This window comes from Ochotona princeps, chromosome 1 (assembly GCF_030435755.1).
Source record: "Ochotona princeps isolate mOchPri1 chromosome 1, mOchPri1.hap1, whole genome shotgun sequence".
Lineage (NCBI taxonomy): Eukaryota > Metazoa > Chordata > Mammalia > Lagomorpha > Ochotonidae > Ochotona > Ochotona princeps.
In genome coordinates this window covers 95,185,421-95,329,599 of record NC_080832.1, presented here as the reverse complement: position 1 = coordinate 95,329,599, position 144,179 = coordinate 95,185,421, and the positions used below count along the sequence as shown (strand labels likewise).

General features: G+C 37.8%; 1 protein-coding gene across 3 annotated transcripts; it reads left to right on the top strand.

Annotated features, from left to right (window-relative positions):
- Positions 1–35,131: 35,131 nt before the first annotated feature.
- On the top strand, positions 35,132–99,471 carry FAM83B (family with sequence similarity 83 member B). 3 transcript variants are annotated; one of them, XM_058662021.1, is made up of 5 exons: positions 35,132–35,363; positions 53,116–53,619; positions 85,148–85,312; positions 86,208–86,332; positions 96,529–99,471. In XM_058662021.1, the coding sequence occupies exons 2-5, from the start codon at positions 53,176–53,178 to the stop codon at positions 98,825–98,827; spliced, it is 3,033 nt and encodes a 1,010-aa protein (XP_058518004.1). In that variant the 5' UTR covers positions 35,132–35,363; positions 53,116–53,175; the 3' UTR covers positions 98,828–99,471. The 3 variants fall into 3 exon arrangements, with proteins under 3 accessions (XP_058518004.1, XP_058517994.1, XP_058518015.1); XM_058662011.1 differs by having other exon boundaries at positions 35,132–35,447; XM_058662032.1 differs by lacking the exon at positions 35,132–35,363 and adding an exon at positions 50,878–50,995.
- The last annotated feature ends 44,708 nt before the right edge of the window (positions 99,472–144,179 follow it).

Here is a 144,179-nt window from a genome sequence, read left to right as displayed (position 1 = left end):
AGTTTCTGTAAATCTTTCATGTAAGATAATCTAATATTTATCATTAATTTTATGAATTAAGAGAATCTTTATTATTATTTATATTATTCACATCTATTCAGGCAGGATTCGTTAATTCAGTACTTGCAGTAAGTATGACTTGGCTGGGGGCAGTGCCTAGGACACTGTGTAATTCAATAACTACAGATCTATCAGCTTACAATCTTCCTCTAAGTTATTTTCAAATACACTTTAAGAAACACAGTTGCATAAATATACACTATTTCTGTAAAACATCTTTAGACAACATCAATGTTTATATAATATTTTAATTTAACCACTATTCTGCAAAAATTGTTACTGTTACTAACCCACCATAAGTATGGTTAAGGCTATATTCATAATTTAAGATATCTAGCAGAATGTTAGAATTATTGTAAGACCCAGAAAGCTACTACTTTACTGTATGGCAATAGGATGAGAATTTTTCACCTGTACTGTGTTAGAGGCCTAAATACCTTGTGTTTTCAGCCTACGGAGTGTTTTCAGCCTACGGGGTGTTTTCAGTTGTACCCAGAACCTCTGGACACCCCAATCCCCTCCCAAGTACAAGGGGCAAAGCTGAAGTATACCAGCAGTGTGATTGAAAGCAAAGTCATTTATATAGAAAGAGAGAAGTTATCCTTGTGGACATTTTCTTGGAAAGCAATGGGCACCAGAACAACAGAAGCTCGTGGTAGCTTGGTGTGAACAACGGTTACTCTTGATTCCCACTCACAGTGGATTCACCAAGGATCATAATACCGGCTCTAAACTTGAGATAAACGTAGCTCAGTACAGCTTTCTGGACTTCCACTGGGTGCTTAGTCACATGGAATAGATAGATTAGAAATAGATATAAATAGAGATATAGATCATTGGACTGTGTGTGTGCGGCTATGTGTCTCTACCAATTAGTTAATTTGGAGATTAAAAAAAACAAATAAAAGAATAATACTTTTTGTTGGAAGATACTAATGGTCTAGTTAAGATCATGTAACAGAGAGTAATATTATTTGGAGACATAATTTTAAATTACTTATAATTTTAATTAAGAATCTAATTTTTATTAAATCAGAGGTTAACGTTTCTACATATTTTGACTCATCCATTAAAGATAATATCTCTTTGATCACGCTGAAGATTTATTATGAACACAATTTATTATTAAGACACAATTACTGAAATTAAGAAATAATTATCATTAAGACACAAGTAATTAAGATCATTTATTTGAAAATGATTCTTGGACTACTGAGTGATACAAATGCAAGCTATTATATCTGTTTTTACAGAATTTAGTGCAAATTCTATTTAAAATATAATATTTTTCTAATATTTCTTAGAATTAGTTACTCAAAGGAATGCTTCACTTTCAATATGAAAAAGAAAAAAGTTTCTGCTACAGCACTGGGGGAATTAAACTCTTATTGATGGCTTTATTTTTGGGGTCAATCAGTTATTTAGTAAACTTAAATCATATACTGATTAAACAAGCAGCTGAAAATTAGAAGGTAGCATCATTAATCTCGAAATTCAGAATTTATTCTCTGGATACACAAGATTAAACATGCTTTTACAGGAACAATCTTGTTTCCATTTTATCCATTCCTCTATACAACTTTCACACTATTACAACATTATTCATTCTCAGAGATTCCCTAGGCTTTTGTGAATTTATAACATTTTCTGTCAAATAGCATTTTCGTTTATGCCCGTCAAAAACTAGAATTACTCACACCCATAAATTTTTTATATTAAGAAACTGAAAGCAACACCAATGTCAATTACACAGGCTATCAATTATGGTTCACTATTCTCCACTTTTTAAAGATTTATTTATTTTTGTTGCAAAGTCAGATATACAGGGGAGGAGAGACAGAGAGGAATGATTTACTCCCCAAAAGACCACAACAACCGGAGCTATGCTGATCCAGAGCCAGGAGCCAGGAACTTCCTCCAGGTCTCCCACCAAGTGCAGGGTCCCAAGGCTTTGGGCCATCCTGGACTGCTTTCCCAAGCAACAAGTAGGGAGCTGGATAGGATTAGAACCAGTGCCCATATGGGATCCTGGCAGGTTCAAGAAAAGGACATCAGTAGCTACGCCCCCACGCTGGGCCCTCTTACTTCTTAACTCAGAACTCACTTTTTTGTTTGTTTTTGTTTGAGTCTTAGATATCTGACACAAAGGCCACTTTTCTCAGATTCTGTTACAACTAAGATAAAATGTAAGGATGTGAGGAAAATTAGTGTATGAAATGTAACTGTTGGCTATTTCTGGCACTTAGGAAAGGCTATGAGATTATGTAGTAACATAGAAGCCCTGTATTTCAGTCATATATGAAATAAAGAAACATAATTCTTATTCACTTCAGTCTTACATTTATTTTCTCCCATTTACAACTCAACCTGAAACTAAGAAAATAAACTCCCTAGTTTGGGGGGAAACATTGAAAAAAAAACCTACTCAAATGTTAAAATTAGATTGCGAAATAACTGCTACAAAATGATCTTGGTCTTATTGAAAACATTATCTGAAAGCACACTGTATTAGCTGCAGAAAAAAAAAATGATCCAGCATAATAAGGAACCTCCAAAACTTGTAAGCTTAAAAATAATGATGCATGCTCCTTGGCCAGGCAGCTATTGGTTGTCTGGGGATTTCATAAATATCCAATAGAACCCATGGATTTCGTTTCAAGTTATCAACTGAGTGCAGGTCCTTATTTACAATTCTTATCCTCTTTGGGTGAACAATCCAACTTCCTTTTATATAAACAAGAGAAGTAAGGAAGAATTGGTATTTCAACCCACTGCTAGTGTCACATCTGATAATGGTCATCAGTCACAGTAAGTTACAGGGATAATTCCATCATTGAGACACAGGAAAGAGAATACATCCTTTAGTGGGAGGAAATGAAGGTCACGCGAGAACTGACACGGATATGGGATCATTCACTATTATAAAGCAAAATGGACTGACCGGCTTGTAGGATGTATTATTTCCTACTGTTTGAAATACGGTTTTATTTTTGTTTATAAGAAATAGGCACTTATATTTATAGAATGAGTTAATACAAGTGTGGGTTTATTTTTACAGATTTATCTCTTTTTATTTGAAAGGCAGATTTTACACAGAAGGAGAAATAGAAGGAGGTCTTCCAATTAGCTAGCAAACTCCCCAAATGGCCACAACATCTAAAACTGAGTCAATTTGAAGCCAGGAGCCGGAAGTTTTTCTGGATCCCCCATGTGGTCGTAGGGGCCCATGAATTTAGGGCATCCTCTGCTGCCTGCCTGCCTGGATTATAAGTAAGAAGCTGTATCAGAAGTTAGGCAGCTTGAACTCAAATCAGCACCCATGTGGGATGCCAGCACAGAAGGCAGAGGACTACACTGCTACGCCACCGCACTGTCTCAATACAACTGCATTTTTAAAGCATGATATGCATACTTTAAGTTTCATGTTAATGCTACTTTATGTTTAAAACTTTCTTGAAGACTCTAATAAGTACTAAAATTCCCTCCCCTTTCACATGAAATATCTAATTTATTGTTTAACTTTTTTTAAGATTTATTTATTTTTACTGGAAAGCCACATATACAGAGAGGAGGAAAGACAGAGAGGAAGATCTTCTGTCTAATGATTCACTCCCCAAGTGAGTGCAATGGCTGGTGCTATGCCTATCTGAAGCCAGGAGCCAGGAACTTCTTCCAGGTCTCCCACGCAGGTGCAGGGTCCCAAGGCTTTGGGCCGTCCTTGGGTGCTTTGCCAGGCCACAAGCAGGGAGCTGGATGGGAAGCAGGGCTGCTGGGCTTAGAACCGGCGCCCATATGGGATCCCGGTGCAAGGCGAGGACTTTAACCATTACGCTATCGCGCTGGGCCCTATTGTTTCACTTTAATAATCCTAGTCATTACACTACACTGTGGAGACTGTAGTGTGTTCAGAAATAGATTTATTCAGCTGAAATTTTTCACAGATAATAAACAATTATGAAACTAAGTTGATGAAGTACAAAAATGTTAAAAATAATTGCTTAGAGAAATATTTAAATAATATTCACACAATAGAAGTTGGCAGTTCATACACACACACAGAAAACATAGCAAATCCTATTTAAAACAAAACTGCAAGAAGTATGCTGTTGAAGAGATTTCCCCACTCTGAGAATTAATATTTTCAATTGCACAAAGGTAGTATCCTTTTCATATCTGATAGTGACTTATTTACACAAACCACAAAATGTTTCACTGAAAATGACTAAGCAATATGCATATTCATCTAGAAACTCGAGGAATAAGTTGAAAATATTTAGCAGGTGGAAATGAGAGTGGCCTCCTAAGTGGAGGACACAGGTGGTAGTGATGTAACTTTTTTCATTTCCACTGGCTGCTTAGAGAGGCTCACCAGCTACTGTGAAATCTACTAAATATAGAGTGGATTATGATGTCCATCTCTAATGCTTGCTATAAAGCTCTAGAAAAGCCTCATCGAAGGGAATAGCTCTATCTGATCAAATTCCTTCTTTGCTGTGTGCCTCTTGATCTGTCCAGGGTATGTCAGATCTTTCCTTTCAGGTTCTTCCATCGTCATTTTTAATGGACATTTTCAAAGCAGCAGTGATCACTCACAGGTTGCTTCAGAAGTATAAATGCCTCTCCAACAATAGTCCAACAGGGGCTGGCTTGACTGAGTGCTGCGTCGCTCGGCACCTCTGAGACAGGATTCCTTGGGTCGTGCTGTGATTGGGAATAAAGAGGATACAATGGAAAGGTGTGAGCCTTCCGTAGTGCAGTCCTGCCCTTTCCGGCGAGTGTGACAGCTAAAAACAAGTGTGTCACTGTACAGGGTCAGTGACTTTTCATCAAGTTTATCTAACAACCAATTGAAAAATTTGCTCGGTTTTATTTCTTGTTGTCATCAGCCCTTTGAGAAGGAACAAGAGACTACACTAGCATACCAGGAAGTGAAGATATGCTGCAGTCTGCATCTCCATTCCCAAATAAAAGGACTTCTGGGCCCGGCGTGGTGGTCTAGTGGCTCAAATCCTCACCTTGAACACCTCTGCGATCCCATGTGGGTGCTGGTTCTAATCCCGGCAGCTCCACTTCCTATCCAGCTCCCTGCTTGTGGGCTGGAAAAGGAGTTGAGGATGGCCTAAGGGCCCAAGGTGTTGGGACCCTGCACCTGTGTGGGAGACCTGGAATAAGCTCCTGGCTCCTGGCTTCGGATCAGTGCAGCTCCGACCATTGTTGTCACTTGGGGAGTGAATCATCAGACGGAAGATCTTCCTCTCTGTCTTTCCTCCTCTCCGTTCACCTGATTTTGCAATAAAAAATAAATAAATCTTTAAAAAAAAAGGCTCCCAGTTAAGCTGTGAATTACATCTTGACTAGATTTTCTATATTTGCCTATACACACAATGCCATGATACACCCTGGTAGCAGGATGTTAAGTTTGCAACCGTAACTAAAGTACTGGGAAAAAAAATGAAAGAAATGCTGGAAGGGATAAAGGGAAGGGAGGAAGAGCATAGTGGAGGAGGGAATTCTTACACCCACAAAACTGTATCATGGAAAATAATTGTAGTCTTTCCCTGATGAACAGTTAGGCCACCTTTATCCATCTATCTTACTTACTCATTGTAAAAGATTTATTCATCGAGTTGAAAAGAGGAGTTAAAGACAGAGATAGACGGATAAACAAATCTTCTATTTGCCAGTTCACTGTCCAAATGGCTGCTCTGACTGGGGCTGGACCAGCCAAAGCTGGGGGCTGGGAACTCCATGCAGTTTTCCCCAAGGGTGACAGAAGCCAAAGCACCTGGGAATGTTGATGTAATAAATAAGAGCAGGCAAATATCTCTGTGATATCTGACAGCATTTGTTCTGGACAAACAACAAGGGCAACTGCTTGAATTTTTTTTTTGGTCAGAATATCCACACTGGTTTTTTATTACAGCTGCACAATTTTCCTTCCCATTGACAGTGTATAGAAGCACAATCTCAGCTGATTTGAAGCCAGGAGACAGGAGGTTTCTCCAGGTCTCACACAAGTGTGCAGGGACCCAAGCACTTGACCTCATTTCTGCTGCCTTTCCAGGCTATTATTAGAGAACTGTATTAGAAAAACAGTCAGGACTTGAACATTTTTAAAGATTTAGTTTTATTGGAAAGTCAGATTTATAGAGAAGGAAAGACAGAGAAATATCTTCCATCCGCTGGTTCACTCCCAAAGTGGCTGTAATGGCCAGAGCTGAGCCAATCAGAAGCCAGGAGCCAAGAGCTTCTTCCAGGTCTCCCATATGGGTGCAGGATCCCAAGGCTTTTGGCTTTCCTTAACTGCTTTCCCAGGCCACAAGCAGGGAGCTGGAAGGGAAGTGGAGAAGTAGGGATATGAACCAGCGCCAATATGGGATCCCAGTGCATGCAAGTTGAGGACTTTAGCCACTAGGCTATAGCATCAGGCCCAGCATTAACTATTTTAATTAACTATTAAATATTTCAGTCCATAAACACAGGATACTTGCTCATTTATGTCCTGTTTTATCGAATACGTCAATTTTTTTTTGTTTTTTAACTGAATAATTTTTTGACCTTCTTATGTCTATTCCAAGGAATTATATTATCTTTATACTATGCAAAAGGCATTGTTCTGCTACTTTTTTCTTAAAAGATGCAATTCCATAGGCTCTGGGATTTCCCCTATCCTCTCCCAAAATTTCCCCACACACACACACAAACACTGATTTCTCCCATATCATTACAATATTATATTCAAGGGCAGTCATAAATCAATCATTCTGCTATTTAAGTGTATCCTGTTATAGTGGGTATGCACAATAGCAGAGGGTTTGTCATTCAATAGCATATTCTATTACTTTTTAAATAAGATTTAGTTATTTTTATTGGACAGGCAGATATACAGAGAGGAGGAGAGACACAGAAGAAGATCTTCTGTCTGATAATTCACTCCTCAACAGACCACAATGGCTAGAGCTGAACCAATTCAAAAGCAGGAGCCCGGAGCCTCTTCCAGGTCTCCCACGCGGGTGCAGGGTCCCAAGGCTTTGGGCCGTCCTAGACTGCTTTCCCAGGCCACAAGCAGGGAGCTAGCTGTATGGGAAGCAGGGTTGTTGGGATGAGAACCAGCGGCCATATGGGATCCTGGCGCATCCAAGGCGAGGACTTTAGCTGCTAGGCTATCATGCTGGGCTCATATGCTGTTACTTTTAACATACCTTTCTGCTACCATATAGAATTGCAATTGAATATTTTGTGTTGGTTTTTCTCCTGAAATTGAATTGTGTATGTGTGTGTGTGTGTGGTCTTTGGTTTTCATCATATAAAATTCTTTCCTCTTCAAACAGAGATATTTCCCCTTTTCCAATTTCAGTGTCTGTTATTTCTTGTTATTTTCCATTTGATTTACAAAACTGGATTCAGTGGCATGTATACCTGATGGTGCACCATGTGTTAGTGGTGATTATTCCAGGGATGCAAGGATAGCTCAACATGCTGAAATCCGTTTTCATGATGCACTACATCAGCAGACTGAGGGGTAAAAGATGAATGATCGTTTCAATAGACACAGACAAGTTACAGCAAAGGCATTTTTACAAATATTAAACACCAGCCCAAAATAATCTGAAAATTTATGTTGACAACATAAAGGCGGCCATATATGAAAACCAAATAGTTACTACCATATTCAATGATGAAAAAATGAAGAGTTTGTGTTATAATCAGAATAACATATAAGCATCACCCTTGCCAGTTTATTTACCAAAGCAGTGGAATTCCTAGTCAGTGTAATTATGTTAATTAAGAAAAGTAAACAGAATTGACACTGCTGTTTTGTTCTGAGTATGATATGATGGGCTAAATGATATCTATTTAACTAAAATATGTTTTTCCCATTCCATGTATTTCTGCTTAATTATGCAGTCCATTAATGGATAGACTAATTTTTATTAAAATAATTCCTAATTGCATTGATTTGCAGTTAAAACTATCAAACAGTTAAGTAAAATATGATATAAAAGTTTTATCAGTTCAGCCCTGGTGTAGTGGCTCAATTGGCTAATCGTCCCCTTGCAAGCTCTAGGGTCCCATATGGGCACCAGTTCATGTTCTGGCTGCTACACTCCCCATCCAGCTCCCTTCTTGTGGCCTGGGAAAGCAGCAGAGGATGGCCTAAAGCCTTGGAGGCCTACATCCATGAGGAAAACTTGGAAAAAGCTCCTGGCTCCTGGCTTTTAGTCTGTCCCTGCTACAGCTGTGGTAGTCCTTTGGGAAGTAAAACCAATGCTTTAAAAAATAAATTTTGGGGCATCTTAAAATATTGTTATCATTCATGAAGTCAAATACATTCTTAAGTGATAATTCTTTAAAAATAACAAGTGAGTCTTCAATGAGTTCGTTGAAATAGGAATTATTTTTTATTTAGCTTTTCTATAATTTTTTTGAAATAATTCCCCATAATAATTAGATGAGATAGGTAAAGAATCATTTGTTCAGCAAAAATACACAGATTCTGTGATTTTTCATGGTTGTAAACTTTGCAAGTCAACCAAAATAAATTCATTTAGACATTTTGAATGTGAAATTTATGGTTACATTAAAGGTGAGTAATTTTGCTCATCCCTTGCCTGAAGTTACATCATTCTGATGCTACAAAAAATTGTTCCCTGCAATTTCAGAAAATCTTACAAAAGACACTGGCATTTTTGTGGCTCATGATATTAAATCTAGTATGTTCTCACTCAAAATGACTTCCATAGAGAACTAGAGGCATGTTCAACAGGGAGAAGGGACCACAGAGCATGACAGCCCGCTCTACCAAAGAAGGGACAAGGAGGCACAAGATGGAGCTACAATAGGTCTGTTTCCTGACTCCTGCCTTGTCTTTCAGGGCAGCCGTACAAGGCTGCCCACTTGTCCAAGAGCAGCCCTTACATCATGCTTTTGTCCTACCCAAGAACCTCAACCAACTCTGTCATGCTCACAGGAGCAGGTTCAAACTGCTCTCTCTGCCGCTGAAGGGCCTTTTTATTTGGCTACATTCTATTTGTTTCATTTTCCAGGTCTTCCAGAAACAAATGTTTAATTCCAAAACTTTGGAGTCATTCTTGTCTGCCTTTTCTCTAATATCTTACAGTCAATCTTCCAAAAATCCTACCGACTCTAATTTCAAGATAAATCCCAAATCCAACTGTCTTATTATCCTCCCCGTCACCATGGCAGACCAAATAAATATCATCCCTTTTGTGGGTAGCATTGAAATAATTGCCTAATTAGTTAAACTAATTTCATCCTTACTCTTTTTAAAATAAAAAAAAAGTTCTATTTTTTCTTTAAGAGAGGGATAAAAATATCTTTATCTTCCGTCTGAAGGTTCATTGCAGTAATATCTTTGCCCATCAGGGCTGAGTTGGAAGGAATCCGGGGCCTGGAACTCCAGGTCTCCCATGTGCGTGGCACTGATCCAAGTGCCTCCTGGGTGTGTATTAGCAGGAAGCAGAAGTGGAAGGGGGACTTGAACATGATAGGAGCATAGGATGTGGCTGTCACAGATTCTGTTAACAATAGTGCCAAATGCCCACCCCTACCCTTATACTTCAGAAATCTTGCAAATCACACAGGCAAAGCATGGCTATAATGTCACTTATTCCTGTGTTAAAATTCCGTTAGTGTCTCCTTGTATTAGGCAGGTAAAGTCTGAAAGCCTATCACAGCCTATCAGAACCTAGAAGATATTACAAAATTTGGTCTCAATGGTCACTCTGATTTTACCTCTTCCCACTCTGGTCACTTTGTACTAAATCTGTGTGTGTGTGTGTGTGTGTGTGTGTGTGTGTGATTTTACTAAGCATGTAATCAATAAATTTATTTTCTAAGTTAAAATTTCCATATATCATTCCATGAAGCATCAAGAGAGAAACCGCAAGTCTTACAATAAATCTAGTTGAAATCCCTAGAAAATGGTGATGTATTGGCTAAATGTTTGCGTTGCATCAGTTGGCATCCCATATGGGCATGTCCTGGTTGCTCCATTCCCTATCCAGCTCCCTGTTTGTGGCCCGGGAGAGCAATAGAGGATGGTCCAAGACCTTAAGACCCTGCAGCCATGTGGGAGACCCAGAGGAAGCTCCTGGCCACTGTGGGTTGAAAACAAGATGGAGCTCATTGCTGGCTGCAATACTTTTCACTTTTGTAACTTCTGCTTTGCTTGCTTGGCTATGAAACTGGGTGAGACTGTGTGAGCTCGCAGACCCAGCTGCCTGTGTGACCTTCAGCACAGGTAATTCTCGGTTCCCGGGAATCAGTATCTGAGTCTGGTTATCTCACAGGAGGCTCCAATGCCTAAGTCTGGTTATCTTAACTACAGACTGCCCAGCCAAAACAAGCTTGTGCAAACTGCCCCTATAAAAACCCTGTAAATTGCTCTTTGGGTCCACACTCTGGTATGAGGTATTAGTCCTGGTTGGTAGGTCAGTTGCCTTACCTCTCATTGTAATAAAACTTGGTGAGCCCAGCGTGAGAGTGTTGTGGTTAAGGTACTAGCCTTGAACGCGCCAGGATCCCATATGGGCGCTGGTTCTAATCCCGGCAGCTCTATTTCCCATCCAGCTCCCTGCTTGTGGCCTGGGAAAGCAGTTGAAGATGGCCCAAAGCCTTGGGACCCTGCAGTCGCGTGGGAGACCTGGAAAGAAGTTCCTGGCTCCTGGCTTCAGATCAGTGCAGCACTGACCGTTGTGGCTACTTGGGGAGTGAATCATCATATGGAAGATCTTCTGTGTCTCTCCTCTTCTCTGTACATCTGCCTTTCCAATAAAAATAAAAATCTTAAAAAAACTTTGTTGTTAGTGTCACTGGTAAGTGTAACATTTCGTTTTAGTGGTTGACTGGATACAACACTCCTGGCTTTGGATCAGCTCAGCTCCTGGCAGATGCAATTACTTGGTGACTGAAACATAATGGAAGATCTCTCTCTTCTCTGTAACTCTGCCTTTCCAGTAAAAAACTAAATTAATCTTAAAGAAAACAAAAAGAAATCCCTAGGAGTATTAACATTGCAGTTGAAAATACAATTTCTGAAGAAATATAGTGTTTGATACATTTTACTATTGAAAATTTAAGTTTTCGATGTCAGCTCAAATTCTCCTAAGGGTTTTGAAAAATTAGCTTAAAAACATGACAATACAGACATCAAAGATTTGATGTTTCCAGACATGAGAGCTTATCATGATCCTGAATTATATAGGATTATTCACTCTTAACTTTTAATATCTCCAAAAAACAGAGTCTGAGGGAAGTGAGCCCTTCTTCTTTCTTTCTTTGAAGTAAAATAATAGCTAAAACTTAATAAAAATTTATTTTACTTCATCTTCTCTTTAAATATGCACCCTATGAAAGCCTCCATACTTTTTAATCCTATAAAAATGTTAAATTAACTAATGCAAAACTGAGTAATATGTATCTTCATAAACTTTTGTTGTTAAAACAAAAAAAATTTTTTTGCTGTCAATGTATCCAATACTGAGGTTGGCTAAAAGGAACCTTGAAAGCACTAGATGATCTCTTGGAATGAATACATCCTTCAATTTATGGAAAAGTAAATATAAAGTTTGGGCTGGCACATGGCAGAGCAGGATAAACCTTGGTATGAAGCATCAGTGTCCCACATGAGTGCCAGTTCCTGTCCAAACTGCTCCTCCTGGGAAAGTAATGGTGGCTGTTCCAAGCCCTCCCCAGTATGGGAGACCCAGAAGAAGCTCCCGGATCCTGGCTTTGGATTGGCTCAGATCAAACCGCTGCAGCTCCTTGAGCAGTAAACTAATGGATCTCAATCTCTCTTTCAGTTTGCAATTTTGCCATAAAAATAAAAAGTTAAGACATACATCTTTAGGGCCCAGCACAGTAGCCTAGCAGCTAAAGGCCTCACCTTCATGCACCAGGATACCATATGGGAACTGGTTCATTTCCTAGCTGTTCCACTTCCCTTTCAGTTCCCTGACTGTGGTCTGGGAAAACAGAGGAGGACAGTCCAATAGCTTCCTGGGACACCTGGAAGAGACTCTTGGCTCCTGGCTTCGGATTGGATCAGTTCAGCTCCTGCTGTTGCGGCCTCTTGGGGAGTGAACCCGTGGACAAAGATTTTTATCTCTCCTTCTCTCAGTAAATCTGACTTTCCAATGAAAATGAATCTTTTTAAAAAATCTTTAAAATATACACATTTTTGCTGTATAACTCCTTTACATTAACTACATCCACTTGATCGTACAAAGTTTTGCCATCATCCATCATCAAAACGTTTTCCAAACTGAGGTTCCATGCGCGGTGTAACATAGTGTATCTGTACCCATCCCCACAGCTCCTGCTAAGTGCTGCTCTTCTGCCTTTCTCTATGAATCTAGCCGAGGTTTCTCACCTCAATGGACCTATGGTACACTTTTCTTTGTGCTTGGCTTATTTTACTTAGCCTAATGTTTTCGAAGCTCATTTATATTGTATTATCAGAATTTATTCCTGTTTAATCCCAATCTCTAGCCCGCTATATATACATACAGCTCTTTGTGTATCTATTCATCACTCAGTGGGCACATCAAGTGTTTTAACTTCTTGATTATTGTGAATGCTCTAAGTATTAGAATTCCTGCTTTCACTTCATTGCATCTACAGATAACGGTGAAATTATTGGGTCACGTGGGAATTCTGTTTCAGGTTTGGAGGAGCTGCTAGGCTTATGAACATTTTGCCTTCGCACCACAATGGGTAATGGGCCTAGTTTTGCCACGTTCCCACAATATTCGCTACTCTCTGCTGTTTTTTTTTTCCCCCTTGTGCTGAGAACTCACAAACTGTGAATTTTCCTATATTCAAGATTACTGATCAATGCGCTATTTATTGTTTATTAATAAGAGGTACAAAAATAAGCAACAGAGATGTGTTTTCCAGGCTTTGACTGTAGAGCTGACAAACTGATAAGTATAATGGTTGACACGGGGACAGCAGCAAAGTGAAAGGGAAATTTTTTCCCAGATTGTCTTCTTAAAATTTTTCATTAAAATAAACAGAAGCAGTTGCCTACATTCCATTGGTACAGTTCCCAGAAGACAGCCATGCTTTCTCCCCATCTCCTTTCACTTGCCTTCCTCCTTCCTTTCTCTTCTTTTCAATCGTTTTTGAAAAGACATAAGCTAAATGGATTCTATATTAGCAATTTAACTCACCACTAAACATCATATTACATAAATAAAAGGTAGAATACTATAGTTACAAAGGATTATTAACAAGGGCTAAAACAGCAATTATGTCACAAGAGGTCCATTTCATTCCTAGACATATTTAAATTGTATAGTATTTGCCACATATCAGTGAAAACACAATATTTGTCTTTTGGGATTGGTTTATTTCAATAAGCAAAATGGTTTCAAGCCCATTGTGTTGCAAAGGATAGAATGTCATTCTTTTTATGACTATATGTGTGTGTGTACACATATACCTATACCTATGTATATATTTTTCTTTGTCCAGTTATTTGTTGGTTTACATCTACATGGATTCCAGATCTTAGCTACTGTGAAATCAGCTGTAAAATAACTCTTTGCTTTGTTGATTTTGGTTTTCCTAGGGTAAATTCCCAGGAGATGGATGGTTGGCTGTTTGTCAACCAATTTTCAGATTTCTGAAGAGTCTAGGAGCTTTCATCCCTAATAGTTGTACAAGTCTATATTCTCACGAAAAACAGATTAGGGTATCTTCACATCCTCACTTACATTTTATTTTTCTTCTTCTTCTTCTTCTTCTTCTTCTTCTTCTTCTTTTTTTAAGATTTATTTATTTTTATTACAGTCAGATATACACAGAGGAGGAGAGACAGAGAGAAAGATCTTCCCTCCGATGACTCACTCCCCAAGTGAGCCGCAACGGGCTGGTGCGTGCCAATCCGAAGCCGGGAACCTGGAACCTCTTCCAGGTCTCCCACGCTGGTGCAGGGTCCAACGCATTGGGCCGTCCTCGATTGCTTTCCCAGGCCACAAGCAGTGGAGCTGCCGGGATTAGAACCGGCACCTATATGGGATCCCAGGGCCTTCAAGGCAAGGACTTTAGCCACTAGGCCATGCCGCCGGGCCCTCTTCTTCTTCGTCTTCTTCTTTTGCTTTTTCTTCTTCTTCTTCTTTTGATTATAGCCATTCTAATTAAGATGAGGTAAAACTTCTTTCTGGATTTTATTTTCATTTGCATAATGACAGGTGATCCTCATTATTTTTCATGTGGCTGTTGATCATTTCAGTTTCATCCATTGAACGCTACCTGTGCATGACTTTTATCCTTTTTTTAATTGGATTGTTTGTTTTTCTGTTGTTGAGGATAGATTTTTTTTTGTTTGATGTTTGCTTGCTTGGTTTCTTCTAGATCCTGGAAAGTAATCCTTTATTGATGGTAGAACTTGCAAATAGATTCTCCTATTCTGTTTTTTGGCTCATCACTTCATTGGGGTGTCTCCTTTGTAGTGCAGAAGCTTCTTAGCTTGATGTAATCTCTCCCTCTCTTTCTCTTTTTTCTTTCATTGCCTGTACTTCTGGGGTCTTCGCTGAAAAGTCTTTGCCAATGCCAATGTGTTTCCTCGTTTCAACAATGTTTTCTTCTAATGATTTGTCGGGTCATAGATTTAGATCCTGGTTGTATTTTAAGCTGATGTTTCTACCGGGTGTAAAGTGGGGTCTTGTTTTGAATGCCTGCATGTGTAGATCCAATTTTCTCAGCACTGTTTGTTGAAAAGACCATACTTTACTCAAGCAGTGACAAATTCGTATACTGTGATTCCTCCAGATTTTTATTTGTTCTTGATTGTCTAGGCTTTCGGAGTCTCCTGTATGTCCATATGAATTTTATCAAATTTTCTCGATTTGAGAAGAAAGCCACTGGTATTTTGACTGGCCTTGCACTGAATCTGTAGGTTGCTTTCTGTAGTGTGAACATTGTGATGATATGAATTCTTTCAAAGAACAAAAATAGAATTTTTTTTTTCCATTTTTCTGTGTCTTCTGTTTCTTTTTTAATGTTCTATAGTTTTATTGTAAAGGTTTTTCACATTCATGGTTAAATTTGTTCCTAAATATTTGAATTTTTGTAGCTATTTTAAAGGTACGGATATTACAAGTAATTTCTCAGCCATGATATTGCTTATATTTATGGCTATTGATTTTTGTGTTTTGTGGGGGGAAAAAAGCAAAACTACGAGGAATTAGACATCTTTGCAACAGTGGTTAAAATAGTGTCACACTGATGAGGGCTTATATAACAAGACACAGAAGTAGTTGTAGAAGGAGCTTTCCAAGTTTAAGAACTTACACATGCGATGGTACTAAGATGTAACTCAGAAATGAATAAGTAGAAGCAAGAAGAATGTGTAGAATGTTAAGTGAATGTGCCTGGGGAGGCATGGAAGTTGAACCAAAGAAATGAAACAGGTAATCAAAGGCAAATTTTTATAGGTCTTTGTAGGCTGCCATAAGTACATAAAATGTTACTGTGAATAGAATAAAATATCCTTTAAAATTTTTGTGATGCCCTCAGGGATGTCTGCATAGCATATTGGACTAATTATTCAATGGCTGGCTCCAACTCCCAACTCTGTGTTTGTGCTGGTGAGGACACTGGAAGGCAGCAGTGATGGTTCAAGTAATTCTAACAGCTGCTTGCATGAGAGCTCTAGTAACAGCTACTCACATGAGATATTTAGTAAGAGTTACTCATGTGAGAGATCTGGTAATAGCTCTTCACATTAGAGATGTAGTAACAGCTACTCACATGAAAGAATCTAAATTGGATTTTGAGCGTCTAGCTTCTTAGCAGGGGCCATTGCAAATATCTGAGAAATGTACAAAAGGATAGAATCTCTCTCTTCTCTCCTTTCTCTCTCTCTTCTCAATAAATAGATGAATGAATAAATAAATAAAATGTTCTACAATTTTGCATGATATGAGTAGATATATTTTTAAAGGTTTCATGTTCTATTTTCTGTGAATATGGACAAAAGCAGGTAGACCAGTTAAAAGGCTGTTCAATAATTATGGTGATGATCTCTTTTCATTCACAGAGACTAGATGTATGGATGATTCTTGTTCCTGAAAGCCACTTAGGACACAACAGAATACATCTATAAATGTGGTAGGGATTGCTAGACACTCTCAAAATCTACTCTCTTCTTATTTTCTAGTAACAGAACTCCAACTTCTAGTTTGACGTTTTTTTGGAGAAGATTCCCACATTTGTGGTTAGTAAGACTAAGAAGATTTACATAAGAATTTTTGGCAACATTTATTTTAAGAAGTATTTATTTCTATTTGAAAGATTTTACAAAGAGAGGAAGAGAGACAGAGAGATCTTCCATCTGCTGATTCGTCTCAAAATGATTGCAACAGTCAGAGCTGAGCTGATCCAAAGCTGGGAGCCAGGAAAAATTTTCCTGTCTTCCAGTCGGATGCAGGAACCCAAGGCCTTGGGCTATCCTCAGCTGCCTTCCCAGGCTAAAAGCAGAGAGTTGATTGGGAAGTGGAGCAGATGGGACATGAACTGACACCCATATGGGATGTCAGTGCTAGGCAAAGGATTAACTTACTTAATGCTGGCCCATTGGAAATAATTCTTAAAGGGTGGGGGCAATTCCTTTTTTTGGGATTTCTTGCCTCTTTGCTTCTCAGAATGTAGGCGGTGCTTAGATAAAGCAACCACATTGGTTAGAAAAATGATTCTCTAGTGTAATAAAATAGTGATATACTAGGAAATTAAATCAGAAAGCCATTGTACCTTCCAGAAATTTCTGTCTTCTGTATAGTCCTACTATGCATTTTTACTAAATAATGTGATGGACTCTAAGATTAATGAATACATAAGTAAACCTGAAGTCAGGCTAACTAGTTAGAATATTTTTGTGGTCAGGTTTTAGAAGTAGCAAGTGGTGTCATTCAAGAACTTATTTTGGCATGTTAATTTTTGATGCTATTATAATTCCAAATTGAACTATGATGAAAGCTTGTGACAAATAATTCTCCAGTTCATGGATAAGAACTGTTCTGGAAATATAATTATGGACTCTGGAGAGATGATTGAGGGAATAAGCAAAGATAACGGAGAAGCTGAAAGACCCAGCTGAAGGAGCTCTGATGTCTGCAGTCCACAGGATAATAATTAGCTCAAGGGGCTCAGAGATTGAAGGATTCTGTTTCAAGGTGAACAGAATAGAGTTGGCATCATGGAACAGCGGTTTAAGCCACAGCTTATGAACATCCCTTATCAGAGTGTCGAGATCTAGCTATTCTGTTTCCACTCAAACTCCTTGCTTATGGGCTAAGGAAAGCAGCAGATGTCCAAGTGTTTGGGCTCCTGCCTCTCCTGTGTGAGATCCATCTGGGGTTCTGAGCTCCCAGTTTTGGCCTGATTTAGTCAGAGCTGCAGTGAGCATCTGGGGACTGACCTCCCAAGACAGAAGATCATTTTTTTTTCTCTACTTCACTCTTCTCTTTATCACTGTACCCATCAACAAATTTTTTTGTAAAAGGCAAATTGAGTAGTCCAAATGTTATTGATAGAGGCAGTAAAGTAGAAATCAAGAAATAGCCATAGGATTTAGCAATTTGTGAATGACTTCAAGATCCTTAAAGATATCTGTTGTAAGTGTAGTGAGTAAAATAATACAGTCATTAGATAATTTTGGTACAATCAGCTCCTTTGTAAAACTTTTGCAAACAATGGGGTTGCATGAGGTAGATTTGTCAAATATTCTTTAAAATAAAAAACACTATATAACACATTTGTCTATTCATGGGGGAGATTCAATAGACAAACTCACCTGAAATGTACCAGAAATAAGAAGCTGTATCCTATTGTTGAGTGATTAACAAGGGATTAGATTGAACACACAAGTTGGGGCTGATCTTTGGCAAAAGTAAGAATTGTAAAACATAGAGCAATATTTAGTTAAGAATTGCTTCTGATTTATGAAATGTTTGGACAGTTTCTTCTGATTTCTTTCATTTTCGGTAAAATTATCAACAAAAGTTTTAGCTAAAAGTGTGAGGGTGGAAGAGATATTTAAAATCTGGAGAAAGGTAAAATGATGAAAAACAGGAAATAGTAGAAAGACTTGATTGAACAGGTGAAACATAGTGGAGGAGGGTTTTATTGAGGTTGCTGGTAACTGTGAGTGTAAGTTGTGGCTAACAACATGTGGTTAATTTTTCCCTAGTTGAATTGTCCCCTTAGGTTTAGATGCAGAACAGGTGGAGAATTATATTCAACCAGGGTTGGGCACTTAGCTGGAGAATATAATGGAAGCGGTAGAAACTATACAAGATAAAATGATCATAATGATGGACCATTGAATCTATGCCAAACAGGACAAATGTGAGGAATATGAAAGCGAGTGAAAAAGGAGTGTTACATTCAGTGAAATGAAGAGCCCCTGGGGTTTAGATTTTAGATGTCAGAGATACAGTGGTAAGGTTCTAACAAGAACTGAAATAATGCTCAGAGAGTGTAAAGCTTAGCATTAACATTTTGGGGGATGGTGCTATTACTGATAGTGACAAAGTACAGGATATGGCCATGGGAGTGGTTATATGATCATGGGAGGGGTTACCTGGGAAAAGTTGAAGATTATTGAAAAAAAAAGTGGAAAAGCTCCACAAACTTCTAGCTACCAGGATCTTAAAAAGATGTGCTTTATAGACATTGTGCTCACCAAAAATTAGTAAGAAACCAGGTGACAGACTCAAGGGATTTGAGAGAATACTACAGAAGCCATTATATGACACGAGGAGAGATACTAGATGACCAATATCATAATGGCCCTCATTAAAGCTGAAGTCGTAGAGTCTTTCAATACACTTGAACCATAAGGTAATCCTGAATTCCATAGAATATGGGTTTATATTAGGTAAATAAAGTAATTAAACACACAAAAAGTTCTTATAATGTGTTCACAATATACTAAGTAACAATGGGAGAAAATGTGCATAAGCTTTTACAATTGCAAGCAGAAGAAAATCCGTCTAGAGGACATAAAAACAGAAGCAAAATGTTAATGCATTTCAATGTGTTAACATTAGCAAGATTTTATATTTGTGATAGATTGTTCAAATGGAAGTTTTCTAGATTATATCCAAGGCATTCAAGATTGCAACTTACAGTCAGATCCATTTTATACGAATTTTCTCAAACATTTGCAGTCAGACTTACTTAAAAATGTGCAAGATGCAATGGAAGATGCAGTTATTTATTGGGTTGTACCCCATCTTTCTATTGAATAGTGTGATGGTAGGTCATGCCATCATTAAAATTCCCTATGTGTAATTTTTTCCTAGGCTTTCTATTTCAGTGCTCAAGTGAATTCTGTTAACTGTGAATTCTGTTCTTTTAGGTTACATCAAATTGTCTGAGTCACGTAAGCATTTGCTTAAAGTTTAAAGTCAGGTTAAAAAAAAAATCAAGGGAAAAAAAACCCAGATTCTGGAGACAGCACACGCTGGTATCTCTTTCAACTTGTTCACAAGGTTTATTCTGAGATCTTAGATACAAGCTAGGCAACGACTCTCTTGACTTTGGCTGTTGTATTGGGGATAGTTTTTGGTGAAATAAAGTACCTGCTAGAGTGACTCATCATGGTTTTTCATGACTGGTATTTGCCCCCCAGTAAGTCACAGTGTGCTAGTGAGTAACTGAAGCCAAGGGGAGAGCTTGTCACCTGCCTGGCATTTTCCTCTTCTCTGTGGTTGGACATTTTTTAATACTATCACAGTTTACTTTGAGGAACTGAGTCTCTATTGATTTTTAATTTAATATAACTTTTCTCAATAATTTTCTCTGAGAAATACAAGGTACATTAATAATTTTCATTACCTTCAATCGTGTATAATAAGAGTACCTTTCCTAAGATGTTATAGTGAATATTAAATAATTAATAGTAAGCCATGAAAATGCTGAAATATATGTTAGGTATTATAAGTATTGTTGTTACCAAGATAATGATTACTGCAACTATCTGACCATTTTTTTTAAATACTTGCAAGCACATAGGACCTAGAGAGTAATATGGGCATACAGTGAAGTCTGTTTGCATTTATGGAGACAAAGCAAGGACACAAAGCCAGGAACTGCATTGGGTCTCAGAAGGCAAAGAAATTGAAACTAGGAAAGCCGTCAATATTTTATTTTCCTCTCTTGTTTATTTATGCACGGTGTGTCTGTTTTCTAATCTCTTATAGGAACTCCTTCTGATTTTCAGCTGTCAAGTGAAACTAATGGCATTGTCCCAACTCTTGAGTCTCTGTTTTGTACTTCCAGTCACATCCCCTGACAACAGCACACATGCAAACAGGAGAGTGCATGCACACACATAGGACACTGCACACACAAAGGACACTTCGTACACACATAGGACACTGCACACACAAGGGACACTTCGTACACACATAGGACACTGCACACACAAGGGATACTTCGTACACACATAGGACACTGCACACACATAGGACACCGCACACACATAGGACACTGCACACACATAGGACACTTCATACACCACCTGACTGAATCCTATTTCTATGTATGGTAGAAAGTGAGGTCAGTCAAACCTTGCTCAGTATGATCTTCTGACCTTAGGACTGAAAAAGAGCTGATACATTTTTAACAAGGTGCCGCCTTATCCTTTTGGTGTGTGGGATTATTGTTAATACTGCAAAAAAGACCTAATACCTCATACACTTAATTGTACAGCATAGAATACATGTATACTCTTTTCATAAATTTAATTTTCCAACAACTTTTTGAAGTATCTGTATATGCCTTTCTTTCCATAAGTTATTCAAATCACCTATGCATAATAATTGATATTCAACTACATCAGAACTAAAGAAACCTGACTTAGTTTTTATTATATGCCTACCTAGGACCATTTGTTTTTTTAAGAAAATGCAATTCTATCTGTGGTCAGGCTGAGGTATACAGATGGGGTAAAGAAATACTCTGTGACTCATAATCCTACTGGATCCTCATAAAGCAGGAAAGACTTGTCCAGAAATGTAGAAATTGTGTGGTAGGAATTAGGGCATGGTGAACTAAACAGTTGTTTGCAATATTTGCAATGGTTTGAGTCCCATCCTCCACATCCCACCCAGTGTCCTGCTATTTTATGTCTGGGAATGCAGCAGATGGTGGTCCAAATACTTGGATTTTTGCCACTCATGGACATCACACAGAGTAACTTTTGGAATCCTGCTTGGACTAGTTTTTGGTGGCATTTGAGGAATGAAGCAGTGATTTAGTGAACCAGTCAATATTTTTCCATCTTTCTCTTTCTGTCACACTGCCGTTAAGTAAACAAACAAAACACTTCTTTTAAAAAGTGGTATTGATTAAACATTTTCCAACCAATGCTACATTCCAACCCAACTGCATACCATCTACAGTATGAGCAAGTATTGTTTCTAACAAACCTTAATACTTCCAATCATCATCAAATACATAAAAGTCCTTTTCCAAAAAGTCAGTAAACTAATACCAACAGCAAACTCACGAGAGTGAATGTATCTGCAGGATCATAAGAGTGAGCCGCAGTGGGGAAGACTATGAAAACTTTTGTTGTATTTCCTTTACTAAAATAGTCATCGATTATTTGGATCTTTATTATATTGTATGGTTTCTTAAGCATTTTGACAAGGACAAAATATTTTATCTTTAAAAAATAGTTAATATTTCATATTGGAATTTATTTTCCTCGCAATCTGACTGTCCCAGTTTGGAGGGCTTCAGTATTCTACCTCTTTTTTTTTTTTTTTTTTTTAAATCAGAATGTGAATGGCTACACCAAGTGCTGATCACTGTAAATACAGTCAGTGTTATGGAGGTTTCTTTGGATCCCAATCGCCTTACCTTCATAAGAAACAGAAAAAGCATGGCTTTCCATGGAAAGGGGAATTAATGAGTGCCACGTTAGTTTGTGTTAATTACCCTTGGTGATGATCATGTCCTTTATAGTTCATTCTGAATCTGTCATGGTACAGATTCTTACCATCTTATACACAAACCTAAAATACATTTAACAATGGACAAAGGTGAAGGACAAAAATGATAAAGTTTAATGTAAGAAATGCTAATCTTTTCCTTATGCAGTGTTGTTTAAGGCTACCCCCAAGGAGAGCATGAGGAAAGTTCTTTGTGTGGGAGTGTCTGTTTACACATATCCATAAGTATGAACTGCTTATTTCAATAGGTATGCACTGGTGTTGAATTTGGTTTTGAAATTTACCCAAGTGGCTAATAACCACCCCATGATATTTTACGAGGGGTCACAGTTTCATAGAATTTCATAGCATGTCATTTGCCATCATTTTAGGGAATTCAGTTGCTTAAAGCAATTTCGGTAAGACACAACAGTTAAAGTCACTCCCACACACTATTTCACATGCAAGTTTCTTACCTATGTTGACATGTTTCCAGTGGTCAATGCACTCCATTTTTCTCTGCTGATTAAACCAAATCACAGACCATGAACGTGTAACAATGGGAGGGCAAGGAGCCTTTTAATATGATCTTTCCTGAGCCTTCCTTTTGACAATGCTGTCATGTCATGAACTTTGAAATGTAATGCGTAAATAATTACTGTTAGGAATTCATGTGATAAGACTGCTTTAAAGACAAAAAAATGGGGAAGTAAGGGTGGTCATGTCTGATATACATCCAACATTAGGCTTCTACAGTTTCAATGAACATAAATCGTACTCATAGTACCTATACATTCACCATCTATAATTTGTCTAATTCATAATGGTTTTTTTTTTCTGAGCCTATATATTTAAATCAATGATCCAGTAGTATTTATTTTTGAAATTTTCTTATAATTAAGCATAAAACTGGGAAAAAGCATGTCTGATGTTACAATTAAAAACCTCAAGATGCAAACAACACACTCTTCCACCTGTAAATATTTGCTACCATTTTCATTAAAGCTTCTTTATTGGCCAGCACCCAGTCTAAGGCTCAAAAGTCAATAAATAATGCTTTTATCAAATACTTCATTGCAGTATGCTACAGAATTCCCAATTTCCCACTTGGGGGTGAGAAGACCCTCAGTTGGTACAGGAAGTCAGTTCCACATTCTCTGAGAGTTTGCTGATCTAAACCCTTCACCTGATACTGAAATAAGTTGTTAGAGATGTTTAGATTGATAATAACAAAAATTGAGTTTGGTTTACAAGCGAGGGATGGAAAACTTACTATGGAAGGTATAATCATGTCTTCCAAATCTCAAGAATAGGAAAACATTCAAACCTCCGACAAAACATAGACATAGAAATGGAAAACACCTAGGACTTAGTATCATCTTTTTTAAATAAAAAAGTATTATTATTATTTTTTTATTGGAAAGGCAGATATATATAGAGAAGGAGAGACAGAGAGGATGATCTCCCACCTGATGATTCACTCCCCAAGCTGCCACAATGGCTGGAGCTGAGTCAATCTGAAACCAGGAGCCTCTTCTCGATTTTCCACACAGGTGTAGAGTCTCAAGGCTTTAGGCTGTCCTCCATTGCCTTCCCGAGCCACAAGCCGGGAGCTGGCTGGAAAGCAGGCAGCTGGGATTAGAACTGGTGTCCATATGGAATCCTGGCTCGTGCAAGGTGAAGACTTTAGCTGCTAGGCTACCGTGCTGGGCCCCAATATTATCTTTTGTGTTTATTTTTCCCTGTGACTTTTTGTCCTCATGCTCTTTTTCCATTTCAACTTTATTCGCTTCTTTATTTATAGCATGATATACCACCACTCTACAGGTTAATTTTATAACTCCAGTCACAAGCTAAATTTTCTCTAAATTCAGAGAAAAACACATAATGAGTTTATTTCAGTATGAAAGATTTCCTAAAGCGCCCAGATTCTGCTAGGTGAAAGCTTAATTTTGGGACTGTGGATAGGATATGCAAATGTTGACTGATACCTTTGGAACATGATCATCAGAAAGGATGATGTCATGTAGAGTAAGACTATCTTTCTGTTCTAACTCATCGTGGGGCTTGCCTCAGCTTTGATGTCTTAAATACGTATGAAGTGTCTGTAGTAATCATTACCATAATAATATTGGACTTTTCTATGGTAATTGCAGGTTTCCTAAGCTCCCCAAAATCGCTTGGAGGTCAGTTAGCATGCTTATAATTATACTAGATTTAGGGATGTAGTTTTGGAGTCCCATGAATTTAAGTTGCTGTATTTAGGAGTCATGACAAAACCATAATAAACTAGGATTTGAAATAACTGGAACCAACTGGTTCTAAAACTCGGATCCAAATTTTGGTAATGTTATTAGATTTCAAGATGTGTTTCATCAAGCATTCAGTTTCTTTTCACTATTTCTCATTCTAGGTGCTCTAATGTCCCAATTACATTTCATAATAAAAGGATTTTTTTTTGTTTGTTTTTGTTTTTGTTTTTTTCAAAAAGTTCTTGGAAATTTTTTATTATGTAAAATCTATATGTGGATTTCAGGTTTTTTGTGTAATCTCAGTAGTGATTTTTTTTTATTAATTGCATTGCATTATGTGACAGTTTCATAGGCTCTGGGAATCCCCCAACCCCTCCCCATGCCCCCCCCCCCATGGTGGATTCCTCCACCTTGTTGCAGCATTACAGTTCAAATTCAATCAAGATTCTTCCTTTGCAAACATATACCAAGCATAGAGTCCAGCATCTTATTGTCCAGATTAATTCTGGTCTGAAGGTAGAGCTGGCAGAATATCATCCCAATCAATTAAGAGCCCCAACATAACATCAACAACAATTTACAACATTATGGAATTGACATGGTTTTGAGTAACCAGTATGTTAAAAAAATAAAAAATGCAAGTTCTTAACCACATCCTGTGATTAGCTCATTGACATTTCCATTTTAGTTTATATACAGGACCGGCTGCTATACACCTTAAAATGGCTATAGGCTACTATGCAGCTGTTTCGTGTCTATTTTCATTTTAGTATTTAGCAGTTTATAGTGTTGAAGCATAACTTTGCTGAACTTGGCGGATTTTAGGATAGTCTAAACTGGCTTATAATTGTAACAAGACATTTGTCAACAATTAAGGTGCAGAACAGTTTTAGGAGGGGTGTGCAGAGAAATCTTCAATACCATAGTGACTGCTTATGATCTACATCGAAAAACATAATAAAAGTTTACAAAAAAAGTTTGGTGTTCTTCACACAAAAACAAATAGTAATGTAACTTGACCATTTATGGAAATAGTATTGTATATAGTATATATATATAATTACATATTACCATATATAATAAATACTATGATATATTATATATTCATGATATAACATGTATGATTTATAATATTAAAATTCTACCTACAAGCACCAGCATTCCATATGAGTGTCTGTCCGTGCCATGGCTGCTGCACTTCCATTCCTGCTCCCTGTTTGTGGCCTGGGAAAGCAGCTCAGTAAGTTCCAAAGCCCTGGGACGCTGCGCCCATGTAGAAGACCTTGAAGAAATTCCTGGCTCTTGGCTTTAGATCAGCTCAGTCTCTCATCAGCTGGGTCTCTCACCTTCTGATCCAATCCCCTTTGCACTGTCTAGGGACAGCCTTGGTGGGCAGGGCCCACTCTCATGTCTTCTGCTTTTCTCTGTCAGATTCCTGGTTTGGGGTGGGGGGAAGCGGGAGGGGTTGAGACCATAGTAACTGCAGAGGAACAAACCCAGGGTTGGCGAGGACAGAACGTGTGTTGGTTCCAGCGAGCGGTGCTTGTGCTCTGGTGGCAGGGGTCCGAGCATGTGTGATGGGGCCATCCTGGAAACCAGGTCAGGACAAGGTGAAGGCTTTTATGGGGAGCTGCTTGGAGGGAGCTTCAGAGTCATGGGCTGCTTAACCAAGGGCCATCTGCGCAAGAGGCAGGGAAGTTCTCTCCGCAGCCGCCAGCCGGGCGCACCTCAGCCTCACCCAAGATGGCCAGGGAAGGCTCCGCTTTGGCCCTAGCAGCACGTTCAGGGGTTGGCGCCGGATAAGCACCAGGCAAGACAAAGACTATGGAAGCAGTTCATGACCTGTTTGATCCTCAGAAAAACCGAGTTTGCTTTCATTATTTACAGAGGGACACATACAGTCCCCACAGCCTCCAGCTTCCTCATTCCCTCAAGACTTCTGCTTTTCTATTTATGAGGTTCAGAGCTGGCCCACAGCTCTGGTATTAGATGCTGCAATGGCCAGACCTCCAACAGTGCCTTAAGCCAGACATTATCATGGTCAACTCAGCAAGCGGGGGGGCTGGTGCCCATGAGAGCTGGCTGAGCTGGTCCTTGACAGCTTAAATGTTAACTCTTACTAGCATGTTCTTTGGCCTTTCCCCCACCCCATGGGAACTGGTAAGGATATATACATATATCCTTATATATATTCATATATATCCATATATATGACAATATATTCTTATATATATCCATATGTATCCATATATATGACAATATATTCTTGTGTATATATTAGTATGACAATATATTCTTATTAAAAAGGTACAGGTAAGGACATGGCAGATTTTGTACATGAGCCTCATTGGGTGTCTCAGGCAGCTGGTGAGAGCAGCTTTGGCATAGAGGGCGGGGGAGATGGGCCAGCTGGTAGACGTGGAATGGGCATGGGGAGAGCCCGGACCAGACCCTACCCCCTCCGCCTGCGGGGTGTCCTCCAGTCACGGGGGAGCAGCAGGAGCTGCTGCTGCTGAGAAGGAAACAGCTTGCACAAACTTGACTGTGAGTTTTACATTGAACACAGACAGCTGGGGACTGTAAAGAGGCCAGTGCAGTCATCTGAGTTGTGAAATAGTGGATGGAAGATGTTTCTCTGTGTCTCTCTGTAAATCTACCTTTCCAAGAAAAATAAATAAATCATTTAAAAAACAAAATATGTGATCTGTTTTGGTCAGGTAGTGATACAGCAGTGATTCTGATAATGAATTACAAAATCATAGTAGTTTTAAGTAGAACTGTACTTTTAGCGAACGTCTGCTTAAACTAGTGTTCAGTAGAATTTCATTTGATCCTCACAAAAAGGAATGTAATTTTGTTTGGAATGTTGGTGGCAGTGAAGGCAGAAAAGGGCATTTTTAAAGTATGTCTTGGAGTGAGCATTTGCTCTATATATTTGAGACATCTGCATCCCATCGTCATTACTAACAACGTCTGTTTCCTACTAATGTTCAACTTGGGAGGAAGTAGGTGATGATTTAGGGCAATCTTTGCCACCATGTGACAGGTGAAGACTGAGTTCCTTCTTCCTGATTTCAGACTGAACTGGCTCTGGCTGTTTGAGGCATTTGGGCTGATACTTATCTAGCGTGTGTGTGTGTGTGTGTGTGTGTGTGTGTGTGTGTGTGTGAATGAGACAGAGAGAGAGAGAGAGAGAGAGAGAGAGAGAGAGAGAATGCCAAATCTGAGAGCCAGCTAGAGGATGGATCAATTGGGTTTTCCATGAGAAGAGCAGAGACCTGGACTGCTAGATCCATCACCACTGTTTCAAAGGGTCTGCAGTAGCTGGAAGGCTGAATCAAGATCCTTAGCAGCAGATGGAATCCATACACTCATTTAGGACTCAAACATCCCAATCAGTATCTGAACCATTTGGCCAGTTACATGATAAAAACCAAACTCTTCCTGGTTTTTAAACAAATATTTTCGAATGTCGTCTGGTCACAAAGAAACAGAATGAAACGTAATGATAATCTAAGTTAACCTACTCCATGTAATGTCAAAATTAACAACCTTCAGTCATAATTTAAATCAAGTAATTTTACAAAAGTGTTGTTTTGATGTGTAAATATTCATGTGCAACTTTCCCAGAAAATATGAAGAAATTGTCGTACATAGCCTGTGGGTACTGAGGGAGATGGATTATTTTATTTATTTATTGGTAACTCAAAAATAGTTTTTAGAGCTGTTATTGACAAAATTATGAACAGTGTTTTGGAAATATATAAATTAAGAAAAATGGATTAACATTAGATTGCTTGGATGCAGTGTATATTAAACTTATGTCAAAATGTTCTTATATTTGCATGCAAAACAGAGAGATTGTGTGGACTTTCCTGATTACACCTGACAGGATAGCTGTAACTTGCTCAGAACATGAGACACATTTTCTGTTGTGCTAAACACATTAGAGAACAGTAATTTTCTGCCTCCAAAATACCAGCGGGGCCTTCAATAATTGTTAATGATTTTCCAAATACTTTGTCTTGGTTGGTCCATTGAGAATCACTGATCTTATTGGAAGATTAGACACTGGCAAGGTTAAATTATAGCAGAAAACAACAAAAGGGAATGTTATAAAGTCACATATTGTTGGCAAGAAGTAGCGAATAGATTAAGTATTATGCATTATAAAAAATTCCACACTAGTTAGCAGCTAGATGGAATTTACGCAATGTGGGAATGGAAAAGGATTTTAAGGAAAGGCAAGGGAGGGATTAAGGAGGCAATGCAGACCAGAGACTGGTGGAACACAGGTTGACAAAAGTGCGGTTGGCAAAGTTGTGATGGCAAAATCAACACTGTGTATCCAGGAGCCAGTGATCCAGAGTCAGTGACAAACCCAGATTAGGCTTTCCAGATTTCATGTAACACAGTGGAGCGAGGGCTAACTGTAATCATCTCAATACCTTTGATGACAACGGCCTTTACACTTTGTTAAAACGCTACTGAACATAGCTATTCATACTCATGTATAACAAGGATAAAATCCAAATGACTTTCAGCAATTCGATTTAATGTCTTAAAAGACATTTAAGGAGGGCGATTTTCATATGCCTGAGAACATAGCGGTAACAAAAGATAAATGGATATTTTGAAAATCCAGTACAATAGTAAGCACTTTATTTCAAATATCTTCTATTCACTCTATGTTCTGCCTCCCTACCTAATCGCATAATTTGTATTTTCCAGTAAATGTTGGTAAGCTTTTTAGAATTATTTATGTGAATATTGATAAACTCTAACCAACCTGATATTTTGATTTTGATCTCTTTTGGTCTGTTCTCCCAAAAGAAAAGAAGAAACATATTCACAAAAAGTACACTCTTGGGTCTAGCGTGGTGGCCTAGCAGTTAAAATCTTTGCCTTGCAATTGCTAGACTCTCACATGGGTGCCGGTTCTAATCCCAGCAGGCCTCATTGTCCATCCAGCTCCCTGGTTGTGACCTGGGAAAGCAGTCGAGGATGGCCCAAAATCTTGGGACCCTGCACTGACCTGGGAAGAAGCTCTAGGCTGCTGGCTTCGGATTGGTTCAGCTCTGGCTGTTGCAGTAATTTGGAGAGTGAACCAGTCTTCCTTTCTGTCTCTCCTTCTCTTTATATATCTGACTTTCCAATAAAAATAAATAAATGTATAAAAACAGGTAGAATCTAATGACATTAACTACTTAAAGATCTAGGACCGTGATTTTTTATTGTCTTAATTTATTTCTCCATACCTCATTCCCCACACGTAATTTGTACAATTACCTAATCTTTTACATATATGCATTAATTTTTCAAAGTATGTCATGACTTTAAACAGGAAAGAGATTTTAAAAGATAATATTTTATTATCCTTCTATCAAAATTTAGTGATGAAAAGAAAAAAAATTCTATCTACATGTCTAGTTAATTTTATTAATTTTTTTTTACACACACCTTTACACAATCTACATTAACTTTGTGGCTCTGGAATAGTATTTAAATGTTTCATCTTTATACATACACGAATACACAAAGACATATGATTAAACATAAGAGTTATATTTACTTAATTGTGTCTTACCACCTACACACCGCTTTTCCACGAAAAATTCGCAATAAATGCATGGGTTGAATAACAGCTACATAATTCTTTACATAATAATTTAAATAAGACAAACATGAAGTGACCATGGCATTAATCTCAACAATTATTTTTCAATGTAGTGAATCATATAAGACTCTAGGACTAATGTGCTGAGTCATCCAGCAGATTTTCGCAACAGTAAGAGGAATTTTGCTTGTTAGTGTGGAGAAAGTTTGTTTTTTATGTTGTTAGATGTGATATTCTTTTGCTATTATTGGCTTTATTATTCTCCATTGAAACATGTTTTTCTCATAGTTCTTGAAGCAACCAGAATCTTAGGGCTCCTTTTGTGTACAGATAATCACTGAACTTGATACCAGTTGGAATAGCCAACTGGTTAGAAGTTTTGAAGGATCACATGCTTGTATAAACGATACAAATAATTGAAAAAGAAAAGAAGTATCCAGATTACGATTTCCTTCTTTCCCAATAAACTTTAATTGGTTTCTCTATCAACAATATTTATTGATTTTATCTGTTTTTGCACGTTATATGTGTATTGTGTATAAATTGCAAATATATTATTCTCAGAATTGTTCTATTTCACGTGTATTCATAATAAATGACTGTCTTTTACAGTCAACGTATGCAAGTACCTTGAGAACAAGAAAAGCATGAATTATTGTTTCTGACCCCATTTATGTGTTTGAACTCAATGTAAGAAGGCAATACTCTGCTGACTGCGATCTACTATTTGTACTAATTTGTCCTTGGGCTTCTGACTAACTTTTGTGAGATCAGACAAAGATGCAACGGAGTTGACTTGTTTTGTGAATATGCATATTATCGTGGGGGCCTGTTAATCATTACTTGTATCATTAACTCATCTAATTAACTCCTTGAATCATTTTAATTGCAAAGTTCGAGTTTTAACTATGGTTTTCAAAATAACACATGCGCTTAATAATATTGCAGGGTTAAGAAACTATAATTTTTATATGATGAGACTGAAAGTTTTTTTTTTTCTTTAATGATGTATGTATTTATTTGGAAGGCAGAGTGACAGAGAGAAAAGCAGACAAGAGAGATTTTCCATCTGCTGGTTCACCTTCCAGTTATCCATACCAGACAGTGCAAGACAAGACTCGAGGTAGAAGCTGGGAACTCTCTCCACGTCTCCCACTTTGGTGCCTGGGATCCACATACTTGTGCCATCCACTGCCTCCAGGTACATTAACAAGCAGATGGATTAAGAACATGCAGCAGGGACTGAAACTGGCTGATATGGGAAGTGAGCCTGCCAAGGTGTGACATAACCTTCTGTGCAATTATAGCACCTGCCCTGAGATGTGGCCCTTGTGTGTTATCCACTGATCCTTCTCCCTACTGATACTGTCCACTGTCTCTTCCCAAATGCCTATAAACCATGGAGAAACTTCAACATCTTGAAAATAACCCCACTTCTGCCTCTTCCTACTTTTCTTATTCCTGGTCATTTTCATTCTTTCCTCCCCATCCGCGGGTGATTTTTAGCATCCTAAAAACCCAGTTCTATTTATTTCCCTTTAATGGATACCTTTAACCAAACTCAAATCATATGATCCTTCAATGTCACTGACCTTAAATTTGTCTGCTCCATTCCGTTCTCACTACTTTCACCCTTTCTGTGATTTTCATACCACAGCTGAGCTTCACTGCTGTTCTGATTCCCGAGTTTAAGGACATCACCTTTTAGAGAAGTTAGCCTATCTTGACTGCTGTACTTGAGCCCATAGTTCTCAAATTCCAGTCAGATTTTCTCACTGACTCTCTTATGGTATTCGCTTCTGTTTTATGAACTTTACTTTTTAATGATTTATTTCATCTTTTTATTAGAAACAGATCGACAGAGAGAAGGAGATAAAGAGAGAAAGATCTTCTGTCCCTTGGTTTGGTGCACTCCCCAAAATGGCTGCAAAAGCTGCGAGCTGAGCCGATTGGAAGCCAGGAGTCAGAGACTTTTTCTGGGTCTCACACATAGGTGCAGGCTCCCAAGGCTTTGGGCGAACCTCTCCTGCTTTCCCAAACCTTAAGCAGGGAGCTGTATGGGAAGTGGAGAAGCCAGAGCACGAACCAGTGTCCATATGGGATCCAGGCTAATGCAAGGCAACGATTTAGTCACTAGGCTATTGCATCAGGCCCTATAGGATTCCTTTATTATGAATCTGCCACATATCAGGTGCTGGGATGTTTTACATAGGCAATTTCTAATTCTTCATTTTTATAGTACTCTTAGATTACTGATAATATTGTAGTGGTCGGTACTGTGGCATAGGAGGTTAAGCTGTTGCGTGCAGTGCTGACATCCCATACAGGTACTAGTTCAAATCCTGGCTGCTTCATTTCTGATCCAATTCGCTGCTAATGACCTGTGAAAGCAGTGAAAGATGGCCCAAGTGTTTGGGCCCCTGTGCCCATGTGGGTGTCCTGGAAGAAGCTGCTGGCGCTTAGTTTAAGCCTGGCCTAACCATGTGGTCCTGCGGGCAGTGAACCACCAGATAGAAATTCTTTCTTTTGCTCTCCTTTTCTGTCTGAAAATCTTTCAAATATATAAAATAAATCTTTAAAAATATAATATTGTGAGAACACTTTTCCAAACTTTATGTCAGCCTTACTTTCCACTACAATTGTGTATGCTCATGGCCAAATCTGATAAATGACTTATATCATCCAGTAACTTAGTTTCACTTTCTCAACTTTAGTATTCACTTGGCATTTATTTACATTTCACTTTTAATCTCTTCTTGTCTGCTCATCAGTGGGGAATCAATTCAAATTATACCAGTTCTTCAATGTCATGTCGACATTTCTTGTCTTCCTTGTGGGTTCTTTATAGATGAGATCAGTTTTACCCATTTTCACATGGAATGAGGATGGAAAGCTTGGTGTAGTGACCTAACTTGGTTCTCCTCCTTACTTACACTTTTTTCTGCTTTCTGATTTTAGTAAGTAGCTAATATATGTTCCTATCTCCTTGTGATTTTACCTGACTTAATCATATATGCAATAATCTTAATAAAATTAGACTTCTCACAGGCCCATTTTTTCTGGTTGTAGTCTGTGCCCATGCTATTTGGGAGCAGACCCTCCTGATCTTGCCCTGACCCATTACTTACCATTGTGCCCATCTGGGGAATGAGCCAGCAGATCAAAGATGTATCCTTCTTTTTCTTTCTTTCTCTCTGTATAACTCTTTTTTAAAAAAAATCAGTTTTTAAAAATAGATATCCACAGTTAATATTTTTAAAATATTGCGTTTACTTATTTTTTTAATATTTATTTTTATTGGAAAGTTAGTTTTGATTTACAGAGAGACAGATCTTCCATCTGCTGTTTCACTCCCAGAATGGCCACAATGGCCTGAGCTGAACTGAACTCAACTGAAACCAGGATCCAGGAACTACTTCTGTGTCTCCCACTTTGGTGTGTGGTGCCAAGACTTTAGGCCATCCTTTACTACTTTCCCAGGTAATAGATATGTAGCTAAATGGAAAGCGGAGTAGCCAGAACAAAAGTCAGTTCATACAAGTCATCCTGGCATTTGCAAGGTGAGGATTTAGCCATTGAGCCATCGTGTCAGGCCCGTTTACATATTATTATTTTTTAAGATTTTTTTTTTTAATTGGAAAGGCAGATATATAGAGAGAAGGGTAGCAAGAGAGATAAAGATCTTCTGACCATTGGCTCACTCCCCAAGTGGCCGCAATCAAGTCATTCTGAGGTCAGGAGCTTTGCCCAGGTCTCCCACATGGGTACAGGGTCCCAAGGCTTTGAACCAACCTCTACCGCTTTCCCAGGTCACAAGTTTGAAGCTGGATGGGAAGTAGAGAAGGCAGAGTATGAGCCAGCGTCCATATGGGATCCTGATGGACGCAAGGCAAGGATTTAGCAATTCTCTCCATTGGTTTCACACTCTCAATGTCTGCAACAGCCAGGGAGAGGCTGGATCTAGGAACTGCATCAGCTGTCCCATGTGGGTGATAGGAACCCAGGTGCTTGGGCCATCTTCTTGCTGCCTCCAGGCGTGAGAGTTGAGATGTGGATCACAGTGTGGCACACAGCAGCTGGGACTCTCAGTTCCTGATAGGGGATGCAGGCTCTCAAGGCAGCAGCTTAAGCTGCTGTGTCACCATGCCCAGAACTAATTTTGAAGGCTGGAAAAAACACATCAGTAAATGAGGCCCCACACAGAGTACAAAAATTAAATGAGTCAAATAATTGGATGTCAAAACTGAAGAGCAGATTTACACAAATACTAAAAGTGAGAGGCAGACTGTCAGAAACAGAAGGTAAACATTAAACGTGTGGAACCAGACACTGTGCTACATTCTTTGGAAGAAAGCAAACCACAAATATCAGAGTTTCCAGTCTTCAAGGTGAGCTTGTTATTACAGTGGCACTGACTTTCACTTCTCTGCCTGTGGCTGTTGCTCCATTGTGTCAACACCTAGTCTGCACTCAGGTTTAAATCAGCCCATTCATCAGGGCCTAACTCCAATCCCAACAGCTTAGCATTTTCCCCAAGTGTTTTATGCAGGACTAAGTAGCCATATAAAAGTCGTTTATAAGGGTCAGTTCCACTTCGCGCTAATTGAAATATCATGCCTGAAGCTTTGCTTTTCCCATTATTCCTAATTTCATTCTTCTTGTACTAGGCTGCATTTTAAGTTTGCTCAAAACTGGACTTATCCTGAAGATAGTGAATGTGCAAGTTAAGTTACTCACATGTAGGAAAGGGAAAACTAATTTTTTTATCGCTGCATTTTCTGATAAAACCCAAATGATTTCTACTTTCGCAACATTGCTCCGCACAACTCCTGGAGGGATCCACTTTCCACACCTATGTTAAGAATTTAAAGAGGCTCTTTTCATCCCAAGGCAGTACCAGGTACCAAATCTTTGGTGACATTTCTTTCGTGTAAACATACGAAACACAAGACCGTTTTTTATTCCATTTTCCCACACCCCATCTTTTCCAAGCCTGAGAATGTTCAGGTTGTTGGGCTGGGGTTTGTACCGCGGATTGCAGTTGGAATGACCTACCCCAGTAGGTATCCGCCCCTCTCCCGAGGGAGGTACTAACTTTGTGTTCTTCAGCCCAGGGAGGCCGGCCCCAGGGACCACCAGCCTGATGCGCCGCGTTTCCCCTGGGCTCCCAGGTGAGTGTCGCCCTCCTGCAAGTACCCAATCCAGGAGCCAGAACTCGGAATTGCCCCTTCGCCACGCGGTTGGAATGGAAAGAATGGCTTTTTGAATACTTGGCTGGGAGAGGTTTTTTTTTTTTTTTTTTTTCTTTTTGAGTTGATTTAGGCTCTGAAGCACGTTCTGGCTGTACAAGGCTCGGGAGTGACAAGACTTGGGACCTGCCGCAACTCGTCCCTGCACCTAGTTTCCCGGGAGGCGCGGTCCCGGCAGGAGTCAGCTTCCCTCCGCGGCCCTGACGCTGGGCAGGTAACTCCCTCCCCGGCCTCGCCCCGCAGCTTCCTGGGAGGCGAACCGTGGGCGCGGTGCGGCTCGGCGCGCGGCTGGGGCGCAGTAAGTGGGGCTCCGGCGCGGGTCGCGGGCCCCGGGGCTGGGAGCGTGCGCGGGGGGCGCCCAGGGCGGCTCTCTCGGAGTTCTGAGAGTTGGAAGTTGGAGTTGGGAGTTGGGACGTTGGGGCGGGCTGGGTTCAGATTCCTGAGGACTGGCGCCGCCCACCGCGGACCTTGGAGTGCTGCCCCGGGTTTCAGGCACGGGCGGGAGGAGAGGGTCCGGGAAGCCCCCGTGGGGAGGAAGATGGGCGTGGAAGCGACTGTGTGCGTGGAGCGGCGGCGAAGAGCCCCCGTGGGAGGGCGTGAAGAGGAAAAGGGGGGAGAAAAGTGGAAACGTTTTGACTGCTGAGGGGCGTGGATCCTGGGATGTGGAGCCGGGAACAGAGATGGAAACAAATTTCCCACCTCAGATTTGTGGGTGGAATAGGATCTAGTTTCTGTCTTGGGTAGCAGCGCGTGCTGTGACTAGACTTGGGTGGTCTTGAGCGGCTGCGTGTCCTCCGGGCTCCTGAGAGTGATTCCGGTGCAGGCTGTGTTTTGAGAACTACTTTTGAGTGTGGTTCCCTGAAGAGGAGGGCGTGAGGAGTGGGGGACTGCTCCCAGACAGGAACCTGGAGGCTCCAGGCCTATTATTGTGTGGGCTGTCTGGGGGACTTACTACCTACACCTGGTGGGGCAAGGAGCCAGAGGCCTTGCTTGTGCTTGTGGCTGGAATCCCGAGTATGAAGAGAGACAGCTAATCTTTGTAAGGAAAGGAGCAGACTGGAAGGTTGTGGGAACCTAGCCTGTTGTTTACTCTTGGGGAGATAGGGCGATAGGTGATCACGTCTGGGACCTGGAAGTGGAACTGAGCCGGCAGCCAGACACTCAGAAGCAGTCACGCCAGAGGCCAGCAGTTAAGGCTGGATTCTAATGCTGCTTTCCAAAGTCTCCCTGCTGAAGGTCTTGCCAGTTGACGGGCAGGCACCTCCCTTTTCCCTTTCTCAAGCCAGCAAGTCCAAGAGCCCCAGGGAAATCTCTGAGTGAGGCTGAATCAGTGCTGACCGAGAGTAGGACAGGGGATGGTGTTGAAACGGAGTTGGAAGGGAAAGCTTGTTTTTCGGTTTGTCCAAGTAACTAAAGAATGAGAACGGTGCGAAGCGGAGTGAAGGCAAGGGTGTAGGATTTTGTTTTGCCTTGACCTGTCGTCTGCTTCCCGGAGTGGTAGACGTCTCCACATCGCCCGTTGCAGACTTGACTCCCTTGCTTTTAAGGGCAAGGGCACACATGGCGTATACACCCACTGGAGGTGGCGACTGCACCCTGCAGAGCCTGCCTGAGGGGCTGGGTGGATCTCAACTTGAAAACTGGCAGGCTCCAGCCCACAGATGGGCAGGGTGTATTGTGGGAAGCTTCACCAATTGAACAGTTGTTGAAAAGGATTGCGTAGAGGGAGCGCAGCCACACCTCTGGTGCTGACTCAGTGATGTCTCCTGTGATTAGACTCTTGAGATTATTACTTTATAATGTATGAAACGACTGAGATGAATTAATTTTATTATTCTTTCCTTTCTATTCCCTCCTGCTACAACAATCCCTTTACAGGTTATGAAGGGCACTCATTCACTGAGTACGTTTTTGACTTTTTTAACATAAGGGCTTACTTTTCCTGCTCACTCAGTTACATTATTCAATCTGAAGTTTCTAAGAAGGGAGGCTGGTGTATTTCTAAGTCTGTTTAAGAGTGTTGGGGTGAAATTAATTCCAGTCAGGATGGGCCCTTCTCAAACCCAGCTCCGCTTGGAGGAGATCCTTGGAAAAGACTCTGGTTAGTTTAACTAATTATATATAAAATTACAAGTTGTCCTTGTTTAGCTAGTTGGGTAAGTTTACACGTCTGTCACTTTGCGACTTGGAAAGCGGAGTTGTCCCAGGAGTATTTCACAATGCAATCTGTTAAATGCACGGTAGCTGTTAATTCTGATATATGCTTTTGTTTATTTGATACCTTGTCTGGGAGCAGGGTGTATTTTAGAATTTTATTGGTGAAGTTTTCCTCTGAAAATCTGAATATCTCCCCACCCCCAAGGGAACCGGTTTTGAATGACCATTATTCACAGTCCTGCTTTTAGAATGCCAGGATGGAATCTTGAATACATCACATGTAATTCCATGAAGAATGAAGGTCACCAACGTTTCTCTGAGAAAATATACTGGAGCCTCCAGAAAGAGCTTGCTTCTTCTGGAGACATGATGGAGACGCTCAGGCAGGTGGAGTGCTCTGGGCTGCTGAGACAGAAGCCGGGGAAAGCACTTGGCGCCAGTGAAAGGGTCTGCTTGAAAATATTCAGATTTTTTTTTTTCTTGGAGTGGAGGTGGTGCTGGGAGAGGATGCATTGAATCAGTACGCTCACACCTTACACGGGAGTTAGGGGTACGGGGCTCAGGAAACAAACGATGTTTTCAGTGAGCATGTGCTGCTACGAGGAAGATGAGCCTGGGTGGAGAGATGATTCAGCTAGGAGTGATATTCATGAGGCACATCTGTGTTGGGAAGAACTTACATCACATGATCATGAATGATACAAGGAAACTTTTCTTCTGGGAACATCTGATTACTAGGCAGTTTATGCTTTGTGGGGCCTGATGTCCCCTAAAGGCACAGGACATTTATCTTTTGAGTTAAGAGTTGAATAATTTGTAGTTCACCCATCCTCAGGGGAGGTAAAGTATAATGGTCAGCCTCTTGAATACTGGTATATAGGTCACCATGTCACTGTCAGGAACCCTTTTTAAAGAGTTTGTACAAAACTTATAGAATTGATGATACCTCATGACTATCACTTGGTGTTCTTTCACACCATCACTTATTAACTTACGTGTATTGACCGTTTGTGCACCAGGCAATGTATACCTCTCCTGTGGAAAGGCAAAATAACATATTTTTTTCTTATTCTAGTGAAGCTTACAGTTTAGGAAGCTATTAATGTTGATAAATACTGAAAACTAAATGAATCAGAGCCATTGATTTAGAATTTCCTTCACCTTCTCTGAAGGTCTCAGCAGATACTGTTGTGTTCACTGATCATTTGTGAATGTGAACCTGAACTGATCTGGGTTAGTTATGACTTGGGGTGAAGTACCTACATTCTATTGGCCTCTCAGGTTTTACACTGACTTTGTGAAAGATAAGTTCCCTGAGAAGCTCATTATATCCACGTCTTTTGTCAGATTTTCATTTCGGAAGGTTCAAGTTCTCCATTTCAAATCAAGTTGCTCCTCTGATTGTATAAACATTACTGAGATGGGGAAGAAAATGCAGTTTTTAAAGCAGTACAGCGGCGTCTTCCACCTCCGCGACCTCATGGAATCATTCAACGTGGGCTGTTTTGGTTATCATTCATATGCACGCACAAGCAACGATTGCTCTCAAACTTATAGCACATGTCCAAACTCTTCATTTCATCTGACTTATACAACAGCTGTTTCCTCATTGGAAAGTATTTTCTTCCGATAGATACAGCTGTTGATATTTGTTGGACAAATGCACAGTGCAGCCGAGCTCTTTTTAGTTACCGGTGATGGTGCTGCCCTCAGGTTCTTTCCTCACTCTCTTCCTTTCTCGTTTCTTGTTCCAAATTACTCGCCTTCATCCCTTCCTCCCTCTGCTTCCTCATGATTCTCTTTTCTTTCCTTTTCTCCTCTCCTTTTTATCTTATCTCTTCGCTTCTGTTTTGATGTCTTCCTTTCTTTTCAAACCTGCCTTTCATGCTTTTTTTTTTCTTTCATTTCCCACTCCATGTCTATTTCTACATCTGTTCACGTGTTTGGTTACAGCTTTCTTATCTGTTTTCCTGATTAGTACAGTTCTCTAATCTGGTACATCCTGTTTTTAAGAATGTATAAAAGTAAAATTATTTGATAGTAAAATAATAAATATGTACTGACATCGTGACTCAGTCGATTCAGCTGCTGCTTCAGACATAGATGTTCCATTTTGGAGTTCTGGTTCAAATCCTGGCTGATTCAGGGCCCTACAGATGTGACTGGGAAAGCAGTGCAGTGTGATCCAAGTGCTTGCGCCCTTGCCATCCATGTGGGAAATAAAGATGGGGTTCCAGACTCCTGGCTTCAGTCTGGCCCAGACTTGTCTGTTGTGGCCATTTGGGGAGTGAGTCAGCATACAGAACACACCATTCTCTGTCTCTGTCTGTCTAGGTGTCTCCTGCTCTGTCATTCAGATTTTTAAATAAACAAATAGATCTTTAAAATACATAAATATTACATTGTAAATATTGTTCCCTATAGATAAAATAGGTTATGAATAAAACTGGCAATTCATTTGAATGCTAAGTACAATTTTTAATGACACATTTCTACCATTTTATATATCTAAAAATCATGTTTTTCCTTCACAATGGACTAAGTGTACAATGATGGACTGTTTAAAACTCAATGTTTACTTCTTTTGTCATGCCCAGTGGTTTCAATTAGTGCTTCAACTGTAGTCAACATATTAGGTAAACATGTGATCACTAAAATCAGGACTTTTCATTTTTTGATTTTCAAAGTTCATGGCTTTAAAATATTCAAATTGCATTCAAAAAAGACAACAAAATGACACAAGAAGTAGCATTGCATGATATTCTGACAGCCCCACTGTGCAGTTAGTTGAAATATTGGTAATGCTTGGGTGAAGACTGTTATTATCAAAGGGAGGTTATTTTGAGTGTCAGTATTGGATGTAGAAAAGCACAAGCTATTCAAAGGTCAAAAGAACTGAGCAGGAAACCACTGATGCATATAGTTTGACATGATAATAATTTTAAAAAACTCAATAGAAAAATGACCCTGGTGAAAATTACAATTATAATATAAATATACCAGGTCTGTGTTAATGTCGGGCAAAAATGATCAATTCACACACATTAAAATAACACACAAAGTACTTTGTTGAAAAAGTACTTATTTGTGTGCTATTAGTCCAATTCATGTACACTTAGTTCCAAATATATTCTTTGCAAAAGCAGCTGCTCATTTTGGTTCCTGCCCAAAACTTGGACTCAGAATCCTGAAGGCCTTCAAACACAGTTTATATTTTATTTAAAGAATAGGTTTACTCCGTTTCACCATGAATGTTGTAAAAGAGTTAGAATAAGACATTTTTAAGCAGAAGAGAGTAAACTCTCCCAAGGGGTATTGGATGCACTATATGATTCCCCAGAATGCTGAGACAATCCTTGAGCATCCTGAGTAGGTTTGAGGGTAAATGACTTAATGAAATGATCAATTATTTGAGTTAAGGAAAATTACCAGATCTTTGATTCTAATACCGTCACAAAGTGAGGATATTCTCCCCAAAATAATTTAGTTTATTTTGTATACATTTTGTATGCATAATTTTCTTGATTTGTATAGAGTATGCTTTAGAACTGAAGCAAAGAAAGGAAGGGCAGCATTGTATAATGTACATCGTGATGGCAACATGGATGTTCTACCAGGAGCTTAATACCTGATGTTATAGGAATTGCTAAGGACTAGCCACATGTCCTTGGAAAAATATAAATTGATAGAGTAATAGAAGAGCCATACCATATAAGTCAGGTAGAACTTCAAGCTACAAAGGACTGGGAAAAGCAAGATTCGCACACCTGCATTTGTGTAAGTACACACACACATACATGTGCACACACACATATCTAGCTTGCATGGAGGGGACACGGTGATCTTCACAGCACTCTGTGATCATGCCCCTCACTACTACACTGGCATGGCCCTTGAGGACAATTGAAAGTAAAGCAAAGGAACTGGCAGGTGCATTTCCTGGTTCAGGTGTGGTTTAGGCAACTGTGACAGTGTTCTGTAAACATAGCTTTATCTCAATATTACAGTGGCTCAGGCTCCCCCTTATGTCAAGGGCTGAGCACCATTATGAAGAAAGATAACACAGGACCTGGGTTACTGTTCAACCTCAGTTTCGCAAGAACTGGAGATCTGCTTATAGAACTCCAGTTGCATTTTACACATTTCATAGATGTGTTTCTTATTTATCTCTTCTTTGATAGCTTCCATATGTGTAAGTGCTGTTGAAACAAGCAAGAGGAACCAGTGAAGAAGGTTATTTAGAAAAAGAAGGGTGGATTCATTTTCTGGTGAGATTTTATTGTGAGTTTCAGGGGGACAATGAAAAACATCATTCCACTGTTCAGTAGCTGTCTGGTCAGGCTTGATTAAAATTGAATTCTCTGATATGGGACATAGATGTCTTAACTGCTAGGACAAATACCTGTTCAATGCTTTAACTTTTGGTAGTTGTTCCCAACTTTTTAAAAAGATGCTTTGTATGTAGTCTTTCACCTTTTTATTGATGTGACATACAGCTCTTTTTAACTATAATTGGGAAACCATTTTAGTAGTCCATTAAGGCATATGTTCAGTTTGAAAGTAATTGCTTATATATTTGAAAGGCAGAGAGAGACAGACATGGATAGAGCTATTCCTTCCACTGATTTACTCTGCCAAAATGTTCAGAGCATCATGGACTGAGCCTCTCTGGAACCAACAGCCCTTAACTCAATCTAGGTCTCCCACCTAGGTGGCAGAGACTCAGGGTTGAGTCATTATCTGTTGCCTTCTGGGGTAATCAGTACCAGGTAGCTGGAATGGGAAGCAGAGTTAAGAAAAAAAAACAGGCACACTGTTGCGGGATACCTGGTGACTCAAGCAGCATCTTAACTATTGTGGCAAATGCCCATTCTGGCATGTATATTTATTGTTTCCCCATGACATCCACCCTGTAAATGTCAACATGTACCAACAATAGCTTTTTATTGGCTGCAGTAGGATCGTAATGTATAATAGAGTGTGCAAGACATACACTCACCGTTTCACTCCATAGGGTTTTTGTTTGCCTCAACGTTTTGTCTAGGCATATCTTTGTGATAATACCTTACAATCCAAAACTGATTTTGAAAGATTCCGATTTTTACTTGTACTCAGGGAATTGTGAGTGGGTGTTTAGAGATGGGGAGGAGAAGCAAGCCAGACAATTGAAGAGCAAATAGTAGATTACAGGTTATTTTTTCTTTTCTTTTAATATTACACAGTGGGGAAGGAATTGAAAACCCTTGCAATGCGATAGGATAAACTTTATTGTTTTCTGAGATAGCAAAGTTACTAAAAATTTGGAATAATTGCATGGCAAGCTACAAAAAAAATAGCATATATCCCTTCAGTGACCTTCAAGTAGTTTTGTTTAAGGGAGAGAGATGCAGGCATAGCAAGTAAACAAATAAATGCCTTAATTATTTTGACTTGTAAGTGCTGTAGGATAAATAAGATGTGATTAGGGGTCGAACCATGACAGACAGGTGTTCTATTTTAAATGGATGGTCAGGAAAATCTCTTTAAAGAGGTGACATATAAGTAAGATAGAAGTGAAAAGAGCATTCAAGGCAGATGAGATAATGTGTAAAGAAACATTAGGGTGCAGGTTAGTTCAGGTTGTTAGATGTAAAGGAGGAAACACAGAGATGTCACATCTTGGCTGGATATGGTGAGTCCAAAGCTCTGGGAACAGCCAAGTGTGAAGATGTAGGAGTCATCCTGAGCTAAGGTTGGACCTTATCCTGGGTGGAGCAAAGAGATGGAAGATTGAAGACAGATAACCAGAGCACCCGAATCTAAGCCTTGACATCAGGGTTGATGACATTTAAGGTCAGCGCTTAGCTGTCTCTAGAACCAAGCATTCAGGATAGCTCAGCAATAATTTTCATATACCATTAACACTAACAGTAGATACTATTTGAAAATAATTCCTTCTTCTGTGTAGTGTTTTCAAGGATAAAAAAGTCTCATGTGGCCAGTTTTGTTCACCCATGGACACATGTTTATCTTTTTAATATCAAAATCACGGTTTGTATCTGTACGTTTGTTGCGTATACCTAAGTATCACATTGCTTTGTTGTATTAAATACTAAAATGTAGGCTCTTCCACTTTCCAGGGGCTTCTCTGGAATAAAGAATTAACTCCTATTTACCTTAATGAACTACCGAGCCTCCTATAGTCATGATTCGTTTAAACATCCAATTAATCGTTTCTTCTCACGGAAATAAATTCTAGAATTATTAATAGATATATGTGATATCAGATACATTAGAAAGATGGTCATACCTTACAGCTGATTTGTATTATTCTGTCTCAAAAAAACCAAAACTTAAAACTTTTATTGTGATTAAATAAATGCACAGCAAAAAACGGCAAAATGACTTTAACATGATTAAGTGATGGAAAATACAAACTTTAGGAACATTCCCAAGATGCTTGACACCATTGCTATTCTTCTTAGTAGGTTCTTATTTGAAATTAATACTTATGTTTGGATGTAAATCTATTAATTTATCTAATTACTTTGAGAATAACCAATAATCTAATTATTATCTCAGAAGTTATTTAGAAATGATTGATGCTTTATATTACCCTTCCAAATCCCCTACCATAACATCCAAAGGCACATATGTGAGAGGCAGCTGACACATTGGCTAAGACCCTGCTCGCAATGCCTGCATCCCATATGCCTGCCTGGGCTCTGCTTCTTATTCATGATTTCTGCTGAAGTATTCCCCAGAAGCTCAAAGATAATGGCTCAAGACTGAGTTCCGGGCTCTTAGCTAGGGCTTGGGCTGGCCCTGGGCCTTGCGGGCATCTGCTGCTGAGTGAACCTTTCAAATAAATAAAAAAAATACAGTTTCAAAAATATGCTTGAGTTTTACAACACTCTCCATCATTAGGCTTGTTAATTCAATATTTTACTATTTCCTCTTGTATCATGCTGAAGCAGTTCTTGTTCTCCTACCTGGAGTTAGTGGAGCAGTGTATTATTTCTTAATGAGTTATATATTGATAATGAAGGGTGGCGTTAATTAGATTCACTCTTTCCTCACAGAGCTAATAGTCCAGTGAAGACAGCAGAGAAGAACTGCACTGCGGCGATGCTTGTGAAGTGATGACGTGTGTAGGGGAGTGCTGTGGAGCTCTTTACCGTGGCTGTAGCAGTGCTTCTTGAAAGGTAGGGATGACACTGTGTATTGGTGAGCTAGTTACTCAGCCAGAGTTAAGTGTGTGTAGTTACTTTATTATTTTTTTCCTTATGGTTCCTCTCTACAAGTATCTCCCTACCATGCAACATCCTGTGTCCTATGCCCTTTTTCTGTTTGTTTCTGAGTTCTAACCCTGATCAGAACACATTGTGAAGCTGTGTTGTAAATGTTGGTGGAAATGAGAAGAACCTAGAATATCTTAAGCAATGTCTGAACAGAAGGATGAAGTAGAGAACACATACAAGACCAATGAACTGTTAAGCTAAGGTAACAGAGATTGTATAGTATTCATTATATCGGTAGAAGTAGAGGTCTGTAAGACAAAGGAAAGGACTAAAAAATAGACCCTCAATTATGAGGGGATGTAATTTTCAACAAAGATATGCAAGCAGTATATGAAGGAATAGATATCCATGTATATGAAACATACTCAAGTCCTACCTCATCTCATAGACATAAACTGTTTCCAGATGACTCATATACCTAAAAGATAAAACCATCAACTATAGATCTACTTTAAAATTGTCCCAGGAAATAGAACTGTTCTGAACATGTTTTCTGCCTGTTCACTGTAGACCTTCCTGAACCAGTTCATTGTTCTTGTTCTTAACATATTCCAGCAGTTTGAGAAAATATCGTGATGATCTGCATTATTGGGAAAAGTTTCCTTAAGATGAGAGTTTAATATTAACTTCTTTGATTTGTTTGAAAGTGTCCCAGTGCGAAAATGGCCTTATCAAGATATCTATTACCTATAAAATGAGTGACCAGTCTGCAGTGTGATATCTTGGATCTCTTTGAGCTCTGAATATTTTGTGATTTTGTAAAATGTTGGAGAAAGATATAATTCCCAGATAAAACAGTCACGATTCAGAAGTGAAGGGCTCTGAGATTTGGGTGAGATCTAAGTGATAGGAGGCTATAGCCTCTACAGGTAGCGTGATCATTCTGGGCTCCCAAAATGGGTCAGAGAAGGACAACAGTGGGAGATGGTCTAACCGAGCCACAAAGCAACTTTGGGGCTTCATCGGGGCGAACTGATAAACAGAGAACAGTGCAGGGACTGCCCAGCCTTGGAAGCTAGATTTGAGGGAGCAACACTATGTGACATAAACAAGCCTGAGTTCTTACTGAGGGTGTGTCACTATGTACTTTTTTAACCCCTGTTTCTCTGGGCATCCACTTCCTCGTCTATAAATCAAGGGATCTAAATGGATCAGTATAATTTTGTTCCTTTGTGAAACCTAATATGTTATTTCATTAATTAGTTTTTTATTATTAAATGCAAACAGATGAAGACGTAAGTTGAAGTGTGCCTCAGAGGAAGTGACAGTAGGCGGTTTCTTGTGACACAAGTGCACTTCACAAAACCTCCCAACGAACAAGCAACGCTTATAAACATCACAGATCTTTCATAAGTGTTATTACCCTAGAATTGTGTTCTCTGCTTGATTTTGTACTCAGAGTAGGCTTTGCAAAACTGTTTATTTCATTTTAAAAGATATATTTATTTTTATTTCAAAGGTAAATTTTGCAGAAAACAAAATGGAGAAACAGGGTGAGAAAGAGGGAGAGAAAGAGCTCTTCTAACAACTGTTCACTCCCCAAATGACTGCAGTAGCCAGAGATGAGCTGATCCAAAGCTTGGGGCCGGGAAATTCTTAGGCATCTGGCATGTGCAGCCAAGGTCCCATGGATTTAAAAATTGTATTGTTAAAATAAGCATCCATCCCAGGTTACTAAATATTTTTCTAACAATTTTTACTGCAAATACAGGATTGACAGCTTTCATCTTACTTGTTCCTGGAGGAACATTTTGAGGTTGGTGCTGTTATTTCATTCATTTTCCAGTGATAAGCAATGATTTTAGAGCCGTTTCATAATGTGACTGAGAACTTAGAACCAATAAGTGGTAGCATCAAAGTCAAAATCTGAACCATTTAATCAACTATACCACAGAATCAAGCTGGGATTCGACATTTGGTCTATACGGTGATTCAATGTCCTGAATTGAAGACCCCTCTGTATCTTCCTTCTGCATTAAATATTTTGATTATTCAACAGCTTATCCTATACTGGTCCTAAAATTCTGCTCAATTCTGTACTTTTAAATTTTGATATAAATTCAAACTACAAATTCATTGAACTTGAACTTAATATTGCTCATGTGGTTTATTATTTCAGCACTTTCACATCATTTTGAGTGCTTATTCTGGCACCTAACATTTATGAATAGGTTCAGTTATATAGATTGTGTCAATGTTTCTAGTTCTTTTTTAAATGCCCATTGTATGTAACGATCAGGATAAAACTAGGAAAAGCACAATCCCATCAGGACAGCCCGATGCACGCACTGGAGCTTCATGGATGCTACTCTAGTGCCGGAAAGCAACTCAGGATTGGTCAGGTGCTGACAGGAGAGTCACTTTCCTAGATTTCACTTAAAATTTAAACCATGGTTAGGGTCATTCTCTAGAATCTGACCATTCATTAGTTGCTCTCTTAGTAAGTGATTTGTTTCCTCATAAATTTCTTATATAGGAATTTCTCAGTAAATGCTAGCCAATTACAGTGAATCAATGTTTTTTCACATCATTAACATATTGGAAGGCTTTTCTGATATGGGGCTGACATAAATTGAATAACCATCAATTTCAACAATCCTTGGAGTTATACTGATGTGAAAATAGTATCAGATTCCCCATCTTCCATTTTGCATAAATTAAGAAAACTAAGGAATTATTAGGTACAGAGCAAATGGCATTTCCTTTTGAGATTTACAAAATGAATGGGAGATTCAGATTTATCCCTTTCATGAGTTTGACAACATGAGTGATTCTACTGGCAATCTACATATGGAATTGTTTATACCCAGCACCCTGTGACCATTTGTTCATGTGTTACTTGGCCTACTAGAAATCATACTATGTAAGTGACTGTAATTTCTGGTTTTGAGTCATTATGTTGTGTTATTATGAAGCCAGCTTTGAATGTTGTAATTAGTTAACTATCAAACTGGACTTGACAGTATGAGTATCATAGTTAATTTTTAATTTAATAGTGCCTTTGTTAATTGTCCTCTTAATTTTTTGTAATCAAATTGGAAGAGAAATAATATTAGCATTTAAAAATTTTATAGGGAGGAGGTACCTGTGATATTTCAACTGTTTAGGTCATAGATTGTGATTTTTTCAGAGAGACATTTTGAAACATTTCTGAAACATTTTCTCACATTGTATGGATGGGAATTTTGAAACCCATGCAATTTAAGAAAAGAACTGGTTTCCACATTTTGTGCCAATGTTTAAATGATTGCAAAATATACATTGAAGTCATTTCAAGGAATCATAATATCATGTGTGAAATGGAAAAACATATGAAATATTTTCTACATAATAGATTTTTATATATTTAGCTCTTATATTTAAAATTCTTGAGCTTAAAATATTGATAATTTTTATATTACTTGTAATAGCTTTGCACTGCTACTGTGACAAAATACTACAGAGTTTGCATTTTAAAATTTATTTGCTCACAATATGAGGCTGGAAGTTTGGAATCAGTTCAACAGCAGATCCATCTATGTTATGCCCTAGGGGGAAATCTGCTCCTGGTCCTTTTGTTACACTTTGGTGTTGCTGGAAGACTTTAGCATTCCACTCTCTGCCTCTCTAATTACTTAGAGTGCTCATGGGTGTCTCTGTGTCTCCTCTTTTGTTATAAAGGTAGCTATGTTGGATAGGACCTACCTCCTGCCATTTTAATTTGATCACATCTACCACGATCCTGTCGCTTTCATGATAATGAACGTTAGAGCTTCGTTCTGAAGAGGGTAAAACTGAGTTTGTGTATTCCGTGGTTAAAGAGAAGCAGCCTCAGAGAGGGGTTCACAGGGGAACCATAGCATTATTAACACCTTTCGTCCTTTTTCCTTTTATTGGCTGAATTTTGGGTTACCTACTCACATATTAGGTAATTATAGCTGCGGATTCTTTCTGTGATTTATGAAAGTTGTAATTTCTCTTGGAAAGATATTCCCAACAACATCATTTCAGAAATCTTTACAAAGAGTTTGTTCAGACCAGAACCAGTAAGCAATTGTGACGAGGTTTAGTGTTTTGTTTCATATCACAGGCGATTAAATTTAGTACCTCCAAATTGTATTATCTTGCTGATGGTACGAAAAAAAAAAAACACTTGCTTTGTGAATCATAAATGGATTGTTACATCCAAGCTTATTTCTGTATTTACACTGTAACAGATTGTGAAAACGTACAATGGTCATAGTAAAGGTAATGTTAACAGCTAAGCATCTGAAGTATAGTCCCCATTCATTCCTTAGTATAGTGCAATTATGTAAAGACTGTTGTCGCTTATTTTTTATCCAGGGCTCATGAATTTGCTTATTAGTGTGACTTTTAATTAGTGTTTGTATTTTGTGATAATTGTAGATTCACAGAGGTGAATGAAGCCAAACAGAAAAACTCCTTTCATTGGTTACCCAGATTTTCCCAGCATTACCATCTTGTAAAACTATAATACTATATCCAAATCAGCATATTGTCATATGGAATATTTTCATCACCATAGAAGACGTTGTTGTTCTTTTGTAGCCACGTCTACCTTTGCCTCACGCCTTGCTTCTATGTGCTTTTCTCTTTTCTGCTAACCGTGCTCCCATCCTCATTTTTATAATTCTATAATTTCAAGATTGAACACACACCATGTAAGCTTTGAGGGTTCCTGTGTCCTCATGCAGCATATTTGTCTGGAGGTTGAACCTGGTTGTTGGCAATATCATGTATCTGTCAGTACACACTGAGTAACACACTGAGTAGTGTCTACTGTATAGGCAAGCACAGTTTGCTGTTCGCTTCCTTAGGGCGTTTCGGTGATTTCCAGTTTGGGATTGTTATGAATAAAGTTGCTGTGAACATTCAGATACATGTTTTCTTGTGTGTTTTCTGTGACAAGCCCTATGTCTTCAGTTGCTGTATCATGAGTTAGTTATGTTTAGTTTTATAAGTGAAATTACACGACTGTTTTCCGAAGTAGTCCATGAATTGAATTGTATATACTTTTTGTTCATACAAGTTAAATTTGTAATTTCAACCAACCACTAATGACCCTAAAGATTCAATATCAAATGAAGTTTGTAAATTTTTTTGGGATGAGTAACTTAACTAGTAGGTAAGCCCCATGGTCTGCTGAACTTTTACATTATAGTGAGATTTTTGTTGTTTTGTTTAACTGTATTTGTGAGTATTAAAAGAATACATGCTTCCCAAAAGTTTTTTTTTTTATAGCTCTTACTAAAGTAACATCATGGTGCTGTTTGTTGAAAGGTATACCTAAATATTTTTTCCTCTTTCAAACCTTTCAGATTTTCAGTGAGTCTCTTCCAAGTGCAATATAAGTTTTGAACTCAATGCAGGTACACTTTGATTGCTGTATCCAGCTGTACAATTGACCTCACTTTGTTGTCTCTGTTAAAATTCATAGATATTTTTCTCACAGATATTCATTTATAAATTGTATGATAAATGAATTATATCTGTAATTGGTAGCTGGAACATAACTTTTCCTACAAGACAATATAAAATGGATTTCTTGTTCTAACACTTTAAATAATATCTTACTGCTTATAGATGTTGTACTTTTCCACCATATATTTTTCTGTATGGCAGGTAGTATTGATTTTTGAAGGTTTTATATCAGATATTTCACTTTTTTCTCATTTGCAACATTTTTTCTTCTATAGTTAGTTTTCATCTAGCATCTTCATTTGCTTTGTTTTCAGGGGTGGAATTTGGCACAGGGTTAAGATGCTGGTTGGGCACCTACATGCCATATTGAAATACTTGCAGTCCTAGCTGTACTTCTTTCAAATAGATACATTTAAAAAATAAATTGCTTTAAATTGGCTGAATACACATAATCCTCAAAAATAATATTTTAAAGCATTGCGATTGTAACTTCCAATGGGTAAGAGTCATTCGACATTACATGTCCTAACAATTAGAACATAAAATTTAAAAAATAGCTATTTTAACAATTATGAATAATAAATATGGTATCTTGTGTAACAACTGACTTTTCCCTTTGTGGGCTAGAATTATTAACTCTAAACAACACCTCTCCTAACATTAGGAATCTATATTTCAACAAGTTGAATGATTCAACTGAATACTCACTTTGTTTCTTTTTAAGAAAAGAGAGGTTATTTGGGCCTATCTGGTAGCCTAGTAGCTAAAGTCCTCCCCTTGCTGGCACCAGGATCCCATATGGGTGCCAGTTCTGATCCCGGAAGCTCCACTTCCCATCCAACTCCCTGCTTATGGTTTGAGAAAGCAGTCGATAATGGTCCAAAGCCTTGGGACCCTGCACCCATGTGAGAGACCTGGAAGAGGATCCTGGCTACTGCCTTCAGACCTGCACAGCTTCGACCATTGGGGCTGCTTGGGAAGTGAATCAGTGGACGGGAGATCTTCCTTCTGTCTCTCCTCTTCTCTATATATCTGTATTTACAACAAATTTAAATAAATTGTTTAAAAAATGAGATGTTACTTACAAAAGATTTTTTGATGAATGTTGAAAAAAGAATAAATAGTAGTATTTTCATCCCTTACACTTGGATGCCATTCATCCACTTTCTACTGCTATGCTTTAAGTTATGTAATTTGAAGAGAATGACTTACCTTAGAGTACTGGAGGTCCGAGCACATGCTTCAAGCATCTGCTCTGCTGCCAGTGGTGACTTTGGGCTGTGTTGGCTCCCAGCAAAATAGAAGAAAGCAAAAAGGATTGCATGCAGAGGTAGCACATATCTGAGAAAGAATGAGAAGGGGTAGGGATAAGAAATGACTGAAGGTATGGGATCTCCAGGCAGCAGAAAAAAAAAAAAAAAAAACAACTATGCCCTGCTTTTGGTCATGTCATGTTTGATCTTTAGGCTTTCCCTATGTTAGACTTCCTCTGTAAAAATTCTGAGCCCAGAGTTGGAACTGGACTAAAATGAGCTGCCCTTTGTCTTCTATGCTCCACAGTTTCGTGTTAGGGGATCCTGGATCTCTCCGGATCTTATTCCTTAGTAAAGTGTGAGACTGTGTTGTCTGTCCCTTCATGACCATGGTGTATTGTTAACTATTGACTCTTGTGGCATATTCTGAGCTCAGCTATTAATAAATATTAGTGTCTTTCAGGGTTTTTCTCCCAAATCATCTTTGAAATGTAGAAGGTCTGTGACTGAAAAATATGACTTAAGTGGAAAAGTTTAATCCATGGTAATATCATGGGAAACAATGCTTTTGGCAAGTTACCTTTCTGGTGCTTGGAGCGCTTCATAGAGTTGCACTTTGTGTGAATCTACACAGTGGAGATCAGGACTTCAAAAGCCTGGAAAATCTCTTAACTGATTCGATGGATTCCAGCCCAGTGTCTCCCGCAGTGTAGGAAAGAGTAAATGACTGAATGAGTAACGTTTGGTGGTCGTTGTGTAGGATGCAGTGGAATTTGGACAGGTAGATTTCCATCTGATGGCTTAAATGTCTTCATCTTCTGCACATTCACCAAATCTCAGAGGTTGTTTCTTTGAACTGTCCCTTTAATATTCTTACCACCTTCTTCGCTTGGTTTTTGAACACTGAACAACTCTCCCCTAAGCTACTTGTCTGTCCTCCGTTCCCATGCTACTGCCAGACTGATTGTGTTAAACACAAGTTGTGTTAGATTACAAAAATCTCCTGGTCCCTTCGTACTTGGATCCATTTGTCTATTCAGCTATTTCCCACTCATCACAAAAGAACATGTTTTTCAGCATACCTAGTTATATTTTTTTTCTGATTCATGAATATATCCTGTTTATTTCTATTCTGTGCCCTTTTCCCCTTGTGTGAATTGAACACATTTCTTCTTGCCATCTTTGTAGATTCTTACTCATAGCTCCAGGTTCAGTTCAGCTGGAGCCTACCTTCAGCACAGGGTTTATCTATACTGAATTATTCCCCAATGATCTCTGCTTGGCTTTTGTTCTTAAGCATTGGAAACACACAGTAACTAATGAGTATCAACACATCATACTCATTTTGGCCTTTCGCAATATATGGTTTAATTCAAAGTGGTAGCCAACAGTTTTGTGTGTGAATTTCTATAAGTCTATAGTTTTGTACCAATTACATTTCATCCAGCATATTATCATATGCCTAACACATAATAGATACTTGTATTAACGGCTGACCAGCCATTGTTTGTATTCGAATTCTATTTAAAAACCAAAACTCGAAAGATTTATAGAGATGGATACCAGTATACCTAGTCCCAGATTAAAGTTAAGAAACTCTGGAAGTCAAAGAAGCTCTATATAGTTTCATGTGTGAAACTGGATGCAGAGGTACCTTGACAAAGGAAATTCGAACAGCATTCGGTAAAGGAAATCTAATTAGCTTATTTGTACTAGATGTGTGGGATATGGTGCTATCAGTATCACTTTGGGCTTCTAGTGATAGAAATGAATAAATAAAATAGTTGACGTGTGTGATAAAATGTTTCATTAAAGAATTATAACTCTTCTTGATTTCTTTCCTTTAAACATCCAGCTACCTCTCACGACTACTTGAATGGACATTTGAAAGTGTCGTTGTCAACTGCTGGCAAGCATGGAGACCTCATCAATGCTTTCCTCCTTGAATGATGACTGTAAGTCTGACAACTATATTGAGCCGCACTACAAGGAATGGTATCGATTAGCCATTGATGCACTGATTGAGCATGGCTTGGAAGCATACCAAGAATTTCTTGTCAAGGAACGAGCTTCAGATTTTCTAGCTGAAGAAGAAATCAGTTATATTTTGAAAAATGTCCAGAAAGTTGCACAGAATACAGCCCATGGGACTGATAATTCTTGCGATGATACCTCATCATCAGGAACTTACTGGCCCATTGAATCTGATGTGGAAGCTCCGAACCTTGAGCTAGGCTGGCCATATGTGATGCCTGGACTCCTAGGGGTCACTCATATTGACCTCCTGTTTCATCCTCCAAGAGCACACCTGCTTACAATAAAGGAAACTATTCGGAAGATGATTAAAGAAGCAAGAAAGGTAATGACATTTCTATTTTTAAATTGTAATTTCTAGATAAATAGACAAGTACAGAGAGTAATATAACAGATTTGTACTTTAATAAGAAAATCTCTCATGTCAATCATGCCTATGTAAGTGGAATATAGTTATGGATATGTGGTAAGGCTATTGATTCCCATTGTTTTCATTTATCTGAATGAGTGGCAGTAGGTCCCCCCTAAAAGTAGAGATTTTCTTCTCTTTATTACCAAAGAAACTTATCCTGAATAACTAAGAAATCTGAACTGAAAATTAGATGATTAGATGTCTTCCTAACTGTAAAGCACTTGCTTTTTTGCTCAGTCTCTGAAAGGAAATAGGAATATCATCTGGAATCTGGTAAATGTTTTCTGTTTTCCCAGCAGGCCAAAGTATTAATTCTTGCTGTTGATAGTTCATGCTGATGCTGCATAATAAATGCCTTTACTTAACTACCTTTCACCTATTACGGAAGCAGTAAAAGATTAACATGGTAAAGTGAAATTCTTGTTACATTGTCAAGTGCTTAGCATTGGGCCTTAGTACTCTGTTTCAGCTATTGATATTGCTGTACAAACCTCACAAATCCTGTTTTAGATTTAGGCAAAATTGTAGAAATGTGTTCAGTCACTCAGTAAAGTTACTGCATTTTTTTAAACTTATGTATTGAGCATTATGGTAGACACTATAAAAATAATTTTTCATAAATCAAGTTAGAATTTTAAAATATGTAATTTCTAACTATCAATAGTCTTTTAGTTTCAGAGACATCTGACATACAAATTTAGGGCGTCTAAACAGCTTGTAAAAGGTCCTTCAGGGACCTAAGCTTCTGTCTGCAGCACCAAGCATGCCATTCAGGTGCCAGTTCTTTTCTTGCGGCATCAGTTCGTTCTAGCTCCCTGTTAATGTCCTGGGAAAGCAACTGAGAAAGGCCCAAGTCTTTGTGATCCCGCACTTACATGGGAAACTCAGAGAAGGCTTCTGGATTTGGATTAGCTCAGATCCAGCCATTGTGGCCATGTCTGGAGTGAACCAACAGTTGGCTCACTCTGTGTCTATGCTGCTTTCTGGAACTCTGCCTTTAAAAAAAAAAAAGAAAAAGAAAAAGAAAAGGTCTTCAGATGCCCACCTAAGTGACATGGCTAGTCTCTGTGTCAATAAGGTGCACAAATGCTTTAGAAAGTATGCTTTTATGAAGTACACAAATATGGACCCTGGGCTTTTATAGTAACCTGGTCATTTGCAAGACAGGCCCCTAAAACCCTAACAATGTGTTAAGGGAGAAGCAGCACTCTGAGGCTAGTGTTAAATGTAAGTGTTGTAAAATTAAAAGGGCTTCCCCCTCCAAAATTTTTTAACTAAAATGACCTGGTATTTTACCCATAATTCCTTTAACAAGATGTTAAAGTATTACTTTTTTTCAGCTTTTTTTTTAAATGGGTACAGGGGTACAGTAGGTTAATTTTTTGTATGGAACTTCCACATTCCTTGTTGCCCCTCACTGGCAGCTGAATGTGATGACTCATTGTTTAATGAGACAAAATATTACACTCTCCCTGGTCATTGTAGGCTGGACATTCCTACCTAAAATTAGCATTCTTATAAAATTAAAGCTCATATCATAAAACAATATAATGTTTTTCTTCTCTTGTCTAAAATCAAAATGGTATACATTTAGAAATACATTTTTTACCTCTATTCAGACTGAGCACAGAGAATTTTTGAAGCTTAGAAAGTGAGTGTATGGCAGTTAAGTACAAATCATAGCAGAAAACTTCGTTGCTGTTATTTCAAAATCATTGGGTAATAGTCTCATTTTACTCAAATGCAACATATATTGACATCAGTTTGGCTAATATGCCTGAAATGTTCATTTCCTAAGTATTTTGTAAGTTTCTTCTTGTGTCAGTGTATCCACTTAAAGATTTTTGTAAAATTGAATATTCAGGAAAGACTTATTGACTTCTTTTTAAAAAATAGGATTACTTATCCTGAAATTGGACAAAGTCCTATGGAAAGTTTTTAAAAAGTAAGAGCAAATGTTATAAAATAAAAGCCTGTCAGAACCCATTGACTTCTAAAGATTAAATGTGGTTTTCATAGCTATCATTTGCTCAAAAGATAAGTGACTTTCTTACTCTCTATCTTGCACAGTCAGTGCAAGCCTATTAGTCATCAGGATTAATATTCTGTTTTTGAAAATGTGTTAATCGATAGCTTAACTGGTAGCTGAATCAATTGTCATGGAATGTAAAGGTGATATTTTTATTATAAAATATTTGAGTAATGTTTATTGTAATGGATAAAGTAAGATTCCTTGTCTCTAAATTTCTCAGGAAAATTCATTTGGTAATCAGCATTATAAATTCTGTACAGATATCAAACCACACTGGCTGGGCTAGGAACCAGACAAGCAGGACCCAGAAGGTTTCTCAGAAGGCCTCATTTACATCCAGTGCTTTTGCTGTTTGCAAATGAGATAAGGTACTTTTGAAGACAAATACCAGAAATGGAAAATCATAAATTAATGAAAATAATGCAAAAGCAATGTGCTTAGATTCCTCAGTATTTGAAGTCTGATCATAAGAAGCACCTTAACCTTGAAATCCCTTGAGAAAGAAATTCAAATGATAGAACATTACATCTGTCTTTCCTATATAATTTTGAAATATTTAGAGTTTTACTATTATATAGTCCTACTTATAACTTAAGTTATACCATCTCTGAATCATTTTTCTTAATTGGGAGGATAATATTTTTATAATATTTCAAATATCTAGATTTTGTTTCTTTTATATTTTTGTTTGAGAATTTTTCTTTGGTGAAATCCAATTATAAAAAATGTCTTACTTATGCCACAAAGGGACATGTTTTATTTTATTTGCTCTTTTTGCTAACTCTTTTCTCTTTTACACTATGTGATTGATGTAATTATGTCTGTATCAGCTTTTGTAATGTGTAACATTTTCCTCAGGTAATTATTTGTCTCTGCAAGAATTGTTCCCAAGATGATATATACATATATTCATAATTACTGTGTACTCCTCTCAGGAAACCTCTCCTTTAATCACTCAAAAAGTTATATTTTATTAAAATAACTTTGTTCTATTCACTCAGACCATTCTTACACCAGTGATGTTTGCATCTCTGTTTCCTAATTCTAGGCCAGCTTCTTTTGTGAGATTGGAATCTTAGGTTTGCAAAATACAGAATTAAGAAGACATATAAGCAAAAAGCTTTTGAGAATTAGGGCAGAGTAATTCCTGAGGTGCTCTGTCCCACAGCACTGACTCCTCCCTGAGTCATTATCTTTGGGTGTGTCTATTATACTTCAGGAGTTATTAGTAATGCAGAGAAATGTTAACTACTAGTTTGCCCCACAGGTGCAAAGGAGAATGTGAGCAAATGATGGAATTCCTGGCAGTACAAAGTAATGCTGAACTAGGGACTTGGTCACCAGGATCCTATACTGACTAGTTGTGGTATTTGAAAATTCAATTTCCTTCACAGATGTCTTCATTTACTTAGTGAAAAACATGAAGGAAATATATTTTAAATCTAGATCTCTCTATAAAATGCCCAGTACTGCTTAGCAATTTGATATTCTTTTAATGTTCTATTCTTTGATGAACTTGTTCACAATGTGAATGATTTTATATTGTTTGACTAGGTTTACATAATTAATTGTGTGATTCCATTGGTATCACTCTGCAGAATGTTCTGCCCATTTAAGTGACATTTACAGTGATGCTCAAAAATTACACTTGCGTATTATGAAAGAGCTGTAAATGGATTTCACAAATTTTTGCACCCAAAGAAAGTGATCTTGTATTTTCATTTTCCACACATCTTTAAGATATTTTTCTATGTGTATGTCAGTACTTTATTAAACTAGGATCATCTCTCTCCTTAAGACTTCAGCTTTTTTATGAAGAATTTCCTCTCTTTTGTTTCTTCCAAATTTCACTGTGAATCCTTTCATTCATTGACGTCAAAGTCAGTTTCTTATTAGATTTAAGGACATCACTTTCTGCAACAATAAGTTGGACATTTTTTTTCTGTGAATAAATGTGTCATATGTTAGTACATGTTGATGTCAGCAAGTGTGAAAGAGAAAGGAAAGCGCCTGAGGGGAAAGGGGGGAGAAGAAGTGGGAGGCAGTAAGAGTGGAGAGGCTGCCGTGATAGCATAGTTGCTAAATCCTCACCTTGCCGGTGCTCTGATCCCAAATGGGCACTGGTTCATATCCCAGCTGCCCCACTTCCCATCCAGCTCCCTGCTTGTGGCCTGGGAAAGCAGTCAAGGACAGCCCAAAGCCTTGGGACCCTGCACGTGCATGGGAGACCTGGAAGAAGCTTTTGGTTTCTGGCTTCAAATTAGCTCAGCTCCAGCCATTGCTGGCCACTTAGGGATTGTTCCAGCGGATAGAAGATCTTTTTCTCTGTATCTCCTTATCTCTGTAAATCTGCTTTCCAATAGAAATGAATAAATCTTCCAAAAAAAAAAAAAAAAAGGAATGAGCGGGAAAGGTAGGAGGGAGATAAAGGAGGAAGAAGGGAGGGAATGAGGAGAGAGAAAGGATAAGATAGATGATAGGGAGTAGTTAACTCCCCTATGCGTAGCAACAGAAACTGACTTAGTTCAGTGCCAGAAACTCAGAGCTTCATCTGGTTTTCCCACGTAGAGGGCAAAGACCAGGGACATGGGCCAATATTTTCTGTCTTTCCAGGAGCATTATCTAGAAGCTGAATCAGAAGTGGAGTAGCTTGAATTCAAACCAAAATTCTGATATGGCATGCAGTGTTAATTCACTGTGATACAACACAACCCCCCCAGCCTGTTTTTGCTTAACTGGTTTGGCATTTGTCCTTTTTAAGACCAACTTCTGGCCAAGGTCGGTGTCTAATGAGAGAGTTTCTTACCAGAAATACTATCAAGGATCTTTGGCCATTTGTGGCATGACCACTCCTGAAAAGTAAAACATGTTTCTGAAGTGGTGGCAGTTAGGTGCACTGCATTAGCCTCGAAGCAACACAGACTTTTTCAAATGTCATTACTTCCACAGTTCAAAGTAAGAAATTCAGTCAACCTATGTATATTTAAAAAAAAAAAAACGAAAGCTATGTTGAAGACACTTAGATTCATGTGTTTTATATTCAATATGTATGTGAAAAGAGGTGTTCACTTTTGTATAAAACTATTGAGAGGGCCTGGTATGGTAGCCTACAGACTAAATCCTCTCCTTGCATCTGCTGGGATCCCATATGGGCTCTGGTTCATGTTCCGGCTGCCCCACTTCCCATCCAGCTCCCTGCTTGTGGCCTGGGAAGACAGTCAAGGATGGCCCAAAGCCTTGGGACCTTCTATCCCTACGTGAGACCTGGAATAAACTCCTGGCCCCTGGTTTCAGTTCAGCTCATCTCCTGCTGTTGTGGCCACTTACGGAGTAAAGTAGCAGACAGAAGATCTTTCTGTCTCCTTCTCTCTGTAAATCTGCCTTTCCAATAAAAATAAATAAATCTTAAAAAAAAAAAAAACTACTGACATAAAATTCTGAAGCATTTTTGTACCTAAAGATCTGCTTTTTTTCAAATTTGAAATACTCAGATCTCTGCTGAAAAGTTAATGGAAGGAGCGTGGTAGTTTGATTTTTTTTTTTTTTTTTTTTAAGACAAACCAAGAGCACTCTGGTCTGCTGGTGAAGCCTGCTCCTCCTCTCCCTGCTACTGCTCTAAGTCTGCAATAGCTGAGGCCAGGAGGCCAAGAAGGGAGCTAGGAACTCAATCGGGGTCTCCTGCATGGGCGGCATACCATTTGCTGCCTCCCAAGATGTGTGTTAACAGGAAGTTAGAATTGAGAGCTGTGGCATGGTGTGAATTGAGGAGCTCTGAAATGGATTGCCAGTGTCTTGACAACTACCACAAGATTGACACCGTCCCCAAGTGTGTTCTGTATAGAATGTGGAAAAGGGTAATGGCTCATTTAATCTTCTAGAATTTTAAAGATAATCAGTGTATTGGACTCACTAAAGATGTGCAAGAGTTCCGTATTCATTAATAAGAGCAAAACCTTGTAAAACATTTTAAAGTGAATATTCATTGTGTGTCAAAGGTTGTTAGTTTATAAAGTATTAGTTCTTACTGAGTATTCCTTGTATAATTATAAAAACAATAAGGTATATTATTTAAGGTCTGGCCAAGTGAATTCTCATCATTTTTACAGAAAAATTAATTTTTGTAATAATAGTGCTCTGTATTCACTGTTGAAACAAAATAAGAGAAATGAAAATATGAAAAAACATGATTATTATATTTGATCCTCAATTTGATGGAACAAAAATTGTCAATAAATTATGAGATATAGTTGTTTTGTTAGTAAGTTAAATATCAACTATGACTTTAAAATTGGGAAATTAGAAAAGAGTTAACGTTAAAAAATAGTCACCGTTACAGTGAAGCTCAGTGGGTTCTTTCCTCTGTACAAAACAAAAAAATCAGGAAGCAAGTGAATGTGTAACAGAACTTTTATTCGTAGTAAAGTGATAAGAAAGTACTGCCCCGTGAAGAGGTGGGGGAATGGAGTGTCTAGCTGCACTTTGGCAGAAAGAGCTTGGGTATTTAAAGATTGTGTATTTATTTACTAACTTCATTTTCTCAGAGTTATGAACACGGGGAGGAGCGTGGGAGTCCCAGGTGTCTGTGCTGACAAAGAGGTGTCTTGTATGGAAGTATTGAAGTGGCTATCCTGTCCTATGCTGGCAGCATGACCTGAACTTCCCACTCTCTGGATCTGGGCAGAGAAACAGAGGAAACTCCTTTTGCTTTCGCTGTCTTGGCAACTCCAAGGTATTGGTTTGCATGGCCAGCCCTCTTCTCTTCCCAGGCCCTGGACCCAGCCTCATTACAGATGACATTAAGCTTTCAGAATTTCCTTGGGTCTCTATTAACAGTGAGGCTGGGGTAGGCAGTTTAAAATTTGAGTTAGTTAGTAGTACATATCTCTTACCTATTTAAGGAAAATGTGTTAGAATAATTTTTTCTACTTCATCATTAGTCTTCAGTGCTCTTAAATTCTCTTGTTTCCAGAGTAACTGTGAAAAACAATTCCTATAGAGACTGTATATGGCTTTTATAAGCTTGTATAGTACTTCAGGCAACTGTTACTTATAATACCAAATACAGTATTCTGTGATCTCTGGCGAAGTAGCCATATATACATATGACAAATATTTACATAATTATTTATATTTATTCATGATCTTTCCTGATCACAGGATTAAGTAAAAAGTAAACACTATTTAACTACTGTGTGCAGTATTTTTCTGATAACACAACTTAGTTTGTTGCAATGGCAAAGCTAAATTTTTAGCCACTAAATATTATAAAATACTGAGTTTGCTAATATATAAATAAAATTATATTCCAAAGGCTCATTCCATGGAATTTAGCACTTGTACAAACTCAAATATTGTCCTGACTAAGCCAAAGAAGGGGACAGGTAGTATCCTAACAGGGAAAGAAAGGAAGATGGGTTAAGATGGAACTTGATCCTGTTATAAGCATCCTTCCTTAAAGTATTACAGAGATGACTTGTTTGGCATCTTAAAACATTATTTTCCTTTATTTGTTTGTGCTGTCAATGAGATGTGCAAAGTGTCCGGTGTTTGCTATGGGAGTAAGCCTTTTGCAATCATATGACTGTGTATACATTTATTTATATATGTATACACACATATAGCTAGCATTTTGTATTAAAAGGATTCTACCTGCTCTCCTTTAATTACAGATTTGTCATATGACATGTACTTTTATATCATCTATCAGTGTCTTAACTAGTCGTTCTCAGACTATCTTGAAGAAAATGGTTGACTTACATCATCGGGCCTGAATTTGAGTAATGGATTTACATGATGTCATTCAGTAACTGTAGCAGGTAATATTTATTAAGTGCTTACGTGTAAGGCACTGTGCTAAGCACTTTATATCCATTACCTTAAATTGACCTTCACAGCATCTCTTTGGAATGTGTACTTTGATTAGCCACTTTATGATATTTAACAATAAATCATTTAGCAGAGTGAAACTAAGATGATCGTAATTTATAAGTATACCCAAATGCACCTGTTAAAAGTCCTGGTTGGAAGGATCTAAAGTTGAGTTTCTTTTGTGGAAATGTGAACTCAATGGATTCTATATAAACTAGGTATAAGAGCATCACGGAGATGTTATTATAAATTAGAAGTAGCTCACTTGGAATGGACAGAAGATTATATTAAGCAGAAGAAGAGCAGACATTCAAACACTTACCAGATAAGGATATAAATGAAAGAAATTTTGTTCTTTGGAGTTCAAATATAGGGGAAATTTGAAGAGGAAATGAAGATATTCAAATGATGAAGTTTCAACCATAGCAAGATCAGTTAGTCTTTGGCCAATCCTTTCACTCATTTGGCAAATGTTATACTTTCAGGCACATTTTTAAATACAGAACAGATTACGAAAATTATCTCTGAGTTAAATAATCACTATTGCTAATGTTCGAAATGTTCTTCCCTGTTAAAGAAGTGTACAGATAATGTGTGCACATAGGTTTGTATGTTTGTTTTTTAATGCCTTGCTCGAATTTCTGAAATAGAAATTAGCATATAATATATTTGAGACCATATTACATATGATATAAAATCCTGATGAGTTTTTTCATTTATAGTTTTTCCTATACTAAAATAACTGATATCCTTTCCTGAAATGTGATGACAAAAAAGGGGGGAAGACAATGGTGTTTATAGGTAATAAGTAGATTATCTGTATATAAAAATTAAAAAATAATAATGAGGTTCAGCAGGAGGAACTGTTTTTATTACAGCATATGCCATGAATTGTAAATAATATCAACAATAATATACTTCTCCTTATCACTGCTACTTCCACCCATCTCTTATCCATCCCTACCCCTTCGTATTGATATACTGGTGTACTGAGATGCTGAGAGCCTCATGGTAATATTCTTTTAGGAATGAAGAAAATTTTGTGACTGTTTTTGGCACAATTAGACACTAAATTATTATTTGGAACTTTAAAAGCAGAAAAAACACAGCAACTTCACATTTTCTTTCAGAAACCAAAATTTTCCTCTGAGAAATGAATTTCTAATTAATAATCACATTTTGATTTCCCATACCATTATTTCAAATCTTGGACATATTTTAAACAAGTAAATAAATATGAAAGGCAAAAACATTGCCATTTGACTAAATATCAATCCAATATGTGCCACTGAAAAATCCATAATCATGAAAAAAATCAATATCTTAGTCATAATATTCATATTCAAGCCTGCTGAAATGCTGGAGCAATTATTGAAAAAGAAAAAAAATGAAAAAAATAAGATGAAGTTTATGATCACATAATGGTTTTAGAAATAGGCAGAGGAAAATTGTGAAAATTCAAAAGTCCACAGTTACCCAGGTAATTAGAAAGCAAAGGAACCGATGATATTCATGTGTCTTGCTTCTGTTGTAGGACTCTCTGTTGTGCCATGTGGCTTCTCACGTGTGAAGAAGAAATAAGTTGCTAGTGACATTATTAAATATCTATTGCTTCCTAGATATATTGAGTGCAATGTTAGGCGATGCAGTAGGCACTTACTGTCTATTAACACATTTCTCTGCAGAGCAGTACTCTAAGGCAGATCCATTTATTGCCTCCTTTCAAAGGTGCAGAAAAAAGACAAAAACTTTTCCTTGGCTTGAGAAGAGGAATTGGTATGTCTGGTATTTGAGTTCAGGTGGTGGGCTCACACAAAGCCTGGCGTGAAACCTGAATTCTGATGCATTCCTCTGATAGACCACACCAGGCTGGTGCCATGCAGACCAACTCACTTCTCAGAACAATGCTGCAAACTCCTGATTATCTCAAAGATAATCTGAAAGTCTTGAGTTGATGAACATGTTGTATACAAAGCTGCTCATTCTGGGTGTCCTTATCTTTGGGCTATAGCTTCTTCCAGCCCCTCTGTTCGCTTGCCTTCTGGTACTACTGACTTGTTCTCTGGGCTGTCCAGAAACTAAAATTCTTTCCTGCTCCTTGGAGCAACCTTAGTCAATGTATACCTTCCATTCATCTTTTTAAAAATGAAAAAAAGAAGAGATTTATTTTACTTGAAAGCAGAGAGACACAGAGAGATCTTCCATCCACTGTTTCACTCTCTAGCTACAATAGGCAGAGCTGGGCTCTTCTGAAGCTGGCTTCAGGGGATGGCAACTTGGATTTTGAAGGTTCAGAAAGAATCAGCACCCAGCTAAGCTTCTCTTATATTCGTCATTTACGTAAACATATAAAATATTTATTTTTAAAATTATTCAATTTTAGAAGTTATTTCTTGTGCAGCTGCATATATACTGAGTAAAACCTGTATATATACTGAGTACAATATACTGAGTAAAATCCCTGCTTGTGATTCTTGCAACCACATATGGGCACCAGCTGTGCCTAGGTTGGCCCACTTCTTATCTAGTTCCCTGCTAATGGTGTGGAGAAAGCAGCAGAGTATGACTCAAATGTTTGGGCCCCTGCCACTACATTAGTGACCCAAATGAAGCTCCTAGATCCTTGCTTTGGCCTGGCCAAACACTGGCCATTGTGGCCATCCTGGGGAATGACTCAACAGCTGGAAGATCTCTTTCCCCCTCTTTCCCACCACTTCCCTGTCTTCCCCTCTCTCCCTGGAGAAAGGAATTCTTGTTTTTTTTTTTCCTTTTACAGGAATATTTTAATATTTGGCACCAAAGCATTTCCTATAATGGCATTCATGCGCAGAGAAATGCAAAAGGAACCTAATGAGTACTTTATAGCACAGTCGTGTATACACATATGAAGTCTCAACATGTATTACTACGGCCATGCTACTCTTCCATTTTGAATTTTTTACATTATAATTACTTTAAATACAATACATGTTGTAAAAACCTTTAAATGTTATACATCGCGGCAGATATTTGACTTCTCACTTTAGTATAAAATATCATATTTGATAGAGGTCAGAGTGTACTACTGTAATTGTTACAGAGCTTTTCTCTTCCATTTGGTCATTTATATTTGTCTGTACAGGGAGTGGTGTCTCTTTGGGGGATATTTTCTTATTTAAGAGTATGTCTTCTGTATTTTCTTACGTAAATGTGGTCTATTTGTGACATGTTTTCAGTGGTCCATTGATTTATGTGTCTGTATCTGCTCCCAGAATACAATAGACAAACTGAGAGTTTTCAAATTTAAATTAGTACAGTGACTTAATAGTATATATTCACATAGCACATGTGATCTATTTGAATTTTGATGGGTCTAGTCATTTTTTAAGATAAGAATTTCACATGTAACTTAGGAATATATGATCTACTTTCTGTAATTCAACATGTACATATTATCTACCAAGAAAATACATTCACAAGCCATGTAACATCTATAAGTATAATCCAGGTTTTTCAGATGTCTTAACTTGGAGGGAACAGACTTAACTAGAGTTTAATTAAGAGAATGTGTCATCTTAGGGAACCTGAGAAACAGAACCTTACAAAAATTCTCCTTGACCATCTGGTGTTTAAATTGATATTTTCTCTATTGAAATAGAAAAAAAAAGCTGCTGCTTATCATATTGTGTATGATACTTTGAAAAGGTTTCAGGTTCTTTGACTTTAAGATTCAAATGCATGGGGACAGTGCAGTGGTGTTGCAAGCTAATCCTCTCCCTACAGTGTTGGCATCTCATATGGACACTGGTTCATGTACTGGCTGCTCCACCTCCAATCTAGCTTCCTGTTTGTAGCCTGGAAAAGCAATGGAGCAAGGCCCATCTGATTGGGACCCTGTACTCACATAGGAAAGTCAGAAGAAGTTTCTGTCACCTGGCCTCAGATAGGCCCAGTTCTAGCCATGTGGCCATCTGAGAAATGAACCAGTGGATAGAAGGTCATTCTATCTCTCCTTTTCTGTGTTTAACTCTGAGTTTCAACTAAATAAATATGTCTTCAAAATATTAATGTACTGAATACCTTAGTGATGAGTGTATTAAAAATAACCAATCTGCTATTGAACCTTCTGAAAAGAGATTTTAGAATAAGTGAGTACTTGAGGCAGGGTGGGGCAGTAGTTCTGGATGTGGGCTGTGGATGCAGACAACCTGACCTTGAGTCTCAGCTCTCCCACTCAGCTTTCCATCCACTTGATGTGGCATTGCCTGCCAGACAATATTTCACTTGATCCCCAAAGCCAGGGTAGGGTAGGTTTGCTGTGTTTTTTTTAAGACAAAAAAAAAAAAAAAAGAAGTTCTAAAAGATAAAAACATTAACCAATATCAGCAACTGGTATGTGATGGATCTGAAATTACCACTTTGGTTCCTGACTCTAAATCCTAGGTCTTAATTCCTGTATTGCAAGGGCATTTAATAATGCTTTATTGTAGAGAGACTGTAACCCTTAAGGGATGCAAAATAACACAAGTAACATCCAGAATGTGGAACAATGAGAATGAACACTGCAAAGAAATACTGAGGAATTTATGACTATTGAGTCCAGAGAGAACAAGTGTGCTCGAGCTCCGCTGTGCTTGTTTTGGAGGCTGTTGGGGTGTGGATTCAATACCACCTCAAGGTCTCCTCAGCATGTATCATTTTAGCCTTGTAAACAATTCTACTATGTTGCCTTGAGCTTCTTGAGAATTTTAATTTCTTTATGTAATGCTGCCATTTTCATATCCTCACTTAAATGCAACAATTTGTGGTTCAGACTTTACTACATTAAAAAAAAAGTTTATTCACTTTCATAGCAGTATGTGTTCAAGCTCAAATGTATTAGAAAGTATTACCACTGGAATATCAACACTGCACTTAATATGAAAATAAACACATGGACTCATGTCAGAATTTTTTTAATAAATAAGGGAAGTGTTGTTTATTATGATTGTTTTTGGAATGAAGGACCTCAGTTAAGTTAGAGAAAAATAAATTCCCAAACCAGCAGCCATTGGCATGGCACAGGTTAAAAGAATACATTGTTTCAATTACTCCATCAGTTGTTTACATGGAAAACATAATCCCAATATGTTCTCTTTCCATATTTGGCTGCCTTTGCAGGGTAGGTATTCCTCTAGAATATTGCAGACTTCTTGCAACGAGACATGAACCAACTCTACAGCAGCCAAAACGGAGAGCAAAACCTAACACTTAACTGGGGAGACAGACTTCCTGTTGTCACATCACACTTACCCTTAGTTTATAAACAATCTAAATAAGATTCCCTAAGTCTACTTTCCAAACTCATACCAAATTACAGTATTAAGGTGGAACATAAGATGCCATGTAGAGCAGAGAAGGAAGTATTAACTCTGTAGGCAAGACAAAAACTGAGAGGCATGCTAAAGAATACGTTAATCCTAGAGGAATAGGATCCTAGGCTTCAGTGACTAGCACACAACAACCTTTGCAATTGTCATTGTTTTAGTGTACGGTTAACTAAAACCAAATTTAAGTAGTATCTGTGTATTATTACTGAAAAGTCAGGGGAGAAATTCTTGTAAACAAAGTTTCCATTTGAAACTGACAGAATTTAAATAATAAAAACATTGTGGTCAATGTTGCTTTTCTACAAATGTCAGAAAAATTTATATTGGTTTTGTACATTTTGGCCACAACCATTGGAAGGATTTTTTTTTCATGTAAGTTAATCATACTTGTTGCAAATTAAACATAACTGGATGTTATAATCAAGTCTAGATTCTTAGAGGCCATGCTGAAACAACATCAATGTAAGATCGTGGAAAAATAAATTTGACCCCATGTTGTTAATATTTATCCAGAAGTGGTATGTATTTGTATTTTCTTCATTTGCATCCTCTTATTTATTTCTTTGCTAATTTGCTGTCCTCCATGTTGTCAGTATCTCTTTAATACTCATCTCCATGCCTCTGTCTGAGATTGTTCAGGGTACTCAGTACTTTCTAAGGGGTCTTGTGAGACTTTCCTAGCTAACGCTTCTACTATGTTGCTGAGGTTTCATACTATAAGGATATACCATCTGGCTATTGCGGAAATCACAGATGAGAAGCAGTCATGGATACCATGATAAACTGAAAGTAACATTTATGATCTAGATGAGAATGGAAACCTTAATAGTATTATATGTGTTTTTAGTAATTCGACTGCTACACAGAGTAAGGCCCTAAAATGAAACTAGAGTTTCCAATATTTCTTATATATTATTTTATCCTCCAAGTCTAAGCTAATGGGAGTGGGGTGGAGGAGGCTCCGAAATTTTCTTGGGACTTTTAACAAAAGCCAAGCAATTAGATTTCTATTTGAACAGTTCCACGTATGTCTGGGAAAGGGGAATACAACACAAAAACCTGGCTGTTAACTCCCAAAGAGTCAAAGTCTTTCATCTTTTATTTGGTAGATTTATATTATGGAATTTCTTAGTCATTCTGTCTTTGCCTGGGCGAGTAGGCTAATGAGTCAATAAAAAAGAAATGTAAGCAGCACCAAGTTATCTAGCACAAGAAGAATGAAGCTTGTTTTGTTGGTCAGAGTTTTCTTGCCTTAACTAAATAACAGAGAAAACTAACTAAACACGGAGAAGATAATATTTCATTCTCTGTTTAAGAAGTTGAAGTTCCAGATCGGGCATGCTTGATGATTTGGCCTTTTTAGGATCTTGACAACGGAGTTCACGTGGAAGAATGATCGCATGTGAGCCACGAGGCAAAGAGAAGCAGGGCACCACTCAGACTTTATAGCCAATCCTTTCTGGAGAATTACCTCTGGAGGACTTGTTCCCTGTAACTTAATGACCTTCTACAAGACCCAGCGCTGACACACCATAATTGGATTATTCCCATCCAATAGTGCCATTTAACTTATGACCAGGGAGTTTAAATGTGTGTATAAGCTCGGGTGTCAGATCATGTTCAGATTCTAACACTGGTTACCTACTAGTTTATCAGCAATAATGCCTTCAGTAAACAGGTTGAGGTTACACACATTTTGACTATTTTCTTATCAGCGTCTCTAAACTTAAGGAATTTTAGTGTTGTCATTATAGTATAATGAAAAAAAAGTCTAAATATTTATTTTAGGTTTTAGAGAGACAACCATGAATATAAGAAAACAAAGAAAAACAAAAGCAAAAGAATATAAGAGACAAAGAGACAACATAAATATAAGAAAATATCTGAGTTATTATATTTTTAATCAAAATAATCAGCTCTGTTCAGATATGGCTAGGATAGACAGTTTCCTCAATTTTCAGAGCCTCAGAGATGGAGATGGCTGGTTTTTTCAGGTCGAATGTCACTTTTTGAGAATTGGAACAAAGACCAAGAAGGAGAGAATACTGCTTGTTGTCACTGGCGCGTGACCAGTCTTCTGGTTATCACTTCCTGAGTATCCCATAGACCCATACCTAGTTCTTCCTTCACCTCATCTCCACGTCACTATTCAGATTCCAAAGTGTATGCTGCATTTGTATTTTCTGAGGATAATGCTATTACTGTGTAACTATTTATTAAAAATAGCCAGTAAGTAATTTTTTGAAGCTCCCATTTCTCTCTCTCCCTCCTTTATTCCATCAGATTTTGGTCGAAGCCTCTTGACTCTATTATTATCGTCGGTGAATTTGCTTCTATCATCTCTGTCTCCAGTATCTCATACTTTGCTTCGAGTTTTCATGCCTTCTAGTCTGCAAGTCAAAACGCATAGTCAGAAAACTATAGTCAGAAACTAATAGAAAACTATTAACTTACAGTTGTTCTCTTGCAGTGGTCCTGTCTTTTACTTATTGAATTTTGAGTAGAGTCTCTTTTAAGTATTCCTCAATCTTACATAATTCTGTTACCAGCCATACTCCTGTGCATATTTTCTGTGGTGCTTGGTCATGCAGTGATTCCGATCTGTGTACTTGCCTTCTCCGACTAGACTTTGAGGAACGTGTTATATTAAAATCCTTTTAGTGCATAGTAACTACAAAGCATTATGAATATAAATAAATCTAAAAATTAGCTTCTGACTTGTTATAAAATCTGAAATCAGTGTTATTAATAAAGTTGAATTTATGAAGTCTATACTATTATTTTCTTTTTTGAAAAGATTTATTTATTTTTTATTGGAAAGTTAGATATACAGAGAGGAGGAGAGACAGAGAGCAAGATGTTCTATCTGCTGATTCACTCCCCGAATGGCCACGACATCCAGAGCTGAGCCAACCCAAAGTCAGCAGCCAGGAGCTTCCTCTGGGTCTCCCATGGGGGTTTAGGGTCCCACGGAGAGGCTTTGAGGCGTCCTCAACCACCTTCCCAGGCCACAAACATGGAGCAGGATGGGGAGTGGGGTGGCCGGGACACAAAACCGGCACCCATATGAGATCCTGGCTCATTCAAGAAGAGATGTTCAGCCACTAAGCTCCTGAGCCATGCCTGCGAATTTCTATATTATTATTTTCAGAAGGATATTTCTGTAACACTATGTGATTAGGAAAATAGATTCAAGATTTCCCTAATATTTCTCTTTAATTTGTTTCAAAACATAAATCCCAGGCAAAGGTCAGTTTTAGAATTCTTTAGCTGTAAATGCAGCAATTCTGTGTCCTACTCGGAAACATGCTTTCTCTTCCATCGTGATTCTTTTCTCATGACCCAAAGTTTGCATGTCCTCATACTGTCCCTTTGGAGGTTAGAAGATCAACATATGGTTTTATATCATGAAAAATAAAAGTAAATCAACATGTGTCAGTGGGGACAGACAGACACAGAAACACCCATGGTGATCGATTTTATTGGCTAGTGAGAGTGAACAAACTGAATGATAGGTTAATTTGCAGGTTAATTTGAGCTATGTGAGTCAAATCATCCAGCAAATACATTTCACCAATACTGAAAGAAACTATTCATGTTAAAAAATAATGCCTCCTAAATAAAACCAAGTTAAAACAGTTTATCTGAGGATATATAGTTTATGGCTGATTATAAAATAAGGTATCAATTTCAAAAAGTCAAAATTGACATTTGGAATTTCGGCTATAGTATTGTGCATGAAGTTGCTGTTATAATCATTATAGAACATTTAAATCTGATGGTAACATTATACAGCATTGTGAAGTATATACAAGGCACAACCTAAAAGCAGAGACTAAAAAACCAACCTATTCTTACATCATTGTCTTTCAGTGGGATGCAGTGACAAAAAGAGTGAGGAACTCCCAGCCTCACCCCACCCTGTGCTAGCATTCTATTTATTCCCCTCATTCTCCGTAGCCTCCGTGGGAAGCACCAGCTCTTAATGAGATCTCTTACTTGGTGACAAGGTCTGCTATTCCTCAAGAACATCGAAGTAGAAAAATGAGAGCACTATTACAGAGGAAAGAAGCTAAGAGTTAATCCAATTCCATGTTTCATGGCTCAAAAATAGAAAAAGTGATGCGCTATGTTTTTAAAACCACAAAATGAAGTGCTGAAAAGTAATATTGCTACAAATCATGTGTTCTGTCAAATAAGATTTGAAGGCAAAGGGTAAAAGAAGGCCAGATGAAGAAGTTAAGTATGTGTCCTTGGCAACATACACATATGAGCACACAGCAAGCATACATGGGAAACCCAATTCTTAGGAAGACTGAATTGATACCACATCTTTCAGGCATGCGGTAAAAACATATCTCAAATAAGTCACTCCAACAAGAATGTAAGGGATATCACAAATCTGTGTGTGTAAAAGACCGCCACATTGTAGTGACAAAGACTAGGATATGTGGGGTTTAAACTATTGGAACAGTATGTGAAGCCAGTAAGTAGCAGCTGGCACTGATGTGCTGAAATTGAAAATAATTCTCAGACATTAAAAATTGATCATAGGTTAGATTACATTTGTTTTGTTTTGTTTTGTTTTGATCAGGACTGTTGAGACTGTATACCTTTGCAGGATAGCTGACAAATAAAACTGTTGTTGACACAGCACATACGTGAAAAGTGCTAGAAGTCTGTTTCTTTGTCTAGTCTTTATGTCTCTTTTTGTAGTTCTTGAGTAGTCGGAGAAGGCTTTTAGATCTATCTCAGGATACAGTTTTTACTATTACTGATTTTTCAGGCAGTCATCTTTGAGGACAACTGTCCTAATATTAAGGCATCCGACATTTATTTCTATACTATAAGCAATAACGTGAAATTTGATGAAAACCTAGCCAAGTATAGAATATCAGTCAGTAAAATAGTATCAAATATATAATGTTTTTCATGGACGTACAAAGTTGAATATCGTTGTTCTCTTGAAAGCAAGAACTTAGTATAATAAAGCAAGTAGAGATGTTGCTGTCATCAGCTGTAACTGTGAAAGAATTCTGTCAATGAAAATTAGTAAAAGTAACTCATGTGAGTTTTTAAATTAAAAATAGCATTGCTTCATATTTTTATTACTTTATTAAAAATGTAAAGAAAGGAACAGTAATTCGTGATTGGAATCATGAAGCCAGTTAAGATATGATGTTGTTACCGAATTTAGTATGTTACATCCTAATAGTTTTATTAACTTGACTTATCAAGAAGTAACCAACAGAATGGGAGAAAATTTTTGCACACTACACATCTGATAGGGGACTAATATCAGGATTTACAATGAAATTCAGAAACTTAACAACAGCAAAACAAAACTATTAAGAAGTGGAGGCAGGAAACAGAGATGAACATAGAGGGAAGTGAAGATACGTTTCAATATACGTTTCTCTTCCAGAATAAAAGGAGGATTCCTAATGAAGCTGTTAAATATACCTTGACAATATGATACTGGGTTTTCCGTCATTGCAAATAGCTAGAATGCCATGATATAGTTAAATAGCAGCATGTTGGCCTTATGACTGTTGTTGAAGTACAAAACTAGTTGTAATAATTGGGGGAAATGGTGGCAAGGTGGGGGTAGGAAATGGCGGGTAAACGGGGTTAGGGGAGGGGTAGGAGGAATCCCTATACTTACAAAGTCGTATCATTGAAAATAATAATAACAATTTTTAAAATAAGGAAAAGGGGGCCCAGCGTGATAGCCTAGCTGCTAAAGTCCTCCCTTCGCACATGCCAGGATCCCATATGGGAGTTGGTTCTAATCCTGGCAGCCCTGCTTCCCATCCAGCTCCCTGCTTGTGGCTTCAGAAGGCGTTGAGGATGGCCCAAAGTCTTGGGACCCTGCACCGCCATGGGAGACCTGGAGGAGGCTCCTGGCTCCTGGCTTCGGATTGTCATAGCTCCGGCTGTTGTTGACATTTGGGAAGTGAGGCAACAGAAAGAGGATCTTCATCTCTGTCTCTCCTCCGCTCTGTGTATCTGATTTTCCTATTAAAATATCATATTTTTTTAAAAAAAGAACTGAAAAGTACTTTATAATACATACATATGTACAAGTGTGTATAAAATTGCACGTGTATAATGTCTTCATAAGAAGTGAGTGTGACAATTTTTAAAAATTTTATAAAAGAAAAAGATTGAAAGTATGATAAAATAAAACTATAAAAAAGACATTGGGGACCCAGCGGGATAGTCTTATTGAGGTATTATATGCATTTTAGCATGAATGAACATATGCTTTATTCTGGTTGCTTAATTTCTACTTAACCTAGTGAGATGGATTTTTCAAGTATTCATACACACTCTTTCAGTTATAAAATTTTAAGATGATAATCTGATCCTAATTGTCCTTTTATCATAAATGCATACATTAGAGTCATCCACAAAGAGTTTAGGTGCAGTTGAAATGAAGCCTCTCAGTCCAGGGTTCTACTATGGCCTGGCTTCAGATACCATGCACTACTATGGAGCTGAAGTTGAATAGCATAATAATAATATGCAAATACATACTTATGGAAATATCCTAGATGCCAAGAAGTAATGTATAATGTGACCCAGGGTGTATTTCAAAAATTCAGCTGTGCATCAAGCTATCTCTCCTGCAGGGTTCCTGTACTATACCCACACCTCTGTAACTAATCTTTCCACAACTCTGAAAGAGCTTCAGGAGAATCGGATGCCCTCCCAAACTTGCATGATAAATTCCTCTTTGCCATTTCGTTTAGTTGCTCATTTCCAGACTTCTCCAGTAGATTCTGACCAGTACTTCTGTAGAGAGATGATTTTCTTCACAGTGATTTGGTGAGTTATGTTTTCCAAATATGAAATCACAACAGTATTTAATAACAGGAAAATGTTTCTTTTATTATTATATACGCATAGCACTAATAGCATTCAAATACGATGACCTCAGTGCTGTTAAGTATGTATATAGCAGTAAGAAAGGAAATGAATCATTGTCCTTAGATAGATTACTGCATTTTTCTTGGTTTATTTTAAAATTTTACTTAATCACCACCAAAAAGTTTCTGTTAGCACCCATTCTACTTTTTAATTTTTATTTACTTTTTTTAATTAGAAAATGAGATATGCAGAGAGGAAGATCTTTTGTCTGTTGATTCACTCCCCAAGTGGCCGCAGTGGCTGGAGCTGAGCCAATTCGAAGTCAGGAGCCAGTAGCTTCTGATTTGTCTCCCACGTGGGTCAGGGTCCCATGGCTTTGGGTTGTCCTCAACTGCTTTCCCAGGTCACAAGCAGGGAGCAGGATGGGAAGCAGGACAGCTGAGATTAGAACTAGCACCCATATGGGATCCCAGCACGTGCAAGGCGTGGACTTTGGCCACTAGGCTACCATACCAGGCCTCCAAATTGCTCTTTTACAGTGCCGGTTGTGAGGGCAATTTTGAATTGTCTAGCAGATCATTCCTTCTTTATAACAGAATACACAATAAGCCTTCACATATTTGAAGGCCGTGAAAGAACAAGAGGTTCTCATATATAAGATTTATTTGAGTCAGAAACCTAGTTTACCTACTAATCTCACAGAAAAGTCAAATTTATGCCTTTGCATGTCCACCTCCCTTTAGGACAACAGTTAGAGGAACACCAAGTTTAATCTCTGTGACTATACTTCACTCCCATGTTTTACCAATCAACAATGTTCTGCTACCAAAATATGTGCTTCTGTATGTATTGTAATCATTCATTTGATTATTGTCACATCTTACAGGTGTCACTCTCTCCAAGAAACTTTGTGTGCCAGGGCTTTGATCCTTTGTCGATATTTAATGCTTGGAAGTCAGTCTCATTCCCCTTATTTACAAGATCTGAGGGGATAGCTCATTCCCTGGCTGGTGACATAGAATTCATGATCAGAAGCAACTGTTCTTTTATGACAGTTTGAGCAAAATTTTATCATAACAAATACTGCATTGAGTTATCATTCTATGAATGATTCTCCAGCAAAATGATTGTTGAAAGTAAACAACATATAGAAACTACCTTCCTACAAAAGTTTATTGGACACTTGCCATATGTCTATTATACCTATTGTGAAATCAGGTGTAATATAGAAATTAACATTCAAGCTTTGTGGAGTAGATAATGGAAATATGTAAACCAGCTATTGGAAAACCAAATTTGGAAAGATTAGATATGCTTTGATCTAACAAACACAGAAGTTTTACTTAGAACAAAAGTTTGTATGTCACTTTAAAATGATTATCTAAGGACCCAACACAGGGGCATAACAGGCTATTCTCCTTCAGGTCCCAGGTGCTCCACGGCTGATCTAGGTTTCTGGTTAATGGCCTTGGGGAGCAGCAGAATAGGGACCAAGTCGTTGGGCTCTTGAACCTGTGTGAAGACCAGAGGATGCTCCTAGCTCCTGGCTTCAGCCTTTTCGAAGGGAGGCAGCAGATGGAAGATGAATCTCTCTGTCTCTCCTCTCACTGTAACTCTGCCTTTCCAATAAAAATCAATCTAAAAAAAAAGCTTGCTTAAAAAACTTATGCTATGTATTCTCTTCACAATAGTTCTCGTCCATGTTCTTCAACCATTTCTCATTTAAATGCAATAATGTTATGCGATTCATGATTAATTAAAATTTAAAATGCAGAGGAAAAAAATAGTGATGATTCTACCTTGTCATCTTTTTTATTTCCTTGGTCAGAGTTTAGAATATATTTCTTTGGTTCAAATAGATGATTTTAAATTATTTATTATAAAATAATCCATTTTTCTGAAATAACTTTCCATTTAAATAATGCCAGAGAAAATAACCCATTATAATACAATTATAATGCAAAATTGAAATGTTAACAGTAAGAAAGTAAGAAACATAGTAGAAGGGTTGGCCTTTGGAATATTAAAAGTGAAATTAGGTAGAGTTTGTAACACTTTATGAAACACTTCTGATTACTGAAGAAATTTTCTCCTTTTTGCAAGTGGCATTAAATATCCACTCCATACTCTATCCTTTACCTGGGATTAAAAAACACAGCCCAAATCATGTTTATCTAAGTTTTGACTTTAATAATATGTACAAAATTAACTATAACACAATTGTAACATTTTGAATATACTTAGTGTAAGTTATAGCTATCCACATTATCCTTTGAACTTTCTGTAACTTTGAAAATTTTAACAATAGAATTGAAAAATAAGTAAAAACTAAAATAATTATAAAATATTGAGATTCATTCATGGTGATGTGACACTACTCTACATCTTTATCTTTTTTTTTTTTTTTTTTTTTTTTTTTTTTTTTATTAATAGTGTAATTCCATGCAAATCATGCTGATTTACTGCAAACTAATGGACAACTTTAAATGGATAGGGCTATAAATGTTTGTAAACATTGGATTTCACATAACACTCCTCCTCGGGGAGCTGTTTCATGTTTTTTTGTCTTTTTTTTTTTTTTTTTTTTTTTTTTTTTTTTTTTTGTTAATTATTTTGCATTATGTGACAGTTTCATAGGCTCTGGGAATCCCCCCCTCCCTCCCCCTCCCCTCCCCCCGGTGGATTCCTCCACCTTGATGCAGTATTACAGTTCAAATTCAATCAAGATTCTTTCATTGCAAACATATACCAAGCATAGAGTCCAGCTACTTATTGTCCAGATTGGTTGAACAGTTTCTTGGGGAGACCTTTTCTGGTCTGAAGTTTGAGCTGGCAGAATATCATCACAGTCAATTAAGAGTCCCAATATAACATCAACAGCAATTTGCAACATTATGGAATTGACATGGTTTTGAGTAACCAGTGTATTAAAAAGAAAAAAAAAAAAAAAAAAAAAAAGGAAAACAAGTCCTAGCCACAACCTATGATTAGCTCATTGACATTTCAATTTAGTTCATATACAGGACCGGCTGCTCTATACCTTAAAATGGCCATAAGGCACCATTCAGCTGTTTCGTGTCCATTTCATCTTAGTATTTAGCCAGTTGTTGTGTTGAAGTAAAATTTTGCTGATCTTGGCAGATTTTAGGATAATCCAGACTGGCTTGTAACTCTAACAAGATATATGTCAACATTTTAGGTGCAGAACATTTTTTTTTTTTTTTGGGGGGGGTGTGCAGGAAAATCCTCAGCACCATGGTGAGGAGTAAAACTAATCTTTGTGACCCACCCAGCGAGGCATGAGCCAATCCATGCCAGCTGTTTCCTGTCAGATTTCAAGTTCTACTTTCTGTTGTTTATTTATTTTAGGTTTTTTTTTTTTTTTTTTTTTTAGTTTGTATGATTGTTTGTTTGCTGTGAGGGGTTTTCGAAGCGATCCCGATGGTCATTGCGAGGGAGGGGGGGTCCAGAGGTGGAGCCAGTCTCGGACCAGAGAAAGCTCTCCTCCCTGGTCCGGAAGGACGTTTATTGTTCTTCTGTTTCTGCAGACCACTCAGGGCTTCTGGTTGTCTTTCCGATGACGTTGGTTTCTGCACTGTAGTGTTTGGACTTCTTCCATCCCCTGTGGAAGCTCCGGCGTAGATGACCTTTATGAAGAAAATTACAAAACACTCAAAAATCAAATAGAACAAGACCTCGAAAGATGGAACAACATCCCATGCTCCTGGATAGGCAAAATTAATATCATCAAAATGTCTATACTACCAAAAGCAATATATACATTCAATGCAATCCCAATCAAATTACCCACAGCATTCTTCATCGAACTGGAAAAAATGATACACAGATTCATCTGGAAACACAAAAAACCACGAATAGCCAGAACCACTCTGAAGAACAGGCACTTAACAGGGGGAATCACAGTACCGGATCTATGGACATACTATAGGGCAGTGGTCATCAAAACAGCCTGGTACTGGCACAAAGATAGAGAGGAAGATCAGTGGAGCAGAATAGAAACAACAGATGGAAACCCACACAGATACAGTCAATTAATCTTCGACAAAAAGACAGACAACAACCCAAGTAAATGGAAAGGTCTGTTCAATAAATGCTGTTGGGACAACTGGTTAATAGCCTGCAGAAACAAAAAGATAGACCCACATCTCTCACCATACACCAAGATCGAATCTAAATGGATAAAAGACCTAAACCTACATCCAGAAACCTTCAAACTTTTGGAAGAAAATGTTGGAAACACACTGCAACACTTAGGGGTAGGCCCTCACTTCCTAAAAAAGACTCCAAATGCAGTAGAAATCGAGACCAAAATAAACAATTGGGACCTCATCAAACTAAAAAGCTTCTGTACAGCTAGAGAAACAATCAATAAAGTAAAAAGGCAACCCACAGAATGGGAGAAGATCTTCGCACACGACATAGGTGATAGAGGGCTAATCTCCAGAATATACAAAGATCTCCAGAGAAACCAAAACACCAGAACAAACAAACTGCTCAAGAAATGGGCACGGGAAATGGGCAAACACTTCACAAAAGAACAAACCCAAATGGCAAACAAGCATATGAAAAAATGCTCAAGTTCCCTGGCAATAAGGGAAATCCAAATGAAGACAACAATGAGGTACCACCTAACGCCAGTAAGGATGGCACACATACATAATACCACCAACACTTGCTGGCGAGGATGTGGGGAAAAGGGAACCCTTCTCCACTGCTGGTGGGAGTGTAGACTTGTACAGCCTCTATGGGAATCAGTTTGGCGAATACTCAAACAACTGAAAATCAACATACCATATGATCCAGCAATAGCACTCCTTGGGATATATCCAAAACATCTTCTACTCAAGAAACCAACATGCACACCTATGTTCATAGCAGCACAATCTACGATCGCAAAAACCTGGAAGCAGCCAAAATGCCCATCAGTGGAAGACTGGCTAAGAAAGTTATGGTTCATCTACTCCATGGAATACTACTCAGCTATTAAGAAAAACGAAATGCAATTCTTTGTGGACAAATGGGCCTGACTGGAATCCATCATGCTAAGAGAAATGAACCAATCCCAAAAGGTTAAATACCACATGTTTGCCTTAATCTGAGATGAAAAGAGAACAACTTGGAAAATAGTACCTGTATATTGTAATATTAGTGCAATCTCTTATAACCTGTATCCAATGCAATAAGATAAGGCGATATAATCTATAAACCAACAATTAATGTCAGAATACTTAAGATCTACATCGAAAATCTGTAAAACCTACTATACCCTCAATACGCTATGTTAACCTGTAATGGGGGGGAGTGCAGGGAAATCTTTCAGGACCAAAAAAAGAGTGAGAAAAAAGTACAATATAGCCTATCAAGATCAAATCTGGTAATTCATAGATAACAGACTCAAAGTGGCACTAAACAACAATAAAACTACTATACCAATGCATGAGGGGGGAATCGGGTGCGATCCTGACAACCTCTTAACAGGAGGTCATGTGCGTGGAGCAGGGGAGCACTCCAGGGTGGAGCAGGTGGTAAGCAGAAAGCCTGGATCCCAACCATGAAGACTCCCAGACCTTCACCACAAACTATTAATACGAGCAACAAGGACTATATCCCAACTGCCAAGGAGGCCACAGGGAATTGGATGCCCTCGGAGGCCGAGTACTCTGAGGTCACCCATCTTTATCTTTTATACACATATATATTAAAATATGACATCTGGTTCCTTATCTTTTTAAAACTATTACTGCTCCATGATTTCTTTGGAAATGCTAAGATTACTTTAAATGAACATGTAAATTTAACTTTCTTCTTCAGCATTTACTGTTTTTGCCAGAATTTGTCTTAAGTATGGGCCTGGATTCTTAAGTAGTAACAATGTTAAAATGATTGACATTTCTGGTTTGTTATGACACAGCAGAAGGCTTTGTATCAAAGGGCATCGCCTGAGCGTCCTTGAGTCAAGCAGGGCACACGGGTAGGGAACAACACAGTTGTGTTCTGGATGAACAGAATCTGCTTTGATTCTCCTGGAAAGCACAGCTCTCAGATTTTATGCAGTCACAATCGTATAATATGCTAGTCTTGGAGAGTTCCTTTTGGGAACCCTTATATTAGAGACATTGATACACAACCGCCTTTCACAAAAAGTCACTTTCAGGGAACTCATGGGGAATTGGGAATATGTAAAATCATGGACTTGCTGAAATCAGTAAAAGGACTATAAATGGACTATGGTTATTCATTGCAATTTCTTTCAGGCCTGCTATTCCGTTTTTGTTTTAATTTTGTTTTCATTTCTACGTTAGAATAAAGATTATTGGGTGGATATTTGGAATAGTTGTTAAGACTACAATTAAAAACTCCTGAATCCTGTGTTACAATATCCAGGATCAATTTCTGGTTCTAGTTCCCAAATTAGGCTTCCTGCCTGTGTTGATCATTGAAGGCAGTAATTGATGGCTCAAGGCCAGCTCCCTGACACCTGCTTGGGACACTGGGACAATTTTTACCTGCTAAATTTGGCCCATGTCAATATTGGTTGGAATGAACCATTGATTGTGAGCTCTCTCTCTCTCTCTCTCTCTCTTTCTCTTTTCCTCCTGAATAAAGAAAAATGATATTCTAAAGGAGCAGATGACTACTTGCGCTGAACTGAAGTAACAATTTTCTTAACTAAGTCAAAGATAAAAATATTTATTTTTTGTTATGATGAAGTATTTTAAACCACATAATGTGCTGCAAAGAATGCAAGCTACCAATGCTAAAACATCCCTACTGACTTGGAATACGTGCATCATTTGTTCTGTAAATTAACACTATTGCCAAAAGAGAGCTCAATCATCCTTCCTTCCTAATTTCTATTTTTCATTATGAGATACTAAAAAGTTTCCTACCTTCATCAAGTTGTATTTGGTCAGACTTTTGTTATTTTTCTGCAGTGTACCTTTAATCTAGTAGAATTTGATATTTAATCTAGTAGAATCTGATATGTTTACTTGCATATCCTACATAATTGGAATTGTAGATATCAAGCCCATTGTATTCTTCTAGTAAAATAATTGTACAAATTCAATTTGTATAGTAAGTTCCCAATATGCACAATGTGACTTTGTTTTCATGTTTTATTATGTAAGAATGAAGCCCATTGCCATTCTTTTATGATAGAGCTTTTAATCCATACCTAATTATGTTATCCTAGTTATTACTGAGCATGAACGAATAGTTATAACCACAAGGAATTTTAAGACTCAGTAAGCTTTTCTCTAGTGTGATTTATTCATATCTTTTATAATCATAATTATGAAACTTCCTGAAGATCACATAATTTGTGGTAGACCAAGCTGATATATAGATAGATACAGTTGTCAATTTTTACTTAGGCTGAAGAAAGATTAGGATGAATGATACTTTTTATGTCAGATTTGCTTTTTAAAAAAAGAATTCCATTTAGTACATTGCTTTTGACAGGTTTTATAAGCTTAGAAATAAATAATCCATAAGTGTTCATTTCCTTTTATTTCTATTACTAATTCTTAAAAGTTTTCCAATTGTGCTGAATTTTATTATAAATGCATGTATTATAGAGCTCCATTAATCTTTTGCTTTTTCAAATTGGAGTGTATTAGTTTTTCTGCTGGAAAAAAATAATAAATCCTTCTGCCTGTACTCAATTACCTCAGAAATCTGAATCCCTTCAAATGAAACATAAAAGGTGTCATATACCATCGTGAGTGATAATGACAGTTATGTGACTAGAGAACGTTCACCCAAGGTACATTCACATTTCATTAAGTATCTAGGTCATACAAAGCATATTGCTTATAGTCTTATATCCTAGTAGATTACAAATAGAAAAAAACAAAGTGAAATTCAAATAAAGTACTGAGGATACCGAAGCACATTTCTGAGGCTGTTTTGGTATTCATTTAGCAACGTGTTGAACCTTGTCTATCATCAGGTTTCAGTTACTTTTCATTTGTCTTGTTGCTAGTTTTTGCACTTTTTTGGTGTTTCAGTGGGGTTACAAAGAACCTTATAGTAAAAGTCATGCGGTTTCACAATCTCCTGCAATCATATGGCTCAGTAGAATTGAATCTGTTTTCAGGTACAGGTTCCCAAGATATGATTGACCAGAGACTCTCTTTTATAGAATTTAGTTTACTCTGTAGATTAAATAGAAACATGTATCAGAGTTTCCATTCTAGTTGACACAAATCCATTCAAGTAAATGTGATCCATATATGTAAGTTTAATGATTTTGGGGGTTTAAGTCAATTCAGTGAACATTTGTTAAAATATTGCTGTCATTTTCATGCTGATAGTTGCTTCTGGGTCCTAGTAATACTTGTCTCCAGCTTTGATGGATAAATAATCTTTATTTGTTATTTAAGGTTTATCATGAGGTCCCATTACCTATAGCAATCTACCATGTAGTGACCTCTAATAATAACATATATACAATATGAGTTTTTTTCTTTATCTGAGTTCTTTTGCAGATTACTTCACAGTTGAGTATATGCTCCTGAGTATCCTAAAATTGGATAGTTTTGTAAAGGATGCATGTAATTATTTGAGAGTCAGAATCAAATGGAGAGAGAAGTGACAGAAACAGAGACATCTTTCATCCACTGATTCATTCCCCAAGTGGCCTCCAACAGCTGGGATTGAGCAGACTAAAGACAGAAGTAAGGACTTCGATCCATACCCTACATGGGTTAAGGGCCCAACACTTAGGGCATCCCCCACTGCCATTCTAGGAAATTATTAGGGAGTTAAAGCAGAAGTGGAGCAGCAGGTACGTGAAATGCCAATCATATGGGATGCTGATATCACAGGTGTTGGCTTTACCTGCAATACCATCCTCTTAAATTTTATCTAGCATGTGACTATATCTAATGCCATCTGTGCTATTTCTGCTGTTTTAAGTCAGCATGACCTCTGTTGTCTGGTTGAGTGTCTCAAGTGTCTGATGAGTTCATTTATGTATTGGCTTTTTCAATTGAATTGCATTTTTCAAATGCAAGAATATAAAAACAATAGAGACTTAAGAATATAAATAAGATCTAATATCACAGCAGAAAACCACTTAATGTAACTGGTTTTCATATTAATGCACAATCATTTGACATGCTCTGCATACTAATCAGTATATAATTTTTTCTTTTAACATTGTGGTTATCATTTCTATAGAACAATATGATTTAGGTAGGTAAATAACTGGACATGTAAAAATTTCACCTGAAGTTTCATGTGGATCCCTTCTAATTATTTTTTCCCTCAAATATATGTAAATGTCCATTAAGAATAAAATGTTTTATTTTATTTTGCCTTTATTGACCCAGCTAAAAGTTTCTGTACACGTTTGTAAATTCAGCAAATTGGGTGAGGATACAAGGAAATGGAAGCCATGAAAAGCAGTCTCATCTGGTTGACATCAGACAAGCTTGTCAGAGATGTTCAGTCTACCAGCCTGGTTCCTGTTGTAGTGTGTTGTCGATCATGCAAGAATGACTCCCATTTGTTCTACCTTTGCCGTGGGAGAACCATCCATTGGCTGAGTGACTTCAGTTACTGTTTGCACACAAAAACCTTTATGTGTCCTGAGAATGTGTTTTTGTTCATCTCCAACATCCAAAATAACTTGTTCTGTGAGTGTATCACTGTATTGTGTAATGTTTGTTTTTGAAAAAATCCTTTCAGGATTTAAAAATGAATACCACACTGCATCAAATGTTTATTGTTGCAGGCTATTTTATGAAAAAAATTATATCATGGATATTTTTATTTTCTTTGTATTACTAGCTATATGTCATTGCACCACACATTAACACATAGCACATGTATTCATTTAATAATCATGCATGTTTTTTCCACACATGTGATGGTAGGAGGAATTGTCAAGGCATGCAGTTACTACTAGCTTCTCTCTTAGACAGACACCACACACCATTTATAAAAAAAGAAATGGAATGTGTGATGTTACTAGAATGGTTGAAATTGGTATTCCTATAGATAATTTTAAATTTTATTTAAATTTTATTTAAAAATTTTTTTTCTATAAAGTGAACAAATGTCTAGTATTTCACATATTCCATTGTGCGAGCATACTGTTACTTCCCACTTTGCCTCCCTTCTGCTCCTCCTAGCCCACAGATCTTAACCTCTTAAAAGTTTTACATGGTAGAAGTTTTTTTTATTATGCTTATTTCCAGAGGCGAATGTGAGCTTCACATAGGCAGAGTTTGTGTCTTCTTGTATGATACATACTAAGTGTTCATTTTATGAAGTGTTTTTTTCCTCTTTATCTTCTAGTGTTATTTTGCCATATAAAATAATTAACAGACTGTTTCCAATAATTAGCATGCTGAAGAGGTCTCTTGCTTAGCACATTTTCCTCTGTTTTCACCTTTTCAATCATATCGTCTTCTCTTTTCATTTATGTTTCTTTCTTTTTCCGATTCAGTGGACTAATCTAATTTTAGGCTTGTATATTTCATCTTCTTCAAGTTCTCTTTTGCACTTACTCCATCTTTCATTGTTCCTTAGATAAGTTTCAATTTCTAAATTTTTTTTTTTGCCTCTGTCCTAGTCATCTAAGACCTTTACTCTTTAAAAGTAATTGCAGATATCTCACTTTTAAATGGGAAGGTTTCCCAAGAAATATTGTCACACTGGTTTCTACCCTATATCCTCTGATGATCAGAAAGGGAACTTGCAATCCATCATCTACCTTTGCGCTTTATTGAAAATCCCAATAAAATGCAAATTTTGAAAATTGGCTAGTGTTACAAATTTATACGTATGGACTTACTTGTTTTTAATAAACTGAATAAGATTATTTTGTTTGAAAGCAGAGTTGTACAGACAGAGGGAGAGTCCGAGTTCTTCCATACACTGGTTCACTCCCCTGATGGCTGCAATGGACAGATTTCTGACAGACAGAAGTCAGGTTCCTGAGACTCCTTTCTGGTCTGCCATGTCAAAGCACTGATGGTGTCTTCCACCGCTCTCCTATGCGCCCGAGAAGGTTGCTGGATCAGAAGGGGAGCAGCTGCGACCAGAAGTGGCATTCATGTAGGATGCAGACATCACACGGGCAGTGGTTTAACTTGCTGTGCCATACTACTAACCCTTTCAATATATTTATGTCTTTTATTTTAGAAAACTGGCAGACATTGACATTTATACATATATATTCATGTCTTCAGTTGTTTTCTCTTCTGGCTAATATTTACTGAGGTTAAACAATGCTTTAATCTTTTGCTTGTTAGGATCTAAAATTGTTCTTTTTTTTTTTAAACAGGTCATTGCTTTAGTAATGGATATATTTACAGATGTGGATATTTTCAAAGAGATAGTAGAAGCATCAACTCGTGGGGTATCTGTATACATTCTGCTTGATGAGTCCAATTTTAGTCATTTTTTAAATATGACTGAGAAACAGGGATGTCAAATACAGCGTCTCAGGGTAAGAATTCTGTTTTTTCTTTTGTCTGGTATTGTGTGTGCCATTTTCACCTTAATCAAGTTTAAGAAGAAAAAGTATATATACAAAGCTTATTGTGATGAAAGGTTTTGGATTGTGACCCTCAAGCTTGAACTAACTTTACTCAGCATCATTTATCTTGTGTTGTGCTATTTGAGAAACAGACAGATGGGACTCCCACTTGCTGCTTCATGTCCTGAATGTCTGAAAAAAGCCAGGGACCAGGAACTCAATTCAGATGTCCCCTGTGGGTGGCAGGGCGCAAGTGTTTGAGCTGTTGCCTGTTGCCTCCCTGGGCATGCATCAGCAGGAAACTGATTGGGAGCAGAACTGGAGCTGCAGCTCAGGCACTCTAACAGGGGATGCGAGCATCTCCACGGAAGTCTGAACCACGAAGCCAAATTTCCCCTTGCTACTCATTCTATGTAATGCTCCAGGTTTGAATGTATAAATTAGAAACCACACATTCAGATGATTCTGTGATTTGGACAATTTCGCTTTTTCAAAACATTTAGCCTAGTATTTTCAGTTGTTTTATTTTTTAGAAGGAAAATAGATTTTGATCTTAGCTATTTTATCGTCGGGGTACTATAATCCAAAAGAATTTCTTCTAAAAGGATCCTAAGTGACTTGTGAGACCATTCTGTGCAACAGTGCAGTACTATCTTCTATCTGAGCTACATTTAAACATACTTTAAGTGATTATTTTCATCAACATTTTTTATTTGGGGTGGATGTTTTGAATTTTCTTGTCTTTTTTTTCAAGAAAAACATAATTTCAAATAAAGTTTTGTGATATTATGGTTTTGTATTAGTATATAATTTACTTCACAAAATATCTCTGTTGTTAATTTTTATCTTATATTTTACATTCTAGAATATTCGAGTGCGGACAGTGAAAGGACAAGATTATCTTTCAAAAACAGGAGCAAAATTCCATGGAAAAATGGAACAGAAATTTTTATTAATTGACTGCCAGAAAGTAATGTATGGCTCTTACAGGTAATACCAATGTGTTTACATTGTCAAACATGTAATGAATTTATTACTTTTCACTTTAGTAGAGTTGGACTCACACACACACACACACACACACACACACACAAACACATGTGTATGTGTGGGGGTCTATAGCAGAGTTAGAGACATTGATATTTCCATCTTCTGGTTCACCCTGCAGAGATCATGGGACAAGGCCTGGGTCAAGCTAAAGCCGGAATATAGGGACTCCACGAAGGTCTCCCTCATGGGTGAGGGTACCAGGACTTGAGCCATATTTTACTTCTTTCTCAAATGCATTGACAGGGAGCTGAATTGTAAATGGAGCAACCACAATCAAAATGGCAGCCATGGGATGTGGGCATTGCTGCCAGAAGCTTATGCCGCTGTGCCACAATACCCACCCTGGCTCTTTTCTCTCTTCCCTCTCTCTACTTATGTACTTCGTTTTCAACACAAAGATACAGAAAGAGAGGGACAAAAAGTAACGTGTTTTCAACCCACGGGTTCATTCCCTAAGTGACTGCAACATTCAAGACTGGGCCAGGCTAAAACTGGGAGCGTTAAATTCCATATGACTCTCCCATGTACTTTACCACTATCAGATATTTTTTTTTTCAGGTACGTAAATAGGGAACTGGATCAGAAGCAAAACAGACAGGACATTGTATTCCGATACAGAATGTGGACATACTAGGCAGTGACTTAAACTACGGTGCCACAGCACTACTTTTATCTTTTTCTTAAAAATATTTTTAAGAAGTAATAATAAAACAAAATAAAGAGGACCCCTCACAATGCCTCAGTGGCTGAATCCTCACCTTGCAAGCATCGTGATCCTGTATCAGAGCTGGTTCATGTCCTGGCAGCTCCACTTCCCATCAGGCCCCCTGCTTGTGGCCTGGGAAAGCAGTGGAGGATGGCCCAAAGCCTTGGGACCCTGCACCCCTGTGGGAGACCCGGAACAAGCTCCTGGCTCCTGGCTTCTGATCGGTACAGCTCTGGCAGTTGTGGCGCCTTGGGAAGTGAACTAGCAGATAGAACATCTTTCTCTGTCTCTCCTTCTATTTGAAAATCTGCATTTCCAATAAAAATAAATATTTTTAAAGAAATATATATATAAAAGAACATTTACAATATAGTCTAGAGACCTGGGAATAGTTATGGTTCTACCTTAGAGGAACTTTAAGATCTTAAGCAATCACATAATTTCCTCCAATTTCAGATCTTTATCCAGGAGAACAGGATGATGAAGGTCCAAGGCTCTCTGCGGCTTTACACTGTTGAAACTGTGCTCCTTATGAAAGTACTACTTATTGTGGATTTTAATAGTAATTGCTCTTGGAAACAAAAAAAAAATGTTTACCAGTTTGAAGAACATGTAAAGTGATGTTTGCTTATTTTACTCTTACTAAGAATCTGACTAGTCCAACCCAGGCCAGGCTGATAGGGAATGCACACATTAACTCATGCTCTGTCCTCTGCATCATGCCTGAATGAGAACCATAGTGAGGTCATGTGGATGGCAGATGAAAACACCAGCCCACACCTGTGAAGTGCTAGGCTCATAAGGTAGAATGGATGAATCATGAAAGACAGAGGACAAAATCCTAAAAACCCACGGTGATACACACAACAATGTGAGGGGAAACCTTTGTCTCTCTCCTAATAACTGCAATCGTCTGAGACAAGGCAACACATTGTAATGGATGCACTTAAGAAAATCGCTTAATTTGGCTGCATGAGTTTGTTCAGCTGTAAAAATGAGAATAATCACAGAACCTACCTCATGGCATTTTTAGGAGGACTAAATGAGTTAATGCATCCCATACCCATGATGTCAGCTATGGCATTAGACCTTATTTTAACTGTTATTTTCTGTTCACTTCCTTTTTAAGTTCAGGGAGACTTAAAAGGAAATACTGCTTGGAGTTCCAAACAGAAGCTTTCTAGATATAAAATCACTGTATTTGATATCAGTGAGTCCTTTTAAAGACTGACTGAATGTATTAATCCGAACCACTTGAGTTTAGGGGTTTTCTGTTGATGGGTTTACTTGACTTTAATCATATTTCTTATTTAAACTCATCATAGTTCATACTCCTTTTCTATTTGTTTTTCAGATTCTTTTCTATAGTAAGTTCACCTGTTACGAATATGGCGATGCCACTGGAATCAATTTTTGCTACCTCTATGTATTAATAGGTGCAGATTTTTAAAAAGATTTATTTATTTTTATTGGAAAGGCAGATATACAGAGAGGAAGAGAGGCATCCAATGGTTCACTCCCCAAGCGGTCACGACAGCTGGAGCTGAGACAATTCGAAACCAGGAGCCCGGAGCTTCTTCCGGGCCTCCCAAGTGGGTGCAGGGTCCCAAGACTTTGGGCCGTTCTGGACTCGTTTTCCAGGGCATAAGCAGGGAGCTGGAAGGGAAGCGGGGCTGCCAGGATTAGAGCCGACACCCATACGAGATCCCAGCACGTTCAAGGATAGGGCTTTGGCCATTAGGCTTGTGCCAGGCCCAATAGGTCCAGTTTTTAAGTTTAGCTTAAAAAATTATTTGAGAGATAATGAAAGAATCTTCTCATGATCTGGCTCACTTCCCCAGTGCCCTCAACACTGGACTTAGTCCAGCAGAACTGGGAGCAGGGAACTCGGTCCAGGTCTTCTGTGTGGGTGGCATGACTGCAGTTTGTTTGGACCACCACCCTTGCTTCACAGGAAGCTGGAACTAGGAGCAGGTGTCAGTGTGGGACTTGGGTGTCCTAACCACTAAAGCAAATAACCTGTGCTGTGTTTTCAGCTGACTGTGATTGAGCTAATTTTGATTGGGAGGCAAGAAGACAACACACAAAAAAACACTGTCCCTTTCTGTTATCATAAGCCAGAAGCAGAAACAATTTATTATTTATACAAGTGAATATGGAATTTTTAGGACACAGATATTAAAAATGTGTAAGCTTTGGGCCCGGCGGCGTGGCCTAGCGGCAAAGTCCTCGCCTTGAACGCCCCGGGATCCCATGTGGGCGCCGGTTCTAATCCCGGCAGCTCCACTTCCCATCCAGCTCCCTGCTTGTGGCCTGGGAAAGCAGTTGAGGACAGCCCAAAGCTTTGGGACCCTGCACCCGTGTGGGAGACCTGGAGGAGGTTCCTGGTTCCCGGCTTCGGATCGGCGCAGCACCGGCCATTGTGCTCACTTGGGGAGTGAATCATCGGACGGAGGATCTTCCTCTCTGTCTCTCCTCCTCTGTATATCTGACTTTGTAATACAAATAAATAACTCTTTAAAAAATGTGTAAGCTTTTTTTCTAGCAACTGTTCGCTCTAATTATTTCAAATTCCTTGAAATGATCAGCGGTGTCAACTGCTGTCTCTGACAGGCAGGGTGAGTTATCATGGACTGTTCCTGTTGATAACAATATTCTAATAAAAACCTGGTACAATATGAACTTGTTTGAGTAAAACATATATTTCATTTTGTTTAGTTATATCCTTAATTCTTACCCAACTAATTTTTTTTTATCATTTTCCTTTTAGGAGCTTTGAAACATGTTTTGTTTTCTAATTCAAAATTGTTTGCCTTGAGATGCCAGTTACTTTGTTTTTTTCGTTTAAATTGTGAGTCGCAGCACCCTCACTGTAGTGGGCAGGGGCTGGCACTTCTTCCTTTTAAAAAAGATTTATTCATTTTTATAGGAAAGGCCAGAGGGACTTCTCGAGTCCCAACACTCCTAGAGAGGCCTAGAATCTGTATTCAGGACACAGTAATGAGTAAGAGCTCTCTCATCAGGATGATGGTTTTATTTTTTATTTATTTATTTTTTAAAGATTTTATTATTATTGGAAAGCCAGATATACAGAGAGGAGGAGAGACAGAGAGGAAGATCTTCCGTCCGATGTTTCACTCCCCAAGTGAGCCGCAACTAGCCGATGCGCGCCGATCCGAAGCCGGGAACCAGGAACCTCTTCCGGGTCTCCCACGCGGGTGCAGGGTCCCAAAGCATTGGGCCGTCCTCTCCTGCTTTCCCAGGCCACAAGCAGGGAGCTGGATGGGAAGTGGAGCTGCCGGGATTAGAACCGGCGCCCACATGGGATCCCGGGGCGTTCAAGGCGAGGACTTTAGCCGCTAGGCCACGCCACCGGGCCCAGGATGATGGTTTTATAAAGAAAACACAACAGGAGCTTTGTCATGAAACTAACATTGATGAGATTATAAAAATTCTACAAACTCCTTAATTTATCAAAACATTTTTTTAAATATGACTGCCACTGAAATTAGCACATGTAAAGTAGAAAGACATTTGCCCACGAATTCAAGAATGAGAATTTCAAAACCCTTTAAAATTTTTTACAGTCTTCTTAAATATTACTTGCAAAAACTGAGTATCACTGAAGTTGGTTCCTCTCAGGTGCCATTTTTGATCAAACATTCAAATTGTCACAGTTGAGAAGCACTCTCCATAGTTAGTTGGCTAGATGTCATGGACTTTACTGTTTAATTCTTAACCATTGAGAAACTCAGATGTTTTTAAGAGTGTTTAGCCAAGGTGGCAGTAGGAAGTTGTTTTGATGCAAGAAAATTTCTGCAAGTACATTTGAAACCATGTGTTATTTGATATGCAACACACAGAGCAGTTCTGATTCTGCATCTTCCTATTCTTCTGACATCCATATTCAGTTATCCAGTTCTTTCACGTTGTGACTGTGTGCTTCTTTCACAGTGTTCCAGTTTCAAACATTATCTTTGGTTTATCATATCATCATTGAGAAGTTATATTTGCAACAGATTCATTTCTGCTCACTCTTCTTGTCTTATGCTTCTAATAGAGTATTTATCACAATTTTGTTTGAGAAGGTCAGGTTTATATTATTGAAGCAACAGGAATTTTTCTTTGAACCGCAGAGTGATTTATGATATTTATTTCTGTAAACAAGGATAAAAGTGGCCATTTTACCTTTTTTTAATTTCAATGGCCTTGTTTTCTACTTACTTACTGTTATTTTTTTCTAGTTGATCAAAATGACTTTGAAGTACATGAATGACTTTCCCAAATGTCCAATCATCAACAAAAATCTGTGATATACCATCTGGGTTAGCAAGTTCTAAAATTGGAAGCCAGATGGGGTCCTGGAATGTCCCATATTCCTGGGTGTTTTGACTCATTGTTTCCTAAATTTTCTATTTTCTTGTTTCTGTTTCCAGGTCTCAGTTTTTCTCCCAAGTTTGCTTAAGTGTTCATTAAGCTTAGATTTTGCAATCTTTGATGACTTGTAGTTTAATTCAGTATGGACTTCCTAGCTCAGTTATTTCCCCTGTGTTCTTGGAAAGTGTTGCCTTCTCATAAAAATTATTGTTGAGAAAGGGCAATGATTTTTCACTTTTGTGTGTAATCATTTCTTCTTTCCTAAAACTAGGATTGCTCACCTCTTTCCTATTGGTTTTTCATTGTCCAGCTTGTTGAGGGGTACCCTTAGATTACTGTTTTGAGAAGTTTTTACATCTTAATGTATACATTTACTTCTATCAAAATAATTTTAACATAATTTTCAGAGCATCTATAAAATGTGGTATGTTTTCCATTTTAAATTGTCTCAAAGAATTTTCTTATTTCCCTCATTTCTTCTTTGATACTTGTATTGTTTTAAATTTCCGTATATCTGAAGAATTTGTAATTTTACTTCTATTACTAATTTTCAGTTTTAATCCATTGTGATTAGGAAAGATACTTTACACAACTTAGATCTTCCTCAGTTTGTTAATATTTGGTTTTTGGGCTATCATGAACATGTTTCAAGTGCACAGAAAAAAAATGTATGTTGTGCATTCATGCAGTGTTTCGTTTGTGTTAATTAATTCTTCCTGGTCTATGGTCTTGTTCAATTTGTTCGATGCATGCTAATGTTCTTTTTCATTGATCTAGCCATCAATGAAAGGCTATTGATATTTCTTACTAATATGGTGCTGGTATTTGTTTCTCGTTTAAATTCTGTCAAACTATGTCTTCCTGTAATTAGAAGCAATGAGATTCGATATATAAATATTCATAATTGTTATACCTTTTTGGTAAATCGGTCTTTTTATCATTACATGTCAGTACAACAGAAGTACTTGAAATACTGATTTATATTTAGTACCAAGGATTTTGAAATCCATGCTTACAAGGGGTCTTCAAAAAGGTCACGAAAAATTACTAATGTATTCCAAACATTTTTCAAGTCAAATTTACTTTCCACAAAATTTCAATGTAGTCTCATATAATTTTTTTCATCTTTTGTGATGGCTTTTACTTTAAAATGTATTTTATCTGACAACCTTATAGCATTCACTCTTTTGGTTACTATTCACTTGACATATATTTTTTCCATCCTTTCTTTTCAACCTGTGTGCTCACTTAGATCTAAAGTAAGTCTTGGAAAAGAGCAGATATTTAGATCTTGTTTATGGTGTATTCAGTCTGTATCTTTTGATTTATTGGAGTTTAATGCATTTTCCTTTAAGATAGTTACCTTTAAGAAAGGACTTACTATTGGTATGCTATTACTTTGTATCCTGTAACTCATTTGTCCCACCTTTTCTCTCATTGCCTTTATTTGTGTCACTGGTTGGTCAGTGATGCTGTGCTGGTTGCGGAGTTTATGATGGCCCGGTGGACGGTGGACCTTGGTTTACGTAAAGATGGCAGTTACATTGTGTCTAAACCTGGAATTCCTCTGAACAAACACTCCAAGAAAATATTGGCCTTCAGTTTTGTTATTTGCTGGAGAAGAAACAACTCCTTGAGTCCAATGATTAGAACCTTGTAGTGCCCGCTGTGTAACTTCCTCAAGTCAGTGAATCCCTTTTGATAAAGGATGGGGAAGGTTATGTTGGACCAAGGGAAATAGGCAAGAGACTGGGTTCAGTTTGATATTTTTTTACATCAGGTTCTGGATTTATTTTGTTAATTGCATTGCATATACTTTTACTGTTTCTATATAAACTTTGTAATTTTGGCAATAATTGAGCATTAGGAAAACAGTCATCTCTCACAGTCTGTGCATATTGTCCTCATTCAGGGGAAAACCAGTCAGCTCAATGATAACTGGTAGGACTTCTCAAATATTTTCTTTTATTGCTCCGTTGGTGTAAGCCTGTGGAGATAGAGCTGCAAAATACTAAACATCTGTTTTCAGTGGCTTCCAAACACTGATGCCAGTCTTATCACCACTCAGCCAGTGAAGACTGATGCTACTTCCTTGTAGAGCACTTTAGGCAAGCCAGAATGTTGAATGTGTTATGGTTTAGGAAGGATTTTTCTCCTGTTGCTCTTTGCAATCACCTATAACATTACTGTCTCTATGCAAAGAACCATTCTCAGCTCCTATCTGGAGAGGCATAAAAAAGATCCACACGAATACTGAGGTGAAAGAATTTTTATTTTAGCAGGCAGAGAAAACATGATTAATAAAAGGAAACAAAAAAGGGGAATATCTGATAGTAATAAGGGATGTTGTAAGAATCAGACTATGTAGTAGAACATGACAAAACATCCCCAAGATGAATATTTAAAAAGACTGTACTGCTGCTATTTTGATTAAAAAATGAGCACATAGGAAGACTACATGTCAAATTCCGTGACGTCTCAGACTAAAGTGAAAAGAATAGGAGACATTTGGAAGAGGCTTTGGAATCTGAGTCAACAGGACTTGTCAGTTACAAGAAAAAGAGCATTCGAAGGAGGCTTAGTGTTTCTCATTACTGGTCACCAAAAAATGTGGTTGAGTCTATGACACAAATAGGTAAAACTAGGAGAGGGATAGTTTGGGGGAAAGGAGTGTTGGAGGAAGTCTTATATGTGTTGATTTTGTGAGATACGTTAAATCCCAAATAAAAATTGGAATTGACTCTAAAAATATAAAATACAGAAAAGGTCAACACTGACCTTATAGATATAGGTTATTGGCCTATAGATGATTCATTTCATGTGGAATGATAGAGAATACAATTATTTGTCTCTAAGTCTAGAGGCATGGCTCCAAATTTCTCAGGTTTTTCTTACTGAATGTTTTCATTTTATGTCTTCTTGTCACCTGAAATTGTATTATGAGATTCTGATTTACTAAAGCAGGGTGCTCTTTCTAATTGTTACAGATTTACCAGTCTCAATATCTTAGGAGTTTCCAAAATTCAAGATGTGGAGAATATTTTTGTTTCAGAAACTGTGAACGGTCTTCCTGAATGAATAGTCTAATTTCCTCTTGCTACTGAATCAACATTTTCACTCATTTCCCAGAGTTTCACTCATATCCAGATTCTCTCTAGATAATTCTTCATTGGGAATCCAGTCACTCCTTTCACATCTAATGAATATCTACTAGGGAAATTAATTCCTCAAACACCTCTTTCTAGTGTAAGTTAGCAAAACATGGAAACAAATCCTACACAAACTTTCTGATTTGTAAGCAGTATTTTTTCCATTAGTTCATAAATCTCATACATAGCTTCTTTACTAGGGGAAATATAACCTGTTTCTATGTTCAACCACATCTTAGCCACTATTGGTTACTTCCTTTTTCCATTTGTTTCTTTTTCCACACAGATTGTCCTCCTACATCTTTCATTTGTGAACTTCTGAATATGTAACCTAAGTCAAAATATCATTAAACATCACCGTCTCTGGTTTGGCAAACACTTGCCAGCTGGCTACCTTTTCCACTACTTGCTGCTTCTCGCATATTTTGTATTCGTATCTTAGGTAATTTGGAAATGTTCTTACTTATTCACTTGTGCAGCATATCTTTTATGTCAGGCTAGGGGCGCATTTGGGTTCACACATAAAAAAGCCTAATAGATATTATTCTGTGTTATGCATTCATTAGGCATATTAGATAAAGTTGAATGTATCCAAACAATAAAGTTGTGCGCTCTAGCTTTTAGACTATTTATTTGAAAAGCAGAGTGACAGGAAGAGAGACAGAGACAGTAATCTTTCACCCACTGGTTCACTCTCCAAATGACTGAGACAGCTGGACTAGGTCAAGCCAGAGGCTGGGGGAGGAACTCCATCTGGGTATCCAAGTTGTGTTTCATGAGCCATCAGTGAATGCTTTTTATTGTATTAATGGGACAGAATTATAAGCAAAATGACAGATACTAGAACTAGCATTTCCATATGGAATGCAGGCAGTGTTTATATTTTATGTGCTTTAAAATATTATCTTCTGATTGTTTTAATCTCTTTTCATTTGCCATATTCTCTGTGTAAATAGGAAAGTACTTTAATGTAGAGACCATGTCTCCTTTCCCTTCTTGTATTTATCTTCATTGTTATTCATATGATTATCTGGATAGCATATTAGTAATGAGCTTGTCTTTTTAGTTTCTTTTTTCATCATATTTTCAAAAGTGAGTTTCAAATTTAATAGCAAATTCCAAGATAGTTTTCATCTCTACACTTGAAAACTTCCATTTCTAGATGTGTATCCAATGTTAAAACACCCTTATTGGCATATTGATTGACTTGGATTATGAGAACTGTATTTATTTATCCTTTGTACATTAGGTACAGTGAAATCCACCTGTTAGTGATTGAGGCAACCCTTTGTTTATAACTATTGACATGCTAAATTACATTTATTGAGTAAACCACAGAGATAACAACCCAGAGGTTCAGTTGTCTAAACTATGTGCATTCGCACAGCAAGCTTGCATTATAATAATTTAGAAACATAAGGTTTTGCAACTATTCTGCGGATCAGCTCTTCATTTGCAATATGAGGAATATGAAGCTAAAATTTGTGAGGCTACAGCCAACCTCTTAACTTGTCCTCTAAGACTGACTTGTAGTCCTTGCCAGGATTATCTGTAGGGAAAATAGTATCTTGTTTGTTGTTTTTTACTCTGTAAACTCTTAGTAAGCACAGTTCCAAAATGCACCATAAAAATTTCTTTGAACATGTTAGAAGGTGTTGGAGAAAGGGCAAGTAGGTCCAAAGTCCGAATTGAGATTTACTGTTTAAAATACAAATATGAAGTTACACAAGAATATAAGCACATAATGAAAGGAATTATATTAAGTTATAATACGAAAAGCAAAGACATGTTTGGATATATTAATTGAAATGTTTTTAAGCAGAAATGTGTTTTATCATTAATCTTTCAGCATAGAAATTTTTAAAACATCCACTCTTTTTTTTTTTTTTTTCATTTTGTTTCAGCTACATGTGGTCATTTGAAAAAGCTCACCTCAGTATGGTTCAGATAATTACAGGACAACTTGTTGAGTCTTTTGATGAAGAATTTCGAACTCTGTATGCAAGATCCTGTGTTCCCAGTTCATTTGCTCAGGATGAAGCAACAAGGGTAAAACATGGCAAATCTCTCTGGGAGAATGGAAATTACCAGCATTCGGTTTCTTCATTAGCTTCTGTTTCCAGCCAACGCAACCTTTTCAGTAGACAAGACACAATTCACAAACTAGACTCCAGTTACTTCAAAAACAGAGGGAAGTATATTTTACATGAACCTGACAAATACAGCATAAGAAATCAAGCATACAAACCTCATTTTGTTCCAAACTTTAATGGTCCAAATACAGTCCGTCAGTTTCAACCCAGTCACCTAAATGAAAATTGGAAAAGACATAGTTACGCTGGGGAACAGCCAGAGACCACGCCATATCTTCTGCTTAGTAGGACTCTGAATCGAGCCAATCATCCCCCTGCTAATTACAAAAGACCTTCAGATAGCCTCAGTGTGGCATCCTCGTCGCGGGGAGGCTATTCAAGCCACAATAACACACCCGCTCAAAGTTTTGCTGATCGGCTTGCTCAGAGAAAAACCAATCTTCCAGAAAGAAATTCAAATATGAGAAGATCTTTTAACGGAACTGATAATCATATTCGGTTTTTGCAGCAACGGATGCCAACCCTTGAGCATACCACAAAATCATTCCTACGTAACTGGAGGATTGAATCTTATTTAAATGATCAGTCTGAGGCGCCACCTGATTCCAGCGGATCAGCCTTGGGTGAGCGGTTTGAGGGCTACGATAACTCTGAGAATTTGAAAGCCAGTGCTCTTTATGCTCATTCTCGGCTTCGTTCCTCTTTTGTATTTAAACCAACTCTGCCTGAGCAACAGGAAGTTAACAGTTGCACAACTGGCTCTTCGAATTCAACAATCATTGGCTCCCAGGGAAGTGACACACCTAAAGAGGTCCCACGTTCCCCTGCAAGAGTAGAGCATTCAACGGAGAAGCCTCTGCCAGAACCAGTCCCTCAGCTACCACTACAGTCAGAGGCATCTAAAATGCACACCTTGCACGTTCCCGAAAATCACTCGCCAGTATTAAAGCAAACCACAAATGGCCATACAGAAGCAAATAATTATATATATACAACTTTGTGTTCAAATAAACAGACAGAAAATCAAAAGAATGAACCAAATGAGAATCTACTCAAAAGACGAAGTTTCCCATTTTTTGACCACTCGAAAGCTAACATCGGCCATGGAAGTAGCAAGCATTACGTGTATAGCACACTCACCAGGAATCGAGTTAGACAACCAGAAAAACCCAAGGAAGACCTGCTGAAAAGCTCTAAAAGCATGCATAATGTGACCCATAGCGTGGAGGAGGAAGAGGAAGTTGACAGGAGAGATCCTCCAAGTGGCACTGCTACCAAATCAATTTCTATTGCAGCTTTACATGACGTGAATAAAGAGGAACCCAACAAGGAACTCACCCCAAAGAAGGAAGTTAAAGGTTCTCCAAGTTTTCTGAAAAAGGGATCTCAGAAGCTGAGGTCCTTACTTAGCCTTACACCAGAAAAAAAAGAGACTCTCTCGAAAAATAAAGCACCTGCCTTTTACAGAATGTGTAGTAGTTCTGACACATTAGTTTCAGAGGGTGAAGAAAATCAAAAACCAAAGAAATCAGAACACAAAGGTGATTCATCACCTAGAAGAAAGCGCTCCTCCTCCTCAAATTCTCAAGGCAGCGTTCACAAAAGTAAGGAAGATATAACGATTAGTTCCTCTCCGGGAACACATTCTCCATCCGATGAAAATAATAAAATAACCCCTTCTGCAGTTCCAGCTGAGAGGAAGTTCTTAGAAAGGGCCGGGGATGCCTCGGCCCCAAGATTCAACACAGAACAGATCCAATACCGAGATTCGAAGGAGATTCATGCCGTTGTTGCTCCTGAAGGGAGACCAACTTCTTCTCCAAGACCAAAGCCCCGTGAGATCTTAAGGACTCATTCAACGGACAGGCGGGTTTATAGTCGCTTTGAGCCCTTTTGTAAGATTGAGAGCGCCATTCAGCCAGCAAGCAACATGCCCAGTCCCACAGTAACTCGTGCAGAAATAAAATCCACAAATTTGGGCAACAGTTATGGCAGATCCAGCCCAATGCTTAATTACGGCTCTGGTGTTTACCACTCATATCAACCAAATGAAAACAAGTTCCGAGGATTTATGCAAAAGTTTGGAAACTTTATAAACAAAAATAAATAAAATAGCATAACTGCAAATGGCTAAAAAAATACAAAATGGGGCTAAAAATTTTTTTAGAAAAAATTATGTTCTGTAACTTGCCAGTAGGCTTCTCTAGGGCTAAAATTGTAGATGTGATGGAATGTTCCCCAGTGTATTAGTGTACAGTAGTGTTCTAGCTGATAAAGCTTATTTACTTAATTACTTCATAGATGAATTTTTCTCTGTAAAGACAGGGTTTTTAAATGGTAATGGCAAATAATAACACAAACGGATACATCAGTGAAATTGTTTTCTTTAGGCTAAAAATCTGAAGCCGTAATTACTAACTTTGGTGAAAAGGTGGTGTATGGATTTAAACTGCTCATTCTTCTGTCAATAACCCTTTATAGTGTAAACTTATGGTGTTTTTATATCTTCATAAATGTAAAACATGGGACAAGAGCTTGGTGTTTTTAATTAAATTTTTACCTTACACGTTGTCTTATTGATTCTATCAATGTCAATTTTTTGCTGCAATATTTTGCAGCTATTTGGGCCACAACAAGACTCTTTAAACTATAGCTCAGCATAATGTTTATTTTGCCTAAAACATTTGCAAAGTGTGAGTTTCATGCACTGTGATTGCATTTGTAGGAATTTGTTTTACTGATCATTGGAAAAATCTGAGTGGGAGCCTTACGGTCTTTCCTTGATTTCCCATTACATATATATGTCACTACATTTTATGTAACTACAAAAATTCCTTGATTTTCCATGACTGCAATGGCCGGGCATGACCTAGGCTGAAGCCAGGATCCTAAATCTCCACCTGGATCTCCAAAGTGGATGAGAGGGGCCTAAGTACTATCCTCTGCTCTCTCCGGTGCCTTACCAGGGATGATTGCAGGTGGTGGCTTCACCTTAGCCTCAAGTCTTTATATTTCATAGTCGCTCATTACTTCAAATGTGTAGAGAACCAACATGAGTTTAGACAATCTGAATAACTTCTCTGCTGTCTTTCATATAATAAAACTTTTTAGAATGCTAATATTTAGCCAAAAGTTTTGGTTGAATTGTCACGCCAATATGAAATACTTTGCTTTCAAATTTCTTTGTCCTTTTTAGATTGTGGAAAATGACCGCCTAATGTTTCTGTAAAATGACCGCCTAATGTTTCTGTAAGAGTACCATGTAGGCAAAGAGAGGTGGTATTTGGCCTGCTTCCGCCATGACCTCGTGGCCTGGCTGAAGGGCTCAAATTTCAGTGATATCCAGGTTATATAACAGGTTTTGCTTTCCTTAGAGTAATGAAATAAAAATGCCGCATCCTACAGAGACTCTTTTGGCTTTGCTCCATTCTGAAAGAAACATTGAACCATGTGAAAAAAGTGAAATGGTTTTTCACTTAAATTATGTCACTTTACATCTAAGTTGCAAGGAGGGTAATATGCTATTTTAAAATGCAAGGTTCAGTCAACATATCACTAAAACAATTGGGATAGTGACATTTAGATACATATACATATGCATAAAGTGATTTTTATGTTATTCATGGTAACAGTCATGAAAGAAGCATGTCAGAAGGTAAGTGAAAAACAAAAGAATGAAAATACCAATTTTTTAAAAAAATTTTTTTATTGATTACATTGCCTTATTTGACACAGTTTTATAGGCACTGGGTTTCCCCCCACACACCTCCCCAAACCCTCCCCCTGTGGTGGATTCCTCCACCTTGTTGCATTACCACAGTTCAAATTCAGTTGAGATTCTTTCATTGCAAGCATCTACCAAGCATAAAGTTGAGCATCTTATAGTCCAGATAAGTTCAACGGTTTCTTGGGGAGACCATCTCTGGTCTGAAGGTAGAGCCGGCAGAGTATCACCCTGTTCAATGAAAAGCCCTGACATAACATCAATAACAATTTATAACGTTACCAATATTTAACGTTGATCATGCTATGACCTAGAATCCAAAGTTGCCACAATAAGAGTTTGTGAGCACCATTACCCCTGATATTTGTAAATTGAGATTGGAATGATATTCAACACTCAGAAAGTTCATGTCTTGTCACTTTGCCAATCAATGGCAATTCTTTATTGCCTATAATATTCCGCCATATCCCATTATGTAGCGTAGATTGGTTCACTGCCTTCTTCACTCAATCTGATGAGGAGTATATGAAGTGTTTATTTCCTGATTCAACAGCAATCAACCAGGAAAGGTTTAGCTGAAGTTCATCACACACCAAGACACAAAGGACATAAGCTGATGATAGTAGGTGAGATTAAAGGATTAAAGTAAGATTAATTTCTGAATATAATCTAGCAGTGCCACTTTTAATTGCTAGCAGTCACACTCCCGATTTTCCACCCCCAGATAAGACAAGAAAAAAAGAACAAAAACTGAGATAAATTTCTTCCTTTTGTAATAAAGGAGTCCATTAGCTCAGAAGTTAGATGACAGGTGTTCCTCAGTGTTAAATGTGTTATCTCATTAAATATTTAAAATAATTCTGTGAAACAAGTATATCCTTGTGGGCCTGGCATGGTAGCCTAGTGGCTAAAGTCATTGCTTTACACACAGCTGGGATCCCATATGGGTGCCAGTTCTAATCTCAGTTGCCCTACCTATCCAGCTCCCTGCTTGTGGCCTGGGAGAGCAGTCGAAGATGGCCCAAAGCCTTGGGACCCTGCACCCGCGTGGGAGACCCTGAAGAAGAAGCTCATGGCTCCTGGCTTCGGATCACCTCAGCACTGGCCGTTGCAGCCATTTGGGGTGGTTAATGAATGTACTGAAGATCTTCCTGTCTGTCTTTTCTTTTCTCTGCATATCTCACTTTCCAATAAAAATCTTTTTTTAAGATTTATTTATTTATTTTTATTGGAAAGGCAGATATACAGAGAGGAGAGACAGAGAGGAAGATCTTCCATCTGATGGATCACTCGCCAAGCTGCCGCAACGGCTGGAACTGAGTCAATCTGAAGCCAGGAGCCAGGAACTTCCTCCAGGCCTCCCCACACCGGTACAGGGTGCCAAGGCTTTGGGCCGTCCTTGACTGCTTTCCCAGGCCACAAGCAGAGAGCTGGATGGGAAGTGGAGCTGCCGGGATATGAACCAGTGCCCATATGGGATCCCGGCGCGTGCCAGGCGAGGACTTTAACCACTATGCTATCGCGCCGAGCCCAAAAGTAAATAAATCTTTAAAAATATATATATAACTGTTCTGAATGAGAAAACCGGGCTTCAGAGGGGTTAAATTTTTTCCCTAAAATTGCACTGCACTGAATGAGCAAAAAGAGTTACAATTTAATTACTTACCACATCATACCTTCCTGGCTTAATCTATGATATACTTGAAGAATCATCTTAGAAAATACTCCATGCTTTGTAAATGCAGATCAACAGTATATAACTGTTTCTTCTCATTCACAAAATAAGGTTTTTAAAGCTCTGGATGATCACAGAAAATTCCCAAATACTGTTACATTAAATTCTTTTCAAAACATGAGCAAAATCAATTTGAAAATTGTTACATTTTGTAATGAATTAATAAAATAAAAAATAAAACTTTGAGACAATAGTTACCTATCACAGGAAAGGGACCCATTCACAAAATATTTTACTTCTTAAAAAATATAAATTTTGGAATGTGTACAGATAATTAAGTTGTGGTGGAAAATGTTGATTTTATTGTATTAATTTTTGTTGTGTGGAAATTTTATGACATTAAGTAAACATTATTTAAAAAGCATTATAATTGGGTCTCAGTGGACAGAAGACACTATTTAACACTTAAAATTCAATCCATGTTTTAAAGTCTAGAACCCGTAGTTAAGCAAACCAGATTGACTTTTACATGACACATTGTTAGTATTGGATGAGAACTATATGAGAACTAATAGGTTTGTAAGTTCATTGTCACTAGACAACTCAAATGTGGTATAATGTGACATTAAAAATGTGTTACAACTGCTAGTTGAATCATGTTTCATAACTCTCAATAATTTCTTGCATTAATACTTCTTTTGCTTGGGAAACAGAGACAAATAGATGATCAAGGTCTAAGATGTGATGGTTTCAAAAGAATATTTTCTCATTTTCTCCCCAAATTAACATTAATGGAAATATAGTTACTTAGATGTACCTTGATATTAAAGTTCTGTAATGTAAAACTTACCTTATATAGAAAATTAGGTTGCAAACAGAAATTCAGAAAAAATAATGTCACTTAAAAGTACTTTTTGATAGCTGATTTCATGATGGCCTGAGGGACCCTCTGTCCTGAACACACTAATGGCCCTTTATTTTAATGACAAGATTAACTGCAATTCTGACATGGCATGTTCAAATAGAGACACATGTTTTCCACCTGTACTTTTGGAAACAAATACCTTGTTTAACCAAGTAGCTGTCTAATGTAATCTAGATAGAAAATTTGGGGGGAGGGCGGGGGGAGGAGTGGGGTGATTCTCAGTTCCAACGAAACTGTATCACATAATACAATGTAATCAATGAATAATAATAATAAAAATAAATGCACATTGGTGAAGAAAAAAAAAAGAAAATTGAAGGGCTGAATTTTTACTGCTCTCTATAAACTGTGCAGTTATTAGTCTATTATTCTATAAATGATTATGTTGAGCTAATACCTGTTGATTCCTAAAGTGCCTAGGAATAACAGCTACAAAGTAGACTAATTATTTCATGCAAACTATGTTGAGGAATTATGTGTGATCCACCATATAGGAACAATTCTTTTTGTATTGTCTAGTCTTAGAATATTTTCAAACAAAAAGATCCAAACAAACTGAAGATTAAATTTGTGAACTTTGCATAACATATTCTGCTAAGTTACACGTTTTCAGATGAACAAATATTGATTTTTAACACCCATCAATAAATTGTAAGATTTTTTAAATCTTTATTCTGTGAAGTTCTTCATTTAAAAGTCGATTCTTTAATTTTCATAATAACTTAAGATGATTACACATTTTGGGGGACGGCATTATGGGGTAATAGGTTAAGCATTTACTGGCAATGAAGCATCACATAGGAGCACCAGTTCCAATCCTGGCTGATCCACTTCTGATTCAGCTCTCTGCTGATGTATCAGGGAAGCCCAAGTGCTTGGGCTGTTGCCACCAGCACAGCAGACTTGAGTGGTGCTCCAGGTTCCACCATTAGCCTTGACAAATCCCGGCTATTGTGGACTTCGGGGAGTGAGCCAGCAAATGGGAGGATTCCTCTCTCTCTCTCTCTCTCTCTCTCTCTCTCTCTCTCTCTCTCTCTCTCTCTCTCTCTGTAATTATGTCTTTCAAGTAAACATTTTTAAAAGGCAATTACACATTTAAATTATTTTTAATGACCTCTGAACTCCTAAATACTTCCAGTGATATTGGGTTATCAATTGTACCGTATGGAATATTTTTCCCATAGTTTATATTCAATCATAAATCATCCCTCTTAATATCATGTGCATCCATGTGCTGCATTTATCCCCTAAGTTTACATGAAGTTCCTATAACCTACTAGTTTTAGTGTTCCCTTTCTATCTTTGGATACACTTAGGTTGTCCACTACTTACCATTCTATTACAGTTTCCTATCGCAGTAGAGTACCATGTCTTACTGGTCTGCAGCCTCGGAGCAGTTACAACAGATAGCCTCAGTGTGTAGAAACTATATCATCTAGGATTGTGTAAGTACACCCTTTGATATTCACACAATTATGAAATTGCCTAATGGCATTCCTCAGAATGTACCACTCTCATTAAGTAATGCATCACTACCTACATTCTCTTTAATTATGCTTCTACTGAACTACAATAGTTATATATTTTACTTTAAAAATAGGGAATGTTTCTTTACAAAATATGGTGGCTTTTAGTCTTGAGTGAATTATTATAAAGATGCAATTGTATTAAATCAGAGAGATTAAGTAACACTTCATCTGAAAGTTATTTGAAACTTAAAGTTCCTTAGGGAGAAAAAGATATTACTGATTTTGATGCAAGTAAAATCCTTCGTACTTGAAACACTGCATTTAAAAAGTAGCATCCTTTTAAAGTTATATGTGAGTTTTAAGTATAATGATGCAGAAAAATAATCACAAAATGCAAATGTTTAAGAAAAAATAATCTAGGGGCCAGCATTGTGGTGAGCACTTAAAACGGTTGCCTGCAACACCAATATCATATTTGGACCAAAATTTTTGTCCCAGCTATTCCACTTCCCATGCAGCTCCTTGTTGATGTCCTTGGAAAAGTAGTGCAAGATAGCCCAAGTATTTGGAACCATGCCATACATGTGGTCCACAGGGGAGAAGCTCCAGACTGATGGTTTGAACTTGGTTCAGCACTGGCTATTGTGTTCACTGAGGCAGTGAGCCAGCTGTTGAAACATGTCTCCCTTTCTCTCTGTCCTTACCTCTTCTTTAGTATCTCTGCCTTTCAAATGAATAAATAGCACGCATTTAAAAAGGAAAAATGAAAGGAATGAAAAATTTGGATCAATTAAGATGTAAGAGATCTAGGTGAAGTTTCACTTTAGTAAGTGTCCTAAAGGAAATTTATGAGCGGGTTTCGCTAGCTTAAACAATGAAAGATTGTCCTGAGGTCAGTGAAATAGAAAGACAGCAGGGAATTAAAGGTACTGTGAGAGTATCTTCTCTGTGAAATTCATCACATAAGGGAAATGACCTGAGCTGATAGCACTGAGAAACAGAAGCAAATGATATATAGACAAGTTAACAAAGATAATATGTTAGGTTGAACATTTCTCCCACAATAATCTGTTTCAAAAATGTATTTGTTGAACGCACTTGTTTAACACTTGTATTGGAAACCTGGTTTGTTCCAAGACAGGCTATTATGGGACACTTTTGATGTAACATATAAGAGGGATGCTTAGGTATCCAGAGACGGCTTTGCTGAAGAAAAGAAAACTGAAAGTAAATTCATTCATTCATTCACTCAAAGGAAAGGGGAATGTATCTGTATAAATAAAATTCAAAGGCAGTTGTCACACAACAGAAGGTAATAGTCATTTTCTGTTGGTCATTTAGGTTGGCAAATAATATGAATCTATAGTACAATAGTACAATTAAATACTGCAATAGTACAATTAAAGAATGACTCATCTTAAATCTTAGGCTCCTTGGAGAGAGACAGGTGTTGGGTGTTGCAAACTCCTTCCCTCTAGATTTCAAGCCACTGACTCTTCCAACATCAGGCTCTCTACAAATATTGAAAAAAAAAAATGTGGCAATCATTTGCAGACGCTCTGCTTGCATTAGCATGTTTAACCTGTGAATTTCTTTTTTCAACATAAAGGAATGAAGATTTAAACAGGGTGATGTCTGTGTCGATGATCAAGCAGATTCAGTCTCAATAGCTTGTATTTTCAAAGTGATTTTTAGTGCTCTAAATATTTTAGTTTAGCTGTTCATTTTATATGTGCTAAAAAATCTCTAAATATTTTAGTTTAGCTGTTCATTTTATATGTGCTAAAAAATTAATTTTAGCTAAATGCTACAACTAAATCAGATATTCTTAAAATAATCATTTTAGTGAATGATAACCTATCAAAACTCTCACATTTATAGATGTTTCCATAAGCAGAAAATCAAAAATATTTGATATCTGATTTTTTTTGTTTTTGCTAGTACTTTGCTAACTCGGGGGTAAAAAGGTATCTATCTACTTTAAAAAATTTGTATCCTTTTCAAATTTACTTTTATTTTTCTTTGAAAGCCAGAGGGACCGAAGAATCTTCTGTCCACTGGTTCATTCTCCAAATGCTTGTGCTAACCAAAGCTGAGCCAAGCTAACCTAGGAGCCAGGAGCTCAGTCCACTTCTTCCATCTGAGTACTAAATGTTCAACTACTAGAACTATCACCTGTTTTTCCCCAGCAGCACCACAGCAGAGATCTGGAATTGCAAGTGGAACTGCTGCTCAAATCAAGGGCTCTGTTAGGAATCCAAATGTCCCAACTGGCACCTTAACAGCTATGATAATAGCCCGCCTCCAAAAAATAAATTTTTTTAAAAAGGTGTACTTATTTGAAAGGCAGAGTGCCAGAGAAAGCATTGCCATAGACAGAGATTTTCCACTGGTTCACTCCTTGCTTTGCTGAATCAATGATGGCCACGCTCAAACCAGGTTCCAGGAATTCCACATGATCTTCCACATATGTGGTGTCTGCCGCCTCCCCAGTAGCATTAGAAGGAATCTGGATTGGAAGTGGGGCACCTGACACTTAAACCAACATTCTGATATGAGATGTTATGGGCTCAAGTGACCTCATAACCTTCTATACCATAGCACTATCCCACAGCACAACATTTTCTAAAGTGTGTTTTATGTATAAAAGAATTTTTCAAAGGGTGAAGGGACTGATAAATCCTGATTTCAATTTGATTTTCAGGAGAAAAATTTGAGATGCATACTTGGTATTGTAATCAGGAGAAGATGAGAAATGTTGCTTTTTAAAATAGGATTGGCTAAAAATAGAAAAAAAAAACAGAAATGAAAAAATAGGTGAATTTTCTTCTTCCTCCTGACAAACTATCTTTTACACTGAATTTCTTTATCTGATTTCCCTCCTATTGAGTATAGGTAATAATAATTATTTCATAGGAGTATACAAATACTAAACAATTCTACCTTGTAATCTGAGTCTCTTTAGAAAAATGGTATTGAGTTACGTTCTTCATTCCCTTAGTGTTACTTTTTTCTCCTTTAATTAGGTAAAGCTAGCAATAACTTGTAAATTCATTAAAGTATTCTCCAGTTAAATAATTTTTAAGATTTATTTATTTTTATTGGAAAGGCAGATATACAGAGAGGAGGAGAAACAGAAAGCAAGATCTTCCGTCCGATGATTTACTCCCCAAGCGGCTTCAATGACTGGAACTGAGCCGATCCAAAGCCAGGAGCCAGGAGCTTCTTCCAGGTCTCCCCCATGGGAGCAGGGTCCCAAGGCTTTGGACCGTCCTTGACTGCTTTCCCAGGCCACAGACAGGGAGCTGGATGGGAAGTGGAGCTGCTGGGATTAGAACAAGCGCCTATGTGAGATCCTGGGCACTTTCAAGGTGAAGACGTTAACTGCTACGCTATTGTACCTGGCCCGAGTTACATAAATGTTTAAGGAAAACATCAATTTCCACAATTTGGGAATTAAAACTTTCAGTATTTGTGAATAAAATGTATTTTGAACTATCTATATGATGCTAGAAGGTTGGTGAAGGGCATATTGAAGAAGGATCAGCCGAGTGGTTCTTGTGAGAGAACAACTCCATTTGGCTCACTAACTTCACACACCATCAGGCTTCCAAGCAGCTCTCAAGGAAACTCAGTTTTTAGCTAGGATGGTGAAAAAGTGACATTGATACCTTTGTTATATGTTTGTTAACTTCATGTGGATGAAGGTTCACTATTTCTTCTTCTCCCCATGGTGGACTGTACTAAAGGGGATGCACTATGGAAATGTAGCAGAAATTAATATGCTCATAGGAGGAAACAGAGAGAAGGCCTCATGCATGCGGTACAAGGATGGACTCAACACAATGACTGCTAATCCCCTCCGTTGTTGGGATATACTTCATTGGCAGCATGATGGAGTTGTGAAAATTCACGGAAGACACTCACTGTAAGACTAGAGGGGAGAACAGAGGGAAGGGGAGGGAACTTGGGGAGGGAGAAACGAAACCCCAGTGCCTATTAAACTGTACCATAAGACAATAAAAAAGGAAAAAAGGAAATATCTAACTTAAAATAATCTGTGGCAGATACGATAAAATGCTTGGAGCAACAACTATACAGTCTAAATGACAGACTCTGTTTCTCTTACTGGGAGCCTATGCACAATGCTCCAAGGCACTATAAGATTTCTTAATGTTTAAGGAATATGCAAAGGTTTTTACAAATTCATTCAAGATTTGCTTTACATATATGAGAAACAGTAATGGAGTGAAAAGAACAACAAGAAGAAAGAAACCAGTATCTTCTACCTGTTTATTCATTTCCAAAATTACCATGATAGTTAAGTCTCAACCAGGCCAAGCCAAAGGCTCATGAGTCCATCTGGGTCTCCCACCTTCTGGCAGGGGCCCAAATGCTCCACCCACACAAACTAGCATGGAACTGGATTGGAATCAGAGCAGCTGGGCCTGGCTATAATCTCAGAATTCTTACACAGGATAGTCACATGATAATTGGTGTCTTTACCTGTTGGGTCACAGTGCTGGTCCTGGAAACTATGTTTTATTTATCTTCATCTAATGTGAGTTAACCGTAAGAATATTTTCGGTTCTGACAGGCCATCAATTTCCACAATAACCCCATCCAGTTTGGAAAATGAGGAGATATGGGTCTAAAATGTGATAACAAGGCTTGATAATTATATTACAGATTTTACACTAATGAAAAATGTTTCCAGATTAGGTTCCATAGTGATTCATCCAATTTCATGTAAGCATTTTTATGGCATTACTTGATTTATAAGCTTCACAAAGCCATATCTCTGGAGTGGGCTTATAGCCTAGTAACACATGATTGGATACCTGTTGCACACCTTAAAATATATAAATTTGGCTCTGGCACCAGCTCCTGATTCTAACATCCTGCTAGCGAGGACCCTGGGAAAAAATGGTTTTGACTCAAATGGTCGAATTACTACCACATATTCTACAGATCTGTAATGAATTACCATTTCCAAGGTTTGGCCTCTGGATATTGTGTTCACTTTATACCTTAATTCTCTCTTTCTCATTACATCTGAAAAATTAGTGTTCATTTTTTTTTTAAGTAAATGAACGATTTTCTACATTTAGCAGTGTTCTTGTCCTCTTTCAATCCTATATAACAGTAATGAAATGAAGACTTACAGCAGTCTATGGTTATGAATTAATTTGCTATGGAGTCCCTGCATGAACTTCTTGAGCCAGGAGACAACCTCTCTCGGCATTCTGCGGTGCATGCTCAGGTCTCCCACTCTACCATTGACTGTCTTTATCTCTCTCGACACATTGCAATGAAGACAGAGTACAAACATTTCGCATTTCACTTGCAGATAAAACAGAAATGGACAGCTGTAGACTGAGGGGCATGGGGAAGTAGCAGAGACAGCAGGGCAGCATGGCAGGAAACAAAAACCCTATTCGAAACTGACACTTCACCAATAGACAGGTATGAAGGGCTGATTGCCAGGTATGCAGCAACTGAATCAAACCATAGAATCATGGGGTCATATTGACATTAACATACCACAAGCTTAAATAAAGCAGTAAAGCACCTTTGGATGAGTGCAGAGACAGCAGTGAAGTTTGAAACACATTCCCCACACCAACACTCCAGGTTATCACATCAGGTGCCATTTTGAGTATGGTGACAAAGCACCTGGATGGGAAATGGTGAGTCACACAAGCACTAAGCTCTAGCAGGACCCAAATCTGGCTCTTCAACAATCTTCCATTCATGAGATGCCTTGAATGCATTTATTAGTTCCAAAAGGATTAAAATCAACTTGAAATATCACAAGTTCCATTGAACCAAGGGTTGGGCCACTGACCTAGCTGTTAGCAGCTTCTGTCAAGAAAAGATATCCATCGGCTAAGATTAAAGCTCATTGCAATCAAGGCCACATCAGAAGGTTGAAAGGCATAAAAGTAAATGATCCAACTGTAAATCTGAAGGAGCTAGGAAAACAGGAGCAAAATAATCCAAAATTACAAAATGTAAAGAAAAAAAAGAAAAAGAAATAATCAAAATAACATGATAAAATGAGAGGAAACGGCAGAAAGAAAAAATGAGGAAGGGAGTAGGGCAAGGGGAGGGAGGAATCCCTATGCCTACAAAACTGTATCATGGAAAATAATTATAATAACTAAAGAAAAATTAAATGGAAAAAGAAATGACAAATATTTCATATAATATCTTGAAGTTACCCAGCATGCATCAAACAGTCTCATCAACAATATAATGCACAGGTCTCAAGCACCATAAAATACATTTGTGAAATATGTAAGGACATAAGAACAATCACAGATGGATAGCAATTACAAAACATGTGTAAAAAGTGCTGGGTATATTAGATGTCTATATAGCTTCATTATTTCAAGAACACAGAAGTACATAATTTTTCATTGTTCAACACAATATTTGCTTAAAATGGGTTGGGCTTTTAAAATCAGCTTGAGCTAATACACTTTTTAGATAAATGAAAGCAGTTTTGAACCTCCAGGTAAAGTGAAAATGCTAACAAAATGTGGTTTAGTGGGAATGCAAAATAATCAATTTTATTATTATGCTTTTTTTGCAGTACTATGGAAATTACTTATTATTTGTAGATTTCACTTTCAAAAGAGGTCTACCTTGCACCATAAAACAAAACGACCTGGTGAATGGATATATATTTACAAATGCAGAATGACAGTCAATGAAAGTGTTCAGAGGGAAAAAAAAGCAGTGTAAGTGAAAGCTACAGAGTGACTTTTGATGCCTATAGGATGTATGAAACTGGAAGTTTACCCTCGATTTCAAGACTAGGAAATGGTCAGAATGTCATACTTTAAAGACCAAGAGAGAAGACACATAATGGATTGTAGCGGAGGATGCTCATTGCGATTCTTTCCTTGGTGAGCTAGCTCTCAATAAATGACTAAATTTAATCACTCAGAACAACATTGTTTAATTCAAAAGAATGTTTATATTCAAAATCTAGTCAGGAAAACAATTTTATGATGTCATGTGTTATCTTTCCCACTCATTTACCTTTGTCTAGGACCTTCCTCTGTCTTCCTGTGTTAGACCATTCCCAGAAATGTTTTCTGAAGCTGATTTCATGACAAGACATATGCAGCAAATTTAGAGTAACATCAAGAAGATTTATAAAAGTCTGTTTACCTTATGGTAAAGTTAATATTTAACACAGATTGGAGAAAACTTGCACAGTGCACTTTGGATAGGGTAAAAACTAGTGCCCAAAGAATTACTTTATTTTTTAGTACAGTGTTTGTACTAAGACTGCATTTTTTAAGTCAAACACTGAAATAAATTTAGCATTTCATCATTACTGTGTTTAAAAAAAATTAAGCAAGACAGAAAAGAGTAGAATTGAATAAAAGATATGGATGTATTGCAGAAATTAAAATAAAACTTTGATCTCATTTTAAATCTTGATATATGCATTGACACTGTGCTAAAAATTTATCTTTCTTTTTTAACTGTACTATAGAAAATTTCAATCATAAATATGTGGAAAGACACATTTGTGATTGCTCATTATTCATCTCATTCACACTTGTCAACCACGGGCAAACCTGCTTTGTCTACATTCTTACCTATTCCACAATTTCATACTATCATCAAAGAAACCTCAGAAGCTACATCTAAGTTTTCATTATGCATATATGAAAATGTTTCTAGTGTAACAACAATACATAGAATGATTCCTTAGAATTATCAAAGTTCCCAAAATATGCCCCTTCATGTAATTCACGGCCAACACTCACATTCCACTTGGAAGAAACATATGACTGGTATTACCCATGAGGGATTGACTTGATATTAGATATGAGAAATTTCTGGCAAAAAAATTGAGTTAGTTTTTGATTGAAATGCAGAACAGCAATATGTTCTTTGTTAATTATAGAACTGACTTTTCCTCTATATTGCATTTAAGAAGGATAGTCTTTTCAGGTTTTTAATGTGACCTCAAATGTGTATAAGAGCACAATTTCAAAAGATTTCAGAGACAAAAAACACATCTATTTTGGTGAAAATACCTGAAATGCACATACTTTTCTGGTACTTTTGGGGAACACTTAATGAATCGTGCAAGGTTTTCTAGCCAGTAATTTATCAACTTTATTTTAACATCACCATGATCATTATTTGTGATACACGTTACTTAGAATTCATTCATTTCTTCATTCACTAAAATTAAGTCATTACTATTGCTAGATATCTATGGTAAACCCAACATTCCTTCACAACTGGGAACACACTTTAGTTTTCAATCAGACACAAATAAAAGATCAATAAGCCTTGTGAGAAGCGAAGGTGAGTATACTACATACTGGTAAGATAAAATGGGTACTTTCTAGGCAAATGGAATGAATATGACAAAAAGAGCAATATAAAAGCCATTTTCTAAAGAAATTGTTTATATGATATGCATGTAGCAATCATAAGGGTGCAAAGAAGTACCAAATATTTTAAATTTTACAGTCAAATGCTTAGGTTATTATGCAGAATAGCAAAGTTTAAATTTTATCTTGGAAGAAGTGAATGGTATTAAAGGGTCTTGCATATGGAAAACCTTCAAATTAAATTTCAAGAAGTGACATTGATAATGGATTGGAAGGAAACTTGGTTACTTGCAGACTAACTAGAAATCTACTTCAGCAATCAAAAAGATTTTGATGATAAACTGTGTAATGACACTGAAGATAAGATGGGGGAGATGAGAAATATTCTGGAATTAGAATGAAAAATTCACAATCCAATATATTATTTTATCAAAGAAATGGGATGAGTATTTATGTTCTGATATTATTCTTTTGTAAAACTGCAAACTCTTCCTGAGATATGGTGTATCAGAAGAAGCAGGAGTGGTGTGCTTGTGTGCAGGGACTGGTAGTGTCAATAATGAGTAACTTGTAATTGTTTCAAATGAGACAACCATTTGTAAGTAGAGATTAATGGTACATAACCTAGAAGACAAAGAGAAAGGCACAGCGATTTTAAAGTGGCACACAGATTTAAGGAAGAAGTGTGAAATTCAAGCTTAGAGGTTGGAAGGTGCTTCCTAGTAGTAAGCTTTCTTACCTCTCTGGCCACTCTGTCATATTTCACCTTGACACACACACCTGTCTTCTTGAACATATATTCTTGATATATCATATATTTCTCTTTCTCTCTTTCTCTCTGTGTACACACACACACACACACATACACATATGTTTCACTAGACAAATTAGAACTAGCCATGTAAAGTAAGAGAGCAAACATTACCATAGCACTGCGCTCCACTTTGTTGATCTGGAGTTACCACAGATACCTCTAAATACAATAAAGATCTATTTCAAAATCCAAAATGAGAACAACCTTGAATTTTTCAAAGAGCTAAATGTAAAAATTGGTGTCTAGTTAAAGCAATGGAACAAATGAAACTTCAAAATATGTAAGTGACATATCTGCTTAACTAAGGCTTTGATGTGTTTGCTCATGCACTTTTTGGTATGTAGATTCAATTTCTCCTTTTGTTATGAACTTAATTAGATCAAGGCCCTCAAACTGCAGCATATACCTAAATTGCTTAGGAAATTCAGTGGAGCACAGATTTCCAAACCTCATCTCCAGAGTCAGTGGGGAGTGAGTCACTCTTCTGATTCAGTAAGTTCTAGGTGGAGCCCCACAATATGTATTCATAATTAAGTCCCTGAATTTGCTATTTTTTGCTGGTCTGGCAGTCACAGTTTGAGAACCATTGAATGCTGTATGTTTTAATGTTAATTAAATACACTGTAATAATTTAGGAAAAATTGTACCACAAGACTTTAATGTTGATTCATCATAACATTTAAATGTAATAATTTTTATGAAATATAAAACGTTTATTTTCTTTTTTTTAACTCTTTTTTTTATTAATTACATGGCATTATGTGACAATTTTATAGGCACTGGGATTGTGTTGGGAATCCCACTGTCCATAAAAAGTTTATTTTCAGCAATAATTTGCCTCATTTACTGTCTCATAAAACTTTCACACACAAAAAATTATTATATGCACTGGCCTGGTGCAATGGCCTAGCGGCTGAAGTCCTCGTCTTGAATGCGTTGGGATCCCATACAGACACCCATTCTAATCCCAGCAGCTCCATTTCCCATCCAGCTCCCTGCATGTGGCCTGGGAAAGCAGTCGAGGACGGCCCAATGCATTGGGACACTGCACCCGTGTGGGAAACCTGGAGGAAGCTCATGGCTCCTGGCTTCTGATCGGTGCTGCACTGGCCCATTGCGCTCACTTGGGGAGTGAATCATCATCGGACGGAAGATCTTCCTCTCTGTCTCTCCTCCTCTCTGTATATGTGACTTTGCATTATAAATAAATAAATGTTTAAAAAATGATTATATGCAGAGCTGAGGTACTATAGTTGATTTTATTGAATAATGTATTTTTTACTAGTTTTATGCAAACACACACACATGTCCTAGGACCTATATTTGATTAAGCAGTACTATGTTTTTAATAAGTTCTATTAGAAAATTAGATTAAAATTTCACTTGGGATTCAAGATGGATGTATAGCTAAGTCTGGTGTTTGCCTTCTCCTGAGATGCTCCAAGCATCTATATCAATGGGGAAGTACCTGAGGACTAACACAAGAGTAATAGGACAGAAGACAGTGACACCTAGTTCACTGGGATAGCAGCTTAGAGAGAGGAGGAAGAGGGAGCAAGTGGTTTCTGAAGACTTCTAACACACCTGTTAACTGAAATACCCTGTTTCTCTACTAACCAGTAGAGGCACCCAACAACACCCATCTTAACTGTTACCCTGCACTCTTGCCCCACTCACGATCTGTGACCAGACCTCTATGGCCCTGCCAACACACACCCCTGGAGTTGAATGTAAGCTGTAGGTGGTTCACCAAAGAAGGTCGATATGTAATGATTAAGGCATCAATTTAAAAAGCAATTATATTAAACATGAATGCACTCAAGGATAGTTTTAGACATAAAAAGAGATGTATGTTCCAACACAATAATAACGGTAACTTAAATCTCCCCATCATCAATGAACACATTAGTCAGACCAAAATAGTCAACAAACAACAGCTGAATCTGTGCTGCAGAGAATATGGACCTAATAGCTGAAGAATATCCTGTCCCAAGCTTCAGAATATATATTCTTTTCATCATGCATCGGCCATTCCCTATGATAGACCACATTCCAGGCTGTAAAATATCAAATTCCAAGTAAATTCACATTGTATCAGCATTTTCTGATCACGGTGGAATGAATTTGTAAATTAATAAATTCTAGAGAATAGGGAAATATGTAGAGACTAAATAACAAGCTCCAAAATGAACAGTAGCTAATAGACAAAATCCAAAGGAAGAAAAAATCTTTCAAATGAATGAAAATGGAAACACAACACATCAAAACCTAGGAGTAATGGCAAAAATAGTCTTGAGAGCAATGTTTATAGAACTATGTATATATATTAAACCAAAGGAAAGATATTAAATAGATAATCTAACATTGCATGTCAAGGGTCTAGGAAAACAGTATTAATAAGGGGAGGGATTACAACACATTGGCCTAGGGAAACATTTTTGGGGTAAGGCTTGAGGAACACAAGCAATCAAAGCAAAAGTAGACAATTGCTGTATTAAAATAAGAAACTTTTACATAGCATAGGGGAAAATCAGTAAAGTGAAGAGGCAACTGAAAGAATGGGAGAAACTTTTGCAAATGTTTTTACTGACACCAATTAAAAAACTCAAACTATACCAGCCTCATTTATCCAGTCAAAATTGATTCATAGGACAGGAGAGCCATAGCAGAGACAACTGTACAGCAGATTAAGAAGGAGAATATTCAATGAGGTACCACCTGACGCCAGTAAGACTGGCCCACATGAATAAAAGCACCAACAACACTTGCTGGTGAGGTTGCGGGGAAAAGGGATCCCTACTCCACTGCTGGTGGGGCTGCAGGCTGGTACAGCCTCTATGAAAATCAGTATGGAGAATATTCAAACAACTCAAATTCAACATACCATATGATCCAGCAATAGCACTCCTAGGAATATATCCAGAACAGTTGTTTTATGAGAAACCAACATGCACTCCTATGCTCATAGCAGCACAATCAGTAATTGCAAAAACATGGAAGCAACCAAAATGCCCATCAACAGAGGATTGGATAAGAAAGCTATGGTTCATCTACTCCATGGAATACTACTCAGCTATTAAAAAAAACAAAATGCAGTTCTTTGTGGCCAAATGGGCCAAATTGGAAACCATAATGCTAAGGGAAATGAGCCAATCCCAAAAGGTTAAATACCAATGTTTGCCTTAATTTAAGATGATATGATGTTATGTATAACATGCTGTGTTATGAATGTTATATGTTGTGTATAAACTAAAATTGAAATGTAAGTGAGGTGGTCACAGAAGGTGGCTAGGAACTCGCATTTACTTTTAACATATTGGTTACTCATTACTATGTCAATTAATTCCATAATGATGTAAATTTTTGCTGATGGTATGTTGGAGCTTTCAATTGACTGGGATGATACTCTGCTGGCTCTGTCTTCAGACCAGAGAGGGTATACCTAAGAAGCCGTTGAACTTGACTGGACAATAAGATGCTGGACTCTATGGTATATGCTTGCAATGGGGGAATCTCAACTGAACTTGAGCTGTGTTCATGCAACAAGGTGGAGGAATCCACCATGGTGGGAGGGTTTGGGGAGGGGTGGGGAGAACCCAAGTACCTATGTAACTGTATCACATAATACAATGTAATTAATGAAGAAAAAAGAAAAGAAAACACACAAATCAGAAAAAAAAAAAAAACAAAGTTAAGCTCGAAAAAACAAAAAAAAAAAAAGAAGGAGAATATTCATTCACTATGTGATAGATATTTTAAATGCATTATCATCACTGATCCTTATAGTAATTTTACTGGCTTATTTCTGCTAACATTCCTATTCACTCAATGAGAAAACAAGCTTACAGAACTCTGCTCAGAGTCTGACAGATCAGAGAACTAGTACGTGGAAGAATCAAAATTTGAACTGAGATAGTTCAAAGTTCTTACAAGAAAAAGAAATGGATTTTAAAACTGACTCATCTTTCATTGGCTTAATTGACTATGATTCAAAACACATTACATATCCATTTAGTATCTTTTTTTTTTAAAGATTTATTCATATTATTACAGCCAGATATACACAGAGGAGGAGAGACAGAGAGGAAGATCTTCCATCCGATGTTTCACTCCCCAAGTGAGCCGCAACGGGCTGATGCGCGCCCATCTGAAGCTGGGAACCTGGAACCTCTTCCAGGTCTCCCACGCGGGTGCAGTGTCCCAATGCATTGGGCCGTCCTCAACTGCTTTCCCAGGCCACAAGCAGGGAGCTGGATGGGAAGTGGAGCTGCCAGGATTAGAACTGGTGCCCATATGGGATCCCGGGCTTTCAAGGTGAGGACTTTAGCCGCTAGGGCACGCCGCCAGGCCCCCCATTTAGTATCTTAACCACAAAATCTGTTTGAGCAAAATTTATGTTCACAAATTAGAATTGAGTCATATTTATCTATCTCACCAAAATTAATTTAAGACAAAACAAAAATTTCAATATGGCTCCTAGCACATATTTTGCATATCCTAACTGCCTAAGAATAAGAGAAATGAAAAAGAGAGTAACATGATTGGATGTTGAGATTGCATGGAAAGGACACTTTGCAGTTCTCCTAGGATTCTACACCCTTTCCCGGCTTAAGAATCCCAAGGTTTTTTCAAGTCTGCTTATCTTGTTTCTGTGTGCAGTTTTACATATCTCTTCCCTGCTACTTGCTTACCTCAGCAAATAAACAATGCAAATCAAACAATGTAAAAGGGAAAGCTAGCTTTAGTTTAACACAAGAAATTACACGACACATTTAATTTCTTGGTGTTTCAAATAAAATCACACACCTTTCCATAGCATATTCATTGCCATAATTACTGTTTTATCATCTATAGCCAGAAATAAAAGCAGATGTTTAATATTCAGTACTTGCTGCAAAATTTATGAAAGCACCACACAAATGATTGAAACACATAATTGCTACAATTAAAGACCAAATGTACAAGAGACATGCCTATAAAATGCTAAAAGGATTCCGAGAGAGAAACTGTAACTCAATAAAAGTTCACATTTTACTTGCCATTTGAAAGTAACTTAGCTTGACACAATCTTTGTCTAGAAAATGACATAAAGACACTCAAAATGTAAGAAAGAAGAAACAATATAGGAATGCCAGGTTGATTTTTTTAAGTCAATAATTTATGTTCTATAGTTTTCTAATGAATATAACACTTCTTACCTAAATCAAAGTTGAACAAAAAATCATACTATGTCTTACCTCTCCATGTAAATACTAGTCTAATCAAAACTACTGTCTTCCATGATACGCCGTTTTCCTTTACAGCCACATTATTAAAATGACACCTAGCATCCAACATAGCAATAATTGGAGGTTAATCTTCCATTAGAGAGAATGATAAGAGAAATGCATATTAAATGTTTCCATGATCCTAACGCTTTTTACAAAGTAGACAGCATACAATACTGTCATGGATTTGGTATTCTGTAAGTCAATATATAACCACAATGCTACTTATTGTCACTGTGCCAATCTGTGCAACCCTGCAACAATTTAAAAATAGATGTCTTTAATCCTCACATTCTTGTTAGTGTGGCCTCATATACAGCAAGTAGCATCACTAAATAATATTAGCTCTATATTTTTGTACTCTTAATAATGCCACTGTAGAGAAAATGAACCAAAATAGACTGTATAATTTTAGCCAGTATACCGAGAATTTCAAAACGGTTACCTCTCAAACTGTTTTAAAGTGAATCTTAAAATGAATATTACTTGAAATGTTTTTTTGGAGACAGTGATTCTGACAATATAATTTTCACCCATTCATTAATAGACTGAATCTTCTTGCCTCTAGTTCTGGCTTTTGAAATCAAAGAGGGATTAGTTTTTACTGGCAATTAACTGAATGTATAATTTTGAATAATCATTTGTAATTATTTCTTGGAAGTGGTTCTCACAACTTTCATGCAGTTCCAAAAGCCTAGCACATGTGCTGTGTTTTTGAAGTTAGGTTAGAAGCAAAAGTGTTTATAATATGGGGGTTGACAACCATGCCACTTGAAATAGAACCAGAACTTGACTTTACCATGCAGATGTCAGCAAAAAAAAAAAAAATTTCTGAAATGATCAAGATAGAAAATATAGCTAAAGAATTGCTAAAATATAATTATCTTCCATGTTTGAAATTCAGTGATTTCTTAACACACTGTAGTAATAGTGAATAATTTTTAAAAGTATTATTTATTATTTTGTGAAGACCTGGGTTTTATCCAACTCACCACTCATTTTGGGATAGAACTGTATAAGTAAAACAATTATCTTGATTTTTGTATCATTATCTATATATGCTGTCAAATTTTTTCCTATGAAGAATCAGATGGCAAAGATTTGAGAGCTGTGGACTATAAGCTGTCTGTTAGAACCCCTCAACTGGGCCCTTAATAGCAAAATCAGCCATATATAATATGTAAATTAATCAATGTGATTGTATTCCAATAAAACTTAATTTGTGGATGCTGCAGTTTGGCTTTTAGATAATTTCCACATGTCACAAAATATTCTTGCTCTTGATTTCATTTCAACAACTTAAAAACATGGAAATCATTTTTGGTTATGGATCATACAAGAACAGGTGGCAGCTTAGATCCAAGAGCCAAGTGCTGGCTGAAATAATACACAGCTCCCTTAAGGCAGTTCTTGCAGGAAGTAATTGCAGGAAAATTTCTTAGCATTACTTCTAATATTACAACTGCAATTGTGATTTATGTGTGTGTAGTTTTCTTTGAAATAAGAATTTATTATTTGTCTGCTTTTTGCTGACTGGTCATCCTGGAAGTGTGTGTGTATGGGTCAGGTGGTGGTGATTCAAAATTCAGAACAGTCTTGTGTACCTGTTGAGAAGCGCCTTAGGTGACTGCATTAGACTCTTCCCCTTGCCGAGAAATAGGCAGCATGAGGCAGCAGTGCTAGGAGTCACAAGTGTAGGTGAAATCATGTGACTTAACTTAGTATCAAGTTTCTTGCTCCAATAGGGCTTGGGTAAATCAGCTTCATACTGGCTCACCCAATGCTGAGGGAAATCAAGTTCATGGATTGAACAAAGCAGCAAGGGTCACTTACACCAAGAGTTATTCAACTCACTGTCATCATTGCAAAGTATCTTGTGACGAGTGCATTCAGAATTAGCCAAGTGAGTGAAGCCCACATTGAGGCTGCAATCCACTGGGATCTAACAGGCTAAATAGGAAACCACTGCATCAGAGACGGCGGTGATTGATCGCCACAGCATGGTGCACATTTAATTTCCATTGCTTAGCAAGACATTTTGTGTATTTACAGAAAAAAAAAACATGGTGGAGAATATTGATTTTCATTAGTCTAGGAGAAAACATAGGAATCAAACATTAAACATGTGTAGACTAAACACTACCCTGTTATTTGCACATATAATACTTTCTTTGCTAGTGAGCACTTCACAGTGTGCATTAATCCAACCTAATAAAATAGTAAGTGATAGAGCATGGCACAGTCTATCAGGATCCAAATAACATTGTATCATAGAGGAGTTATCTCATTTTCTCCTAAGTTTCTCACTCTCCTCTCTCTCTCATGTTATCCTTGCAAAACATCAGCTAGCAGGGCAATATTGTCTCAGTTAAAGAACCTAAATCCTCCAGGACCAAGGCAAGAGCGAGAAATCAGGCTCACCTTGATTTTCACATTTCCTTGCAAGCTGCTTCCCCAGCTAGGAAACCACCACCTCTGTGCCCATGCCTAAAATAATATTATGTGAAGTAAGCACTTAGAATTGTTTCTGGCATACAGAAAATTTTCAGGACAAACATCAACCAATACTGTTTGTGAATATATAATAAAAATAAGTGGGGACTGTGTTTGATGAAAAAGTATGTTCAAATTATGAAGTGCAGGTCTATCGTGGTCTATCAGTCGTCTCAGAGGCAAAACCGTTTTTTATTGATGAGGAAATTAAATACATCTGACAGAGCAATGACCTTCTGAAATGTTTATGCTCTGGTGGTGACTACTTTGCATGAACACAATCTGAAGTATTAATGTATAAGTTTCATTGTGTCAATAAGTGAAGTGGACTTGTAACTCAGACAGCTTTGTATGCTTTTGCTCAGCTCCCTTGACTAGGAAGTGTTGATATTCATTCTGTCAGGCACACATTTATGCATAAAAAGCACAATAAAAATGGACAGCCTGACAAGCATCTTACAAGAGTAAATGCAAGTAATTTTGGGTTCCTTGGAAGAAAACTATTGGATAAATTCAAGACAGCCTTAAACCTGACTTCCTTTTCATGCTCTGTTAAAATCACACTGGAAATGTAAAATAACAAATAAACATAGTCCCACAGCATATATATATATATACATATATATAATATAATCATGTTACGTCTTATTTAAAGTTACATGTACATAATTAATGATAAAGGGAAAACATTATTTAATGGTTTAATACAATACCCAAACTGGCGTTAGCACAGGATAAACAAATATCTTAGGGATAGTAGAGATGTGTCTATTATTTTAATTTCATCTTCTGAATATATAAATAGCAGTTAAAATGGATTTCAGTGGATCAACTTAATATGTTCATTTTTAAAAATTAGACATCTTCCAGCATTTACATCTTTGCCACATATTTTATCCAGTAAATAAAAGATATATGAAGACAGCATTCATATTTTAATGACAGATCAATATACACATAAAGATTGTAGTTCAAAACTGAGATACATTGAAGATATTCTATTTGCTGTGCATTTTCACATTTCATTTTGGAAAAATACGACAACTAAATTTCCAGGGATAGATCATTGTCTCTTTGAATATAGAATAATTGAAAATTATGCTAAATCATTTAAAATATTTTTTCTGATTTCTTCCTAGATATAGTTTGCGTTTGGCATTCATTATTAAGTCTCCAAAAATGATCAGGGAAAGTGTCTCACATTTTCTAAATCAAATAAACCTACATTTCTAAAACTGTGATATGACTCAAGAGAAAAATCACCAGTTGACTGTCTTTTGTATGAAAATCTTTCGTGCTAACTGCTGTACCTGCACTCACCCTTATGATTTCTTCCATCTTCTTATATCTTATTTGACTACCTCTTTATTGCATAGACTAACATGTCTCACTTATTTTCTAAGTGACAAAGAAATTACTTCAACAAATATGTTAAAACTTTTTTATAAAAATATGTTCCACAGTACCTGGCAGCTTCTAGTATTAGAGTAGTGGTTTAAAGGCGCTTTCTTTAAGATGTATCTATGAAAAAAATCAAAACCCATCTATGAAAAAATTAAAATATTAAAACGATCATTTGTGAAAATGATTGCAGGCTATCGTGGATTAAAAAATGCTGAGTGACAAGAAATATCATAGGTGAACATTTGTCTTAAGCCCTTCTAGCACATTTAAAAATAAGGATCTTGTCAAAACATTTGCTACAAGTGTAGCGCAGTGACAATGGTATCCTCAGGAAAACGCAGCAAGCTGTTCTCTCAAAATGCCAACACACTGCTCTCAGGAGCTCAGACTGACCTGGAGCTCATGGAAACATCCCCATGTCTGCAATTCAGCCTGAGGCAGGGAGCGGAGTCCACGGGAGAAATGAGCCTGGGTGTGAAGTCAGGTAGTGTTTAACACTTCAGTCAGGAATCAATATGCTCAGGGCACCATCAGCAAGCCCCCTCTACCCTATCAAGCCAGGCTTCTCCATATTTTGTGATCTGTGACTCCTTTTTTTTTTCTCAACTTCTACTTCATAACCCTCTTTCCTTGCTTTTCACAGTCTAATTTCTCTATTAGACTTAGCGCTGACCTGACTGTCCTTTGATGTTACTGAAGTGTTTCATGCTGTCTGCTTTAGAGAAATCAGGATTGATAAGGATAGGGTACATGGATTAAGTTCCCTGCATTTGGATTACCTTAACTAATTTTCTTTTTTGGGATTTGGCACTTCTGGGTTCTAGTTGACAAATCAGATCATTTTAGAACTGATCTGGTTAAGTTTTACTGGCCGTAAACAATATGCAGACTGGAATTTTATTTTTAAGTGCGTGTTATGCCACAGCTGGTTCTTATAAGGATTAAGAGAATTGCTAAAGCCCTTAGCCTTTGTTTCTTTCTAAGGTTTCAGCAACTCTAAGCCATATATGTATGAGTTGGACATCTGACTATTTTGGTCATGTAAAGACTATGAGAGCTTCCATGGCAAAGTGTTGGTCTTAAGGTTCTCACTCCCTTGGAAGCCCTTGGAAAAGACTATGAATTGATTTCCTCACTCTTGCTAATATCGATGTTATTTGTGAGCTTTTTAAAAATGAGTGATTGATTGTTTTTAAAAAGCAGATTTTATGGAGAGAGAAGGAAAGACAGAGAGAGGTCTTCTTTCTGATGATTCATTCCCCACATGAACATTATGGTGGAAACGGAACCAACCTGAAACAGGCACTAGGAGCTTCTTCCAAGTATCCCACATGGGTGTAGAGACCCATGGACAACTTCTGGTGCTTTCCAGTCTATCAGCAGGCAGCTGGCTAGGAAAATGGAGCCATCAGAACATAACCATTGCCCATTTGGGATGCCAGCACTTGCAGGTGGGGAGTTAGCTTGCTATACCACTAAGCCAACCCCTTGTCGACTCTTAACTAATTGTTAACACGAAACTACTATCACTGGCTCAGAAGAAGAAGGAAAATATTAAACCTTGAAGCCTATTTTCCCCAGTGAGAAGCTTTTACCCACAGGCTTCTTTAAGGAGCTTGTAGACCCTTCTTACACGGTCTTGAAAAATATCACACAAATTAGAGAAGATGGAAAAGGAAAGTAAACAGACTTTTAAAATAAAAGCAAGGCAATTTAAGTCAATTAAATGATTAAAAGTCATGAGTATGAATCAGAACATCAGTCTCCTTTTAAGAAAATTAAGTGATTCCTTTCTATGAGTTTTAGCTTTATTTGATTTTTAAGAGCACAAAGAGGGGGAATATGTCGGGAAAATTATGCTTGTAGTCTAGCCAAAGGGATGTCCTGTCCTTTAATTAATGTTTCTAAGAGGCAGGACTTCCAATTTCAGCCTGATTTGGAACGTGTTTGCTGTCCTGTAATTCTGAACTTGAGGTTTGTGATATCCTTGTGGCACCTGAAAGTGGGAATACAGAGATACAGGGACGTGAGGGATGAATTATTGATTGCAAGATACCAGCTGTGGGGTCACAGTGCCCCTCTGAGACACAACACACCCTCTCTTCTTCCATTATTCTCATTGGGCAACTCTGAAGTTTTGATGATTGTCAGTCAAAACTTCTTGATCCATAACACGTAAAGCAATTTACTAACTGATATTAATACAAATATAAAAGAGAAATCCTAAGAAAGAAATTGTAGGATTATGGAACTCATGATATATATGCTGCCTATATCTAAAAATTATATTAATAGATGTCTAAGTTGCTAAATACACAATTTATAGTTGATAATTCCTTTACATTTTATAAGAGTTAAAGACAATTGCATGATGAGGTTTTAGGGCCACTGAGAGTTTCTGAAAATCTGCTCTCACAAATGACTTCTCATAATTGTTTATCCATCTTGGCCCCCTATTTGCTTACTTCGCTCCCTTCTAATTCTGATTATGATTTTCAAAATTATGATTTTCAAAATTCCTTAATTGTTACCGAAATGAAAGGAAGAGTGATGGACACAAATACAGATACAACAAGATAACAGATAGAAAACAGATAAATAGATAGTCCTTCCATTTACTGATTCACTCCCCAAATGCACACAACAGCTAGAGCTCAGTCAAGCCAGAGGCAGGAGCCCAGGGGTGGAGAAGCAACTGGGCTCTCTTCTGCTGCCTTAGAGGCTGCATGAACAGAAAGCTGTACTGAAAGCCAGAACTCAAACCAGGCACTCCAGTTTGGGAGGTGGCTATCACAATGGCAGCTTAATTCATTATGCCATAATGCCTGTCCCAGAAACTTCTGTGGTGAGTAAAATCTCTAAGGTGATACTGAAGTGCTCTGTTATGCATGAACTGATGGTGGTGTTTAGGAAATCAAGTGTACAGGGTCCAGGAAAGTAATTGTGAGATGCCAGGTAGGTTTAACTGCTAGTGGTGAAAAATGTTCTCAGCCGGACAGTGTGTGTGTGGTGTGTGTGGTGTGTGTGGTGTGTGTGTGAGAGAGAGAGAAAGAGAGAGAAAGAGTTTCAGTAAGAAGTGGATAAAATAAAAACTGCAGGCATGATTTAGAAAGAGACCCAACAGATGCCCACCTCGAGTAGTGGAAACAGTAATGCATTCATATTTTAAAGAGTGCATCTGAGTTTTGTTTCCCTCAGTTATTAGTTAGGAACTGATACTATTATTTTCTTGAGTGTCAGAGAAAAATATATTTGTCACAGATGCCTGTCTTTATTAGCTGTAGCATAATTTTTCAGGTATCTGAGAAAGCACATCGTGAAATTTAAAATTACTTTAAGATAAAATATTTTGCCAAGAACTACCTATCAGGTGTTTACTTATACTAACTGCTTCAAATGATGGCACTATCCTAAACACAAAAACTGTAGGTGAATGGCTTTTGTTCTTATTGATGTAATAGCCTTCTTGAACAGAACTAATCTAACACAGAAATAATCTTTAAAAAATGCAAGAAAATATTATTATTATAAATATAACTGGCGTGCTGTGTTTATCCACTGTAGTACAAAACAAAGTGCATTTATTTTATTTTCAAAGTCATCTTTCAGTGACAAGAACTCAAGGAAGAAGTACTTCTTGCTCCAGGGTTAAGCTTAGTTCTGATAGAACAGCTCTCTCTTTTCAGGCATGTAGCCCCTCATTCTAACACACACTGACGTATGTATGTTGTATGAAACGTTCTGGAAAAAAAGATTGCAGCACCAGTTACACAATGAAGAGAACTAGGCATCCTCATGGTGGCCCTGGACCAAGACATGAATCCCTTCCCAAAACAGAGTTTCCTGTGGAAGAATTTTGTTGTCATTTCGACAGGTTAAAATCCAGGCTATTCAACCTGTTCTAAATTTCGAACACTCAAAGGGTAATACTGGATGTTTCATCCTTGGTCCCTTCAGTTTTCTGCTTTATTTCCAAGTAAACTCCTAGATGCCAAGTTGTACATCAGGTGAGGCAATGCATTAAAATGTACCATCACTCATTAGCACCCAATCCAAAGTCATTTGGCAAGAGAAAATACACTTTCCCTTTAGTAATGAGATGACTTTATTTGGGAAACAACAGAGGATGACATTTTGTTGAAACTTTTTTTTTTCACTGTTGAAGTTTTTACCAATTAGGACTTGATATCTGTATTGTAAGAAAAAAACTCTAACAATAACCTTTAAAGAATTTTCCTGTTTTGAAGATATTAAATTTCTATATTCTATTTACCAAAATATTGGTCAAGTAATGATAAACTCAAGATAGATATGTATATATTAGAGGATAAAAAACAGAGCATCTGGTCAGGTTATTTGACCTAGTGAAGATGCCAGGTATAATGTCTGAATCCTCCACCCCTCTCTATGTCCATCGCTATCTCTCAGTCTCTATAATTAATGTGTTCATTAACAAACAAAAAAAGACTACTATAACAGCAGTGCTAAACATTTGAGCAGATGTGTGAGTGGTTTGCTTGAAATCACATTACAGCAATCCATCCCTTTAGAATTTCTGAGAATTTCAATACAATCAGTATCTTAAAGATCAAGGTATTTGCATAATAGAAAAGAAAAAAAAATGAAAACCCAGGATTAACATTTGCCTTGCAGGGTTAGAGAGGGACAGTCTGTGAATTTCAAACACTACTTATTCTGGATCTAAGTGTTCTTTTTTGTACTAAATCTTCATCTTACAATAATGACATCAGCAAAAGAATAGCCTAATGTAATCTGAAGTTGAGTTCAGTAATAGTATTTAGTTTCGTTTATACGAAATTTCAAAAATAATCTTTCCATTTGGAAGACCAATGGTATATACACAGGGAACACACAAGTCTGAAATTCAAAATTGACTTCAACTAATCTTCACTGTACCTGGATCATGAACAGATGAGATTAAAAGACCACGTTTTTAAAGTAGCATTTTCTTCTAGTATTGTGCCACCAATTCATGCAGAGATAATGGTCTAGGACTCATTCTGCAAGACAGTGTACTCTGAAATTTATTCCTGTGAATTCTCCTGCAGATGTAACACCATGAAACACACATATATTAAGCTGAGTAAGTTATTATATAATTTAATATAAATATCTATGCCAATTTCTTGACATTGGACTAAAATAACTTCAAAATTAAAAGCCTCTTTAAATAGAAAAAATAAAGCATAGTAGAACACTATGTGTATACATGCTGCCAAAGCGCTAGAATACTGGAGGACCGAAAATGTTCGTAGTTCACTGCACTCAGCGTTCCTACTTACTGTCTTCAAAATTAGATAAAGATGATTCAATCTACTACACATTTAGGGAAAGGGAAGCACTTAGTATAGCAGAAGAATCTATTTGGTACCTTATTCAATGCATCTTACTGAGATTTTCCGAAAGTACTTCAATAATCTTATTTATTATGTATTTTTCTCTTATATTTTGAGTGCAGGCAATAAAATGAAGGCTAGTAAATAGACTAGCTCATGCTATAGTTTTCTGCTTTGAGACTCTTCTGCTTTTTAGACTGGTATCTATAGGCAAAATATCACCATGTCAGGGAGAAAATGCAATTGGTCATTAGGTATATTATCCACCATGATGTTTCAGCTGCTTCTCAGCTAGATCTTTTCTTCCTTGGTTGTCTCCACTGGGTCAGGGGGGTGACATCTGCTTAATCCTGTTTCCCTTGTAGTAGGTGAAATAGTTTGTCACCTCTGCTACACGCCATCATTGGAAAGGCACTGAAAAATTCTCCCTGTCTGTCACCACTATCTCATGTCACAAGCTGTTCCCGTACTTGATGCTATTCTAAATCAAATCTTCTCCTATAAAAGAATTAACATGTAACTGACAAGATACTGCTAAACAAAGAAACAATAATTTAATATTCTAATCATTGAGAGGATTAAATTATTTTTGATGTCAAAAGATATGCCCTTGGAAGCATCATATCTTGACAAAGTGTTGAACTATATCAACTCAAGAAGATATCGTGGGGTAGGCGCTGGTAGCATAGCCGGGACTCTGCTTGGGAGGTGCTGTGGTCATGTTATAATGACTGAGTCTTACGTCCACTTGTGTTGCAGGGCACTCTGGGAGTTAGAATGTGATGTCAAAAGTGCTTGTGTCCCTGCCACCCACAAGGGAAATCCACATGGAATTCAAACATTGGTTTGACCTGGCCCAGCTTCAGTTGTTAGGGATATTTAGGGAGTGAAATAGCAATTGAAAGACTTCTCTCTCTGTCTCTCTCTTTCTCATTCTCTCTCAGGAACAGAATTCTTTAAAGAAAGTTAAAAACACAGAAATGTCATGCTTAAGTTCTAACTCCTAACATTCCAGAAAGTTACTGTATTTAGACATGATACCTGTTCAAGAATTTCAAGTTATGAAATCATCAGTGTGTGCCTTAATTCAATATGACACTGGCTCTTATAGAATTGAACAATTTGGACTCAGAGATAGGCATGCAAAAGAAAACGAAAGCACAGGGAGAATATTGTGTGATGCTGGAGGCCAAAGGTAGAAGTTGTGTTACTGCAAGTTGAAGAACAAAAAGGACCAAAAGCTACTGGCTATACCTAGAATGTAAGGGCTTGGGTAGGAACAAGCACAGGGAGGGACAGAGGTGGAGAATTTGAAATGATGTACTGGCATGGGCTTGTTTTTCAGAGGTTGTTACTGGAAGACTTTCCTTACAACACTGTAAATTAGAAGGGAGCACACTGCCTATCAGCCAATGAATGCTTCAAGAACCCAGTCTAAATATTCATTGCGTAATATGTGAAGAAGTTGAACAAGGAGGACCTTCTCTCTCCCCTTTTCCTGTGTGCTGAATGTGTCTTATGAGCAAGAAGGAACCCCTAGCTCTCTGTTTTCAACATCCTTAGCATTTGCTATAAAATTACTGCAAAATTGCTTCCCTGGGGGGCAATTCCTTTAGAGAACTAAGTTTTCCCATTGTCACTAAGCTTTCCCACTGTGGCTTTCACTCATCCCAAGTCAATGAAGTTTCCCCTTGAGCAACTTCTGCTGAAGCCTGATTTCTCAGCTTGACCCTTTGTGTCAGCTAACTTCAACCAATGCCATGTGGCTTTTGAAAGAGCAGAGGATTACTAACACCTTCCAGCTTCCAAAATTGTCATGTTGTTTCACACCAGCCAATTTTTGATATTTTGTTTCAACAACCAAGGGAAATCAATAAGGAGGAAGAAAATGGTCAGATGGGAAGTAAAAGGGAAAGATGCTGAGAAGTAAAATATAAATTTTAAGAGGATTATTTTCTTTTAAAAAAAGCCTATTTTACTATTTTTCAGGCTGTTACTTTTTCGCCACAAATACTTTATAAAATATGTTAAATACTTACAGTTTAAAAAAATTATCAACCAAAAAGCCCCTTTGTCTGATATAGGCTTTTACTTAGTTTTTGCTTTATTTTTTCTTCATAATTTAAGCTTAAAAGAAATGTATGTGTACACAATTATGTATGCATAATTTAGAAGCTTAACTAAAGCATTTCCTATGCATATTTGTAAACTCAACTTTAATGTCTATGTATTTGTTTTTAACATGAATGAATAAGTATAAACTTTCATCAGACAGTTCATATTTTCTTCCATTTAAAATGTTGGATAAAGCATCACCCACATTGGGTTTACTATAATATGTCTCAGTACATTTGGATCAAATGTGCAAAAAATTCAGAATATTTGAAATATTTTGTCAAGTACTTCAATTGCAATACTCTAGAATCTTAATCTTTATTTTCTGTCCACTTACCTATAAGTATTCTCAGTAAAATTCATATCTATATGTGAATTTATGAGATATAAACAGTCTTTCAGTTTCAGTGTTTATGTGTCATTTGCTACTGCGTTTGTTTATTTTTTTAATAATTTATCATTTTATTTTGATAATCTTTATATTGTTGATTAGGGCACAAAGGGTCAAGGGCTATAGGGATGTGGGTAAGACCATTGTTTCCACATTATTATTATTTTTTTTCCCCTAGATCTAGGGTAAGAGGAGAGATAAAGGGAGAAGCCCCACCCAGCCTACCATCAATCCCGGGTCCCCGACATGGGGCATGCTTTGAGGGCACTGCTCAAGTGATTTTGATAGATCAACTGTTCTGAATTGCTGCCAAAATCTCAATTCCAAGCACAATGAAATCTCGCCAGAATCCACTGGCTGACACAGTCTGCCATAGAGTCTTCGTTTGCCCAGATTTTCACTGCAAACATATGGCTGGGGTAGATATCAATTTGTTCTGTCTTCCATCCTCTGTTGTGGTACCAGGTGTCCTCCGCAGGTTCCAATAGGCTGCCATATCCTCCATGTGCACTTTGATTTGCTGTCTACTGTTTCATCTGAGCCTCTGAGGATGCTCAGCTTTGACACTTGCACTCCATGGTCAGACCATAGAACCTGCACTTCTCTTCACCATTGGGATTCTGAGAGCAGCAGTTCAGTTGGAGGAGTCCCCAAAGGAACTTCGTCTGAAGTGATCCCAGACCTGATCCCTGTGTGTCCATGCCAGTACAGGGTCTGGCACATTCCATCAGCCCCAATTAGCTTATGCATCTGCTGGTGGTTGCAATTGCTGGGTCAGTTCTGTTTCTACCCCTGTCTTCCACATGAACCAGTGGGTATTGCAATCCAGTCTGATTCTGTCCACCACACACTCAGCCCTCACACACACCAGTGGGAGCTAAAGCCTAGTCATGGTGACTTCCAATAACCTCTACCAGGCCTGCCCTCTGCCTTGGTTCCCAGGCTTGCCAGTATGTACAGCAGATTGGTCCAGTCTGTCCCACATCCCACTTAGCTCTCAAAAATGTCGATGGGCATTAAAGCCTACTTCAACCCAACCAGCCCCACTATCCAGCACATACAAATGCTGCTGGGTGCTGTTCTGGCCAGCAACATCTGCTGTAATCCTGGTTTTCATGCTCTCCTGTGGAAGTGATAACCCAAGAGGGAGGTGTTCACTATTTCCTTACTGGGCCCACTCCCACTCCTGGATCATGCACTTTCCCAGTGGTTCTGCAGTTTAACTTAGTTCTGCAGTTCAACTTAGCCCCCAGTTCTAGCATCTGCCATCTGATGCTGTGGCAAAGCCCAACCAACCCACTCTGATTAATGATGGCACCAGTAGGGACAGTCAACCAAACCTGATTCTTCCTTGATCTAGCTCACATGAGGCCCACAGGTGTTGTACCCCTGCCCGGTCTGGTCTACCCCATCTCAGCTCATGCTGTCCAATGGGAGTGGTGATCCAGCAGGGGAGTCCTCCACATATCCCTACCAGCTTTACCCCAACTACCCTAGGTCTTGTGTGTGCTGGTTGAGCACCGTGGCCCAGTCTGGCATGGCCTGCCTCACCTCAGCTTTTGACAGTGGATGGTGTAGCCTGGCCCAGCCCAGCCCACCCCCAATTCCAGCTCAGGTTGGTGGGGGCTAAAACCTAACCCAGTCCAGCATGCACCCAATTCCAGCTATAATGTGTACTGGCATATGTTGTAACCAGACCTGGCCTGACCCACACTCCATTCTGGCACTGGGATTCACCAGCGGGTGATGTGAACTAGCCCTGTCTGGTTAGCCCCTGACCTGTGCCAAATGTATGCCACTGGCTACCTTTCCCTAGCCTGGTCTGGGTTGCTCCCTGTCATGGTTCTTGTGCCCACCTGCATAGACTGTGTCCCGATAGAGGAGTTTCCAGGGCTCCTCCATCAGAATCTCTCCCAATGCCAGATCTCATGCACACGGGTTTGTCCATGGGCCAACCCTACTCAGTCTACCTCCTGATCTAGCCCTTTCCTGACTGACCTTCAACCCATTCCGGTTATTATTGTTGAGTATTACAGCCCAGTCTAGCCTGGTCTACACACAGACACATCTCATACCTGGCTTACCAGGGCAAAAACCTAGCCTCGCCCATCTACACCTACCCTGGTGCTCACAAGCACCAGTGGGTGCTGGAGTCTAGGCCAGTCCGGTGCACCCAGCCCAGCCCACACTTGTGGCAAGATATGCGACAGCCATATCCATATTAGAATATGGCTCCCATTCCAGTCCCGTGCATACCAATGGGAACCACAACCCAGCCAGGGCATCCCCTTAGCTCTGCAACTAGGTGTGTTCCCAGCTACAGATCTTGCCAGTGGCAGTGGTTGCTTCGACCCTGCTTGGCCTAGTCCCTCACTTGTCATGACCTTTGTGTTATGATGCTATAGTCTGGCCTGAGCGAGCCTAAATCAAATCCCACCACTCGCTAGCAGTTACTTGAACTTGGCCCTACTCCATCTGCTCCCCACCCAGTCTCATGCAATCTGGTATGTGTGACAGCCTAGCTGAGCTTGACCTGTGCTCCAGCCTGGTTTCTGCTCTTGCCGGTGATGTAAGATTGGCTCGGCCCTGCCTGGTCATGTATATTTGTATTTACTTTCATCATTTAAGTTCTCAGTTAATAATTTTTCCTATTTATCTTTTAGAACATTAATATTTTTCTTGAAGATTTGAATGAACTTTTTGTCTGGTTTATTCTAAATAGCTCCTTAGCATTACTCTAATTGTAATCAAACCTCTGTTATGTAGAGTGTTAAATTAAAAAAAAAAACATATGAAAACAGCAGGGCTACCGAGACCAGAATGATGGTAAAACGAGAGTTTATTGAGATTTGTTCCTGGGCAAGGTTCACTGATTTGCAAGGCAGTGGGCCACTGAAGTCACACAGGACTGAAATGCACCTAGCTGAATAGCGGTGATGATAAAGCCTGATGTAAAGCTATGTGTTGTCTTCTGATTGGTCAGCTCCATTTCGATGAATCTGGGGCGGGCATTCTTGGAGGGAATTTTGTCACCACCTAGGGGCTTTTTGCCTGCCTCCTGGCCCTCAGACTAACATAAAATAATTCTATTTCTAAAACATCACTTCAAAGATATTTGCGGTTTCTTCATGTGATACTAAACTTAGAGTGTTGCTTCAGAGTTAGCTTAAATAATTGACTCAGTACACATTCTAGACTACACTATCTTATTAAATGCTCAACAGTGTATTTTAAAAATGTGTAACAGTACCAGAAATGGAAAAGTCAATTATTCTATAGATTGGAAATGAATCATCAGAAGGTAGCCAACTATGGAATCTGAAGAGAGTCACAACCCAAAATCTACACATAAGAACATGGAAATGTATCATAAAATGTTAATAATAAAAATAAACAAAAAACAAAAAACACTTCTGATGGAGGAGCTGTTCTAAGCTTAGCTATGATGCAAATGATAAGAGACCATCAGTCAGACAATGGAAGCTTGATCTGTGGGGCTGTTGAAACATGACATGATCCTTCTCATGCTCATCTATCTAAAGGCCAAATAGAGGGCTTTGAGGACAGGCAGTAGCAGTAAAATCTGTAATAAGCCAAAGAGCCATGGGGCCTGTCCTGAGGATCTTATGAAGAGGAAAAGAACATTCTTTGACTGGGAAAGGGTAGCTGATGAAATCGTTCTGACACTATTCTGTTTCTTACCAGCATGCTCAGCAAAATATATATGCAAAGAAAAAAATCTCCAGGTGCACAAAAAAAAGAAAATAAAAAAGATCCCATGGAAAAGAGGCATGAATGTCAGTGACTAGAATTGCCACCTAGGGAAAGAGAAGCTGCAGAACACAAAGCACCGAGTTTATCAATTTGCTACCCTCAGAGTGAAGATGAGAAAATTATGTCCACAAAGATAGTAAGAAACTCCAAAAAGATTGTATTTTATTAAATCAAGTAAAATTCAATACATGGAATGAGTAACAGAATGGACCCAGATATAAATATAATTTAGTGAAGTACAAAATCAACTGAAAATCCTTCCAAGTCAAAGATAAAAGAGAGGAAAGAGAAATGTATCACATTGGAAGTTTGGAAACAAGGAACATAGATCTGAAAGTTTTGACATCTAAAGAAGCGTTAACAGAAGTAGAATGCTCAAAATAGGAAGAAATAATAATTACCATTAAATTGAAGAAAGACATGCATTAATCTTCTTACCTGAGCACTTACAAAGTTGCAAAAGGTGAAACAAAATAAAACGTCACAACTACACATGCTGTGATAACATTTTATAAGACCTAGATAGGACAACCAGAAAGGCACCATGAACTTCACATGAAATAAATCAAGCTCTAAAGGAGAAAGAATCACACTATTGTTAGAATTCTAGTTGGCAGCAAAGATTACAATGGGTCAGCGCCTTTAAGCCTGATCAAAAACAGTGTGAAGTATGGAACGTTTTAGATGGAGATAGATAATAGGGCTGAAGACAGCATGGAATATTTTCAATCATCTAGGACTCTAAAAGTTTACCCCCAAAATACTAGCGTAAACACAGAATAGAATAAATGTTTATCATCACAAAATTAACTCAAAAGAAATATTTGGAAAACAAGAAGTAGAAATAAGGGAAGAAATTTTAAAATTTATTAAATTAGAAAGTAGAATTTAGATCAATTTAAAGATACTCAGGAAAAATTTTGTCAGAAAATATAGAAAATGTGAAGAAAAACTGATAGTGCCTCAATACATTTCAAAATATGAGAGAATTATACACTTGAGAAGAGAAGGAATATTTTGCTCCATTTGAAATATACACCCAAAACAAAAAGAGCGTGTCTTTAGTCAACAAAATTGGAAAAGATAAAAATATCTTTACAAAGTCGGGAATTTGAAATTCCAATCAATGATGAATGCTGCTAAAGCTTTCTGATTTATAAGCCATAAAAAGTAATCCAACCTTGATCCAGTGCATTGATGTACTGCTAGGCTTCTTTAGTTGTAGCAATGGCAACTACCTAGTCAATAAATATATGTGTGGGGCCCGGCGGCGTGGCCTTGCGACTAAAGTCCTCGCCTTGAACGCCCTGGGATCCCATATGAGCGCCGGTTCTAATCCCGGCAGCTCCACTTCCCATCCAGCTCCCTGCTTGTGGCCTGGGAAAGCAGTTGAGGACGGCCCAATGCTTTGGGACCCTGCACCCACATGGGAGACCTGGAAGAGGTTCCTGGTTCCTAGCTTTGGATCGGCGTGCACCGGCCTGTTGCGGCTCACTTGGGGAGTGAATCATCGGATGGAAGATCTTCCTCTCTGTCTTTCCTCCTCTCTGTATATCTGACTTTGTAATAAAAAGAAAATAAATCTTTAAAAAAAAAAGAAATATTTCCGTATTTGCTAAATATCAGTGTTTTTGGTGACTTTATAGAATCTCTGTCTCTCTTAAAGTAGTTTAACATAGTTTATTAAAAATGCATTGAAAGATAACACAAAATTCCCATCAAATTTTTGAAGTTCACTTATATACACACATATATTTATTTATTTATTTATTTATTTATTTCTTAAAGATTTATTTATTTTATTACAAAGTCAGATATACTGAGAGGAGGAGAGATAGAGAGGAAGTGGAGCTGCCGGGATTAGAACCAGCAGCCATATGGGATCAAGGCGAGGACCTTAGCCACTAGGCCACGCTGCCGAGCCCGGAAATATTTCTTTAAGGGTAAAAAGAGTGTTAGGTTCATGTGAGTTGATATCACAACATCTTTGTTAAACAAAGTGCCTTTGGTTGATTTAGAATTGTTTGCTAAAGTTGTTTCAAAATTTTTCCTTTCACATAATCCTTTTCTCTATATAACAGGAGACAATATATTTTAATTATCTTGCTTATCAATGTAATATTTGCCATGCAGCACTGGAAGCACTTGGAAGCATGCACAGCCACCAGTAGGAGCTGAGGATTTAACGTTTTTCTGACACAAGGTGATACATTTCTTTAGTGTCCATACTTACAACCATACTGACCATCATATATTTTTGAATACATCCATAGTCATTTCATGAATCCACACATTTAACTTTATTTCCATCATTGTACTATAAAAACATTAGATGAATTAGTAAATATAACAGATCAGGGCCTTCTTGGAAGTAAAAAAGGGTGAGCCCCTTTGAAAATACAAGATGCTTGCTTCTTGTCGTTATGCTAGGTTTCCAGTCTTGTCATAAAAACAGCAAGAAGGAAGTGATTCTACTATAAATTTTCGGCTTATCAAAAGAGTAGAAAGAAGTTATCTAAGCTACCCCAGTTTTTACAATTTATGTGTTAGAACAAAATCGTTAAATATTTAATGATAGTTACAAAGGTGAGAGGATGGGTATTGCAGACCCATGTGGAACCCTGGTGAGAATGGAGAGGGTCAGGGAAGGGAAGAAGAGTGAGAAAGATGTGTCTTATTGCTTGGCTGCATTGGTGATGGTCTATTGATGCTGCCTCAGGGACCTAGGAGCAATGTTGAATGTCCTGGGGGTGCTGTGTGGTCATTGTATAGTATAATACAGGGCCAGAAAACACAACCCACAACAGGGAGAAAAACAGAACATTTACATCAACATGAAGTTAAACAACAGTTATCTAGCATGCACTTCCTCTTCAGAAACATTATTCTAGCTTTTTTATGCTTAGTAATATTGGACAGCACTTCTGCCTAACACCTGGAGGTGACTAAACATCACAATTAACCAACACAAGGCACATTAATGAAAAAAAAAATGACATCACATTGTAAAAAGAACACTTGTTTACAATAGGAGAGGGCAAGAAGAATGCGGATTGTTACATTTAAAGAAAAAAAAAACATGCCTATGCTTGAAGAGCAAGGGAGATAGAGAAAAGGAGAGAAAGAGAGAGAGAGAATAAACATAGAGAGAGATTATTATCTACTGGCTCACTCCCCATATTGCACAATGACCAGAACTGGTCTAAGCTAAACTTGGCAGCCTGGACCTCTATCCTGGGTTCCCACATAGGTGGCAAAGGCTCAAGTACTTTGCCCATCTTCTGCCCACCAGAGTTCTGATTAGTGATGCCAGTGTTGTAAGCAGCTGATAAGCCCTCTATACCACGTTGCTGGCCCGCAGGGTGTCATCTTGTGAAACTCATTAGGGAATATGCAAATTGGATGTCTACAGAGAGTATTCATTTTGATGCTCAAACTCAATTTTCACAAGTAGGCACATTTGTAAATATGACACTTGTGAATAATATGGATAAATCTGGTGTGTGTGTGACAGACTGAGGTAGGGGGTACTGAGAGAGTTATTAGAAGCAAATAAATTAATACTCATGAAATCAAAGTAATAGTTGAACAGTACACCCTAAGAAAAGTTGTGAAGTAGGTATCATAAGGATATAGTTGGAAGGGAAACAGGTCCTGTGCGGTGATGTGGTATGCTAATCCTTTGCTGATGCTACCAGCATCTCATATGGGCAATGATTGGTGTCCTGGCTGCTCCACTTCCCACCCAGCTCCCTGCTTGTGTCCTGATAAGGCAGCAGAGAATGTCTCACAGCCTTCGACAGCCTCATGGGAGACCGAGAAGAGATTGCTGGCTCCTGGCTTTGAATCAGCTCTGCTCCAACCATTGTGGCCATGTGGGGAGTGAACCAGTGTGTGGAAGACTTCTCTCTGTAAAATCTATTGTTCCAATAAAAATACAAATCTTTAAAAGAGGAGGTGGAGGGCATGGTAGCCTAGTGGCTAGAGTCCTTTCCTTGCATCCACTGGTATCATATACAGGTGCTGATTCTAATCCCAGCTGCTCTGCTTCCCTCCCAGCTCCCTGCTTGTGACCTGTGAAGTCGGTGGAGGAAGCCCCAAAGCCTTCGGTCCCTGTGCTTTTGTGGAAGACCTGAAAGAATCCTGGTACCTGTCTTCAGATCGGTTCAGTTCCAGCTGTTGTGGCCATTTGGGGAGTGACCAGTGGACAGACGATTTTTCTCTCTGTTTCTCCTCCTCTCTGCATATCTGACTTTCCGATAATAAATAAATAAATAAATATTTAGGGCCCAGCGGCATGGTCTAGTGGCTAAAGTCCTCACCTTGAACGCGCCAGGATCCCATATAGGCACCGGTTCTAATCCCGGCAGCTCCACGTCCTATCCAGCTCCCTGCCTGTGGCCTGAGAAAGCAGTCAAGGATGGCCCAAGGCTTTGGGACCCTGCACCCACATGGGAGACCTGGAAGAGGTTCCTGGCTCCTGGCTCCGGATCAGCACAGCACCAGCTGTTGCGCTCACTTGGGGAGTCAGTCAGTGGACGGAAGATCTTCCTCTCTATCTCTCCTCCTCTCTGTATATCTGACATTGCAATAAAAATAAAATAAATCTTAAATAAATAAATATTTAGAGAGAGAGGGGGGGAGAAGTGGTGGGGCACAGGGAGTCGTGTCAGATGTCACCAGAAACAGAGAACAGTGCCAATGCTTTTCAGTGCCACTCTCCTTGAGGTTCAAATTCTAGGAAATGTGTCTGATTGGTTTTTTTGCATTATGTGACTGTCCATGGTTAACTAGGATTGTAGTCCCCTCTAGTTCATAATGAACTTACTATTGCTAAAACAAGGAGACATTAGTTATCAATTTAGACTGATATTTGTGTAGAAAACACGGTTTTAGTAAACTCATCCAAAATTGTTTGGGGCCAGAATTGTTGTGTGTATTCCATATGTGTGTGTAAGCACACACACACACACACACACATAATTTTAGAATATCTGCATTTATCCAAAATAGATACCTTGGGGTAAGACCTAAGCTTAACTATGATATTCATTTATGTTTTGCACATACACACACACACACACACACACACACACACCCCTCATACATGTATTCTAAAGGTAATTTGATGCTACATATATAGTGCCTTTGTGTTTTGCTATTACTCATCACATGTAGCCAAATACAAAATTTTCTACTTATTGCAATACCACATTGCCACTCAAAAAGTTTCAGAGCCTGCAGCATTTTGGATTTTTTGGCCAGGGATTCTCATTTTGTACTAAAGTCAAGATTCTTGTGCCATATTTGGAAACATATTTATAATTTGTTTACTTTTGATGCATATTTTGCCATATGCAACAGCTTAAAACCACATTTATTAATTTTCTCATGGATTTTCTGGGCAAGATCCAAGAGTGGCCTGCCTGGATTCTCCTCTCAGAGCATCAAAAGGCTGCAATCAAGTTGTTGGTGAGGTTCCATTCTATTCTTAGCATTCTCTTTGAGGCTCACACAGTTGTAAGCAGAATTTTGTATTTCACAACAATAGGAATAAGATTTCTTGTTTTCTCACTGCCCCTTATCCAGGTTTTTTTCCTGATCCCTGATTATGGACATATTCTTGCCTTGAGACCTTCTCATAGCACCCTTCTCAACATCACAGCTCATTTAAAGACTGTGTAGAACATGTTGCAAATCAAGGAAGGCAAGCCTTCAATGGGTGAACACACTCCCTATCACACTGGCATCCCTTACCAGAGTGCCCCTTCGAATTCCAGCTGCCCCAGTTCTCATCTAGCTTCTAGCTAATGCACCGGGGAAAGCAGAATAATTGGCCCAATTATTCCTCCCACCATGTGGGAGACCTGGAAAAAGCTCCTGAATCCAGACTTCAGATCAGCTCGGCTCCAGTCCTTTGTGGACATTTAGGGAGAAAATCAGCATCTCTCCTCTCTCTCCCTCCCTCTCTCACTTTCTCTCTTTTTATCTCCTCCTCTATATAAATCTTCCCTTCAAATAAAAGTAAATCATCTTAAAAATTAAAAAACCCATGTGGATATTGGAAGCAACATACTGCATTTAAAGCATTTCTGCAATTAAACTCTGTGACCAAGGTAAACTACCCACTATGAGCCTCAGCTTCCAGAAAACATCACTTGAGTGACAGATAACTCCATACTTCTGTGTGGGTATAATGGCAATGTTATCAATACATGCAGCAAATTTTTATGGGGAAGGAGTTGAGAAAAATCTATGTTGCTGTAGGGAGTAAATTTATTCATCTACACGTAACTACTTCAAAATGTATGCGTATTAACTATAGATATACACAAAATGGCTGTTGATCTTTCATTTGTAAGAAATCACTGTTTTATAGAAGAATATTTTCATAAATGGTATGCTTTTGCAAAAGTATTTAAATCTTCCAGAAATATTTATATGCTATATAGCATAAGTTAATTTGGAGAGCATCTTGTGTTTTTTAGTGTTTACTGAATTGAAGGGACAATGATTATGCTGTGCATTGTTTTCAATTTTTTTTAGCCTTAAAGTTGCATTACATTATGTATCAAACACCTACTTACTTATCTCAACTACAGAGTGCCTTTACAACCACTTTACTCCATTGTGCAAAAAACGTAATGTTTAAAAATAGAGTTGCTATTGAACACTTGCTCTTTGTACCAGCTGTTAGTATTTATTTATTCATGGAGATCTGGTAGGCTTCCTATATGTGATTCTAAAGGACTGTGGAAGGAAAAAATGCTGGGTTAAGGCATAAAAGTTTTTTATAGCAGCCTTATTCCTGACTGCTACAGCCTGAGAGAAACCCAGACGTCCTTCAGTAGGTGAATGAATAATGAAATTGAGGTGCACCCACACAACGGAGATTATTCCCTCACGAAAATAAATAGGCTCGTAAGCCACAGAAAGATATGGAAGAGTCTCTAATACATGTTGCTAAATGGAAAAAAAATAAGAGTAAGCTTTCTTTGGTATGATTCCAAGTCTATGACATTCTGAAAGGTTCAAAACAAGTGATAAAATGCAAATGCAAAAAGATTTGTGGTTTTCTGGGGTTAGCACCAGGGGTAGGGAAGGGTAAATATGAGGGATGAGAGCACATAACAGCATGGGAGTTGTGAAGCTCTTCTGTGTGCTGACATCATGGTGGTACAAACAACATCCAATGTCAAAGTCATAGAATCTGGCAAAAAGAAATTCACCCAGTTTAAAAAATGAACTTTAATTAATGATGATATGTCAACACTATCTCAACAATTGTTACAATCAGAATAGTAATTTAAGATGCAAATGACAGGGCTTACTAGGAGCATGGTGATTCATGGGTATTCTTTGTAATTGTCTAAAGTTAAAACTGGCAAAAAATTAAAGTCTTAATTAAAAAAAGAATGGGGACCCAGCGTGATAGCGTAGTGGTTAGGGTCCTCGCCTTGCGTGCACAGTCATCCCATGTGGGCACCAGTTCTGGGCCCAGGGCCTTGGTTCCAATCCAGCTCCCTGCTTGTGACCTGGGAAAGCAGTCCAAAGCTTTGGGACAGCCCAAAGCTTTGGGACCCTGCACCCTCATGGGAGACCCGGAGGAGCTCCTGGCTTCTGGCTTCGGATTGACTCAGCTCTGGCCATTGCGGCCACTTGGGGAGTGAACCATCAGAAGGAAGATCTTCTTCTCTGTCTCTCCTTCTCTCAGTATATCTGCCTTTCCAGTAAAAAATAAATAAACCTTTAAAAAAAAGAAGAATGGCTCACAATATTGTTGATCACTGTCAGATATATTGGTGCAAATGTATAATGTTATCTTGTTATTCTAACATTTTCTAAAAAAGAAAAAATCTATAGGCGCACGTTCGACTTAGCAGTAAAACCAATATTTTAGATGTCAGACTCCTGTACTGGAGTGTCTGGGTTTGAGTCCTGGGTCTGCTTCCATGTTTCCAGCCAATACACACCCTAGCAAACAGCTATGTGAGTTTAAATACTTGGATCCCTACAACCAGTAGGAGACCTAGACAGGTTACACTCTGCTCCATCCTCACTCACTGAAAATCAGTTGCGTGGTGACTCAATGATGGTAGCTCCCCCTCATCCTTTTGAAATAAAAGCTAATTTAAAAATTATTATGTGCATACTAAGTATGATTTCTGTTGCTGTTTTGGAACTTTAGAATATGCAAATGAAATAGATAATCTAAATAATCTGAATAAGTGATTTACATTTAACAGCCTTTTCCCTCAAAATTAAAGACTTTCCCTTAGGTTCCCTTCATATGTTACGTAGATTCTAAATTAATTTTACAAATGAGAAGTGTTTTAAGTGACAGTAGAATATAGAGCCATGGGCCTGTGTTGTGCATTGGCTCTACTGGTTAATCATCCATCTCCAATTGCTGGCATCCCTTATGAGCACCATGTCCTGGCTGCTCCACTTCCAATCCAGCTCTACACAGTCTGGGGAAGCAGCAGACAATGGCCCAATGCCTTGCACCCGGAACCCCATGTGGAAGATTTGGAAGAAACTCTGGCTCCTGGCTTTGGATCAACTCAACTCTAGTCATTGCAGCCATTTGAAAATGAATCAGCAGATGGAAGATTTATCTCTCTGTCTCTCTTTCTGCAAATATTCCTTTACAATAAAAATAAATAATTCTTTAAAAAAAAAAAGAAATGTAAAGACAAAAAGAAAACCCACTTCCTCATTTAGTCACTAGTATATATTCTTCCCTGTGTAGGAATCAGTGATTAAAGTAGGAGGTATATTCGACAAAACACCAGAGTAAAGTAATTCAGCTGTTTGACAAGGAATATTGATCCTGTTCCTTATCTTTAGTGAATATATATTTACTCTTTTTACAACTTACCACGTACAATATTTCTTCTTTTATTTTTATAGTATCACACTTTTAATAGCTGCTAGAACAGACAAAACAACCTATAAGAATTATTTAAATGATCCAACCAACAAAAATCTAGAATTGTACTTACTTGACATCTATAAAACACTATACCAAATAGTGACAGAATTTTTATAGTCTTTTTTACATAGATGTTCCTTTATTTATTCCTTATTCATCCAAGTAATTTCAAATAGATTCCATTTTTAATTGCTTCCCTGATACAAGTATGTTTATCCTAACCAAAGTGTATTCAGGAGCAGCAGTTCATGAAGCTGAGGTCGTACACACTGAGTAGTGTACATCAGGAAATAGAGTTAAGACTTCTGAAAGTACTCCCTCAAAGCCCGAGAACCCTTCCTTTTCACTAGTCACGTATAGTGTGTGCAGTTCATGTTCTGCGTGGAGCATAAAGCTCTAAAGAAATATTCACTGAACGAAAGAGCATGATAACCAATAGCCAGTGTGTCTACAAGTAATCAAACAATAAATTTTATGTAACTCTGCTAATCATTATTAACAAGATCAATGAATTGTGGATTGTGTTGGATTATACACTTACCGCATTTTTGTTTTGTTTTGTGGTTAAGTAAATTTAGTTCCATGTTAATCAACGTGCCTAATGATTAATATGATGTTATCTGTTGTATCATTATAAGACCATTTACATGGTTTAATTTTTAGAACATTCTCTTAAGTAAAATCAAGCCCGTGAAGGTAAAAATGGGACATATTGGCAAACCATATGGGCAATGGTTTGTGTCTCAGCTG

Coding starts and splice junctions, on each gene's coding strand:
- FAM83B (XM_058662021.1), top strand. CDS start 53,176: ATGGAGACCTCATCAATGCTTTCCTCCTTGAATGATGACTGTAAGTCT. Junction 85,313..86,207: donor GTCAAATACAGCGTCTCAGG/GTAAGAATTCTG, acceptor TTTACATTCTAG/AATATTCGAGTGCGGACAGT. Junction 86,333..96,528: donor GTAATGTATGGCTCTTACAG/GTAATACCAATG, acceptor ATTTTGTTTCAG/CTACATGTGGTCATTTGAAA.